At 42.1% G+C, this 132,505-nt stretch overlaps 7 protein-coding genes across 9 annotated transcripts; 4 read left to right on the forward strand and 3 right to left on the reverse strand.

Annotated features, from left to right (window-relative positions):
- Window positions 1-6,315: 6,315 nt before the first annotated feature.
- On the forward strand, window positions 6,316-14,777 carry NELFCD (negative elongation factor complex member C/D; the record flags this gene model as incomplete). 3 transcript variants are annotated; one of them, XM_084217671.1, is made up of 15 exons in its annotated part: window positions 6,316-6,406; window positions 6,843-6,958; window positions 7,123-7,232; window positions 8,043-8,152; window positions 8,456-8,563; window positions 9,115-9,267; window positions 9,992-10,122; window positions 10,533-10,698; window positions 11,328-11,462; window positions 11,854-11,993; window positions 12,174-12,288; window positions 12,592-12,687; window positions 12,867-13,007; window positions 13,330-13,459; window positions 13,874-14,777. In XM_084217671.1, the coding sequence occupies exons 1-15, from the start codon at window positions 6,341-6,343 to the stop codon at window positions 13,906-13,908; spliced, it is 1,752 nt and encodes a 583-aa protein (XP_084073797.1). In that variant the 5' UTR covers window positions 6,316-6,340. The 3 variants fall into 3 exon arrangements, with proteins under 3 accessions (XP_084073797.1, XP_084073796.1, XP_084073798.1); XM_084217672.1 differs by lacking the exon at window positions 6,316-6,406 and adding an exon at window positions 6,522-6,749; XM_084217670.1 differs by lacking the exon at window positions 13,874-14,777 and having other exon boundaries at window positions 13,330-13,521.
- A 729-nt stretch (window positions 14,778-15,506) lies between these two features.
- Window positions 15,507-20,428, reverse strand: CTSZ (cathepsin Z). The gene is made up of 6 exons (XM_084218057.1): window positions 20,247-20,428; window positions 19,681-19,844; window positions 17,915-18,094; window positions 17,192-17,342; window positions 16,825-16,987; window positions 15,507-16,365 (listed from the first exon to the last, which is right to left on the reverse strand). Exons 1-6 carry the CDS (start codon window positions 20,381-20,383, stop codon window positions 16,252-16,254), a joined length of 909 nt encoding a protein of 302 aa, XP_084074183.1. The 5' UTR covers window positions 20,384-20,428; the 3' UTR covers window positions 15,507-16,251.
- A 3,612-nt stretch (window positions 20,429-24,040) lies between these two features.
- TUBB1 (tubulin beta 1 class VI) lies at window positions 24,041-28,036 on the forward strand. Its single transcript, XM_084217726.1, has 4 exons — window positions 24,041-24,142; window positions 25,600-25,708; window positions 25,870-25,980; window positions 26,100-28,036. Exons 1-4 carry the CDS (start codon window positions 24,086-24,088, stop codon window positions 27,176-27,178), a joined length of 1,356 nt encoding a protein of 451 aa, XP_084073852.1. The 5' UTR covers window positions 24,041-24,085; the 3' UTR covers window positions 27,179-28,036.
- Window positions 28,037-31,446: 3,410 nt separating this feature from the next.
- On the reverse strand, window positions 31,447-33,624 carry LOC311160885 (uncharacterized protein). Its single transcript, XM_084218022.1, has 2 exons — window positions 31,930-33,624; window positions 31,447-31,852 (listed from the first exon to the last, which is right to left on the reverse strand). The coding sequence occupies exon 1, from the start codon at window positions 33,181-33,183 to the stop codon at window positions 32,284-32,286; it is 900 nt and encodes a 299-aa protein (XP_084074148.1). The 5' UTR covers window positions 33,184-33,624; the 3' UTR covers window positions 31,447-31,852; window positions 31,930-32,283.
- A 1,867-nt stretch (window positions 33,625-35,491) lies between these two features.
- Window positions 35,492-41,730, reverse strand: PRELID3B (PRELI domain containing 3B). Its single transcript, XM_084217638.1, has 6 exons — window positions 41,520-41,730; window positions 40,754-40,922; window positions 40,315-40,404; window positions 39,865-39,935; window positions 39,000-39,102; window positions 35,492-38,321 (listed from the first exon to the last, which is right to left on the reverse strand). The coding sequence occupies exons 1-6, from the start codon at window positions 41,549-41,551 to the stop codon at window positions 38,202-38,204; spliced, it is 585 nt and encodes a 194-aa protein (XP_084073764.1). The 5' UTR covers window positions 41,552-41,730; the 3' UTR covers window positions 35,492-38,201.
- A 258-nt stretch (window positions 41,731-41,988) lies between these two features.
- ZNF831 (zinc finger protein 831) lies at window positions 41,989-72,688 on the forward strand (the record flags this gene model as incomplete). Its single annotated transcript, XM_084217815.1, has 6 exons — window positions 41,989-42,068; window positions 64,560-68,784; window positions 69,289-69,431; window positions 71,077-71,246; window positions 71,364-71,515; window positions 71,837-72,688. 6 exons carry the CDS (start codon window positions 41,989-41,991, stop codon window positions 72,686-72,688), a joined length of 5,622 nt encoding a protein of 1,873 aa, XP_084073941.1.
- A 21,671-nt stretch (window positions 72,689-94,359) lies between these two features.
- EDN3 (endothelin 3) lies at window positions 94,360-107,958 on the forward strand. Its single transcript, XM_084217704.1, has 5 exons — window positions 94,360-94,600; window positions 94,978-95,194; window positions 106,305-106,469; window positions 106,968-107,078; window positions 107,821-107,958. The coding sequence occupies exons 1-4, from the start codon at window positions 94,549-94,551 to the stop codon at window positions 107,047-107,049; spliced, it is 516 nt and encodes a 171-aa protein (XP_084073830.1). The 5' UTR covers window positions 94,360-94,548; the 3' UTR covers window positions 107,050-107,078; window positions 107,821-107,958.
- The last annotated feature ends 24,547 nt before the right edge of the window (window positions 107,959-132,505 follow it).

A 132,505-nucleotide genomic window follows, 5' to 3' on the forward strand; every position in this document is an offset into this window, starting at 1 on the left:
AGTAAAAACAAAAGACATAAACACAGGAGATTGACCCCAGACCTGGAGGCAGAGCCCGTGACAGCTGAGTACCAGTCCAGTGCCTTAGTGACAATGTTCTTGGTGATTGGTGCTATACAAATGTCTTAAGAGTGATAAAGTTGTTCTAAGTTATAAAATTATGTGACTCATTGTGGAAGAGAGTAAATTCTCTTCTTTCCCTGTACCTAATGTGCTGTGTGTATTCCTAACAATGCTGGCACTCCTAAGACCTCTTCCATGGAAGTAGATGTAAAAATTCCTACTAAATTTAATAAGCAGGATCAGGGCCATAGATTGCTATCAGTGGAAACTTCACACAGGAGCAGGTCCTCATCTCTAAAATACATGTTGAGTTTGTATAACAGTAAAAATATTTATAAGCAAACATTTGTTTGCAATCCAAAACTAAACTGTGTCCTTCTTCCTCAGCTCGCTATCTCTGAAAATTCTTCTGTTGGGAAATAATCTTCCTGTTCTATGACAAATGTTGAAGTGTCTTTGTAAATAAAATAAGCTACAAAAGGGATTTCTGAAGCTCTGCTGATGAAAGCCTGACACTGAAAAATCCCTCTGGTGACTGACAAGACAAATTCCAAGAGTGAGCCTGTTTTAATCCTGGTCATGCTCAGTTGGCTCCAGTCCTGTGAGTGGATGTGGGTCAGGGTAGGTAAAACTGCTTCAGAATTTTATTGTAGTGCACAGACTGCTAAAGTTTGAGCCATAAGTACTGGCTTTGTAATTAATTGTTTTGACCCCTGATTCTCATTAAGAGCTCAAACTTTTTTTTATCCTGGTTACTTTCAGTGTACTGAGCTGAGCAAAATAGGTGCAGTATAAAGCACAAATCTGACCTGGAAAAGCAGCATGGGAGGAGGTGGGAAGGCAAATAAGATCTCTCTCTGGATTAAATGTAAAAATAATAAGGTGGAGGTTTTTGTCGGGCATCTGTGTCCTATAAATTTAGCCTGGTCCTGTGGAAAACGGGGAATTTCCCAGGGTAACAGAGCATTGATACCTCTGTAACATGGATAACTGACCAAATATGTAACAGATAATTAAACATCCACCAAAAAACAAACTTACAGATTTTACTAATTTTTTTTTTCACTTAGGAAGTCTGACTCAAAATTATTGAATGACAGAGCAAAATAAAACCTTTGAACATTGTCCCAGATAGGGAGAAGGATAAATTTTTGAGGGAGAAGATGGTGACACTAGGGATTTTTGTGTAACATGCTTTTTAATGCTGGGGTACCAGCAGACAAATGTGAGCTAATTCAAAATTAAAATGTGAATTTATCTCTTCACTTAGTTTACCCAGTCATTTCATTGAATGAGTTGGCTAATTAATTTTTTAAATTTACTACTACACAAGTTTGGAGAAAGACAAGCCTAGGACAGAGGCAGTAGTGTTGGGAATTCTCTCAGTTCTGTTGTTCTGTCATGCAAACTATTGTTTTAGGCTGTGAATTTTATGTGGATTTTAAATAGTGAAGTACAATGTTTCTATCTGCAGTTTTCTGGTATTTGATGTGACTTTGGAACTGTATCATTCTTGCAGCTGAAATGCCGAAGTGCCCAGAGGGAGGAGCAGCTGTGTCAGGGTTAGGAATTGCCACATCAGGGGGGCACATTCCAGTTCTTTTTTTGCTACATTTTCAGTTTGCTGTTGGCAGGATCAGGAGAGCTTCTACAAAAAGACAAATTAGGGGTTGGGTGATAAAACTAAATAATGTGGAAGAACTCAAAGTATGAATGAGAAATGTTTCAGACTGGTGCTGAGGTGGGGCCATGGAGATGTGTCCTGAGGGGGTGTGAGGGCTGATAAATATCTCAGCAGTTAAAATCTCTGTTCTCTTACTGTTTGAGGGCACAACATCCAAAATGAAGTAACAAATTGTAACAGTTTTGGTGCTAACCCTGAGTTCTGTTTCTCACAGGGCAAAGCTCTGCTGGGCTACAGAGGTTTGCCTGTGTAAGGCAGTCTGGAAGCCCAGAGCAGCCATGAGCAGCAGCTTTTGGGAACCTGTTTGTGATTTAAAACTGGGAAACTTAATAGCCAGTTGCTCTGTCCTGCAGCATGGCCCAAACCCTGCTGCCTCTGGGTTCAGCTGGTTTCTCCTGTCCTCACCCCCCTCACTCTTGGAATAGTGTAAAGAAAGATATGAGACAACTTCCGAGTTCAAAATCCATCACCTTGGACCCTGAAAAAGAGATTTAGGGGGGAAAAATTCTTCCTTCCCCAGGTGAGTGACCCAGTCTGGGATCCTCATACAAATTTTCAAGGTCAGAGAATGAATCTATCCCAAAAGGCCAGGGTTATCCAGTTAAGGAACTGCAAAAACAAAACAAAAAAAAGGGCACTTTGTGCAACCATTAGAGCTGGAAGATATTTTAGTGAAAGGTGAGTTTAATGACCAGTGAAAACCAACTGGACCTTGCTTTAAAGCAAGAAAATGTTTCCACCACAGGCTCATCTTGAGAAGCACTTGGGGCGTTGGGAGGCTCAGTGTTTAAAGCAATCCTCAGTATATAAAATACAGTTCCAACTTTTCAGTTGACATTTGAGGGTCACTAGAATGGCATCACATCAGCAACCTCCACACCACCTTGTTTTGTCTTACAATATTCTCGGTTACCTGGTGAAGTGTTGTGTGTTCAGTGTCTGGAATAACTGTTACCAGTACTTGAGGTACAAACAGAAATGCTTCGTCTTGAGGCTCTGCTTGAGAAGGAAGAACTCTTTAGCCAAAACTCATTAGCCTAATGATGCTGCTGTAATTTCCTACTCCATTGGAAAGTTATTACCTTAACTCTCTAGTTGAATGTATTGGCTGCTTTGTAAAGGGCTAACGATTACAAAAATACAAATTTGTGCTAAAAGAATTTGTAGAGGGCAAGGAGCAGAGGGAATGACAGAGAATGCCAGGGTGGATATTTTTAAAAAACATGAATAAAAGGCAAACAGTTTTGTTGGAAGTTGGCTCTTCTGTTTGGGATTTTTCTTCTATATTTTAGGAAGGAACCAAATGAAGTTGGATGATTTCATCAGCTGTATTACATTCAGCCCTTAGGCAGCAAATCCTGAAGTACGGTTGTTTAATAATTTGGTGAAAAATCAAGCAAATTTTGATAGTTGGAATTGAAACTTGAGCATTTGATACTTTGTTCATTTTTCTGTTAAATAATAGCAAAAACAGGTACAAAAAGAAAAAAAATTGTAATTTTCCATGTCCTGTATGTCTGCCTCTTCTTCACACACTTTCACTTTCCAGAATGCCTTTACTGCTTCCTCAGATCATACAGCAGAGACACCAAGGCTGACCTTCACTGGATATTTATTGGGTCCAAATTTTCTGTCTCAAAATTTGCTGTCTGCCTCATCGAAATCTCATTAGATAAAAATTGTCACCCAAGAATATTTTACACATAAAATGTAGTCAAATATGCATTTAGGGGAAAATTTGTTGCATTTGTTGCTGCATAATAAAACCTTTCAGGGACATTCAGGTAAATCTAAGTGCTTTTAGTCATGAACATTTCACTGATACTTTGTAAAACACAAATCCATATGGGGGAATGCAGTTAAACCCAAGAGACAACCAACGCTGTTTCCATTCAAATTTTTAAAGGTTTAGTTAGCAAAATCCATTTCTGGTACATTTAATATTTCATCACATTTTAAGTGATATCTTGAAACTGTTTTGGTTTAATCTGATTTTACCTCCTGTTTATTGACCTGAAGTGGGGCAAGCTTGGATATTGCAATTCTGCAAAGGGCTATTCAGCAAATGTCTGGCTGTTACAGATCTCTAGTTTCCTTCTCAAGGGAAGCTGAAAGTAAATGCTTTGAGTATTGTTAATTCTTTATATACTAAAAAAAAAAAACACCTTTTTCTGTTACTGCAATTGAAATAAAGAGATATAAATATATAAAGATGGAAAACTTCTAGTTTTAAGATTCAGGCACTGAAACAGTATCATAAATGTCTAATACCACTATGTCTCTTAATGGCAGTTGGTGCTGGGGACTGTTCCCATTTTCTGCTCTATTAAGTAAGAAGTTTTGTAGCATAATTACCACTGAAGTCCCACAAGTCCAACTGTTGTCACCAGACAAAACTTTTTACCTGCTCTGAAAATGCTTTACTGAGGCTGAAAGTGTTCCAGGCCATAAGCTCTGGCACAATGAAATTCTCTGGGCTGCAGATCCCAATGTCCTGCCCAGGAGATGCAAAGCAAATTTTGGTTGTGGGAAGGAAGATTCTCCTACCTGTATAAAAATTGTCATGCAAAGTGTATTTAGTTGAACTTTCTGAAAAGAACCAGGATCTCCTCCTAAGCCTCGTGAAGTCTCAGACTTGTGGTTTTCCCATTCAGTTTCATTGGAATGTTCAGTTCTGGGCTCACTTTTTCTCCAATTTGAAGTTTTCTGAACCTTCTCTTAAGGTACTATAATGGTTACTCTGAAATCACCTCCAGAGAACTTTTTTACACCTAATAGCTGATACAGGAGGTGTAGAGATGTTTCTGATGAGACTCTCAGTACTTTTTCTTTCTTGGTTTGGGATGGATTAAATTCAGATCTGGTACCTTCCTAGGAAGCTCTGACTGGTTAATCACTCTCTCTGTTCCAAGTTCACTATTATTTCTCTCATCTATGGGATGGAAATTGCCTGCTAACCAAATGGAGATGAGCCAAAAACTTTTTCTCAAGGATATTTCCATTGGCTCCCAGCCTCAGCTTGTCACTTCACTCCCAGTTCATCCCTCATAAAAAAAGACCACCGGCACCGGGATACCCTCACTGTCCCGCTGCCTACAGTGGAAAACGTGGAAAACCTGTCCCTTGTGGCTCTGCTTCAATCCATGTCGTTTATCCTGAAAAAGTCTTTTTTCCTTTCTGCTGGCAGAGCAAAAAGAATCGAATGTTTCTCTCCCGACTGTCGGAGCAGTGTTCCAGGAAAAGCTGCTTCACCACTGTAGGGCAGCACAGGACAGCACAATCTGCTGTGCTGCAGCTCAGGTGATGGGCTACACTCAGCAAATCCTGATTACCAACCACAACAACCACATTTGAGCAAGGATTTTGTCTGTTGGTGATCCTATAACTTATTTCTGAACAGGGTTTTGTTTTTTTTTAAATTGCCCTTTCTTACCTAGCAATGCATGGAAGACAATGTCCTTTCTTTTTACTATTTTTCAGTTATAAACTGAATGAGAATAAAGCACCTTTTAAATAAGTAACCAGCAAAACTCCTGGTTGGCCTCCAAATCCCAGAACATACCCTCACCCTCCCCTTTCTCACAGTGAAACTCTTATACAACTGAAGAACAGGAATGGATCTGAAGAGGGACAAAGGGATTGTTTCTCACATGGTGTCACTAATGCCTCTCTCCTTTCTGAGGCCTGATTATGTGATCAGTTTTCATTGCAGACTTGTCTACAATGTAGGCTGTTCATCTCATTCCCTGTCCCTCCCTTCCTTGGGGACCCTCTTGACCCGTTATCTTTGCTCAGCATCCCCGGGAATGTCCCAGGATGAGCGCAGCCAGTGCTCTGGGATGCAGTTTTATGGACGGGGAGGAAATCCTGTGTCACAATCCCCAATCCTCCTCCCTGCCTGCTGACAGAGCCGCCCCGGGACAGGGGACCACAGCACCTCTCCTCTGCCCAGAGGAGATGCTCACTTTCATTCTCCAAAGTTACCCCTGTTTTTTTTTTAATTTGTTGGTTTGGGGTTTTTTTGGGTTTGTTTTCCTACTTGTCAGTTCTTCTATTCTACCCTAACATCATTCCTATCAATTTGCTATTGTTCAACATCCCCCTCATGCTTCCATGGGAGGGAGGGAGGGAAGGAACCGCTTTTGTCCTGCAGCCAGAAAAGGAACACATCCCTTGGAGAACATATCCCTGGGGCAACACATCCCATGGAGAACACCTCCCATGGAGAACACATCCCTTGGAGAACACATCCCATGGAGAACACCTCCCATGGAGAACACATCCCTTGGAGAACACAACACGTCCCATGGAGAACGCACCCCTTGGAACAACACATCCTTTTCTTTCCTCTTCCCTTGCAATTCCCGTGCGATTGCTGCTGCGCTGGGAGGCTTTGCAGGGCAGTTTGGTTTTACATTTCCATGGTTCTCTCCCCGCTGAGGGCTGCGTGCCCGCTGCTCGCCCGCCCGCCCCCCGAGCCGGCCCTCAGGCGCCCCTCAGCCGCCGCCATGCCGGGCCCCCGCCCCGCCCCCGCCGCCATTCCGCGGCGCTCCGCCCGTTCCGGCCGCCGGGCGGGGAGGCCGGGCCGGAGCCATGGAGGACGCCGATTACTTCGAGGGCAGCGCGGCCGAGTGGGGCAGCGAGGCGGACGGGGGCGCGGTGAGCGCCGGGGGGAGCGGGGCGAGGGATGGCCACAGCCCCAGGCGTGTCCCGGAGCAACCCTTGGGCACGGACTCCTGAGCGTTCCCCTGGGTCCGGAGCACCGTCCGGGACAGTCCTGGCGTATTCCCCGGCAGGGACCCGGAGCGATCCCCGGGCGGCTCCCGGAGCGTCCCCCGGGCCCTCCCGCTCTCGCCGAGGGCGCTCCGGGCTGAGGCGATAGCGCCGGGTGTGAGGGCCGGGGCTGCGCCGGGCCCGGGCCCCGGGGTTAAACAGGGAAGGCGGTGCTGCTTTTTGTGCCTTCTCCGTTAATAATCGCTGTTTGTCGGGGCGCTGAGCCGAGGTGTGTGTGCTGCGGTGGGCAAAAAAAAACCTGAATGTGGGAGTGTGGGGGGAGACGGGACAGGGAGGCTGACCTGACTGTGCTTGTGAACAGCAAGATGATGAGGATGGGGAGGGAGAAGATGATGCCGAAGTTCAGCAGGAGTGCCTGAAGAAATTTTCAACGCCTGATTATATAATGGAACCATCTATATTTAACACGTTAAAGAGGTGAGTGTGAGCTAGTGTGTGTTATGGTGTGTTAGAGGTGTCACTTCGTATGGAAATGTGTGCAAATCTATAAATGGTGCTGTTGTTTTCCCTTTAAATTTGGACTTCTATTTATTTGTGGTTTTAATATGACTCAAATAGTTCTTTTGTAATTCTTTCATCAGATATTTCCAAGCAGGAGGATCTCCAGAGAATGTTATTCAGCTCCTCTCTGAAAACTACACTGCAGTGGCACAGACTGTCAATTTGCTGGCAGAGTGGCTCATTCAGACAGGTATGATACAAGATACAGAGTATTTTGGGTCTGTAGTCTGTCAGAAATATCTGAATTTGTGGCAAATTTGATCATACACAGGAAGTGGATTATTATAAAGTTGTCATCCTGTATGTGGCTAAATCCTTTATAATAATAGGTTTATTCCACTTGGAGAATAATGAAGCAATGTGTTGATGAAAGGCCAACAAACTGTGTTATAAAAGGTTTTATAGTTGAAACAGCTGCATTAATTATAGCTTCTTTTTAATTTCATTCAAAGGGCAAGGGTGCTGATATATAGACAGTACAGGCAGTGTACTGTAATGGAATTAATGATGTAATCGTTATTACCGTATCAAAATTATTGTACTCTGATTTCAGAAATGTAGAACTACTCATTGCTATTTATGTATTATTTTGTAGAATACTATCAAAGCTACTGATAACCAATATTTAAAGGATGAACTTCAGTGTGTAGTAACGTGGCTTTGTGCCCCTGGTAATCCCTTTTTTGGTTAAGATACCCCTGCTTTTTGCTGTTACACCAGTAACAGTCCTGGGCATTGCTTTTTGTGACTCTGATGAAGAGAGAAAGAGGAAGGCTGTGACCTGAGATCCTAAACTGTTCGGTATTTAGGGAAAAGAGGTAGAAAATCTGTAAATCTGTATCAGTGTGGCTCATTACCAGAACTGATGGCTCTCCTCTCATCTTCTCTGTGCTGATAAATTTTGGAGTGGTTTCTGTTCTGATTGGAAAATGTGGGATGCTGCTGCTGTGTTCCACTGGACTGCATTGCATCTGCCAAGTGCTTTGTTCCTTCTGTGCAGGTGTTGAGCCAATGCAGGTTCAGGAGACTGTAGAGAACCACTTGAAGAGCTTACTGATCAAGCACTTTGACCCTCGGAAAGCAGATTCCATCTTTACAGAGGAAGGAGAGGTGCGCATGCAATCCCTGTTGCTGTCCCTACAGAGGATCCTTCCTGGACACCTTCATCTGATGGAGTGGTGAAGGGAAGGGAAATTGAACCTTCAAAGCTCTTTGGCTGAGGAACAGCTGGTTTCAGAAAACCAGCTCTGTCTCACTGGAGTCCTCAGTGGTTTAGAGAGCTTGGAAATTTGGAATGCAACCTTCTTTGTAATAAAGCTCTGTAGAACTACTCGCAGGACTGCTGAGAGGTAAAAGCCTTGTTTTTTATGATCCTGACAACAAGACATTCTTAAATTTCTTTCTTCTTTTCAGACTCCAGCCTGGCTTGAGCAAATGATAGCACATACCACGTGGAGAGACCTTTTTTACAAATTGGCAGAAGCCCATCCTGATTGTTTAATGCTTAATTTTACTGTGAAGGTACTATGCTTAAGTCTAATCAGTAAGAATATCCATAGAGGGCTAATTGTTCTGGCATCAAATATTAGTTGTGGTCTTGCTTGTATCTTATATGTATTCCTGCTAATACTAATTAGTAAAAGTACACCTTGGTGGGAGGACTTGTGCTACAGATTGGAGTAAATGTAATTTCCCAGTTTGAAGTACTGCTTTTTCCATTTTTATTGAAGTGGGGGGGGGTGTCTTTTTTTTTTTCTTGTTTGTTTTCCTTTCATCTCTGTTTGAAAATTCTGGATTTCTGGTGCAATGGAGTCTCAGTCAGTTTTGTATCTTTCTGTGACAAGAAAAGAATGTTAAATGTTGGTGTGCTCTGCTACATTTATTATTATTGTGCTTTATTTTTGAGGCATCTTTATTGGTTTCCTTTTCTGTAGACCACAATATAAATGTGAATTCCAATCAGTGTATGCAGCAGTGGAATTTAGATTCTCTGTGTTCTTCTAGATTTGTTAGGATATCAGAAATAGAAATGTAAATAACACAAGATTTCTGTGATGTTTTTATTTTTATAGCTTATATCTGATGCTGGGTATCAAGGGGAAATAACCAGTGTTTCAACAGCGTGTCAGCAACTAGAAGTATTTTCCAGAGTCCTGCGTACATCTCTGGCAACAATTTTAGATGGAGGAGAAGAAAACCTTGAGAAAAACCTCCCTGAGTTTGCTGTAAGTTTGGTTTTTGGGTTTTTTTTTTTTTTCTCCCCTTTTTATGTGGAAAAAGAAGTGTTCTGCTTTCCATTTAGGAGGTACAGTTCACTGTAGCCAATCTTGATGTCCTACAAAAGCTTATGAAGAGAAGGTATATCTGAGTTAAAACAGAAATTCATGCTTTTTGGTCATTCTGTGACCAAGAATTCTTTGGGTTGCTTATGTGACACTTCTTATATTTATTAAATGGATTGTAAAAAGGTGGGGATAGAGCTGTTGTCTTTCACATGTACTTCAAGATCTAAAGATCAGTATTGTCAGTCCCCTGGCAAATGAAAATAATTCTCTTATCATCCACATCAGTGTGAAAGTTGCCATCTGAGTCAACCCAGCATTTCAGTGTCATGAAACAGCACAATGATTTTTAGCTGGCTTTGAACTTCTCTTACTGTTCAAATACTGCAGAGAAAGTACTGACCATAAGTAGAATAGATTTTCCTCTCAGTTTTGGAATTTGAGAAATGAAGTTCTCAATTCAGAAATTTCTTCTTGTGTGGTGTCAGTGCTTTTCTGTATTTTCCTCTTGGCTTTTGGGGTTTGGGCCTTGTTGCTTTGGTTTTTTTTTCCTTTGCAATTTTGCTGTTTGTTTTTTTCCCCCTTTTGCTCTCACGGCAATGTAATCACAGAAGGACACTGGGATGTTTCCTTGCTGTCTGGTGAGGTTTGTGCTGTGCTTTCACAGAAGATGGTGTGCCATGGAGAACACACTTACCTCTTTGCCCAGTCCATGATGTCCATCCTGGCCCAGGAGGAGCAGGGCGGCTCCGCCGTCCGACGCATCGCGCAGGAGGTTCAGCGCTACGCCCACGAGAAGTGAGTGGCACCTGTGGGAGCAGGGAAATGGAGCTCACCACAGCCTCTAAACTCTGCTGGCTTTTGCTCATCCTTCATCACCTTTCAGCAGCAAAAGGAGAATCTTCAGCTGCAACAGAGCAGTTCTTGTAGCAGGACTTGAAGCTGTGGAACAGCAGAAAAGTTCAGTGTTCTGTACCAGAGAGACCTGAAACTAGAAAAGCAAATACTTGATTTTTCTGTCTATTAAGGAATATCTTTTTATTTTTCTGTTAACATTTTGGAAATAAACAAGGCACACACAGGCCTATTTCTGTAATTACTCTAAGGCATTACATCCCATAGAATATGCCCTGTTGACTCAGTGAGACTTCATCTGAAATGTCTGAATTAAGAAAATAACTCACTGTGTGTGTTTGCTCTGCCTGCAGAGGCCACGATGCCAGTCAGATCACCTTAGCACTGGGTACTGCAGCCTCCTACCCCCGAGCTTGCCAGGCTCTGGGGGCAATGCTGTCCAAAGGAGCTCTGAATCCAGCAGATATCACTGTCCTCTTCAAAATGTTCACAAGCATGGACCCACCTCCAGTAGAATTGGTGAGTATTCACCTGTTTATAACCTCTGAAACGTATTTCTGTTACAGAAGCACTTGGAAATGGGCTGCCTTGTGCTAAGTGTTGTATGGACACAAAAATTAAATTAGCACTCACTTGTCCCTCTGTAATTGTAAGTAATGTCTAAAAGTGAAGCTGCTACTTGCATTCTGGTTTGCATCAGTTTTATGGTACTTCTGGTGGGATTTTTAAATTATTCCAAGTTGTGTTTTTACATATAACTAAATTAAAGAACTTTTCCATAGGAGATAAAGATGGCAAGGAATTAATTCTTTAAACAAACAAACAAAAAAAAAACCCTGCCCACTTTAGCAGTTTGTTATAAACAGGCCTAAATTATACATTTCACATTTCTCACCGCATTATTCTAACGCGGGTTTTGGTTAGAAAAGGCAGGATTTTGGTACTTTAGAAATATGGTCTGTAACAGATTCCTTTTTATTTCCTTTTTTCTTTCAAAAGTCTGTGTCTCTTCAGAAAACTGTTTAATGTACTCTTAAAGGAAAATGTGTTTATCTTGTTCTATGCAAGGTATATCAAATGCAAAAACTCCATTCTTAGTCACCTCTCATGATTCTCAGGCTCTGATAAAATGTTCTTCCTCTTCACAGATTCGAGTGCCTGCATTTCTGGACCTCTTCATGCAGTCCTTGTTTAAACCAGGTGCTAAGATCAACCAGGATCACAAACATAAATATATCCACATACTGGCATATGCAGCTAGTGTTGTAGAGATGTGGAAAAAGGTAATGTTCACTTCTGTGAATAATATTCTTTTTTACCTGCAGCAGCCTGCCTCTGCTGAAGAAAATGTATGGTTGTGAAGTCACTCAGTTTAAAATAATACATTCAGCTTAGTTTAATTATTTGAATATGAAATGCTTCTGGCTTCAGCTGAGGTGATTAAAAAGTGTAGATCCCGATGATCAAACAGAAGTCTGAGTGGACTGAGAATTAAATAAAGCAAACATCCTTGTACTTCAGCTCACTCATAATTAATTCTTCTGAAACTTCCATGTGAGTCTGAATTTTGAGACACAGGATGCAATCCTAGGCTTATTGCAGGTCAAGCTCCTTTCCTTAAATAACCAAAGACATCTGCAACTCTTGCATTCCAACTTTGCAATAATTTTGCAGAACAAGAGAGTCAGCATCAACAAGGATGAACTCAAGTCGACCTCAAAAGCCATTGAGACTGTTCACAATCTGTGTTGCAATGAGAACAAAGGGGCATCAGAGCTGGTTGCAGAACTGAGCACTCTCTATCAGTGCATCAGGTGAGCAGAGGGGCTGGGAGTCTCTCATGACTCATAAATCCTGTCTGTCACACACAACTCGTCTTCCTTGGGTGGCAGAACATGCTTTTCAGTGGAAAGGGATGGCAGATTACTTTGGCTTCCAAATAAAACTTGCATTTATTTTTCATGCTGCTGTGCTAAAGTGATATCTCTCTGTAGGTTCCCAGTGGTGGCTATGGGTGTGTTGAAGTGGGTGGACTGGACAGTGTCAGAGCCACGGTACTTCCAGCTGCAGACTGATCACACCCCAGTTCACCTGGCACTGCTGGATGAGGTAAGAGTGTCTGGAAACTGTGCTGGAGAGCAAAAACAGTTCTGGCTCTTGTGTAACACTTGAGTGCCTGTCATTTGCAGTAAGGCAGTAAATATGCAGAGATGAATCTATTCAGAGTAAATCGTTTGGTTTTGTCAGCTCAGCATTATTTATGCCAAGAAAACTTGGGCATTATAGAAAGAAATGATGGAATGCTTTTCTAAATGAATTTCTGTCTGGCACTGAACATCAATCTAAACTTGTCTGGTGCATTGTGTTTTAAATTACAGTTCTGAGGATCTCACTTTGCTGTCTTGTTTGCAGATCAGTACATGCCATCAGCTGCTTCATCCCCAAGTTCTGCAACTTCTTGTCAAGCTCTTTGAAACAGAACATTCTCAGCTGGATGTGATGGAGCAGGTGATACTCAGAGGATATTCAGTATTTTTTGTTACTTCACATCTGCCACTCCTTTTGCTCTTACAGCAGGGTTAATGTAAAAGTGGTGAAAATGTAGCACAGCAGATATTGAATGAATAAAAATTGCACACTCTGAGGGCAAGTTCTGAAGTGCTGGCTCTTCTCCCCTTCCCCATCAGCTGGAGCTGAAGAAGACTCTCCTGGACAGGATGGTTCACTCGCTGAGCCGAGGCTACGTCCTGCCCGTCGTCAGCTACATCCGCAAATGCCTGGAGAAGCTGGACACCGACATCTCCCTCATCAGATACTTTGTGACAGAGGTCAGCAGCAAAAACTATTTACTGAAGTCTAGAGATCAAGTTTAAAATCAGCTCCATGTGTTTTGGATATTCAGAAATACTTCAAGTTCAGGTCAGAGTCTGAGCAATGTCTCAGTGTTTACCAGGATGTGATTTGGTCCTACTGATCCTGACTTCTGGAAGTAACTCTGGAAGGTATTCATAGAGCACCCTGAGAGTACATAACTAATTACTTGTTCTCCATCCACTTATTTGTATGCTTCCAAGACTGGTATATGAATTAAATACTGTCCCTCCTCCCCCTGTAAGTGCAAGAATCATCAGTTTTTGTTTGCTGTTTCAGGTGCTCGATGTGATTGCTCCTCCATATACCTCAGACTTTGTACAGCTTTTTCTTCCAATCTTGGAGAACGAAAGTATTGCAGGCACTATAAAAACAGAAGGTGAACATGATCCTGTCACAGAGTTCATAGGTAAGTCACGTTTATTCCTTGCATACTTGCTTCCATTTGTGTTTGTTACAACTTGCAAATAATGTTTGGGAGGAAGGTTGCTAAATATAGGAATGCCTGCCAGCTATTTTCACAGACAACTTCCCTTTTTGGGGCCTGTGTTTAGCAATTTTCCTGTGATCAAGAATCTGTGGGTAGTAGTGGGGAAAGTGAAGATAAGTACTGCTTTTTGGGAACTATCACTGCAGCAAGGAAAGGAAGGAAGGAAGGAAAGTTGTCTGTCATAGTATGATACTCCATCCTAAACCAGAAACATCTGTCCAGACCCTAAAAGCCTTATTATTTACATAATGCAGAAATCCATATGCAAATATATAAATCAGAATCATTGTAACATACTGAACAGTGTCTTTTTTTTTTTTCTTTCCTTTTAAGCTCATTGCAAATCTAACTTTATTATGATGAACTAAGCAGTGGAAAACATCAAGAATGCAGCAAGAGCTCATGATCACTGCTTTGCCATGCTGTCCACCTGTGAGGTTCTAAAACTGGGGAATAAAAACCCCAACAAAACCAACAAACCTAAATCAAGGAGGAAAAGGCTGAAGGGCATTTGCTTGACTTGTATGGTGACCTTGAAATTCTTACTGGAGGAGTGTTTGTGTTTCATATCAGAGAACTGTTAATGTCATTTGGAAGATTGAATTATACCAAAGGTCTTGCTGTTGTTACACAAATCAGTATAAATCCATGTTCTGAAGAAGATGGATAGCAAGAAACAGATTTATTTGAAAGAACTTGCAGAATTTGTCTCTGATTCTTGGTATAATAAACAAAATATGAAGAAGGGGTAAAGTAATTCCTTCTAAAAACACTTTGCAGATAGTTCTCTGAATGGGTCTTGAATGCTCCAGGCTTTGATGTTGCAAGTTGTAAAAAATAGGAATTTGTGGATTTGCTCTGTGCCTACAGCACAGAAGCCCTAATGTCTGTTCCTCCTCTTTGCATTATATTAGAATTCTAAATATCCTACATGAAAACAAAAAAAATGTGTTTGGTGTAACACAAGAGGAGTTGCAACAGCCAAGGTTAGTTTTGTATTAAGAGAGGAATTCTATGTGAGTGTGTTACCTTTCAGAATCTATTGCTAAATAGATGCATCAGATGTTTCTGGTAAGTTTCATTACCATGTCATTACTGTCCCAAAATATGAAATGTGTGCCCAAATGTCATTACTGCTTGATGTGGCTTTGTTTTTATACTGAATCTACTCTGTCCTGGCTGATGCCAAACTGTGGGTGAACACCCAACAATATAACTTACCTTTAAATAAAGGTGTTTGTTCTTTTCCAGAGACGTCTTTCAGTTTCATTATGACTCGTTCTCTCTGTTCATTGGGCTGAGTTCCTCTTTACACCCCTCACTTTTAAACAAATTGTAATTTTGTTGAACAAACAAGCCATTTTACTTCCCAAAGTACATCTATTTTCTGAAGAACCTGCTTTCTAAAAGACACTGAAACTCTAAGTCCAGATGGATGTAAATTTAAAAAGGAAATCACCTGAAAAGGGCAAAAGTTGCTTTTGTAGAGGCTGTTTTGAACTTCCTTGCTTATCTTTGAATAGAAGATTTATATTATTCCAGCTAACTCTCGCCATTAGTTTTTGTAATTTAAGTAAACTGTAGAATTAACAGCAGAAATTATTCACCCTATAGAATAAATTTAGGATACAGCCATGTACAAGCTCTTGGTGATAATCAAGAGCAGTTGCTCTGTCCATGCAGCTTTGCCAGCAGTTTAATCAAGGTTTATTTTTACTTTCAGCTTGGTATCACTTCCTCTAAACCGTTCCTCTGTAGATGATTTTTAACTTGTTAAACCCTTTGTGATGCTGTGATCAGTGCTGTCACACAAACCTGTTCATACCCAGTTGCTGTTTGAACCAGCATCCTTGCTGTATAAAATTGTCCATCAGACCTTTCACAAGACAAAGACCAGTGAAAGCACCATGCAGGTGGAGACAACCACACACCTGTATTAAGCTGTTATAATAAATACCCAGTCATGTAAGAGAAAAAGTCTGTTTATTAAATCAGTTAGCAATGCCAGGTAGTTACATCTGATATGGCACTGATTTGTCATATTAGTGAGGAGTTCTGGGTTATGGCAATTTATGTTTTCCCTCTTTAGGAGAAAAAGGGCACAGTCACATATTAAAGCAAGAAATTTGAGCAAAGACAAGACCAATCAAGTAAGAAGTGTTTACACTGTGTTTTGGTTAAAGTAATTCCCCTTAGAGAATTTTGGTGGATAAAAGCAATTTCATTATTTAACTTTTCCAACACCACTTTCACCAGGAGGTCAAGAAAACAGGGTTTAATATTTTTCATTTATCATGTCCAGACTTACCATGGCTTTTGCATCATTGCAACATACTTGGTTAGTACTGTCACAGAATTTAAAAGAAGCTCCAAACCCAAATATTGAGTACACTTTTCCAGTACATCTACATGATTTGTATTTAAAAAAATAGATATTTACACGTACAGGTTCTGTGATTCAGTCAGTGTGATTTTAATACTGTGCATCAAGGTAGACAACTCCTTCATGGGTGAATTACTTCAAGGTGTAAGTAAAATTAGGGCAGTTCTGTATTTTTTGAAGGCATTGTGTGTTGCATCTGAGTCAATGTTGCAGAACTGCCTGATGGTGTTGAACTGTGAAGGAGTCTTAGGCTATTATTCTTTAAACAAGAAGAGGTTGTGCTGGGAAGCTTCCGAAGTACCTAAACACAAAGCTGTACCATGCAGAATCAAGGCAGTATAGGATCTCCATATGCACAGTCCTCTTCAATAGCCAGATTGTAGTCTGCTCCTCTTCCACCCTTGTAGGCACTGGTCACAATCCTCAGCCACCCTCTTTCACCCTGTAAAGGATTTAATTTGCATTGTAAGTAAGGAAACACAGCTGTAGAAATTGTGAGTTGGTGAGTCTGTTCTGTCTGCCAAATATGAGTGATTTAGGTGAATGGAGGAATTCACTCAAGCTGAAGTGTAGACCTGGAGTCATGGGTCAACCTGCTTGGGTGAATTTACATCCCACTCATCCAGTCCAGGTACATGACTGGATTTTTGCCTACAACTAACAGCAATTTTCAGTTGCCCATAACATGAGCTGCATATCATTAAAGGTAGAATTTGGGACAGAGCTGAAAGTTATTACTCAAATAACTTCCAAATATTCTTGTCTTCAGATTGGCTGGGTGTCATTTTTAAACTGGTAGTCTAGTTCAGAGAAAGCTTCAGTTTTATATCCACAGGCTGTAGTTTTGCAAGTGACAAACCCCACCCTCCAAAGCCCAAAATGTGTTGCCATGTCTCCTTACCCAGGGCTCACCCCAGGAGTTACGAACTATCCAATATTCTGTCCCATTTTCCACTCCCCAGCCAGCCACAGACACGATGTGATTCACTGTAGGTGAGGGGTTGTACTCTGTGTACAGTCCCCCTGTGTAGGCATCCAGCTTTTCAGTAGCCATTATGCCACAGCTGCAAGAAAACAGAGAGAGGAGGTTTTATACAAGGGGATTGGGGCAGGGGCCTGGCTAAAAACTAACTGGCTTTCTTGTATTTTGAATTCTGATCTCAGCTTATATACAAACTAAACTCTGCATGTTAGACCAGAGCTGCTGACATGTGCTAGAGTGAAAATGTACACTGAGTTTCATGTATTTTTTTTTTTTTTTTTTTTACCTAATTGGTCCATTAGTGTAGATTTCTGCCATCATTTTTTCTCTTCCACTGACAGACCCATAGTCAGCAACTTTCCAGAGAGTGTAGTTCTTGATCACATGGCATTCTCCAAAAGTGACACAAGTTCCACACTGGTTGAACTTCTTACACTCTGTAAAACAGAGGTGAGATTACAATTGAAAGTAATCTGCAGGAAGGTGCTTTTCTTCAAGTGAAGTGATTGTAGGACACTGAGATTTTATAAGTTAATTGAGGCAGATATTAATAACTTCAGAGTAAATATTAATACATATTCTCTCTGGTGAACTCAGTTATTTTCTGGAAACCACATTTAAAGTCCCTTACAGTTCTTTACTTCACAGGTATAAATACCCTGTTGAGGACACAGAGAAACTATTCCAGTCATACGTGACGAGCCAAAGGTTAATTTTCTCCTTTGTTCAGCTTGAGGTGACACTTGTAAATATTTCAGTACATTAGAGATTGTGTGTCACAGATTTAAGAGATTAAGTTAAAACAATTCAGCTGTGCAAACTTGCCTGAGCACGACTTAGTGCTACACTGTCTGTCTGGAGCAGGACACATAGGCCCGTAGAGAAAACCTGTTCTGTCAGTCAAATAGCAGGAACCAGTACTATGAAAACCCAAAATATTTTTTTTTTAAATACACTAAGATTTGCTAAACCTGGGAAGAAACCCTACAGCAAAGCAGAGCCATCCTACTTTGATCCTTGGCTTGGTAGTTGTTGCAGGTCTCGTCGGGGATGCCGTGGTCGTGGGCGTACCTCCAGACCCCGGAGTGGTCCCCACCCTCACAGGAGCCAGCATCAGCACAGTCAATGACATTCTGCACAGACAGGTAGGCAGAGGGCCAAGCCCCTTTCCTCTTGATGTTGATTCGGTCTGTAAGGATAAGAAACTGGGGTTTGTTGCTGGAATATGTGGGTGGCTACACATTGCAACTGGTTTTGAAACTGTCTCCTCTTCATTGAGCCTGTCACTGGTTGCAGACAGCAGCACTTGTGGTTGGAAAGGCTCTGCTGTCTGCAGTGAGGAACACAGCGTGACCTAATTCAAACCAGAGGCTGAGTTATTATTGTGGGTTTCCATTAGGGTTTTTTTTTTTCCATTAAAAACTCAGCAAAAACATGGAGATGAGTAAGATCTGTCTAAAGCCTTGAAGAGCCCTAGACCTCTTTTAATTCTAGCTACCGCTTCTGAAAACTTCCAGATCTGTTTCCTAATTTTGACAGTGAAGAGTTTTCAAACACACATCTAAAACCAGCTCTGAGCAGCATCTTTTACAGGAGGAGAGATTTATATATAAGTCCATGCATAAACATAAGTCCATGGAGCCCAGGCTACTGGCTCTGTGAGACAGTCTAAATGCAGGAAAAAGCTTTCAGAGTTATCTCCTTGCTGTTACATCAGCATCTCACTGTTATCCTGCCATCTCAGACAGGTACCACCACCTTGATGCCTTCTTTTGTCAGAAACAACAAGCTTACTTGGCAGAAGAACTTCCTGATGAGTATTTATAAACTGCTTTTCTGCATTAACAGTCTTAACTGATGCCACTGTAGTACTTTAAATCCTATTAGTACAACCAACATTCAAATAAACTTGACAGAACAGGGAGCTATCATCCCAGCCTAATCTTCCTGCAAGTTGCTGTATTTTACTGTCCCAGTAATTCACTCCATCCTGGCAGGTGTCATACCTGTCCCCATCCTTGTATGCTGCATGATTCCTGCTGTCTGCTCACACCTGCCTTGTCTTCCCCCTTCTCCCCAGTTTCCTGTGTTTCTCCTTCACAGGTAATTTTCCTACAGCCTCCCTGTGCAGGTGGTGCTTCTCCAGCACGAAGCTGTTGCATGCAAATCACACATTCTCTCTAGAGCCACTACTTCTCCATCTGTAGCAAACCACTACTTCCCCTTGACTACGAAAAAGGCTGAAATCAGACTTATGTGTCTGCTGTGGTGGTCAGTGCATGCAATGACAGGGCTCCTGTAGCAAATATCCATGAGAGGCATCTTCTTTCATTTCCTCATTCCCACCATGGCTGGACAAAAGAGTTGTCAGGTCTCCCACCAGAAGGAGACCTGACAACTCTTTTGCATCTGCTGCCATCACCACACCTCTGAGGGGAGGGCAGAAACCCCAGCTCTTACCCCAGGACCTAAGAGCAGTTTGGGAGGAGCTACGGCCACATTCCTTCTGCAAACAGGTTTTTAACCACACACCAGCATTCCCACCTTACTGCCTTTGGATAAGGTGGAGATGGCCTCACTCTGGTTGCTTTTTCTATTGAAACCAACCCTCCTTGCCTTCAGCTTGGGTATTCCCACTGTTCTGCTGTATTCACAGACATCTCAGCCTTGGTTTCGCTGCGTTAGTCACTACAGTGATTTAGCACCTTATACCAGCTGTCAGTAACTTCCTTTGCTTCCCAAAAACTGCCGATCCAGCGGGGAGCCCCAGGGTACCTGCCAAGGCGCTGGTGCTGCCGTGGGCCCAGCAGGAGCCGCAGTACTGAGGGATGTGCTGGTTCCGAGTGGTGCTGGCGTAATTCACCCCGTTCACGTTCCTCCAGTCCCAGCTCTGCGGCAGCGCCGACACGTCCAGGTACTCGTGCGGGCGGGGGTAGGTCCTGCGGGGAGACGGGACGAGGAGATAGACCCGGCATCCCGCGGAGCAGGACGGCCGGGTGTTATTTAAAAAAAACCCCAAAAAACCGAAAATAAAAAAGTCCACGGATTTCACCGAGTTTCGTAACGAGCCCGCGAGTGTCCGCCGGGGTCACGTGATCGCTCCGGCCTCGCGGTCTCGTGACCGCCCCCCCCACCGGACCCCGGCACGGCCGGAGCGGCCCCGGGCACCCCGAACCCTCCCGGGCACCCCTTAAATCCCCGAACCCCCTCCGGGCACCCCTTAAATCCCCGAAATCCCCCGGGCAGCCCCGAGCCCCGGCTGTGCCTGCCCAGCCCTCCCCAGCGCTCCTCTCGGCCGTGCCACCCGTGAGGGCCGGAGGGCACACGGGAGCGAAGCCCACCTGAGGCCGGGCGCCGTGCGCGGCCCCGGGCGGTAGCAGTGCTGCCCTTCCCTGAAGTAGAGCCCGGCGCGGGCGGGCGCGCAGAGGCAGCCGCAGAGCAGCAGGAGCGGGATGAGGGGCTGGAGCGGCGGGGCCATGCTGGGACAGCGGCGGCTGCCGGGCTGCGGCCGCGCCGGGGTTTGAGGGCGGCGGGAGGGAGGGGAGGAGCGGAGGGACGGGCGGGGCCGGGCCGGGCCGGGCCGCGCTCACCTGCGGCGGGCGGGGACAGCGGGCCGGCCCTGCCCCCGTGTCGGTGCCGCCTCAGCGTGTCTGAGGAATCTCTTGGGGACGAGGAACAAACTCCGATCCCGCCGTCCCAGCCCCCAGTGACGCTTCCAGCTCAAAAATTCGGTCACATGGGTTGTGATTGTATCTGGGACAGGCCCTGTCGCAGGTTTCTTCACCTTTGGCCTAACACCTCAGCATTGTGCTAGACTGGGGCCAGCGACTCTGACTGGTTTTTTCCTGTTTGGTTCTTGTTTTTTTTCCCTAGTCCCAAGTTCTGGATTTCTCAAGCCCTTTAATGCTACAATTAGCAAAGGAACACAGGCCTGTGTCCATTTTCTAGACTGCTTCTTAGGGTTTGAACATCTGAAAGTTCTTCATTATTTGCTAGAAGATTTAGTCAATAGTAAAAATAGTTTTCTAATTTTCCTGCAGAAGCTTCTAGTGACTGTGTGAATGGATTATCAGTCTCTTTTGCATACATTAGCTAGAAGCTTTCATGTTTGATAAACAGGTTTAGTAAAGCACAGACAGTTCTCCCCTCCTAGCTTCCCTTCCTTAGCTTTCAGCACTTTTTGTAGAGGGCCTGAGGTTTATTAGCTCCACACTATGAATAGAGAAACTGAGGCACAGAGAACCAAGACACCAAAAGGAACAGCAGAGCAAGAATGGAGCCCGTGAGTTGAATGCAGTGCTTTTGGTATCATTCTTAAGGGTGATTCAGCTAGGCTAGGTTGGTTAAGACTTGCATCAGCTAGTCTGGTAGCCATTCACGTCTCTCTCTCACAGATGCTTCCTCACCTATTATTGAAGAACTGATAGGATTATCTGATGGCCTGTAGCCAGGCTTATCTCAAACTGAATAGGTTTTCCCCTCAACAATCTTCTCTGCTACTCTGAAAAGCCAGCTCCTCCCAAGCAAACCATTAAAAAAGAGTATCACAGAATGCCTCCTTGCACATGCATGTTTCTTTGGGGTAGCGTTAAAAAAACCCAAAATTCAACCAAGGAGACAAAAACAACAACAAAAACCCCAGCAACCACAAAAGCCTGGCGTCTTTGTGGTCTCAGCTCAAGCCCATCATCAGGGCTGTGGTATCTGGAAACAGTGGGCAGCCTGATAATAGCCCCTGTGGGACAGCTGCACTAGCTGTGCCCAGTGCCAGGCTGCTCCTAATCTCCCCAGTGCCAAAAGTCCCCGTGAGCTGGCCCATCCAGCACAGCCCCTCTCTCCCAATGCCTCTCTCTGCTAATCTGCAGCTGCACATGTGCCATGGCAGTGCTGGGAAGAGCCTCGGCTGTTAACAGGCCTGGGGCTTCTCTGGGCTGAGCGGGACTGCAGCTAAACCTCCACAGAAACAGCCCCTCCTAGGCCGGGCTTGGATAAAGTCAGACTTAGAGGTTCACAGAAATGCAGATGGGCAGGAGAGGGCCCAAGAGGCCCAAGCCCACAGAGCATCTCAGCTGCCTGGTGTCATGTGCCAGAATTTTTAAGGCTCTATAAGGAAGCGCTTCAGGGGAGGCACATGATTCTAGAGAGCTATTTTCAGCAAGAGGAAAAACCCCTATTGAGTGATTGCCTATTTCTTTTGCTTCCCTTTTCCCCCTTTCCTTGTGAGATGTGCTCAGTGAATATATTTATTGCTGAAATTATTTTGTCAAATTTTTTGGACAGTGAATTAGCACCTTCAGCCTCTTCTATGTCTATTGTGAATACATTGCATATTTTTAATTTATATTCACTTATATTTTAATATATTAATATGAATGTATATGTTTTATATTGTATTTATTATTTTTTTGAATAGACATTTATCAATGTCTATTCAGAATGCAGCAGTTGAATATAAAACTCAGATGTGCATTACTGCTCTTAGCTAAGCATGGTTGAAGAAAACAAGTATGAAGTGTGCTTAAATAAAATGAAATATGCTTTTTAAGTAAATGTCCAAATAGCCTTTTCAGAATTTTCTTAGGGAATTGTATAAGATATCCAAAGCTATTGTGGGAAATATTGTGACAATATTGGGACAATGTGGCAATGGAACAGAATGTTTTGTGTGTCTTGCTGGGTAAACTGGCTTAGAGAATACTTATCTTTTGGAAAATGATAAAATGATTGTGTTTTAAGGAAACAAAATGAATCTTCCTGCATTTGAAGTCTTCCTTTTATTGCTCCCTAAGCAGTGTGCTCATAGCATGGCAGAGGATGATGGATGTTTGCTCTCTATTTTTTTTAAAATGCACTTCTGGTGTTGAGCTCTGTGTCAGGAGCAGCTGTCTGTTGCTTCATTGGCTGGTGGGGGAAGTGGAAGTCATCAAGTGGAGGGGAAGCCTGGAATAAGCTGATTTTTCTTCTGGAACCATATGGAAGCTCAGAAATCCCTTATCTCTAGCAACCCATAAAGTGGTCAAGTAGTTACATTCAGTGAGTCAAGCCCTTCCACTGTCACCATTTTATGCTGAATAGTTTTAAGGTGCTTTCCAAATTATAGCTCCTTTCCCCATCCTTAAAAGGAACACTTGCAAGGCAGTGACAGTCATTTGACATGTCATGAAACTGCTCTAGGCTTCCACGAGTCATTTTACCCTGGGTTTCTGCTGCTCAGTGATACTGCTGCTGGTTATCAGCAGCCAAACATGACTGTGCTGTGTTTTGTTCTGCCTCACAGCATTTCCTTTAGCACAGGGAGATGTTTCACTCACTGAATGTTACAGTTTACTTCAGAGAGCTTCAGTGAAATGGGGTTTTCATCTCTAGCATTTTCTTGGCAAGTTCTGAAGCACATTTGAGATATAAGAAATTAAGAAATATTAGAAATGCTGTATTTCTTAATGTCAGGAAATGAAGAGAGAGAGAGAGTTAACTGTGCAAGTTAGTCACAAATTAATTCAAGTTTTGGCTAAATATGATGGATTCCATGCATAACGGAGGGTACAGTGTTATTTTTATGTGTTACAAAGTTTTTTTTTTTTCCTGCTCCTCTTCCCCTCCTTCATGCAGTCAAACAACAAGGAATTATGCTTGTTAGTGAACTGGAGTTTGCCTTGCAATCCTGCTTACAAGTTGTTACCATTTTTATTATGGGTGTTGTCCTCTATGACTCATACGATGCTAAAATTTAAATTATGTGGCAGAAGCACATGTGCTTAATAAATTAAGATCACTCACTTTGGGCTATAATCTCTACATATGCACATATATTTGTATATATATTATGTCTAATATAAAATAATGCACCACAAACAGAATATGCACATATATGCATGCACCACACTGCTGCAGAGAGAGCTGGGAAGGGGTGCATGTGACAATGCTGCTATCCAAGGCACTCAGGGGTGCACCTGTGCTGCTGTACCTGTACCCAGGCAGGGAAGCGGCCCTGGGCTCCTGGTGCAGAGCCTGGGGCTGGCTACTCCCCTGGCTGGCTGAGTGACAGTCCCGGGGGTATAAAAGGGCCCCTGGGCTGGGCTGTGCTGGGTGCAGCTGATAGAGCAGCAGGCACAGGGCTCGTTCTGGGGAGCTGCAGAGCCTGGGTGAGGTTGTAGCCACCGACAGGTCTGAGCCACACAAAATGCGTGAAATCGTGCACCTGCAGATTGGCCAGTGTGGGAACCAAATTGGATCCAAGGTAAGGTCTCTTTTCAACACTGATTCTTGGCAGGAGATCAGAGGTAGCAGGTCACACTTCATCAATGGATGGGGACTTTTGGGGGAACAAGTACATTGTAACTCAGTGGGGGGAAGCATGGCATGTTAGCAGGGAACATGAGTATTTTGGTATGAAAGGCAAAAGCTGGATTTGCTTCTCATGCAAAGTTTAAAGTTCATTTGCAATAACTGTGGCCCAGTGATTACAGGTGCACCAGAGCATTCCTGCTGGGACTCCTGTTCCCAGGGGAACTCACATACTCTGCAAGATACTTGGGCAAGTGACAGAGCCAGTAATTCCAGGGCTGTGAAGTTGTGTTGCTGGTACTTTAGCTCAGCCATGCAGCAGCTCTGCCACATTTTATTCTTCAGTATCACAGAATCATACAATGGTTCAGGTTGGAAGGGGTCTTAAAGATCATATGGGATCATATTAACCAACAGCATAACCTGTGTTAGAGTGGAGAGTGACACAAAGTGTCACTGGCCTCCTGTGAGAGACTGGTATCATTTGGAGTATTTTTGTGTAGCTCACACACTGGCATGCTGTGACATAGGGAGTAGTCACTATTGCTGACTTTCTGGGCTAGGAGTAAAATTACCCCTCAATTACTATACTTTGTGATGTCCATCCTTTTAATTTTTTTTTTAATTGATAAGTAGAAAGTTGTCCAAAGATTATCTGTTTTGGGCTGGGAGGTCTTTTAAGACATGGGATAGCTGAGGGATTGCTCTGCTGTGTTCTTCCTCCCTTCTCCCACGCCTACCCTTGATTCCTTTTAATGGAACATGAAGCATGGAACATGCACTCGTTGACAGTGGTGTATTTGTACACTCAAAATGGGACTGGATGCTAACCCAGGAGAGCTTTAATACTAGAATAGCCTGGTCATTACAGTGGGTGGGTGTGTCTGCATGAACACTGCTGTGGCTGCTGCCCAGATAAGAGCCCAGCACAAGAGCACATCCATATGAGTGTCAAGATAGGACATTTAGGACCAGCAGCTGTTTGTGGAAAGGCTTGCTCATGTACAAATTTGCCTGTGCCAGCTTTTTCATGCCATGGTCCCATTTGTGCATGACAGGGCTCAAAGAAACTCTCCCTAATCCACACCCTCACAACCTTTTTGTTAAGCTCATCCTGAGAAGTAACTGTTATTTAAAATTTTAAACTAACATCAGTTTTCTTTTACTATAAAGGGAACAAATTGAGGGTCTCCACCTATTAGTGCACAGGTGATAGCTAAGCAGCATGAATAGTCTGCTCAAGTTTTCCCTCTATTTTATTTGGGAGGGGTAGAGAAGGATCCCTGTTCTGACCTGGTAAGTAAATGGCAGAGCATCCCCTGCTTCAGGCACAGTTCCCAGAGCTGGTGCTGAACACGTGCTGAAAATAAATAAATCATTCTCAGTGTGTTTTACCTTTTCCTTTCGCAGTTCTGGGAGGTGCTTGGTGAGGAACATGGCATAGACATCACTGGGAACTACTGTGGGGATTCACCACTGCAGCTGGAGCGAATTAGCGTGTACTTCAATGAGGCTTATTGTAAGTGCTCAGCGGAGCCAACAGGGAGGGTAAAATAAGTAATTAAAAAACCCACAAAAAGCCTAAACCACTATAGGTGGATTGGACTTTCCAGAGTGTATTGTAAGCCTGTTTCTTTGACCACTAGCAGTAATTATTTGCATTAATTTTGTTTGTTCCAGCCCATAAATACGTGCCCCGTTCCATCCTGGTGGACCTGGAGCCTGGGACAATGGACAGTGTCCGGTCCAGCAGAATCGGGCCCCTCTTTCGACCTGACAACTTTATCCATGGTAAGTACAGCACACTGCCAGCAAACTGACTGCAGGCAGCTATCCCCAAAGGGCTTGGAAGTCCTTCGAAAATTCTCCTGTTAACTTTGTGGCTGTTCTTTCTGTAACTCTATTCACAGGTAATTCAGGTGCTGGCAACAACTGGGCCAAGGGCCATTACACAGAAGGTGCTGAACTGATTGAAAACGTCATGGATGTGGTCAGGAATGAGTGTGAGAGCTGTGACTGCCTTCAGGGGTTCCAGCTCATCCATTCCCTTGGTGGTGGCACAGGCTCAGGCATGGGGACGCTCCTCATCAACAAGATCAGAGAGGAATATCCCGACAGGATCATGAACACCTTTAGCGTTGTGCCCTCCCCCAAGGTGTCCGACACGGTGGTGGAGCCGTACAACGCCATCCTCTCCATCCACCAGCTGATAGAGAACACGGATGAAACCTTTTGCATTGACAACGAAGCTCTGTATGATATATGCTTCAGGACATTAAAGCTCACCAATCCCACCTATGGGGACCTCAACCACTTGGTGTCCCTCACCATGAGCGGCGTCACCACCTCGCTGCGTTTCCCCGGCCAGCTGAACGCGGATCTACGGAAGCTGGCGGTGAACATGGTGCCCTTTCCTCGCCTGCACTTCTTCATGCCCGGCTTTGCCCCGCTGACAGCTCGGGGCAGCCAGCAGTACCGGGCCCTGACGGTGCCAGAGCTCACCCAGCAGATGTTCGATGCCCGGAACATGATGGCAGCCTGCGACCCCCGCCGCGGGCGCTACCTCACCGTCGCCTGCATCTTCAGGGGCAGGATGTCCACCAAGGAAGTGGACGAGCAGCTGTTGTCTGTCCAGACCAAGAACAGCTCCTACTTTGTGGAGTGGATCCCTAACAATGTGAAAGTGGCCGTGTGTGACATCCCGCCGCGAGGGCTGAAGATGGCAGCCACGTTTATTGGCAATAACACGGCCATCCAGGAGCTCTTCATCAGGGTGTCCGAACAGTTCTCGGCCATGTTCAGGAGGAAAGCCTTTCTCCACTGGTACACAGGGGAAGGTATGGATGAGATGGAGTTTTCTGAAGCAGAAGGTAACACCAATGACCTCGTGTCTGAGTACCAACAGTACCAGGATGCCACTGCAGACGTGGAGGAATTTGAAGAGGTAGAAGTGGAAGCAGAACCCAAGCCAGAAAAGGAAGCAGAGTAAAAAATATCAAAACATTCTCCAAATGAGCCTGTTCACATTCACTGAAGACAAAGCAATAGCCATCATCTGCATACCCAAAATAACACATTTCTTCAGAACTTCTGTGTCTGGCCAAGTATATCTGATATTACAACACAGTGCTTTTGAAATTAATGGCAGCTCTGCTTTACTGTCTTAAACAACTGTTGAGATGGAATCTCTCCCCAAACCGATCCACTATGAAGACACGTTATCTCATACCAGCCTTTCCTGTGAATGGATTCACTTTTAGAACGCAATCACCAGATACTGAATGTACTATAGAGCCACTGTGCCTGTGTATATAGATCAGGATCTTAAGCAATAGCAAAATGTGCTGTCAGCTCATCACACTTATTTATTCTCAGGTAAACACAGTCCCTGCTGATTGTGAACTTGTTACTGTTTTAGGATCATGTGCACATCTCTGAGGCCTCCAAAGGCAGTGACGCTCATCACTCCACAGACTGATGTAGATCTGCAGAAACAACAGGGGGCAAATGACTGAATATGCACATTCTTATTTTATAAGTAGTCTAATTGTTCTATTACATTGCTGGCTTATATTATTGCAGAGCTTGTAGTCATTAGCATGGTGTGGTTTGTTTCTGTTTCTAACTACAGGTTGAGTTACATTAGCACACTAAGTTGTGACATTTTGTAAAAGTTTTGGTGTGGTATTTTTTTTTCCTAGGTACTAACTACTGTAAATTTTTTTCCTAACATTCAGTACAACAAAAATGACATAGAATGGTTTGTAGTTTGTTAATATAAATTCTATGGCAGTCACTAAAACAAAATCTTATTTTGCCTTTGTTAAAAAAAATTCTTGCCATCACAACTGCCTACTTAATGTATTTATAATATTCTTTTAAATAAAGATTATATACCATTCTATGGAAGTTTTATACTTGAAACATTTGATAGACAACACCCCATAGTTTATTCTTGAAAGAAATAACTTTGAACTAAATTAGTTATACTCTTAGATGAGAAGGTTTAACAAAGGTTGTTGTACTCTGAAGAAAGTAATGCCTCATGATTGAGTTCAGTCTTGGTGAAGGAACCTGAAACAAATTCTCCTGTGCAGTGGGACTGTGTCATCCCTGCTGTGAGGATAAACAGCAGCAGGAAAATGCAGGATAAACAATTCAGAGTCCTGTGTCTCCTTCCTCACCTCTTACATGACACCAGCTCTCCCAATTCCCGATTCACTACTCAGTATCTCGGAGATTAGATCTCCAGCAGCACATCCATGGCACAACTATCCTGCTTCCAGTTTTCAAATCTATATGCTACATTCTCTGTTTATACAGCTTTTAGCCAGGACTTTTTTCCAAAGTAATAATTTAAATGAAGTAGGCAGGAAAGTTTTAAACAATAATCAAACCTCACTGATTTATGCATCTGAAATATCAGCATGACACCCAAAAAGAGATTTGGCTTAAAAATAAACAATGTTGCTACTGAATGTCCAGATTGTGCTAAAAGCAGTCTTTTATTTTAACAGAACTGAAAAGTAAATGTCTCTGCAGAACAGAAACTTTGTTTCAAGAGGAACTACACTTTCCACACATTCAGAAATTACATTTATTAGCATGTCAATTTACATACACAGGCAAGTTCTACAGTTCATGTGATGACATTACACTGCAGTCTTGAGCTCGCCTACAGTTTTGCAGTTTGCTGTTATTCACCACAGATCAGCTCCTACAAGAGATTAAAAATACAAATTATTTGATTCAAGAATGTGTACAAGATACACTTTAAACAAAAGGTAATATTATTTAATCTCAGATCAGAAATAGAAGCTGTTCTATCCAGAGCAGAAAATATTTTAGCTGCTTGTGATGTATGGACTGGCACAAATAAAGGTACAAGCAGCATCTGTCTCTCAGAGAGCAAACCCACATAACGAATTTGCTGATCAGGGGAAGGAGCAGTTCAGAGAGGCTGTCTGCTGATTTAGCAAATATGAAACATGTGAAAATCACAGAGAAACCTGTGAGCGTCACTACAGAGCTGCAGCTGTTCTGTGTAAGCCCATAACAAGTCTGACCAAACCCCAAGAGGTTCAATGCAGGGTTTGACAGTCAGTACGTGTCACCTCACTGATGGGATCAGGCTGTTTCCCATCCCACACGTAATCAGCTCACAAACACCTGCGCACATCGCCCCGCACCAGCCGCAATCCCTCCCTCCCATGCCTGGAAATCGAGCCGATTATCTCCAGATATTGGGGATTAATGGACTCAGCAGGCACAGACTATCGCAAACGCCACTCTTGCACGACAGAGCTCCAACCACGCACCCAGCCCACCCCGCCCACTTACATTTCACTCCTTTTTGGGCTTCACCGTTTTCACCGTGGCCACCGCTGCCCTCTCCGCCTCCGCTTTGTACTGCGGCTTCATGGCGGCCCGCACAGCCTGGGCGCAGATCTGCGAGTAGCGGATGTAGCTGCGGCCGGGGGGACAGAGGGCGGTGAGACCCGGGCCCGGCCCCAAAGCCGCCTCCCCCGCCCCAACCCCGCGTTCCCCCGGCGCCGCCGTGACCCCGCCAGGCGCTCCCTCACGGCGGGGCCGTGGTCGCAGCCGTACCTGAGCCCGGCCTGTCGCCAGTACGCCACCATGGCTGCGGCTCCGCGGGGCAAGGTCAGCGCGCGCCGCAGGGGACGTGCCCGCCGGCCAATCAGCGGGCGGGAACCGCCCACGCGCGCCGCCGTTCGCGGGCGCGCGCCTCCGTCAGCGGCCAATCAGAGGGCTCCGTCCCGGGGCGCGGCTCCCGCCCTTTCCGCCTGACGCCCCCGGGCTCGCCCCGCCCCTTCCCCTCGGCCCGGGCGGCCCCGCGGCCGTGAGGGGCGCTGGGCGGGGCCATGGCGGCTCCGGGCTGGGCCCGGCTCCTCAGGGCGGCTCCGGGCGGGGCCCGGCTCCTCAGGGCGGCTCGGGCCGGAGCTGTGCGGGCGGTGCGTGCCCGTCCCGGCATGGCAGCGGCCCGCGTCCGCCTGTGGCCCGCCGGGGCCTGCCTGGCTGTCAAAACCAGCCAGGGAGTCGGTTCAGTGCTGGTCGTTTGCCGGAAATACACGAGCTGTCAAATACCTAAAGAATATAAACTAAAGGGCAAGTTTTCTGTGAGGCTCATGGCTGGTTATGGAGCACTTGGGTTAGTTACACATTTAACTCCTTCCTCAGTAATCCTGTTGTAATCGAAGAATCCGAGCAAGTTAAATGGGTGTCTTTTGCACCTAAATCTGTTCTTACCCCGCTGTGCCATCACTTCTTGGTTTTTTCTAGATGAGACATTAAAAAGAAAACCGTTTTACAAGCCAGTGATGTTTTTTAAACAGACTGTTTTAATTTTGGAGTTGATCTGTGTGTGACCAAGCTGTGACAGTTCTGTCCCATGGGACACGGTGCCTTGCCAGGAGTTTCCTTTGGATGTTGATACAAACACCTGAAATTCAATCATTTCCTCTAAACAAATCCATAAAAGACAACATGGTAAACTAGAAGCTATCAACACAATGACAAAAACAGTCAGTTTCCCAGATATAATAAGCAAAAAGCCATTAGAAGATTCAAATAATGTTTGATAACGTTACCAATTTGGTCCTAACCTAATGTTCATTTCAATGATTAGTACAAAATATTTAAGGAGATTAAATATTGGCTTTTAATCAAATCCTTGCACTTTTGTCTCGTTCTCTTTCACTTGCTTTCATCCAAAGTCAAACCATTTTTAAAGCACAGAGTAATTTTCAGCTTTATTAGAGATCTCATTTAGTCCAGAACCTTTGCAATTAACAATCCACGTGGTAATGTCATGGAAGAGCCAGCGGAACAAAAAGAACAGTTGTTCACCAGATACGTCAGTCTGTCTCCAGCATACAACACTGAGATCTGGAACAGTGATCTGTATTTTTTTTAACTGTTAACAACTCTGCTCCTATAGAATTTTGGGGTAATTTCTTAAATACACATAGTGCAGTTGTTCCTACTTAATTTTAAAGAAATAACTGGTGTAAACAAGGCAGAAAATAATTCTTACTTCATACATTTGTTTTCTTCTTTATTTTTGTGTGAAACATATTTTAATTTTGTGACAGATGTGGCATATTTGAGCAAAGCTTTCCAATTTGCAGAAATGAAATAAATTTTAAAAATATTTGTTATTACAAACATGTATCTGCACTTTTAACACAGAAAGGTGCCAGTGATATTGAAAGGAAATATATTTGGTTTCGAAGCCCCAGTCAAACCAATGATAACAAAAATATACAAGAGAGCACCAAAGATTTTGGGAAGCCCCTCTGTGCTATCTAAGCAGTGTATTTGATACAAGACAAGTAACTGCAGTACTTACAAATATTGAGAAAGGGGATGTAACATGCAAATGCTTCTTTAATGGGAACATCTGATGATTTGATAGGTAAAATAATTAGCACTAAGATTATTTTAAGCCTCATGGGCAGCCCATGCCCCATAGATGGCTTGGCAGAGAAAAACCATGCCAGTAGAGCTGAACATTTTTTTCCACCTACATTCCCCTCTATTTCTGCCCCACAGCTTCTCTGGTTCCTCTCCCTAACCCATTTCTCACCTGTTTTTTTGCTCTACAATCTTCTTTTCCCACCACATTTTCTCTCTCTGTATGCCTCTGCCTGCAATTCTGTGACATTAACTCAGATACAAATCCATAATGGAGATACACAATCTGGATGCAATTACTTACACATTTAACTCTATTTACTATTTCTTGGTCTTGATAGATAAAAATTCAGCATGAACTGAAAAAGCCAAACCTTTGGGAGAGGTACCAGCCATGACTGGATAACCATCAGTGACAGAAACTGTGCTCTACCAAAATTCCAGAATAAATATTGATGTTTATGCAGCTGTTCCAAGGCACCGTTACAGATTTGTATGACCTGTTTTCATGCCCAGTTTAGATGCCAGGAGATATTTTGTAAAGCCCTAAACTTTCCTCAGGTAGGAATTTCAGCGAGAGCAGAAAGGAGAGATCAGATAGAGGAGAGAAGCTGAGAAGGACAGAGGGAGGTTGCAGAGAGAAGGGGATGGTTAGCAGGGTTAGATGCAGAGATTGAGAGAAGCCGCTGCAGCGCGATTAGCAACATCCAGGAAGGTGAGCGTGGACAGGTCTGGGGGAACTAAGGACGTGAGGTTAGACATGTCCAAAGAAACTGAGGGACTGAGGGGAGAGGCATGCTGAAAGGTGAGACCGGAGACATCCAGAAAAGGTGCAGAGATGAGGTTGGAAACATCCTCGGGAGTCGATGAAGATAATCCAGAGGCGCGCTGAAACATGAAATAGTTAAAATCGGTGAGGTCTAGAGATTCCGACGAGGTGGAGGAGCTGTACTCAGAGACACCTGGTGAGGATGGAGGGATTGTACAGGAAAAGTCCAGGGAAGCTGAGGAGGTGTGACTGGAAACATCTGTGGAGGACGAAGAAGTGAGACTGGAGAGGTCTAGAGAGAGTGAAGAAGTAGGGCTGGAGAAATCTGTGGATAGAGAGGTGACACTTGAGAGATCTAAAGAGATTGAAGAGCTGTCGCCAGACTGATCCAGAGAGCCTGATGAAGTGAGACTTGATAGGTCCAGTGAAACTGAAGAGGAGAAACTGGAGCGCTCCCAGGAATCTGAAGAGGTGAGACTGGAGAGCTCTAAGGAAATTGAAGAGGAGGTACTGGAGAAGTCTGAGGAGAATGAAGATGTGAGACTTGAAAGGTCCAGAGAGGATGAAGAAGTGAGACTGGAGAATTCCACAGAGGATGAAGAGCTCAGACTGGATAAATCCAATGAATCTGAAAAGGGGATTTTAAAGAGTTCCAAGGAGGCTAAAGTCTTGGCACTGGAGGGGTCCAGGGAGGCCAAAAACGTGAGACCAAGTAGGTCTGGGTAGGTTGAAGAGATGACACTGAAAAGCCAAATAAATCCCCAACATGATGGGTGTTTAATCAGGAGCATTTTAAACAAAAGACATCTATCATCAGACCAAATCAAAAAGACAGCATGACCCCCCCAATTTTATTTTATTTTTTTTAATAATGATTCAAACTCTGTGCTTGGTCTCTTAGTAATTTCTCTTTTGGTGCAGAAAAGCTCTAGTAACAGGAGCCCACAGAATTATTGAGAACATTGTGCCTTTCCAGGGGACCAGTACAGCATCACACATTCCCTTGCAGACAGTCTTCTCTCCTGGCATGTCCTTGTTCAACCAGATTTATCTTTCTGTGTACCATGTGCAGGATTTGTTTTTGGAAGCTAACAATGTGCTAAACTGATTCTGTGTCTGAGAAATAGACATTTCAGCAACAGCAGTTCTGTGATTAGATAAAACCTGTATAGTAACAATAATTTTTTATTTGTGCTAGTTTGAATTGTTTAATAAAAATATCATAAAGAGAAGTTGTGACAGAAGGCAGACATGATTAAAAAGGGAACAGAACAGCTTAAATTTCAGTTCAAAAAGGTGCATCTAATTATAGTGTGAGTAGATCAAGAGGCTGATCCACAGCTGCCTTCTCTCATCTCCAGACTGCGCTGCAAAGCTCAGAGCATTCAGACCTGTGGCTGCCTCTCCAGACAGGCACTGGAAGGCACAAAAAGCTCTGCACTCATCACAACCACATTTTATGGACCAAGGAAGTGCAAGGTACAGGAGGCTGCAGGTGAACACAGCCCCGCTTTGCCCCTGTTCTTACACAACCCACGGCCAGATGAGTGTGTAATGGATTTAACATAATCACCATGGGTGCAGCTCCCACCCAGGTCACCTCTCAACTGAAGCAGGTGTCTGCTGAGCCCCTGAGTTTGAGTGGTGTCTTACTATGCAAACATTAAAATCGTGGGGATTTAGCACATTGCAAAAATTGCCAGGCTAAAAACAGAGCTGCTTATATACCATTGATGAGACCCCCAAAAGTTCTTGAATATATTTAACATTTATAGATAATGCTTCTGTAATTTAAGAGCTGTTGCAACATGGTTGAAATTCTTTCAAGAGTACAATGTTTATAGATTAAAAGGCAAAACAAATGACTTTTTTCAAACATGCATAATTTATGATGAAATGACAAGTTTGCTTGCTGCCCTGCATTCTTAATAACACATAAAAGTAATTAACCCCTTAAAAAAATCCCTTGCTATCTAAAACCAATATAATTTTGTGACTATCTTTAATCTCAAAGTTTTTTCAAGTGTATTTTACAGGGGAGAACAAATATTTTTTAAAAAAAGGCAAATTACAGTACAATAAAAAGCTGGTGTCCAACAGTCTATAAATTCCATTATCTCGTCACTGAGTTCTTTCTGTCTTAATTTAAAGTAATAGTTATAGCACTTTTTCCTATGAAATAACACTGTCAAGAAATGTGGAATTATGGTCACCTTTGTACAAAATCTAGAGGTCAGCAATAACATTTCCTACCTTGGGTAGCTGTGGATTTACCTCCTTTCTCTGCCTGGGTAAGCCATTCTGGGCTGTGCTGGTAAAGCTCTGCTGTTCTCTCTGCTGCTGACCCTAATCTGCTGCACAGCCCCTGGGAATGATGCCATGCTGATGACAATACAGCCATCCCCTGCTAAATCTCCTGTCTGAGCACAGCACTACACAGAGTGCCAGCAAACACCTCACTGAAATCAGCTCTAATCTTGAGAGAAAGATTCAGTTCTGTGCTGTTTCCTATTGCAGGACAGTATTTTGAAGGTTACTTGACGAAGACGTTAATTTTCAACTTCTGGACACCTGGATTCAAAGTAAAAATAATTTTGCAGTGTCATTCAAGTCTCAGCTGTCCATTCTACAAAATCTGGCATAAATAGTCTGAGGAGGACCCAGGATCTGCAGAGCAGAATTCAGGTACACTCAAGTTTTTAAAACCTCGTGCATTATGTTCTCTTTTCATGTGGTTAATAACTTGTGTTACTTTTTAAATGTGGCTATAACAAATAGCATCATGATATAAGACATTTTGTTCACAGCTGGTGCTTATGGTCCTCCTAAGGTAAGCAATTAGTTCAGCTTGGTTGTAACATGTTAGCCTTACCTTTGGAATAATTCAGTTCTACAGCAACATATAAAGCAAAGCTATGGAGTTATTTAAGATAGGAATTAACAGATCCTGTGGCAAGTGAAAGAACAACCTCCACCTTAGGAAATGTAAGGATTCTAAAATGACTCACTGCTTCCACACGAGCTCTTCAGCAGCACTCTTCAGTTCTTCCATAAAAGTGAACCTCAACAGGTTGCTGACCTTCCCTTTGACCCAATGCTCTGTCAGGGCCAGGAGATTGGAAATGTTGCAGTTATCACACAGTGGGTGCTCATGTTTACTATATTTGACATTTATTGGAAGTAAAAATGCAAGTACAGACCACAAGAGACAGATCAGCAATGTTGTAGGAAACGGTGGTTACAATTTTTCTGCTTTTTTTTGGAAGCAAACCCCTGGCTGGCACTTGTGGTTCAGTGCTGTGGCAGAACAGGGGCTGATGCCCATTGGTGGGCAAGGCTCCATGAGAGCCATCAGCAGTGATTTATTCACATTTCTCCACCTCTGCCCTTTCACTTCCTGCATCCCTTCACCCTTTTTTAAAATTCTTTCCTCCTGGCCCTTCAGTTCTGTTCCTCCAGCTGTGGCTGCTTTCTCTTCCCCACTCCCTCCATTCCTTCCAGCCCCCAGAGCCTCCCTGCCCCTCTCACCGTGGTGTGCTGCATCCATCCACAGCAACCCACACTGACCACTGCCTGCAGCAAATCTGAACACAACTCTCAGCCCATGAAAATCTTTCCGCAGGATGGATGCTCCACAGCAAACTGTGAAATCTGCTTGCTAGTTAAAGCCAGGTTTGCAGAAAAGCTGAGTTAATAAGAAGCAAAAAAGACCACAGCAGCTGTGAATGTGCATTTTAGGATATGCATTTCAAAAAAAGCCACTCACTCCAAGGATTTCTTCACCTTCAGGCCTCTCATTTTAGATTACTCACCTCATCGTTCTAAAACACAAATAGACCAGAAAGTTTCAGGAATTAGACAGAACTGAAACAAAATTTTATTTAAAAAGCGCCACATACAGAAAGCCATACTCTGACAGAATGAGAATGCAGGCATATAAATAAAATAGGAGAAATTTATTATCTTTCAAGAAGTTGTTGAATGCCTGTAGAAATTTAACAGTAAGGTTTTTTTCAGTGCAAGGCTGAACTGTGAGTTCCACTATGCAGTCCTTAGTGCAGAAAAATTTGGAAATGAAAAAATTGACTTTAGAATATCAGACGATGCTAATGGCTGAGCAAACATATAAAATGAATTTCAAGCTAAGCATTTTCATCAGAAATGATGGTACAGTTTTGCAGAAGTTTCACATACACTTTTAAAATTGAAATGTTATTTCAGTTGTAATAATCTCCTGTGAAAGTATGGCAAACCTCAATGACTTAAATTAGTAAGGTAGTCTCAGGCCATTTCTGTTTAGAAAAATATTCTGTTTAGAATAGTTAATTTTTAAAAGTTATATAGCTATATTCCTGTTTTCTTCCCCCAGCACAAACATTATGGAAATGTTCTTGTTTGTTAAAATAAGCTCTGTAAGCAGACACTTCTTATTAGGCAATTTGATATAACAGAAATGGCATGCAAAATCAAATATGCTGGGCAGGGTGACATTACAGCTCATAAAGGCTAAGAGAGTCTTGAAATCACTTGTAAGCTTAGAAACAAAATTCCAGGAAAAGCCTTGGGCACCAAAATACCACATCAGCTCCTTCAGGGCAGTGCCTTTGCCTTTTCTGCTCACCCTAAGGGGCCTCGTGGCACAGAGTCCCCAGAGGCACCCAGGAGTGCCCGCGGTGGCACCGCCCGGCACGTGCCAAGGGCTGACCTTTCCCTTCTGCAGGGAGGGACTGTGACAGTCCCAAGAACCTGCAACGAGTACCAGGAAACACAGACTGGAGAACACCAAGTGAAACCCCTGAGAACACACAGGGCCTTGTACTGTGAGCAAATCAGTTCAAAGGGTGAAGGGAACTGGAACTTAGAACTCAGGTTAAAGTGAAGCACAACACAACAGCCAGTGGATGGGGCAGGTTATTTCTGAAATGTGATCAACTTAACAAGTATATTGTTAAATACTATTTTCTTTCATGTTTAGGCATCTCCTCAGCCACCTTTACAAAAGTTTTTTAGTCTTTAATTGGTTCTTTGAAGTGAACACCTACTACTGTAGCAGCTTACAAGATTTTAAGGCTCTGTGCTTATTGTACCTTTATGTAATGGGCTTTTAGAAAGGGAGATACTTATTGCAGAAGTTTAAGATAAAATTTGATTTTAAGGTACTGCATGCCCAGCTCATTGATGTTGCATTTAGGAGCAGGATTTAGGTCTTGGTAGGTAGGTAAGAGACACTTTGATGTTTTACCTATAGTGCCTGAAAAACAATTTGAGTACCGTGTTAGTTCAACCAGTCAAGTTAAAAAGGTTATCAAAAAATATTTTGTACATTCTTTTATATTTCAAGCATCAAGTAATAAGCTTTCTGTTAAACCAAGTTGTATCACACAACTGTCAAAAATCAACAAAAAGAACAATGCTGGAACAACCATTCTGCTTAATTTTGGGCTTGGTCCCAAAAGAGGTAGTCCATAAGTCACACAAAAAATTAAAGTTAGCCTAACATGCCAGTGTCCTCCACCATATGAAGCCTCAGCTAAATGAGGCAATTTCATATCTGCAAACATTATAAGTTAGTGTTCATGTAAATACAGGAACTACACTTGAAATTTATTTCTTCATCGGTCCAGCTGACCCAATATATTAAATAGGCTTTGAGCCTCAGCCTTGGTAAGAACTCAGCTTTTCTCCAAATTAAATTTATAACATGCCTTATACACACATCCTTTAAATAACAAAGGATACATGTAATTAGGCCTGGAGAGAGGCTGCAGGTCGTTTAGCCTCGTTAGTGATACAGGTCTAAGAACTATTATCATTTCTCTACAAATGCTGCTGCTGCCATCGAATTCCTCATGGTTCCTCTTGCTGAAGCTGCAAACTCTTCAATTTCAGCATTCAGTCTTTTAATTACCCATTCCAATGCTTCACGGCCCTACAGTTAAAGGAAAGTTTATTAGTGTGTAAATCTTATAATAAGCCAATCAGTTAAATTCTTACTGAAAATGACTGAAGACACAGTAGTTGAAAGAGGAAGGAACAGAAATACATGCCTCTGATGTTATTTCAATAACTGGAGTACTGCTGGAACATGTTCTGCTTTTGATTTAATGAAAACAATTCCTTATATCAGCAGTTTTCACATTGTGATCCACAAAAGACCTTTTATCCAGACTGCTTTATCGTTCTCGAGGCTGAACTCAAGGTATCTTTGGATTGCCAGAGGACAGACTCTCAACTAAAATACTGCTTCATTGCTCCCACATAACTATTTCAGATCTGTATTCATACATTCTGTATGAATGTAGATCCTTTTAGACAGCAAAAAGGAATAGATGGCATCCAGAGGGCAGCAAAAGAATGACATGGCTTGAAGATGTTTTCTCCAGTGAAGATTCAGAGCTTTGTCAGTAACAATTTATCTTATCTCCACTCATAAGAGGAAAACAAGAGTAAGTTCAGCGTGCTGAGCATTCAGTCTCTACAGTAAAGGCAGCAGAACTATGTGGCTCCTTTCTAAGATTGCTGACAAAGCCAAAAAGTAAACCAGAGAAATTTATTCCCTTTGACATTTAGCCAGTGACCACACATTTCACACAAAGGCCATACTTACTTTTTTAGCATTGGAAGAAATTGTGTTTGCCATTAGCCCTTCTAGGTAACTGCTGAGACTGACACCTTTTACAGATATTATTGCTTCTTGTGTCAGAATGGTTCTGAAACAGAGCAGGAAACTGAATCTGAGTAGTTTAAACAGAAACTCCCTCCTTCCCTACAAGTACATTCCCTCATCAGCTTTGCTCTGTAACACAGAACTTCTTGCCCCCTCAACACAACCCACTGCCACACTGTGTAACTGCTTTATGCTTCTACTTATAAACAAAGCCCAAGAGTGCCTGGCAAGTCCAAGCCTCCCTTTGTGGCTCTCAGCCATTTCCATCTTTAGCAGCAGGAAGTTAAGAGTGGAAACAGCAGATCTGGAGTTACTGAATACTGGGAAAAGTATTAAAACATCCCCTTCAACAACAGGGATTGAACATTTCTGACTACCATGACAGAAAAAAACCGCAATGTTAGAATCCCTAGAACAGTATTTCAGAATTGTCACCACTTCAGCTGTACAGACTCACTAAGCTCTAAGTCCCCTTAAAAACACCAAGCAACCACTGAAACACAAACCTCCAAAATCAGAGGCTAAAGGCACATCAATGTGGAACATGGAGCTGAAAATTGCAGATGTACACAAATTCAGCTACAGACAGAACACCCTGAACTGGACTGGACTCCAGCACAGCATGACCCAAAGTCTCCCAGGGCTCTGCAGAACCAATGTCACTGCAGGAAGTGACAGTCCATTTAATCCTGGTTTAGATAATTTACTGTAACAGAGGCCATGTAACCCTCATCTTCTGATCAAGGGAAACCAGGGACATTTGCAAAGCAAAATCCAGTCAATCTCAGAGCAGGAAGGTACTCACTTGTGTGGTTCCTGAGGGTGTGGTTTATAGACAAGCCTCTCATCGACTGACACGAGGTTTGTAAATGAAATCTGTAGAACACAGGACAGGGTTACCCCTTGGTACAAATAACAGACAGAGTACTACAGAGAGCAAAATGTGACATGATTAGGAAACAATCACAGTGTACCTACACCAAGAGGCTTTAAAACATTTTTTCTTAACACCACCACCCCCAAAATTCCTCCTGCTCATCAGTATGTTCACAGCCTCAGCAGTGACAAGTTCCAAAAGCCAAGCAGCTCTTTCCTGAAAAACAGAACTGATCAACTCTAACCACATTACTTAAACCTTTAACTTGTACTGTTCCAACGCAATTTTCAAGTTATTTTCAAGATGATTTTCCTTTTCATAAGTACAAGGTGCTGTTATACTCTGTTCCATTTCAGAGGCACAAACACAGCTACTTACATTACAGGATTTAAGCTCCATTGTTTTTTTCACAGGGTCAACAACAGAGTGCTCCTGCACATACGTCCTTGTCCTGCAGGTGCCAATGAGCTGGGGACAGGCAAACAGAGATGGCATCAATTCCACCAACCCACTGCAATTCTTCATGCCTTTAAATGCAGTGGTTACTGCATTGAACAGACACCAAGAGAACACAACTAGGACTTAGCTTAAAACAAAGCTATTCAGCTGAGGTAGATTTCATTTTCCAGTCTGAGATGCAGATTTGGCTGTCAGGGTCACTGTGTGCTGCTGTTAAGCTTTCCCCATACATAAACGCTTAAGCCATTAAACTTTTAAACCATTACAGTTATGAAATGATACACATCTATTACAGCAGCTGGCTCAGGAGCTTCCCCTCCCTGCGGTGTCCCTTTCTGGCCTGTGACACAACACCCACCGATTTCACAATGGCCGGGATTCCCCACTCGGTGCTCAGGAGCCTGTGGCTGTGCAGCTTCCCGCTGGGATCCACGTGCCTGTCCAGGACATCGACGCCCACCACGCTGGGGTTCATGGGGTTGGGGTATTTCCTCATGGCAGCTGTCATCACAGTTTCCCAGGGGTGACTGCACAAACACAATCAGGACACCAAGTTGCACATCTCTGCTTGCAATAGGATTACGTCCTTCCCTGGAGAAAAACCTCTATTTCGTTGAGTGGGCAGTGCACATGAAAACACAACATATCTGATGAACTGGGTGTGCTGGTTCTATTATAACTGGAAAAAATTTTTTTCCCTGTGACACAACGCCAAAAGACTGCACTTTATCCCAATTTTCATAATACTGGAGTGATTTATTTTAGTTTCTACTTCCCTCTAACGATTTCCCCCTTCAGACTATTTTTAACACAGGTGTCTGGAGCGCTTGAGCCCCGAGAGCGTGCAGGGCCCCGCGCTGTTCCGGGACGGCGGGGGCAGCACAAGGACGCCGCTCGCTGCCGGCAGCGCGTCGGCCCCGCACAGGTTCAGCCCCTGCCGAGCTTCCGCAGCCCCGGGCACCGGCCCCAGGAGCCTCCCCCAGCCCGGGGAGTCGAGAGGGGCGGCCCGGAGCTCCCGGGGGGGCGGCCCTGGCCCGGTGCAACCCCCACAGCCCCCGGCCCGCCGGACGAGGTCCCCCGCGCCCGAGGCAGGCCTGGCCGCCGCCGCCCCGCACGGCACCTACTCGAACACGTGCTCCGAGGTCCAGATCTTCATGGCTGCGGGGGCCGGTCCCAGCCCGGCCGCGCTCCGGAGTCGCCGCTGCCGCCGCTCGGCTCCGCGGGACCGGCTCTGCCGCCGGCAGCACGCGCCTGCGCGGACAGCGCCCGCCAATCGCCGCGCGGCGCCGCGCTGACGTCACGGGGCGCGTACCGCGTGACCAGGGCCGTGCCCGGCCGGGGACATTCGGGGTGAGGTTGGGGCGGCCCCGGGCACTGCCCGCGACCCCCGGCCCGGCCCGGCCCGGCTCGGCCCGGGCCTGAAGGGCGCGCCCGGGGGTGGCACTGCCGGCTCCGCCGCCTATCGCGGAAACACGGGCGGGTGCGGTCTGTGGGCCGAACTCCGGTCAGGCCGGGGCTCACACGGCCCAGCCCGGCCCCGCCGCCCCTCGCCGCCTTGCCTGGCCGCGGCGGGGCCCGGGCTGCGTGTGGCCGATGACGTCAGCGCGGCCGCAGGTGGCCGATGACGTCACCGCGCCGGCCGTTACCGCGGTGTGCCGGCAGGGGGCGCGCAGGCAAGTGTGACGTCACGCGAGCGGCGGCGTGGCCCGGCCCGGCCCGGCCCGGCGGGTTTTGTAAGAGGTTTCGTAAGGGTTTCGTAACCCGCAGCTCTGGCAGCTGCCGCCGCCGCCTCCGGCCCGGCGGGATGGAGCAGCGGCGCTGACGGCGCTCGTAAAGCGGCGGGCACGGCCCCAAACGCACCCACACGGCCACGGGCCGTCCGCGGCGCCACCGAGCGCTTCCTTCTGAAATCCCGACAGGGCCGGGCCGCGGTGAGCTCGGAGCGAGCCGTGTGTGTGACAAACAGCGGGGCAGCGCCTCGTGCACAGACACCGAGTGACCTCTGAGCGCTCCTTGCCGCACAGAAATAGCCTCAGTGGAAAAGCACCGAGGGAAACTTCCCCGAAACAGATCGTATCACACAGAGCCGGCCGTGCCAGAAATCCCAGCCAGGCTGGGAGCGCTCACTGGCAGTAAATATCCCCTGTGCACCCCGGCATAAACCAGCAGCTACAGAGAAACTGCTGTTTAATGAGAAATACCGGGTTCGGCCAGGAGTAAATACTTAAATGAGAGCTGTTAAGACCTGTCTTGATCCTATATTCCCTGACTCCTTCACCTCGTTGTTCCCGAATGTGGCTGACTCACTGCTGTCTGTCAGCGTGGACAGTTATTGCTGGGAGATTGTGAGGCAGCTCTAAATCCATTGTAGCCTGAATACCCGCCAAGTGATTTTTGCAACTGGAGAATTTTGCAAAGGATGTTAAAAATGCGAAGCATTTTGAGAGGTCTCAGTGTGACACAGCTGTGGAAGGCAGTGACCCTGAAACAGGCAGGGACGGTGCAGCAGATACCCATCCCTTTTCCATCAGGCTGCCTGTAGCCTCTCATCAGGCTTTTTTTCTTTAAAAGAAAAGTTATCTACTGAAAGCAAAGCAAAATGTCATCTCCAAGAAGGAGGTATGCCAACATATGGTGCAAATTAGTTGCTAGATTTCAGCAGTTCTTGCTCATGTAAACTTCAGGCTATTTTAACAGGAAATTTGTTAAAGAAGGTTTCTATATCTGAGTGATATCAAGTGTGGAACTACTTATAAACCTGTCCTGTAAGAGAAATAACACAATTATAAATAAAACAGCCAGACTTTATGAAAATGAAATGCGCATTTGTAACTGCAGAATAAAAAGTGGCACATCCCAAACATTAGAATAATTTACATATATTATAATACTATAAAATCCAATAGCTTTGCCCCTATGTATTGTCAGTATCTGTCTAATAACTGGAATAAAAGAAGCTATTCTGTCAGTTGAGTTTGTCCAGTCCCAGATCCCAAAATGATCTCTGAGGATGATGATGAACAAAAGAATATAAAAACCTGTGGAAACCCATGATGAGATTCCGTAGTCCATATGTGCCTTTCAGGGGCTGTTTGCTCACAGCTGCTAGATGCAACTGATGCCTGAAATGGGCCTTGTGATTCTATGTTTCAGATGTTGGCAGAGCAATCCCCTTGGCATGGCTAAGAAATACTGGAAATTGCTCTAGGAATTCTGTGGGAAAGGGCTCTGGAGTCCCAAACAATTTGTCTGCTCAATGAGGCATGAAGATTTTGTATTGCCGGACCCATGTTTGCCAGCAGGGAGGTGTGACTTGTCCCCTTTAAGCAGCCTCATAAAAACCTCCTAATTTTGACCAAAAAGCATAAATATCAGGAAATAACTCAAACCCCAAAAGTCTCTTTATCTGCAGCATTGTATCCAGATCATTCCTGCTCTCCATAGTGGGTACCAAAACCCCAGATTGTCCGACTTAATCAGGCCTACACTATTATGTAAAAATACACGTGTTGTGTTTCTATTTGGAAAGCAAACACCACCCTGGTTCAGAGCCCTGCTCCAGAGATCAACCAGGCCACTCTGCAGCACGAAATGTCACTGAATTCCACCCTGGGAAGGGTTTGGTGACAATGGCAGTGACTCAAGCTGCATTTCTGAGGGAAATGAATGCCTGAAGTGCCATTCATCATGGGTCACCAGAGCTGAGCTGTGCAGAGGTGACACTGCAGGGGACTGATACAGGGAGGGGTGAGAGGGGAAAGCTCTGAGCTCACCTGCTGTGCTCCCTGCCACGGGCTCTGGTTGCTGCCCTGCTTCAGGTATCACACTCTGCATTTTTCACATGGCAGCTGAGGTGTTTACGGTTTCTTACACTTCAGAAAATTGTATTTTGTGGTGTGTTTGACCCCCTGTCATATTCTGAAATATGGCTGTGCTGCAGTAACACAGCAGTTCCTTGATCTGAAATCCAAGTTTTTTTGGTGTGAAATATTGCTATTCACTGGCAATATTAATGAAAATCATTCAAAAGTCTCGCTCTTCTCTTGAGGTGGAAAAACAAGTTCTCACTCCTTCTGTCAATCTGGCGTTGAAATGATAGAAAATTGTCAGTGTTTTCTTTTCCAGACATACCTCTTCAGTGACTTCCATGATACAATTCCTCATGGCTGCCCAGCTATAAATACTCTTTCATCAGCTGTCAATTCAGTATCAGCCTCCTCATGCTTGGCTGTATTTTCCTGAATGTACTTCTCAGAGAAAACTTTGTTGGATAGCAAAGCTCCTTTTCAGTGCTTCCAGAATTGGCTCATTAATTCCTGGCAAGTCATAATGCATCCCTGCATGACAAGGTCACATCAATCAAATGGTGCTTTTAATAAACAAATACTTTTATTGACAGAAAGAAAGCACAGTAATACCTCAGGGTGGTACCAACTCCTCTAGCTTTGCCCATACTTTAATAGGAATTTTGTTCAAGTAATTTTGATCCTTCCAGATTTCTGATTAATATCTAAAGAAGACACCAATGGGGAAATGTCACCACTACAGAACATTCTGGAAAAGTGGTGTTAGGCACAAATGAGTTTCCATGATGAGACGTTTATTAGGTCAGAACAGAGCTCACACTGTAGCAGGGATTAACATGCTTTGGTGCATCTCTTTGTCTCTTCAGAGAAACATAAATGAAATAAAAATATTTTCCCTTCAATACTGAGAATGTGTTTTTATTGAAGTAACCAGCATTCTTTAGCAGTTTTACCTCCTCTGCAAGGCATTAACAGTTTCACTGCTGATGTTGAGTCCTGACAGTGCTCCCACTGCTGCAGCAAGCTGGCCTCCCACCCCAAAGCCCTTCACCTTCCTTCAGAACAGATGTTGTCCCAAATTCCTCATCACTGAGGCCTGGAGCCCTGCTTTGACCCAGGGCAGAGGGGAAGGGCCAGAATGCAGCAAAGAGCACTTGGGAGCCCTGAGCTCCATAACCCTCACAGCCTCAGGCAGGAGAGCTGCACTGCCAGAGTGCCCCAGTGCAGCTGCTCTGCAGCTCTGCCCAGGCTGGGGGAGCTGGGGGAGCTGGCCCTGGTGCCACCTGAGGACAGTTATTTCTGTCCTGGGGCTGCTGCTCGTGTTGCTCCGGAGCAATTCTTCGGAGAATGGCCAGGATGAGCCCTGAGAGGAACAAGGCAGCAAAATTTCTGTTTGCACAGTGAGCCATAAATGACATGGAGAAATGACAGGAAGGCCCTGCTGGTGCTGCAGAGCAAGAACAACTGATCAGGGCTGATTTGGCTGGTGCTGTGCACCCCAAAACACCCACTGGAACCAGCTTGGCTTTAGGCAGCCCTGCAGCAGTTCTCTCAGTCCAGTGCATTTGTTCTTCACCTGCTGACAAGCACTGACTTGTTTGTATCGTGTAATTGAGTTCAACCTAATTATAACACAGAGCAGTGTAAGACACCAAATGCCTGTGTTTGTTTCTGCACTTTATCAGTTGACCAGAAGAATTTTGTTTTCTATCCTGTAGTATTTGCTTCCTCCCTGTTTGAAGAAAAAAACAGCTCATAGAAATAGCCAACAAATCCCTTTCCCTTACTCCTTCATATTCTACCAGAAATAACCATCAAGTTGCCTAGGAAATATAAATAAAAAAGTTTTGCAGATTATCATTTTCTATCCTCAGACTAATACCTATCACTCCCTAAGAAGAGCTGAAATGCCAGTAACCATATCAGCTATCAGAGAAGAGATGCAGGTGTTTGTATCATTACTAAGAAATCCGTTTGAGTCAATTCCTGCCTTCTGTGTGGAAAAACCACGAGAGGGGGCTGGATCACATGTGTTGTGTGTGTATTCCACTCCCTGTGTGTCCCTGAGAGAACAAGCTTTCAGATTTCTATTTGCACAAGTCCTCATCGGTGAGGAAGCACCTTTTCTCCCCTTTGCAGATCTCTCCCACAGCTACAATTACACTGCACAGCTCTTTGGGGTGTGATTTCAGTAAAGCTGCTCTCAGGTAACCTGAGAGCAATTCAGGGTGCAAATGTCCTGTTGTGAACCTGTGCACTCGGTGTCAGATAAGAGCCTTTGGTACTTTACGGAAAAGCCAAGAACACCATTCACAGAATGCAGTTGAAGAAGCTCTCAACTTCTTGAGAAGGTGTGGCAGGGATATGTTTAAAAAATTTTAGGCAGTCTTTGGTTGGAGAGAGAATGGCCTTTTCATCTTCACCATGGATTTGCTTTTTCTTGGAGGGGCTCTGAAAGGCAGAGTTGCAGTCAGAAGGGATATGAAAGAGTGCTATAGAAGGTGGTAAATCCCCCATAGATCCTCCTGTGGCTCTCCCATGGTGCCCACAGAGGGAATGGCACACCCCAGAGAGCCCCTCTGCAAACCTACAGGATATTCAGACTGAGCCTCACAGGATCAAGAAGCAAAATAATTTAATATTCCACTCACTTTTGAAGTCATTCTCAACAAGTGAAAACCAAAAAATTCGTGATAAGATCTTCAGAAACCTGTGGCCACCTGATGTGGAAGGACAGCCTGGGGTCTCAACTGCTGATTGATGATACTGCTACACTGCTGCTACAGCCACTCAGTTTTAGCTGATTGGAGCTAAGAACATCAAGGGGTGACTGAGATTTTGTTACCTGCCATTTCACATCTCTCCCATCCCCTGCACACCTTGAAGAACCCTGCCCAAATCCCACCAGTCTCCTGCCTCCTTCCCCCAATAAATTAAAACCCAGATATTGTCTTTTCTTCACAACGCAGAGTTTAAGTTAGGTCACATTAAAAATGTGCATTTTTGATGGAGTGATCTGGGACAACCATTTGATTTTCAGATCCTTTTTATTTTATTTTTCTGCCATAAAATGTGCCAAGAGGCTTAGAGCTGCACACCTTCAGAGTGTCGTTGCCTCATATACCTTCCTTACCCAGCATGTGATATATCTCCTGCAGTTGGGAAACACTCTGTCTGACACTGCCTACACTAACCAGGCTCTGGCACTGTTTATATAATTTGAATGCAAATAATTATTTTTCTTATCAGCTTCCTCCCCCACCTGACAACATCCAAAATGTAAACGCCCCACACACAGGATCCCACCCAGCTGGCCTGAGCTGCTTCTGACACTCACTCTTCCACCTGCCCTCTGGGCTCCTTTGTTTTAACACACTCCAATTACTACAGAGAAATGATTTACCACCTTACACAGCTGTGCTTGCCTTTATGTTTGGCAGCAGAGGACCGAAACAGGTAGTACATGGCCCTCAAATGGCTTTTGGCAAGGAATGATCTGGTTTCAATTTAAAACTGACTCAGAATTTGTAACAAGGTAGGTGCTGCTTGACTCATTTTGACTTTTTAATTTAGGCTGTGCAGTTTCCTTGATTTGCAGAGTTCAGGCAGTTGGATTATGGGTCTACAAACATCTTGTCTGTGTCAGGAGTGGGAGCAGCAGCTGCCACCAGGTGTTAGACTGAGCACAGGTCCACGGTGGTACGCGGCTCGTGGATCAAGGGGACTGTGCTGTTGTCTGGGAAACAGTCTCTGGAACTGAGAGTGTGACAGATCCCAGCCAATAATGTTTGCTCTTGCAAGCATCACAAATGTGCATGTGATCAAGTAGGCAGATGATAATCACATGTTATCACCCACAACTCATGAGCAAGCACAGTAACAGCACAATTAAAGACAAAACCACAAATTCTAAAGTACTTTGAAAATGCTGATGATTTTGTGGTGTTTGGAGATAATCATGTTTCTCTCCCAGTGATTCTTGTGTAATTCAAAAGATGACAACAGTTCTTATAAAAACACTGTGCTCTCAAACATTTGTTGGGTGCAACTTTCAGTGCAAAGCCTGAAGGACCAGTGATGACAGGTCACGGTCAGAATTATGTATTGAATCACAAACATAACTCATGGTCTTCAGACTTTGCTCCCTTGTCCAAAATTTCTATCAAACTCTTTGTTTCAGAAATCCTGTGCTCCATCAGCTATCTTTGGACATGGTTTAAAGAAACCACAACCTGGAAATAAAAGCTGTGACTTTGTCATACACAAAGTACCACATGGAAGTGGCCACTTAGTCATCAGTGCTGACATCCTAACTGTCACCAAGACAATGATCAAATCAATAATAAACCAAACAGCCTTGAGGCACGTAGGCTTTCGTGTGCCTGAGGCTGACCACACAGCTCTGGTGAAGGCCAGCCAATAAATTGTTTTTCTTCTAAGTTTTGTGGGCCAGAGAACAGGTGGATGCTGGATTTAAGAGTATTTCTGCTGTCCTTAGTGCTGGGATTGTGTTTGCTTTGCAGGAGGAGGATCCAGTCTCAGCAACTGAGAACACAAAACCTCCTCTCTGGGACTGCAGTTCTCAGATCTTTAATAGGAACAGCAACTTTGGGCTCAGTCCCAGCCTCTCACCTGGGCCTGACAGTGGGAATTCCCAGCCCCAAGCTGAGAAGAAATGTATGGACAGGACTGACAATTCACAGGGAAAGAGCAAGCATGGAAGTCAAAAACTGCACCTGAAATGATCCTTGTCCTTCTGGGGGTGAGGTGCTTTGACAGTTTTAAATTTTTAATATCTTACCTGGACACTGGTGGTTTCCTGTTTGTAGCTCCACTAAAAATACTTCCCTCTTCCAAACAGCCTTCTGAGGGGTTCTCATGAGTTCATTTCATCCAACCTAAGGGATAACCTATAAAAGAAAAAGAAATAAAAAATATTAATCAAATAGGAGAGTTTAAAATGGAATCATAATCCAAGCAAGGATCTTCCATAAAACTAAAGTAACAGAATGCTCTTCATGCACAGTTGGGACAAAAGTATTTTCTTTCATGCTATGCTCTAATAACATATTAAGCTGTAAAGTAAGCAGACTCCATAAAATCTTCACTAATGTGAAAGTTATAGATTCCAATTAGGAAAAATCAAAATCAAAGGCCATGAGGTGGTGTGATCAAAACTGTCAGAGTCCAGCTCGACAAAATGCCTGAATCTGCATTTCCTGTAGCCACTGTCTGACACCCCAGGCCATGGGGGCTTTTTTATGTACTTAGCTGTGAAATATTACAACACTTAAAGAAAGGGAGAGGAATATGTGAGAATACTTATAATCTTGGAAATCCTGCAAGAGAATTCCACTCCATTCTGTCCTGATCCAAAGCCAAACACATTTAACAGGCCTGCACAAACCTGCTGGTTTGGGTTGGAAAGGACCTTCTTGGTGTAGATGATTTTGGTTAAATTAAAAAAAAAAAAAAGATAAAGATAAAAAGTGTGAATTTACAGTCTAATGTGGCAGTAACTACATAGAAAAATCAATGTAATTAGGCAGGAAGCTCTTTCAGCTGGCTATTAACCTGAACAGCACCTTTTAGTTGTTTTGTTTTAGTGTTCCTGATTCTTTGATGGCTTTATTGAAGAAAATACAAAATACTCATGCCCACAGAACTCTAGTGAAATATGTAAGTAGTAGTATCTCAGATGTTACAAATATGAAAATGTTGAGGAGATTTTTCTAGGATCAGCTAAGGACTCAATTCCCAGGAAAAAATTAGTGGGAGTTGAGCTTCCAACTGACATGTTATCTTTTCTGAAATCTGCCTTGGGTGGCTTTCCTGAGACAAAGAACAGCTCACCTGGAATTAAAATTGAGAATTCCCAGTTCAGTCATGTGAGCCACATTTTCTCCCTGTACCTTCGTATCCTCTGAATTTCATTTCCATGCTGGCACATAGAATGGGTGTGTGAAGGAGCCCTTGCACAGAACATGGCATCAAAAATTGCTTTCCTGAAGTAGCTTTATTAATGATGGTTGGGGAGGACAGACCCATCTTTTCCCCAAACCTTTGCTGATGGTAGAGATTAGGAGAGGTTGGTAATTATTGAAAGGGCGAGGTAATTCTAATGTGTATTTTTTTTCCATTGCTGTATTTTTAATGTCTAGAAGCCTTGAGGATTTTATTAAATTGCCACTTCAGGGACTTAGTTTTATTAAAATGAATCCTGAAAGGATAATTTAGCAATGGATCTTTACAAACACAATCACAGAAATACAGACATGAGTTGAGCTGTTCAGAGGACTGTTTCCATAACAGCACACAGCTACAGCAGGTCCTCAGAGACACAGGATACTGTTTCTATGGTAATGGAATGTCTGAGCCTCCACCATGCACAGAAATCCATTATGAAAAATAGGAACTAATATTTTAGATTAAAGAGACTTCCTTGTTCACACTTATTTGTGTTTAGCCACTTGTCACCTTTTTTGCCATGCCTAGATTTTAGGCTGGTGACACTCTTGAGCTTGTTTTTCTAAACCAAGAGGTGGTATCTGGACATTCTGTCTGTCCACCTCTTACCACTTTTTAAACTGTTGGTTATTTTGGTTCCAGTTCCAGTGTGTCTCTGGCTGGGGTTCAGCACAAGGAATGGTGACACAGCTGCTGGGACGTCCATGCAGGGAATTCAGCTGCTTTCTGTCCTCAGCTGAGGGCAGGAGGGGCAGGAAAGAAAGGGCAGAGGTACAGGACATGCACTTATGGTGCTTTGTGAGCACCTCAAATAGGCAATGGTAACCAGTAAATGGAAAGTGCTGGAAGGCAGCACAGGAACAATTTCAGGGTGGTAGGAGAGTGCATAGAGCCACAGACAGTGTAGGAGTGTCCCTTTTTGTTTCAAAACTTGAATTATGTCCTGCTAAGTAATACCAGTTGTTAACAATGCTGGTACTCTCAATTCTTCATGCTTTTCCCATGTTCCTGCATCCTGAGTTGCCTAGATCCTTGGCTGTAAAAATCCTTCCAGATTATCCTATTGGGGTCAAATCACAAAGGATCTGTAATGTGCTAATACTGAGCAGATTCACAACAGAACCTGTGCACTCCTTTGCAGGAGACCATCAGAAATTGAAAATAATCCAAGTAAAGAGCATTGCTATTACTATTTTCAGTAATTTCAGACCACCACTGCTCTGAAATGCTGCCTGAGTCTGGCTGCAGTCAGTGTCTGGCTGCTGAAGACTTTTCTGAGCATGTACTCAGGATTTCAGGACAAGGAGATAACATGTTAATAGCTGAAAAAGTGCTGATACAATTTCAGTGTCTACTTTTGAAAATCAGAGCCATTAATGGTGTCAATAAATTTGAAAAAGTCCTAGTAATCCAATTACTGCTATTTTAAAACAGTAAGGTTCCTTTGTAACTATGGAAACAAAAATGCAGACATTAATGAGCAAGGGGAAAAAACCCTGGTGTTTCCTTGACGACAGATAAAAGCAAAGCTCCATGAGACCCAAAGGAGAGAGGAACAGAAATACCTCTCACCGTGACAGACAGCTGAAATCCAAGTCCAGTGCAACAATAAACTTCCCTCTGCCAGGAGTGCTCCTTCACAGCACCATTCCCTGCCTTTACCCTGCAGTTACCCTTGCAAGAGGCACTCAGGGTAAGAACAGCAGCCTTAAAGCACAGAGGGAGAGCTGGAGCCCTCCTGGGGCACCCCTGGTGCAGGTGAGTGTTGTGTGGAACCTGGAAGAGCCCCTCAGCCCCAGGGGGAGAGGCAAAGTGCCAGATCTGAGCCTGCCCTGGTGCTTTGCAGTGTGGATGTGACTCATGTTCTCCACATGGGCCCCGTGTGGGCACAGGGGGCACCACCGTGGCACCCCCAGGGGCTGGAGAGCTCCTGTTCCCTGCACTGCACCCTAAATTCAGTGTTCATATGTACATTTATATATAGCACCTCTTTTCCCAGTGAAAATCTGCACACCTGTTAGATAAAAGTATGACACAGATACTAGCAGTGTGCAACTGCAATTTAATGGTTATCACTTGAAATTTAGCTGGCAGCTCTCACAAAATTCACAAAATATTGTTTGTCAGAGGAACTCAACATTGTTCAAAGATGACCTAAGAGTGGAATTGAGACAGAGCTAAATAAGAAGACACCAGTATGGTTACAGGGCTATATTTCAGTGAGTAGCATAGAGGATAATAGAATATTGATATGTAAAATGATTAATAAAATAATAAACAGAGGAGTTAATTGGCAAGTTTCTCCCAGGCATTTTGGAAGAGCTGAACTTTGAAAAAAGGTCTCATTTTAACTCTATCCAGCTTATGGTATAAGTGAAGGTACCTTCATAATGGGAAGGACAGTGTATCAATTGGTTCAAAATCCCAAATTTTGGGGTGTCAATAGCAATAAAGAGCTGGATACTGAGCTACAGAAGTGTAGAGTTGCCTTGACAACATGTTGGGAAAAGACACAGCTATGTAGAAAGTTATGGGGAAAATAAAAATAAAAAGAAATACAGAATTGAGTAGTTTGAATGGTGTGGACCATGGGTTTACTGCTGACTGGTGTTGGCCTGGGGTCACAGTGATGGGAATGCTCTGCTTCTCTATTTGTAGTTACTGATGCTTCCTTTTATGTGTTTTGACATTGATCTGAGTTGGTTCAAGTGATCAATGACCCTGTCAAATTCTATTCTCTTTTTCTGTAAAACCCATTAAAGTCAGTGTACTTGGTGGGCTTTAGAATGTTTCTGACTACTGCCAGTCGTTCTGAGTTATCTGTTTTATATCTGTTTTTCTGTGACAAATAAGAAACAGATGGAAAAAAAATGAATACATCTGTAGTTTGTGCACGTACAAACCACTGAACCTTGCTGCCTTTTCTAGTTGGAGCAACTGTTTCTCTGAAAGCTGCATTGCTTCTAAGTGTGTCATAATGGAAATTATTCATGTTTGTGATGTGATATGCCTGAAAAAACTACAGCTCATTAATCCTGGAGCCTATAGGAAAGACCCTTCCTATTCCTCCTGCACATCATCTCTGTTGTGGCAGAGGCACCATAACATCCTCCACTTTTTAACCTTTCAGCTGTCAGCAAAAGGAGGATTTGGGCAAGGAGGAGGAAGTGGAGTTCTTCCTTCCCGCCCCTTCACCTGATACTTCAGGAGCAAAGCTGGACTCACCTGCTTTTTCTCTCTGATGCCAAAGATTTTTCTTGGGTTTTAGGCTATCCTTGTAAATTAGTCCATAAAACGACCCTTCACCATACCTGCTTATGGTGAATTAATACTAAAACCACAAACCAAATGAAACCCCAAATCAAACTGTGTGATGATACAGCATTTAGAGCCTTACCTAACTCACATTAAAACTACATTTGGAAAAAAGGTCTATGGGATTTTAACAGAAGATGGTTTGAGGCTGGACTTTTTCCTTTTCTTTTTTTTTCCTTTCTCCTTTGGGTGAGTGTCTGCCTGTCCAGCCCTGCTGTTGGGCTGTGGAAAGAACCCAAGTACTTTATAGGAAAAATTCAATTCTTACTGAAACTGATGTTGTATCTGCAACCAGCTGAAACTTTTTGGCTTTGTGGCTGCCTTAGCATTTTCTCAGCAGCCTTGAGTCTTTTCCCTATGGGATCCATTACTTTTGCCTTCTCTTTTAATTTTCCTTGAACTAACTTTTTTGGCAAGGAGACCCATGTTTGCTTCTAATGAAGCTTTGTCTCTCCTTTTTGCTGTTCAAGCACATTTTTAAGTTTTTTTCTCTTGGTATGGCCTGACCAGTTTGTGAGGGTTATGCTCCTCTTTGGGTGGTAGTTCTTGCTGGCTCAATGAACAGAAAACACTGCCTGATCAATCTTAGTAGTTGTTATGTGATGTTGATAGGAGGGTGCTAGTTGGCTGTCCAGTTTAAAAGAATGTGGTTTTTTGAATATTTTTCTATATTCAGTGTTTCCCCCCAGATTTTTAATAGTCACTTTAAAAGGTTCTGCCAATTCCCAAAGCTGTGATCCTTGGGAAAAAAACAGTCATCTTAATTACCATGCTGGAGATGGTCAAATGAAAGACGTGTAGGCAACCATGATTTCTGTACATTCAAACTTAAGAGTTCATGTCTAGAAAAGAAATATTGCTATTTGTGATAACCAATATCCATATTGCACAATGGTTCTTCGTGGGGATTAGTCCTCAGAGGAGGATTGGATGCATTTAGACATTCCAGGTGTTACTTCACCTGCAGCACAGTCACCAACACCATGGTGAAATGGTGACTTGGAAGTACAGCAGCTACACGGCCATGAAATAGTTGTCCATGTCATATTGAGACAAAAATGAGCAACACATGCACCTCTGAGAGTTACTGCTGCAGGACTTGTATTTGGTTACTACACTTTTCAAACTGAGTCAAGAAAATAGTAATTAATTTTTTTTTTTTAAAAAAGAATGATAATAAAAGATTGAGCTGATACCACTCATTAATAATGCATGATGTTTAACTGGGCAAAAGGGGTCTTCATTGAGCAAACAGAACACAAAGATTAAGAGTTTAGAGAAAGAGTGATAGAAAAAAATTTTACTTCTATCCACACACAGAAAAGTTTACAATGTCAGGAAAAGGACCACTTTTACCAAATTGATTTAAACAATGTCAGCTTGCAGACTACATCAGATTGTGCAATGGTACTGGATCTGCATGAATGGTACCCTGCTGGCAGGCAGATTTCTTGTCTCTCCAGACATTCACTTTTGTGTATCAGCTGAGCACACAGATATTTCTCCAGCAAAATTTTCCTGCAGCTGACCTCAGCTGTTAGTGTATACATGGAAAAAGAATTTAAGTTTCTCCTGTGGCCAGTAGCCAGACCCCACTTAGTGCCAAGTCAGGCTGTGCTGCTGTGTAATAATGGCAATATCTGAGAGTTTTACCACACAGACACAGAACTGAGGATTGTTTTTCATCCACTGTTGGGTGATTCACTCTTTAACTCCTTTATCAGTGCTGTGTCAAAGTGTGGGATCAGCAGTCTGAAGCCCTCCAGTCCAGTCCTGCTGGTTGTACTGACACTGGGTTGTACTGGTTTGACATTCAGCTCTGGCTCCTCAGCCCTGGGTGAGGAGGAAAATGACTGCCAGGGGTGCCCTGCTGTGAACAGCCATGGGGGCACCACCCAGAGCCTCCCCTCTTTCCCTCCCCTGTCCCTGTGCATGCAGCTGCTCTGCTTTTCATTGTCATCATGACACTAAAGAAATCCTGCTTGATTTGGGGCTCATCTGGATGTGTGAGAAAATGGACACCTAAACCCCTGCACCCCAGGGGTGCCTTCTGCCTAGCACAAGATTTTCAACCTGGCTATCTCTTCTCAACATACTTGAAGATACACATTTATCAAGTGCCAGTCCCTTACTATCATGGAGTAGCCAAGTCATAAAGATTCCTTGAAGTTTTCAAGTTTCCTCCTAAAACTGTTCTGTCAGTCTTTCACTTTTTGTGGTAAAAAATGTTTGAGAAGTGTCCTTGCTTTTCTGACAAAACCTTCCACCTGTCCCTCCCAGCAACAGCGTGTTCATAACTGTTTTAGTCACTGTCACTTGTGTCAGCACTTTTGTATCAGCTGAAATCCCATTTTCCTCTCATTCCCCATGATGTGACAGGGAACAGCCCCTTTGTCTCACAGTAGTTACAACAAATATTCAAGTCTGTTTTCTGCCCAATTTAGATTAGTAAACCTGAGGTGTTGCTGGACTACTGAGCAAAAGTGGGCTGCCAGCATGTCCTGGGTTTTTTGGCTGTGTTTTGTGGAATATTCAAGGAATAGTCCTGGGCTCAAATGTCCTGCTTGGCCAGTTGTGGAGTGGCTGCTCTGTCTAATGTAGTGTGCTACTTGGTGCTACCAAGATTTAGGCACCTATTTAGCATGTTCTAAAGCACAAATAGAGGTGTCCTCTGAGGACTTTCACTGGGGAAATCTGGATACCCTTCAGGAATACAAGCTCTTGTAGATAAATTAAAAAATAGCAGCAAAAAATGATAACAAAATATTCTTACTCTGTAAAATATGAAACCTTCCTAAATACTCAATTTACCTTTTTTCCTTTAGAGGCTGAGGAAGAAACTTGACTAGATTACATCTGCTAAGTTAAAACAAAGCAACAAAAACCCTCAGAAAAAGATAAAAGGAGAAAAGTAATAATTTTTCATTTGTGCCTGATGGGGTTGTCTGTTTTGGTGTTTTTTTTTTTTTTAACTGTTTGCAAATCTTCAGTGTAATGGTTTGAAACCCAGTCGTGTCATTTCTTTACGCCCACACACAGAGCTGCAGTAGTGCAGACACTGTAGCAGGCAAACCATATTCCCAGCATCGGCCATTAAAACTCTTCCTACAGCAGCGTGGGCTGCCTGCACCCCCTGCTCTCTCTGCACACACCCCACCACCCACCCTTCACTGTTCAAATGCTTAAAAAAAAAGGAGAAGAGAAAGACACTGAAAAAAGAAAACAGGATGCTTCTTTTGTTTCAACGCTATTCCAGGGACCTGAACCTCTCCACCTGCCTGTGAATTGGCCACCTAAAGGTTAGCAAGTGTTTTGTTGTCATTTTCTATGGACAGAGAGAGAATTCAATTCTAGATGGCAAGACAGAAATTTTAAAGTTACAGTTTGTTTTTTTTTTAATTGTGATGGTTCTTTCACTTAGCAACGAGAAAGATTTTTTTCATAAAACACAAAGCATTTCAGTTCTGGCCCCACTTCAGCTTTTCAGAAGGCTTTAATCGGTATTGTTTCATCATTTAGTCCAACCTTCTAAACTTTAAAAGATGGATTAGGGTTATTATTTTTCTGTTAGAGCAACCTGTTGATTGCAGTCTGCTGGCTGGAGGTTGTTAACTCTTTCCTAACATGGGAAATGCACAGGAGCAAATTTGATGAAAGGATAAAAGAATTGAAATCCTTTGAGGTTTTTAAGCACTAAAAATCCAATTTTTTCTTCATTGTCAAGCCACCAAGCATGTTACAAAACCAACAGCTATGTTAGGTATGTTTCTTTTTAGAAATAGTGATGTAAATCTAAACTAGAGACATATAATAAACTAGAAGCATTTCTTATAGCTGGAGCTAAGAAAAGTAGCAATGTAAGAAGTAGAAAAGGAAATATTCTTGATACAAATTGCATGAAGAGGTCAAAAAGGCAAATATAGTGTTTACTTAAATATTAAAATATATTTTAGGTAACAATATTTTTACTGTTTTAAGCCTTTGGAATGTTTTTATTTATAGATATTCAAGAAAAGGAACATAGGAAAATATAGAAAACTGTATAATAATGATAAAACCAGCTGCTATTCTGGAGCAAAGGGAAGGCAAAGCAGATCCCGTTCTTCCTAAAAGATTTTAATACTGTATTATGGCACAATATTTACAGAAATAATTGTTTTAAAAAGCCCAACCTAACCAGCTTTGCTGATATTATACAACTGTAGAAGTAAGTGTTAAAAATATTTGTCCTTAGGATATGGTACAAGAATTTTTAAGTTTCCCCAGCAGGTTTTCCAGTGGCTTTGTACTTTAATAACACACTAAGAAGGGCAGAACTTCAGAACAATAACTTGTACCAAGCAGCAAGATTTCCCAAAGTCAGGATTTGAGATGTGACCATGAAAAGACTCTAAAGGTCTCAGGAGATGATGGAATTAAACACTTTCAGCGTGATTCTGCAGGGGACTGAGGCTCCCAACTTTGTTCAGGAGGTACTGGCAGCGTGCAGGCTGCGGGTGGAACTGGCAGAGTTGTGAGATCAGACACAGACCTTAAGAACAAGGGGAAAGGTGAACTCAGTACTTCTGTTATGAGACATTTCAAGATAGGAAGTCAAACTGAGAAAAGAGCGAAGGCAGAAATCTTTTCCAAGTAAAACGAGATTAACAGTCATTGCTGGGCTAACCAGGAAATGTGTCGGTTCCATTTTGCTTGATGAATTGAGAACTAAAAATCTCCAGACCTGGGGTACACTCACAAACATTTTGCTTCCATCACGGAAGGAGTGTTTAAAGTACCTGGCCAAAGTTTATTTCAGACCCTCTGGTTCATTATGATTTTATGATGCTAAGATTGAAGTAGAAGTTCTGTGTGGTCTGTCAAGGGAGTTGTGCCAGCTGTCAGTGCTGGATGAGCAAATGGAAATGATAATCCCACTGACTGCATCTTCCTCTGACAGTAAGATACTGTGTGCTGCTCTCAGCATCACTGCCCTCACAGGAAAAAATAATAATTAGCAATGCTGGAAGAGACTTTCTTTTCATTTAACTTTGTGAAGGTCTTTAAAACGTGTAGTTGCAGGATCCTCAGAATCTATTTCCTGACCAGCACAGGAGGAATGTTTATTGCTGCTTTCACTTGCTCTCACCCCTGACAAAACTCTGTAGGTGTCTTTGAAGGATGCAGGGTTTTAAACACCTGGGGTGGGACTTTTCCACTTGGGACCCAGAAATGTGTACTAATGGTGTGTGGGTTTAACTCTTCACATCCTGATGGGGACAAGAATTGAGAGGAGACCAGCCCCAGAACTCCCTCCTGTGCAGCACCTGACAGCGGGCTCAGCTTTGTGCATAGTTTCAATTGACACTTTGCTGTCTATTGAAATAACTGAAGTTAGCTGAGTTTCTCTGAGCAGGACAGTATTTTGAACTTAAATGAATATAAATAATCTTGCTTAGAGATTGCAGCTGAGGAAGCAACACATAAGTAGATTGTTTAGAAAGAGAAAACAAATTCACTTAATTTCAAACAGAGCTAATGCAGTGTAACACTGGTGCTCTGTATTGTGTTACTTCTAGCCATTACAGCAGCCTGTTCATCCACATAAATGGGAAGAATCTCAGGATGCTGTGAAGAACCCTGATTCCAGAGTTACTTATTCAAGATTGAGAGATTTTAGATCAAGCTTCAAAAGGTTCTGCTAAACCCTGAAACCTCTGCGATGGTGGCAAATATCCAGACAGCCACTTGCTTTTGTTGTAACTTTCTTTAATTAATTATTACCTCCTTAAGCCTCTCATGGTAAACAGTTTGCAGTTTTAGCATTTGAAATTTGATACTGAGTGATGTAAATAATGAATTTGAAATGCTTATACATGTTTTCAATTTGTTACTAGGTCCAGCATACTGGTGCAATTATTAGTACTGTTTAAATTAAGTGTCCCTTTTGAGTAAATTCACCTTAACTTAATAGTCTCAAAATGGAATAATATATAATGGGCTCCAGAAATGTGATCAAATTGAAGACAAACTAATTTTGACTGGTTATGTAAAATGCCCATAATCATCTGTTTGTATGATTTGATTCCTGCCAGTGTTCTATTATAAGATGTGCATCTTTTTTCCCCGTTGGTTTGTTGACTGTAGCATGCAGTAATCCTCCAGAAGATCTCACTTAGAGGTGAGAACACATTCCTTTAGGAAAGTATCTCCCAGCAGAGCTGAAACTACTTGCTGCATGTAATTCTCTCCATCTGGACAGACTGAGTCTGTAGAGCAGAAGCATGAGTCACTGTCAAGCAGTTCAGAATGTCAAGTATTTTCTAGATTCACAGATTCTAAGTGTCTGCAGTGCCATTACCAATTACTGGGAGCATTTCAGGGTATGGGAGAAACCAGGAGGATTTTAAGCAGTAATCCTGGGTTCTGTTAAGAGCTTTCCTGCCCCTTGAATAACTATGTGACAGGCAAGAAAGATGGGAAGAACAAGACAGAAATATTTCTCTACCACCAAAATTAGAGGCCTGCTAAATCAGGGCTCCAGAAATAAATGGAAAGCAATCCAAACAGCAGGCAAAACTCTCCAGGATCAATAAAGCTGTTTGAAATGAAAATCCACCAAGGCCTCTGACATTAGTCTGTCACCAGAATTATTAAAAAAAAGAGCTCACACTGAAGTGGATATTGGGCAATTATAACATTGCAGTTCCACCACTACCTAGCAAGGGACGGGCTGCAGGGTCTGAACTGGGCAGCTGCTTATCACAGGGAAAATAAATAAAACTGAAAATAAAACTGTATCTTGCAAAATATGGCGTTCCTAAGGAAATTATACAGGCCAAAGATACCAGTTTTGTTGGGAATACATATTCCAGTTTGGGATTCACTTAGTCTTCCAGCAGAGGAGGTTGAGCCTTCCCAGTCCCTATTTTAAACAAATGTTTGCATAAAGAAGAGTGGCCCCTCCCAGGACCCCTCAGTGCTGTTCACTGTGTTATTACCTGAGCACTCCTTAGGAGTTCGACACACAAATAAAATCTATTTTTTTTTAAATTACCTTTTTTTAAGGGCACTTGACTGTGCCCTATCCTGTTTTCTCTGCAGCTTTCCACAAGCTTATGGAGGTTTGTTGAGCATGACCCAAACACTTTGAACAATCCTGAGGCATTTTCCCACCTGGCTCCTGCTTTCTCCTGTCCCACAGGGCACCATTAGAAGAAGCTGTTGGACAGCACCCACACTGGATAAATTTAGCATTTCATATGTGCCAAGTGTCTTCTCTCCACCGTTGTCTTCTTTCCCAACATATCTTAAGAGAGGCCTTTACTGTAAAATTAAATTAGCTTCAGGAGTATAAAATAAAAACCCTACCATTGTATTTCAGGACAATACAACTGAAAGCAGAGTACAAACCCCCCACATTTCAAAGATTCTTTATAGAGCTCCCTAATTAAATAGTGATAAAGGATATAGAGAGATTGAAATGCCACTTCATTTTCTTCTGTTTCAACTCTTCCTGTTTTCTGAAGGTTGTTAATGTGACACCAATGTAAAAAAAAAAAAGAAAGAAAACCCCAACTTCCTATTTCTACTCTGTTTCAAGTCTTTGTCCTCGTTTTCTCTCTGCTTGCATCAAGTATTGACAGAAATGAGACTTTTTTGCTGAAATGCCTGGATCAGTCAAAGGTACGTGAACTAGAATTATTTCCAGACTGAAGACTTAATTATTTCCAGACTTTCACGTCTGCTCCCTGGTATTTAATCACTAAAAGCTTTTTAAAATGGTAAAGACTCCTGGTATAATTGAGTATATTGTGTATGTTCAGAATGTTGAAAACCTGCTTCTGTGGGGTTACAAAAATAAAGGGACTCTGTCATGTCTCCAGGCTGTACCTGCAGACCAGGGTGGGGGACGGAGCAACTGAGCAATGAGTCAGCTTAGAGACCAATGCTCTGCTCAATGCTGTGTCAAAAAATGATATGAAAGTGCAGAAAAGAAGCATTTACATGTTTAGCAAATGATTTGGTTAATAATGATGGGCAGTTGACAGAGCATTGCATGTGCCATGCAGAGGACAAAAATCTTTTGATTGTGTAGTCCAAAATTATTACAACAGTGCTGACAAAATGAAACAAGTTTTCTAAAATGTTTGGAATTCAGGGAAAAGTCTATAAAAATGGAACTTACTGGATTTAAAATGAGGCTTTTTAATCAACCTCCTGTATTAAACTACTTTATACTTATAAACTGACTAAGACAATTTCTGCTACAATGATTTTTTTATCTGAAACTGCTGCACTTTTCAGTGTTCCACAAACCCGCCTGTGGTGTTTACCTGAAGTCAGAATTTCAGACCAGGAACAAAATAATTGTACTTAATGAAATTTTAGTGACCAGTTCTGATAGCTTAAGAAATCAATTTAGAAAATTCTGAGCTGGCTAAATCTTGCATTTAGTTTTGTTTATTGGAAAATTTTCCTTATCTAATTAGGCTCAAGTTCTTATGCTGGTAGTTCAATGCCACAAGTTACAAACAGCTGAGAACATGGGGTGGGTGCTCAGTAACAGAGCCCAGGGCAAAACCAACACAGGAAGTTCTACGTTAGGCAGGGACTACCCTGAATCAGCCCTGGGGCAGAATTACTTTGAGATAAGCTATTTTTGTAAAGGTACAAAGAAATACAGTGGCCTTTTTTGGAATATAAATAACAGATGTGAAAACTCTGATGGTATTTGCCCCAGTAGAATGCAAGTCATGGCAGTTTCACTCAGGAAGAAAGTACTTTTTCTTGCTGTGAAAAGCAGCAAACTACCACACCTGGTAGAGATGTGCTATTACATTCTTAAAAGTACACTAAGTATCACCATTAGCTTACTTGTTGAGCTTTATTTAAAACTTTACTAAGTTTTCTGTCACCACGTAGGTATTTTTGTTGTAGAGCATAACAGAACACCAAAATGAGTCTCAGGCTGTGTCGTTGGCCCCAGAAACTTAAGAGCATTAAGTGAAATTACAGAGCATCTGGTACTTGGGAACCACAGGATTCCTAAGAAAAACATCTGTCTGTGGTGGCCTTGAAGGGCCCATCAGCTCTGCATGGCCAGGAGGAAACCAGAGAAATAGTTTGTGCCACTGGAGCAGGCTGCTGGGGGAAATGTAAAATATGTGGAAGTGTATTTCCACACTGCTCTCTGAGGGAGGGAGGGGAGCAAAGGCATAGTGCCTTTTCCTGTCTGATGTGGTACTCGTTAGATGTTCTACATACTGGGTATTTAGGCTTCACTTTTCTTCTTGCTGTCTGTTCTCTGCAGCAAAAAACTTTAAAAAAAATTAAAAAAAAATTTTGGAAAAACTTCTGCATACTTAGTTTGTTTCATTGTCTCATCCTTTATTATATGCTGTGTTTAAATTTAAAAGTGACCATATAATTTATGAACCATCTTAAATGGACTTGAAATGTTGATAACATCATTTTGGAAATTAGAGGATTCCAGTTTTATTCTGTAGGGGTAACCACACTGCACAATATGGATAATAACTCATTTCTTTAACAAGCCATATTCTTTTAACAGTCTTTCATCATTATAGTCACTACGATAATGAAAAGCCACTTAAGTGATTATTCCACACAGAAATGTTAGAAGTGCATAAGAGAAGTCCATGCTTGATAACTGAACTTAATTTATAACATTCATGAGAAAGAAAAAAAAGGCAAAATCTAACATTTTGCTGTGCACAGATGAGTTCATTTCACATGTTGTTGTCTTGGATGGAACCAGTAAAAATTTCAAACCACATTTGAATTCATTCCCAGTAACAATAACCTATTAAAATGATCCAAGGAAGTTACAGAAACACCACTAGAGATTATGCAGTAAAGCAACAAATTGCAGATTTCAAATTGAGCCACTGATTATGTTATTCCAAATGGGTTTTTAATGGCCGTTTGTCCAAGAACAACCCATTATTCATAGCAGCCAGTGCATCCAGTGAGCACAGCTGAGCAAGAATCAAATAAACATTCACAGATCACTTGATTTTCACCCAAGCTGTAATTACAAGGGCTTATGCCCCTAACTCTCTGAAAGAAAATTTTACCTTGCTTATTTTGATAGTTTCCCCCTTTGTTTCTGAGAAAGAAATAAAGACAATACAAATTTTTGCTGAAATAAGTAGTCTGGACCGGCACCCTGCATATATCAGGATAGATTTCAAAAGAATAGGTTAACTTTTATAAAAAACTGTGTCTAGAAGATGTTTTCATTTGGCATTGAGAGCATCTGAAAACAAGCAGTACACCCTGGTATCTCCATTAATTATACCAAATTAATTTGGTCTACACAAAAGCCAGCTTTAATTTCTCGCACTATTTTCCTATGATACCATCTTTTCTACTTTGCAGATATTTATGCAAACCTGACTTGTAAAACAGGACATGAGTTTCATTTTGTTCACATATTTTCATTTTATGCCACTTGGTGCAATGTGTTTGGCCTTAGCTCCCTTAAACTGGGGAAGCACAGGGAATATGCAGGCATGTTTAATGTCCTGTGTTTGGAACTGGTTGCCCTAAGAAACTGTGCAGTTTTTATCCCCAGAGGTTTTCAAAACTAGACTGGTAACACCCTGACAGCCTCATCTGACCTTGGTGCTGACTCTGCTGTGAGGTGTTTGCACTAGAGAAGTCCTGAGGTCCCCTTTAACCTCAACTGTTCTGTGTTTCTGTGTTAAAAATTGTTAATATTAATGAAATTTAAAAACATGATATAAATATGTAATGGAAATATGGTTCCAGAAAACTAAAATTGTATTATTTCTGGTGTGCTTAGAGCCTCCATTTGCAAATCTGAAATTCAGACTTGTTTCCAGTGTTTTGGATACTCAGTGTAGGTTGTAGGAGTGGTTTTAAGTGCAGCGTTGTGTTCTTTACACTGTCCTGAACTGGAACTCCTAGAGGGAAAATGGAAGAGGAACCAATTTAACTGGGAAAGGAAGTGATGATTGTCTGTATGATGCCTGCATGTGTGATATTCTCAGTCGCTCATTTTCCCAGCCCAGCCTGCAGACCGGTGCCTGTTGTGTGTTCCCTCCACAGGTCCGTGAGCCCATGGCAGCCGGGCCCCGCCATGGAGGCCCAGAGCCCGCCAGGCCTCGCGGCCGCTCCAGCCGAGCCCGGCCAGGGCCCGTCCCCGCGGGGCCCCTCGGAGCCTGCCCGGGGCCAGGCCCTGCCCCAGCCCCTGTACCTCAAGGCCCTGACGATCCCACTGCTCCAGCCCGTCCAGCCTGGCTGCTTCCAGCCCCACGGGCCCTTGGTGGCCGCCAGGAGCTGCGTCCACCTCGACGGCAGCAGCGTCCCCCTCATCCTCAAGCCGCTCGTCCCCCCGGAGGGCGCGGAGCAGCCTCAGCCGCTTCTCCAGAAACAGCTCGGGCAAAGCCTGACCTTGAGCATAGTCAGCGCTTTGCCGGTTTTGTCGTCGCCAAGTCCTTGTGTAAAAGCATCTGTTGGGAGCCCGGGAAAATCAAAAAAGTCTGGGAAATACATCTGCAAACACTGTGGGCGAGATTGTTTGAAGCCAAGTGTCCTTGAGAAACACATTCGCTCTCACACGGGAGAGAGGCCCTTTCCGTGCACCACTTGTGGCATTGCGTTCAAAACCCAGAGCAACTTGTATAAACACAGGAGAACTCAAACACACGTCAACAACACCAGGCTGCCCTCAGACTCTGACAACAGTGGGGGACCAGAGCAAAATGAGAGATCAGCAGAGAGCACCACCTCTTCCCAAGGCAGCAAAGTCTTGAGTAGCACCAGCGAAGACCAGGGAACGCACATCCAACAGCCCAGTTCAGAGACCAGTGCAGCAACAGACACTAAGAAACCTCATGAGCTCTCACTGCCAGCAGCAAGCTCCTCATCAGCTGCTTCAGAAAATCAAGAAACAACAAATCAATCATTGAGTTCAAAGGCTATTCAGGGAGTTCCTGAAAGAGAACCTCAAAGTTTATCATCTCCAGGAGCTTTGCCAAATGGTCCGAGTCTGAGAAAGAAGATGCAGGAGCAAAGAGCTCCGACTGCCAATAAGCACATTCAGCTGCAAAGGCAACAGGCAACCTCTTCAGAGAAGCAGTGGGATTACAAAGCCTGGGACTGCAAGCTGAAGAAGTGTGAGAGCACTGACTCGGGGTACCTGTCACGCTCTGACAGCACAGAGCAGCAGATGACATCCTCCAGCCCCTTGCACAGTCTCCACGAGCACAGCACGGAACTGGAAAATGAGGCTGCCTTCAGCAGCCCAAGGTGTGCCTCCAGGAGCACTGCAAAGCCAGAGGCAGCTGACAAAGCTACAGCCTCGATGCTAGAGAAAAAGAGGCTGGAAGAACACATTTCAAAGCTTATTTCCCACAACAAAAGTGTGGTGGATGACACCCAGTTAGACAATGTCAGGCCCAGAAAAACTGTCCTTTCTAAACAGGGAAGCATTGACCTTCCAATGCCTTACACATACAAAGACTCTTTCCATTTTGATATTAGAACTTGTGATGTAAATAGGAAAAAGAATCTTTCTCTTTGTTCAGCAAAATCTACCTTTGCACCCCTGGAGAAATGCAAGCCAATGTTTTTCCATTCAGTTCCCACCCAGTTCTCCACAACGATCGACACTGTGCCTGTTACTCGGAGCAACTCCTTGCCTGTTGTGGAGGGAGCGAGGATGGTGCATGACAAAGCAGGATGCTCAAAACCACTTTCTCTTACTAAGCACTCTGTAAACACAGGCACTGCTGGTTTGCTGCCTAGCAACGATCTCACTGCCAGTTCAGTGGATTTCCCTAATAGCCATCCCCGAGCTCTAGTCAGACAAACAGCAGTGGATGATTTGCCCCTTAGTAATGTGGCTGATCATCCTTCTCTGTCAGAGGAGCTGAAAGGGACTAAAAAGCTTGGGGCTGGAGAAGTAATCAGTGCTAAAAATAAGAAACACAATCAAAGGAAGTTGAAGATGTTCTCTCAAGAGAAATGGCAGATGTATGGAGATGAAACATTTAAGAAAATCTACCAAAAAATGAAAAGCAGTCAAAATGCCAAGAAAATGAAACAAAGAGAGAATAAGATTACAGATATTACAAGCCTGACTCCTAATTCAGTGGAATCAGCCAGCAGCACTGAAATAACTGAGGAAAGAGATGTCAGGAGCTCTGCAACTGCCAGTCCTTCCTCCCTTGTGACAGCAGCTTCAACCATGGGTGAATCAGGAATGTCTGCTGATGGTAATTGTGTTTTGCAGAATGTGTACTCTGAGGAAACTGCAGACAGAGTGTCCAACCTAATGGAGACATCACATTCTGTAACTGCTGGAGCTGTAAGCAGCCAAACTTCCCCAGAGCTCAGTGGCAGTGACACGGAGAAATGCAGTGTGCTGGCTCCTAGCACTGGTGAGCTCAGGCTGCAAAATCCTGAGTGTCAGCTGAGCAGCCACGGGAGGAATGAGGACTGCTTGCCAGTACAGAGTAGCAACTGGGAGAAACCAAGCCCTGGGAAAGAATCCAGTGCATTTGAATTAGACTGTAAAAGCACTTCACACAATTATGGGAACCATCACGGGACTAAGGAAAGTGGCCAGCATGGCCTGGTGCCCCCTTGGGTCCCTTGCAACAACAGAGAAACTGCAGGGAAATCCCAGACTCTGCCATCAGAAAGGAAAAAGCTGAAATTCGAAGTGGAGAAGACACAAAATGTGATTTCAGTGCCCTGCCCTAGTCCCAGTAGTGAAACCACTGAAGTAAGTGAAGCAGATGGAGGCCATTGCTCTGCCACTCCGTGTCTTCCCACAGCTCCAGTGAAATTCTCCACTAAAGCAGAGGAGCAAAAATCAAGCACAGGAATTAATGAAGCCACTGGAGGTACTGAGAATGTGGAATATAGGAAAACAATCAAACTTCCCATACAAGCTCTCAATTACTGTGACATCAACCTTTTTTCACATCCTGCAGGTATCTCAAAAGCTTCACTGGTGGGATTTTTAGGGTCTGAATTAGGGGGAAGTGATTCCAACTCTTTTGCCTTGCACAGTGCAATGGATGGAGACAACAAAACATGTCTTGTAAAGACAGGAGCAAAAGTGCCACTTCCCAGTGACAATGCTGTGGATGTGTCTTCTAAAAGCCATAATCTGCAATCTGATCATTTAAGTCCAGTCCCACAACAAAATGCCTTCTCTCCAAAATATATCCTTAAATTGCCCCAAGACAAGAGAGCTTCAGATCCGTCACCTTTGCTTCGATCTGAACAGGAGATGACACCTGGAACACCTGTGACAGACACCTTAACCCCCCCACCCTGCTCTTCTAGCAGCACATCCCTCCAGTCTCATTCCAGCGATGTGGTTTGGTCCCCTTTAAAATCTGAAGTGAGACAAAAGGCTGGCAAAGGAGAAATTCAGTGGAGTCTTCACACAAACTGGAAAACTCCAGGATTCTGTTCACCAGTAAACTCAGAAACCCCAAATATCTTAACCACAGCAGAGAACACCTTTCATAACCAAAACTTCAAGCAGCAGGATATTGCAAGAGAGGATTGGAAAAACAAACAGAACAAAAATAAATTAAATTATCAAAGGCAAACAGAAGAGAAGTGGTTGAGTAAAAGTACTTGCTCTATTCAGACTCCCAAGAAAAAAATCTGCTTCACTTCTGTGTATACAAGTGGCTTTTTCATATCTGCTGACATCAAAGATGAGAAGAAGGCTTTACACCACCTTTGCTCAGGAAGTGACTCTTTGATAAAGACATCAGTTTCTAGCAAAGGTGCTGAGCCAACAATCTTGGGATGGGACAGAGAGGGAAGTCCATGTATCCTGAAGGACACCCCAGCACCACTGCAGGATCTGCAGCATTCCCAGAGCTCAAGAGACAACCCCACTTATTTTTGCCGATCTTTTGGCACTTTCTACTGCCACACTCTCAGCACTCACTGTAAAGGATTTCCAGTGCTGCCCCACTCTAACAGGACCAGCTACTCTGGCACTTCTCCAGTGCCAGGCTCCAAGAGCACTTTCCCATCCCTCAGTGCCGAGCCCCGGCTGACCTGGTGCTGTCTGAGCAGGAGCCTCCCTCTGCCCTCGGAGCAGGGGGGCAATGCAGCCTCTGCCCACCCCTCCGTGCCCCCCTGGCACAGGGAACCCAGCAGGGAATGCACCCTCTCCAAATATGACATCTCCATTTTCAAAATGAGAAATATTAGCAAGACTGTGGCATACGGCTTAACGAACACAAGCTTGAAAACGTTGGTTTCATCCTTTTCTAAAGGACACCAGATGCAGGAGGTAATATTAATAATTCTGTTTGCTTTCTCAAGAGGTGTTATTGGCTGACAGCCCACCTCCACCCTCTTATTAGGAAAATTAAATAATTATCAGCAGTGTATTTATGGACATTTACAGGCATTTGCTGATACAGAACTTACAATTTATATTTTTATAAGATAAATCTTATATTAATTTGATGCATCAGAAAGATTTCTGTGTAAATATTTAAGTTTCTTTCACTTTTCAGAATGCTGATAGTGAGAAGAGTGAATTTCTATCAGTTTTTCCCTTTATGGGTATTTTAAAATATTTTTCTCTAATAGCATCTGTTTTCATTCTAAATGAATATTTGACTTAGAGTAGGACTTAAATACAGAGTTGTGCTACTTAACTTCTATGCTGCTCAGTGCTATTTAAAATGTGCACAGATTTCCAACTTCTCAGTCAATGTAATTCCCATGAACTTGATTTTTCATGTACTTGATTTTCATGTACTTGATTTTTTCCCAATATTCTCAACAGTTAAGCTCAGATGTTCCTGGTGGTTCTTTCAAAAATATTTCAGAGCAAAAAAAGAAAACAGTAGCTTGCAAAAAGGAAAAACTCTCAACAAATAAACTCAAGAGGAGCCACAAACAGAAAAGGATTAAAGTCACCCCTAAATGGTAAGGAGTATGGCTTTCAGGTTCACCATATAGATATATTACATATATATAATATATAGATATAATTTTGTTGTAATGGGTGTAAAAACTCCACAGAAAATAAAAAGTTATGCCCAAAATTCCACCTAATCAAAACCGGGGGGAAAAAAAGAGAAATCTCTCAGAAAGAGCTATTCTTATACCCCAGCAGGGCCCAAAGGTAAACTATAAAAATATCAATATGTTGTTTACTATTAGGAATAGATTTTACTAAGCAAACCAGACATATCCCATAGAAAGATGATGCCTGGTCAGCTGACTCTCCCTATGATTTAGAAATTACTCTTATCTGTCAAAATTGTCAGCATTTACTTTTGTTTGAAGGGGACCAAAATGGTTCTGTTTTTAATTCTGTCCCAGCTCAGAGCAGTGCGTGAGACCCTTTGTCCTTGGAAGATCCATATCCTGAGCTGGTATTCACCAGAGAAGGCAGGACAATAAATATCAAGTTTAACACCAACTAACAGAACCATCTGTAGTTCAAAGGATCATTTGGTTTAAATAAAAAAGCAGGAAGAATTTGAGCATAAAACTATCAAGGGCACATTGTCTCAATCAGCACAGCTCCCCCCTTTCAGTGGGAATTCATATCAGTGGAACATTTACCCTCTAATCTTTCAGGAGTGTGGGGCAGCAGGATGCCTGATGAATTGCTTCAGTAAAGAGCATATTGGGTGCACACATCCCTCTTTATTTCATGACCAAAATCAGACACAGTGACTCTCTTGAGGACAAATCAGTGTCAGTAACTTAATCACCGTGTCTAGCTCAGCAAACAGCACTGCAATTTTGAAGGGTCATAAGAACAGAAATAGAAGACTCAGGTCTATGTCACCCAGCTGAGTGACATTCTTCTAGGACTTTTTCCTGGTTTGTTTTTCAGGTTCTGTCTTCTTGTTGTGGTTTTTTTTCCCCTGCTGGTCTCAGAATTTGTTTATATCAAATTTATTTCAGGATTTAATTAAGTACAGTGTCCTGAAAGCTCAGGTCATGCCTGGTAGTAGGTAACTGGCCCAACTAGTAACCACCAAATAATACAACAAACACCTGAATAAGCGCATCTTTTAGATTTACGTCTTGCTCTGTGGATGGTGACAGTCTATTGATGAAGGGATGGGACTTTAGTGTCACTCATCCAGAGTAGAAAATAAAATAGAGTTGGATTATTCAGTGTGGGTTTGCTAAATAACCAAAATCCTTATGTTGTCCCTTAGTGATGATGAGCAGGTAGCACTCAAGAAGTGAAAAGGAAAAAAAACCCAATAACCACACAGCCTCAGGTGATTCCTGTGTGGTTCAAGTCTTTGTGAAGTATATTGTTTTAAAATTCCAGATATAAGAAAAAGGATCTGTTATTCCTTAATCCCTTTCTCTTGGAAAATGAAGGATTTACTGAATCCTACAGAGAAAAAAAGATAATAAAATAATTGTGGGTCTCTTGCCTAAAATCCAGCTTTTGTTTTTGAGTTGACATAAACAAGCATCTCCTTCCCAGTAATACATTGCTGTTAGATGTTAATGCACCTGATGAGGTGGTGTTCTTCTCCTCTGGCTGCTCCTACATCTCCCATATTTGTTTATCCCTTCAATGCCCCTGGCACTGCAGGTACAGAGGGAGGCACAGCCATGGATTTGCTCAGCTGAAAATGAACCGGCTGAGCAAGAGGCCCTGTTTTCCCAACAGAGCTCTGGATGCTTTGAGAAAGGGCTGCTCATCCCAACCCCCCAGATTTAATAAGCATAAGAAGTGCCATCCTCCTCAATCCAAGATGCAAGGTAAGTATTTGGAATATTTGTGTGAAAATATTATTTCAGTGATATGATGAGAAATGTAGCAAGTTCAAGCATGGGGGGGTGATAAAAATCTAAGTTTATCCAACCTCTTTTCAATAGAAAATTGTCTACACCAGCAAAAAGACACATCATATTCCACCTCAGATAAACAACTTTGCAGAAGGAAAAAAGAAGCAAAGAATAACTCAGGAATATCTTCATATACTGAAAACCTAAACCATGTTAAACAAAAAGACAAAATGGATAAAAAAGTAGGTATTGTACTTTAATTCTTGTGTTATTTTTTATTAACAGAAAAAAGAGGTGTTAATTAAAACCTGACTTATATTCAGATATTTTAAAATTGAAATTGAAACTATTTTGTATCACAGATTTTGGTTAAAATGTTTGAAAATGTGTTAAAGGTATTTTTGGGGGTAAAATAAAAATGTGTTAAAGGTATTTTAAAATGAAATGAAAACTTACTAATGTTAGAATTAGCTAAAATAACAATTAAACTTGAGTACTTTGGATGAAATTGCTCTGGACTGAAAACTTTACATGTAAATCTTTTCCCCTCCTAATTCTTACAGGACGTTTCTGGGCAAATCAGGGAACACCCAAGAACAAACGCCTCTGTCCAGAACATTACAGCTCCTCTGGGAATAGCAGTGACAGCTCATTCCTTTTCCTCCAGAGCTGACACATCCCTGCAGGAGTTCAGCAGGGACGTGGCCATTTGCTGCTGGGTGACACAGCCCCTGGTGCTGCAGCCATCCCTGCCCGGGCAATGCCGGCCAAGCCTTCGGAGCCACCCCCTGGCAGCTTCCTTTGGGTCTTGTCCTGGATTTACAAGCACAGGCACAGGTGACCAACCTGACAGCACAAAGCCAGAGGCTGCTGCTCTTCTTTCCTTACATCCAGGAGGAAGCCAGGAAAACATATTGAGGGTAGAGTCAGAGAGCCAAATATTTGGGATATCAGAGCCGGTGATCCAGGCTGCTGAAAGGGAGAAAGCTCCTAGTGAAGAAAACACACATTCACCTCCCACAGAAAGCTCAGCTCCCAGTTCCCAGCCAGGATGTTCACGTTTGTTTGAATCCCAAGCAGAGTCTGTTCCTGAGACAGTCACAAGGGCTCAGTTGCCCAGCAGGGAACATTCACAGAGGGCAAACTTAGCTCAGCATCTCCTGGAGCTGCACGGAAGCGCAGACAAGAACAGATCCCACCTGCAGCCCAATCCCTATGGAAGGCCACATGGAACGGCTGCTGCTACCTTTAAAAAGCCCCCAATGACTCTCAAATCCCCTGAGTTCAAGAGTTACTCTGCAACATCCCCCAAGACATACAAAAAGAGAGGTTTAGAGATGATGAGGAAACAAACGCGGGTGGAATATGATGACACGAGCAGTGATGATGAGGACAGGCTGGTTATAGAAATATAGCAACAGGCTGCTGTTGTGTGCCAGCCTGGAAATGCCAGGGATCTTTGATCCACAGTTCTGAAACACCTTAACATCAGCAAAGCCATTCCTCTGTGCCAGAGGCAACACCCTCTTTGGAAGAGCCCTCCCTTTTGAGGACTCAACCTTTTTTTAAAAATGCTCACTTGAGGCTGGCATGGCACATTGAAATGCAAGAAGCAGCCCTGTGCTCCTGACAGGTTTCCAGCATTGTTAAAGTTCCTGCCAGTCTCAGAATTCCCACAAGTGCTGCCTGCCCGTGGGTGTGTTACTCCAAGCCTGCAGTGGATTGGGTTACTGCAACAATACAGCTGCAGCAGCTTCCTCAGCTCAGATTTCCTGGAAGGGTTCAGATGTGTTCCCTTCTCTATATTCCTCTTTCTGTAGTCACTGCCTCTGTACTGGGAGTGACACACTGGCATTAAGGGCAAGATCTGTTCCCTAAGTATCTGTGATATTGGAGGAGTCTGGAAAAAATGCTGGTCTTTTTCCATGTTGCACAAATGTCAATGCTTCTGTGTGAGAAATGACACAAGCATGCTTTGCTTTGGGTTTTGTGCCTTTTATGCCAAGATCTACTCAAATATTCTTGATTTTTAGGTGGAGAATATGGGTGTTAGCTATTGGTATTTCCTTGTGGTAAAATTTCTGACAAGGATTTTCTCATTATATTTGTCACATTGTGCTCCAACTGATGTCATCTGGAATGTTTCATTTTTATTGTAATTTTAACTGCAATGATGCCATTTTATGGAGGGTAAAGAAGCTATATGGCATAGCTTGTTTTCTTTTTTTAACAAGTTTTGTGCTACAAACCCTAAAATTTACTGGTTTCTATGTGAATAAATAATTAGTTATTTCAATTTGACCTAGTGTGTTCCCTTGCTTGATTAAACTGATGAACACTTAAAACATTCCACTTCTACATTATGATTGAATTCTGTACTTAAACTTCTCCTGTTCTTGTATTCTGATTCACACATAGGGATTAATGGATTAACCTACATGGGATATTTGGAGTTGCTTTTTAGTCATGCTCAGGTAAAAGATTAAAACAGATCATACAATGAAATTTAATACAAATTATCTGAAAAAATATATGTGTATGTGTAAAAAAATTCCCAAACAGCTCAGAGAGATAAACCACGTGCCAAGTCCTGTGCAATTCCTGTGTGTTTGGATGTCCTGCAAATATGACAAGGTTGTCCAAACAGAGCTTCACATTTATCCTTTATCTTGTTCTGTATTTGTGCTCACAAACTGCTGGGTATTGGGATATTGGGGAGCAATATCCCAGGTGCAATGGATTTAAATAATGTGAATTCAAAGAAGTAAACAAATAGAATTTGGGAAGAAAAAGAGGAAAAGAAAGGGAGGAACCATCAATACTCACACAATATTGAACCATTCAAAGTTCTGGAGCTTTTTTTGCTGATGGAATACCTCAAAGCTACAGCTGGATTCTGAATTTGTAGGAAAAGCAGGAGAAGAAGAAACACAAAACTTATGGAGATCCCCAGATCAGTGTTCCCAGCAATGCAGTTGGCCAAGCACCTTTAGAAAGCACAGTACAAAAATCATTGCACCAAACCCCACCAGCACCTCCACAGCAACAACTTTCATCTCTTGCCTGTGCAAGAGCTAATTATTATAATACATGGACATGTAAGGAATATTCTATATAAGTTTTTTTGCATGATGTTTGCAGCTAAATGATGTTTTTTGAAGTGGAATTTCTAGATCAGTAATTTAGAAATAGTCTAATGACAGACTCAGAAGTGCTGTGCAAAGAAACTTTTGTCCTGCATAGATTTTACAGCACGAAGTACTGAAATTTCTTTGTCATTCTGCAGCTGTAGCTGGAAGAAAAATGGGACAAGGTTAAGGTAGCTGGGAAAGTAAATTTTAAACTCCATTTCCTGACAGAAGTAATCCTTGACATTTTAGTTCCCTATCTTGCCTAACAATTTGACCTAACATTAGTTCTTTAAAAGTGCCACTAGATCCATGGTGGCATTTTAACAGGATCACTGCAGAAGGCAGTGACTCCAGCTCAAATCCTTTTAGCCACAACAGCCCTTGGAGCAGCCAGGTCTGAGTCAGGTCTGAGTCAGGCTCACCAGTGTGTGAGGACTGGGAGAAATGGTCTTGGTCTAAGCTGAGGAACTCAGAGAGTCTGCACATCCAAATCCAACTGGCCGTATGGAAAATTGTATTGCAGCTTTCCAGAACACACTGTACTCACAAAAAGGACTAAACAGGCAAACTGTTCTGTACCTTTCACACAGCACAAGAATCAGCCACTGATGTGCTTAATTCGCTCCCAAGTAGCTGAACATAAAAACCACAGGAGGGCACCAGGCACAGAGGGAAAAATCTGTTTCCTTCTCCTCCAAAGCCAGCAGCAGTTCTGATGGATCATCTCTTTGCTATGAGCAAAGCTGAAATTCCTTTGCACATGAATGCACCTCATCAACCTTATCCTCCTTCCAGTAAAGGAAGCAAATTAATAAGGAATGCTGATTACTAATTAGGTCTATATTCAACACCTACATCTACCCAGATGCAAATTAGTGCATGTTTCAGATTTTGCCTCTTTAACTGGGAACACATTTTTCTTATTGTTTCAGACTTTTCTAGTAGATCTTAATAAATGTTGATACTTCACTGATCTGCCTGGCAGACCCCAACTCTTACACAAAGGTGGGTGAGAGGGGTGTGAACCAACCAGAGCAAGCCTGAAATCCCCAGCAAATACAAAGACATACCTTGAATAAAAGTTCTGGCTTGGAGCTGCTGGAACTGGCTCTGTAGGAGAAACTTCCAGCAGCTTTTCACAGAAGCCACCCCTGCAGCCCCCACTACCAAAACCTTGCCACACAAACCCAATACAGCATCATCTTATTTGGGGCCAGAACAGTCTTTCTTTCCAGTCCTATTTTTACCCATAAAATCTTGTTTGTCAACATCTTCCCCAAAACACAATTCCCAATATATTTAGTGCTTCAGTATATGCCCTGCTGACACACACAAGGAGCAGTACACACCTAAACTTGATTTTGGGTCCTGCCTAGGTTTTATTTGCCCCACCAAATTTGTTTCCATTCACCAATGTTCACATTGAATTAGTTTTCCTGTTGTTAAGTAGCTTTGTTAAACCATTCATTTTACCTTAAGGATTTGTGTGGCATTATGTCCACAGATTAAGACTTTTGGCCTGTATTTTTCATTTGCTATCAGCATTCCATGAGTCACATGGATGAAGGGGTCAATAGTGTTGTTTTTTTTTTTTTTTTTTTTAAACTTTAAGATACTTTAAGATTTTTACAGCTGATTTAAAGCGTCCTGGTGGAACTGGATAAATGTCATGTAGAAGTACTTAGAGGCTGTGTCTTCCAGGGAGCTGTAATGTTACCACAATTTGGTTAGAAGCCATCCTCTTAAGTACTTAAACATAAAGAAGTGGTTTTCTTTCTCACAATCAAGGTACCTATTGACTACTCATGACAACTGCCTGAGTATGTTCTGCATTTATGTAATGCCTGAGGTTTAGAGGGGCAAGAGCCAGTTAAACAGGGGATGAACTCACTTGAACAAATTTGTGGGTGCTTTGCAAAGTAGTCAAAGAGAATTCTTGTGCCATGGGTGTACAGACTATTTTAGCTTTAAAACCCTCACTATAAAAGTCTCATTACCAGTCCCTAATGATTGTCAGGGTTCAAAACCCAGTGCTAGACGAGGTGATTCTGATAGAGTAAATTCATTAATCTCTAATCACTTTTTTAAGCATCACAAGGTTTGTGCACGTGCATCTGCCTCATGTTTTTGATTCACTGATTGACAAAACAAGCAGTGCTGAGTACAGCACCAGGAGCATGTTCTTAATCCAGCCAGGACTGGAAGTATTTCAGAGTGAGCTAGTTGGGATATATTAGACTGATTCTTTTCAAAGATTCTTATGCCATTAACAAAAGGAGGGATTGGATGAGAGCCATGGGAGCTGTTTCATAACCTCCTGTGGTCTTGTTTTCCAGCTGACTGTGACGGCCACTCAGGTTCTGCTGCTCAGGTCAGACATTCTGGACCAGCACTGACAGTTAAGCCTTGATGCAGTCAGGCTTCAATTGCACTTTCTGCTTTACACTTAACCTCTGCAAAGCAAAGCCTCCTACATATTACAGGGGTATTCAGAGGGCAAAATTTAAGTCACATAACACAGCCCTCCCCACTCTTTTTACACTGGTCGAGCTATAATCAGTGTTTGTATCTAAAAATCTATGATTTATCATTCTTGAAAGTCAGATTTTTCTTGAAAACATTCTTATTTCATTGCACATGCCCAAATTAAACATTCTGTCTCAAACACACAGCAGGGAGTATGACAGAATCACTCAGCTGAGCTGCTGTCCTTTGTCCTCTGTAAAAAAAAGCCATTACAGAGATTTCCTCCTCTCCATCAAAATGGCTAATACAAAGAAAAAAAAAAAATAAATCAAAATTGATTTCCGTAACATGCTTTGGCAGCAACTGAGGTGAGCAACTACATGGGGAAAAGGGAGCCAGGGTTGTTCCCACCTGTGTTAGGAAACCACAGTCTGAGAAGAGCAATACTTCACTGGGAAGCTGAGCCAGGACTGTAGCAGTTACCTCAAATCTCCAAACTTGTAAGTACAAATGCAATTAGGAGATTGGCACGAGCAGCAGTTCAGAGGGTTCTGTGCACATACACGTTTGTGTCTTGGCTGGGAGGAGGAACAGGTAAAATTACACTCCTTAAAAAGTAATTCAACCATTAGCTCCACAATGCCTCTTAATGCTCCCTTTGCTCACAGGGAATCATTTGCATTGAGCTCCTCAAATGGAAAGACACAAAAAGCCATCACAACCTCTGCATCCACAAGTGCTTGGTGTTCCAACAAGTGCTTGGTGTTCCAACAAGTGCTTGGTGTTCCCACTTATGAAAAAGTTTTGTATAACTTTGTTGGTTCTAGTTATGTATGGGTTATTTTAGCTCCAAATGGAGAAAATTATGAAAAGGAAAATTATACAAAAGTCTCAGACCTCAAATCACTGGTTGTCCAGAAGCAAGAAAGTAAATACAGCAAAGTAAGGCATAAAAAAGCTGCCTCATCCTGCCCAATATTATGAGGCTTAAGAGATTATGTGAAAAAGGATTTATAAACTTTGATTTAAAAATAAGAACAAAAGCAAAATGGTCATTATTACGTGTTTGATATGGAAAATGGCAAACCTTTTTTTATTTATACCAGATGTGGATAGGCAGATGTGAACTCTTGGACAATATTCACAGAAGTAGAATTAGGGAAATATCCATAATTAATAGCATGCCTGTGGAAACATGTTCTGTGCTTCAAAAAGAATTCAGGTGGTATTAGAACTGGAAGAACCTCCTTACCCTGAAGATGTTGACAAATTTGAAGAAATTCCAAGCAGTGAAAAAAATCCTGATCGGAGAAACAGATTACTTGTACAGAAACATTAAAGGAACCAATCTTCTGCTCTCAATTACACCAATGTGGTCCAGTTAAATTCAGTGGCAGTGTACCAATAGAACCAGGAGAAAAGCTTTATTGTAACATATGATATAAAGGATTTGCTTAGAAATGATCAGAGGAAGAATTTCCTTAGGAAGGAAAGGAATTGGTAAAACATTTTGGGGAAACAATAGGTCCTGTAAGATTTAAAGTGCAAAGAAAGAAAATACAGACAGAGAATGTTCCACTGCAGTAACATCTTCTAAATAGCCAGAGGAGGTCCTCTGGGAAATTTAACAGAAGTTAAAACACAGCCACTCACTGAACAGAACAATTACACACAGGAGGTCTTCAGAGAAAGCCATCAGGCAGTTCTTCCCCTGGATATCCCTGTCATCCATGGAATCCTCACAACAGCTATGCTCATCTTTTCTGTGCCTACATCCATTGTTTCTCCCCACCTTAATTCACACAGTAGTGACTAATGCATTATGAAAATTCATCCATGCTGGATAAGTTATAAAATGTAGTTGCATTGCCTATGTGCTCTGTGTACCAGATGTTCCCTTTTGTGTTCATCAAGAACACATTGTGTAAGAAGAGCTCCTCTGAGCAAAACATCCTCACCATTCTTGGTTTAATTACAATGACACTGCAAAAAATGGGGCCAGAAAGAGAGAAATCTTATCATTGCCTCCTGGACAATAGCATCAAGAGAGTGTTTCTAGGATAGCTCTGACAATACTTCTGTAGAATCAGAGAATCACAGAACCCTTACGGTTGGAAAAGACCTCTAAGGTCATCAAGTCCACCGATCAACCCAGCACCACCACTTTGTTCACCACTAAACCTCCTCAACTGCCATACCCACACATTTTTTGCACATTTCCAGGGATGGTGACTCCCCTACTCTCCTGGGTGGTCTATTCAATAACTTGCCAACCTTGACAACCCTTTCAGTGCAGAAGTTTTTCCTAAGCTCCCATCTAAACTTCCCCTGGTGCAACTTGAGGCCATTTGCTCCTGTCCTGCTCTTTCCCTACCTGGGAGAAGAGCCCAATCCCCAGGTCACTGCACCCTCCTTGTCAGGGAGTTGTGGAGAGCCAGAAGGTCCCCCCTGAGCTTCCTTCTCTCCAGGCTGAGCCCCCCCAGCTCCCTCAGCTGCTCCTGTTAGATAAATTTACCAGTTGCTGGTCACAGTGTGCATTAATTTGCTCTCAGAGTTGGTGTGCTTCTTCTTGAAGTTGCAGCACCCTCCCTGCAGTGCGTGTTCCCTGGGTGCTGGCTATCCCGTGGGAACCGGGCTAAGGTCTCTGTCGCTGCCCTTTGGAACGTGGCACACCGCGATGTGACAGAGGAGCTCCTGCCGGGCAGCGGGAGCCACCTGCGGGAACCACCAACAATTACAGCCCTGACCTGTCCCGGAGCCGGCTGGGGAGGGGATACCTGCCCGCACCTGCCCTAGGGAGAGGACACCTTCCCTCCCGTGTCATGTCATCACAGTGGCCTTTGAGAATGCTGAAAGCTCTGCATATCCCTGGGATGCTGAAAACAGCACAGTCCTATTGCTGGGTACCAATACGTGGCCAAACATCTTCCAGGTCTTGTTTAGGGTTAAACAAGTGGTTAAGGACCATCAGCTGCTGTTCTGGACGTGCTGGACCTTTAACATGAACTGGAGTGGTGCCACAAGTGACACTCCTCGTGCACCTTCCTCAATGCCTTTGGCAGCTCAGGGCAGGAGCAGTTTGCTGTCCCCTGAGGGGTGTCCAGTGCAGCTGGAATTGACTGTCCAGGGGTGCAAACACAGCCTGCCATGGATTCCTACAGGGAGGCTCCAGGGCACCTGCAATGCACTGCTGCCATTGTCTCTGGGGTAACACAGCATGTCCTAGCCTGCAGCAAGGCACACATCCCACACCAGGTCGCTTGAGCCATTCAGATGACTGTGCCACCCACCCCTGCAACTCCCTGATGTTTCTGGCTTCAGAAATTGATAGAAATCTTAAGTCAAAACAAAACCAAATCTGGAGTCTAGCACAGCAAAGAATCGATCTAAAATTAAATGGGATTTACTTCGCCTCCCAAGCTCTGGATGTGACAAATTTCAGAACAATGAGATATGGACCATTTAGGAGTCAGTGATCAAAATAGCATTTCTGATGGAAAGATTCCAGATTGGACTGCAGCAACAGTAACTATGTTGCAGTAAGGCCAAGTCTAAAAAAGCCCCTAAGTCCTAAAAAAGCCCCGAAGATATACAAAGGGAAAGAGCCATTTTTTCACATGTCCTCACATGAATATTCCCCCCCTTGATCACTGCGTGACAATAAGAGAGCTGGAGTCAACACAAAACTATTCAGTTGACTATCCCTAAGTTCTTTACATAGCTTGTATTGCTTTAAATATCTTTGCCCCCTGAAAAGTTAAATTCATCCCACATTCTTCTGGGAAGGCTCAGGGCTGGTGTTCCAGCAGCATTCCTAAGGGGAATCTTACAGAACTGGAATGTATTCACAGGTACTCTCCCTTCCCCCCAAGTGAGAAATCAATTATGGGATGCAGGGAGAATTAACATCATTTGGGAGACAAAGGTTTCTATCATAGTATAGCACAACTTAAAACAGACCACAAGTCTGCATTAAACACAATCAACTCTGAAATAAAAAAATAAAGCACTGTAAATGGCTTCAAGGGATCCTCAGCCTATGAGTCTTTTTTTTCTGCTGTTGTGGGAAATCATGTGCTATTCTACAAAAAACCCCCGAAATGTAAAAAAGTGTTAAAAGCAATGAAATCTTAATAGTTTTTTTTACAGACTAAAAGGATTTGAATTCTCCAACTAAATTAATTGATTAGAAGATTGATTCATAAAAATTCATACTTTACCAATGCTGGTCTGCAGGGCTGTGTGACCCTGGCAAGCACAAAGGTTGTGGTCAATGAAAATAAGACTTGTTCTTCCACTCAAAGCTGCAGATCCCATCATACCTCAGGTTGTTCCTAGTGCTGGCATGTGCTGGTGTTCGAGATGAATGCAGAGAGCAGGTTTACAAAACTTCCAAATCCTGATTTAGTGAAAACTCCTGTTACCAACTTTTCTAATGACGTTTTACCAGCACAGTGAATTTAACATTGTATTTTCCTCTAAGCTCTGGCCGAAGGGGGTGTGAGCTGCTGTGTATGGAAGGATTTTCAGACTGAAAGGAGGGAACAAAGAGATCTCATCTCCTTGGGGCTGCACAGAAGTCCTTCCTCTATGAAAAGCTCTCAGTGGGTTGGAAAGGTGCAACTGTCAATATCTTCATTTTACCAATGCAGCTCAGACTTCAGCAGTTCAGGTGGCAAATTTACAGTAAATTTGATATACCTGGCCTAATTTCTACTACATTAACATTATACAAAAACAAGATGCTTTTCTACTCTTCTTGGCCCTAAAAGAAATGGAACTCTGGCAACAGCACCTTTTGAGAGCCCTCCATTGCTGGTGAACATTTCTACTTCATTTTGTTCAACAATGGAACAGATATATTTGTTAGTCACTGCAGCTAAACCACTTTATAACTGGCATAGTCATAATTGATAAGAAATCAATTCCTTGTGCCAGCTGCATAATTTCATTCACAATTTTACTTCATCTTTCAAGTAATGTCAAAAGCCCTCAGGCCCTCCCCAGATGCAGAAGAGAGAAAACCTCTGTTACTCTGTTTTGAGAACACCCTCAGCTGCCAGTTCAATTTAAGATTTCTGGATGGATTCATGGATTTCTGGATTTAACATCCTTGGTTTTTAGGCTGCCATCACAAAGCAGGTGCTTTTACTCATAGAACAGAATTATCTCTTGTAATGCTGAACATCTGACTTGCACATCAGATTGCAGAGTAATTTTAGAATTTTCTGTTAATATTTCTTTGCAAACCTTTGTTTCAGGTAATGCTGTATACAAGGTGGTTATAGCCAGTGGTATTTACAGGCTTTTTATCTACTCAATGAGCTTTTTTAGTTCTACCTAAAGCTGGCTTTTCCTTTCATGAGTAGTTCATGTCACACCTATCAGCTCATTTGATCTTTATCTTTTTCATACAGGCCTTGGCATCTACTATGGCATTTTATTATAGTGGAAGAATCTGTCTCCTTATGAAAAATATAAATAGCTTACTTGATCCTTGACTTCAGAGCTATTAATGTGCTATGAAAGAACATTTTCAATTGAAAGTAAAGGTTTTAGGCTTCTTCAAGGATAAAATCTAAACCCCCAACATGACATGACTGTAATCCTGTCCAACCACACACACAAACCACAAGTTTCCAGTTCTCTGTTGACAGAGAACAGCTATCCACAGTGCTAAAAAAGCAGTTTCCCCATTAGGTGCCCTAACAAAGTTTTCAAACTATTCAAACACAGAGGCATAAATCAAGAAAACAAAGCTTTTGCAAGATGTTACATGTAAGTTATACTAAGAAGTTAAAGAAAACCATCTGGGCATAAAATGTAAATACAGCCAGCATAAAAAAATTAAGAGGAAAATAAAACCAACCATGCATTTCAAATGCTCCAAAGACAGAGCTTTCATTCTGTAAGACCACTGAAGTTTAACTCCAGTCATCCAGCTCGGACAAAACAGTCATTTTTCAAAATACCAATGAGACAGGGCACTAAAGCTTATGCAAGATGCAGCTTTTTTCAACTTTTTGACTGGTTTAAGATATGGTCCTTCAAGGTGGGGAGTTATCAGCATCTCTTCAGTGGCACCTATGAATCAAAGAAAGAGATGGTGGCTTCCTAAATCATCATGGAAAATATCTATCAGGATTAAACCAACTGAAAAGGTTTGGTTTGGTTTCCTGTACTGCTGAATCCTCAGTTTCCCAAGGGTAAATAAAGCACCCTGGACTTGCTTTATGGACCCAAGAAATTCTGAGTAATCCCAGGAAGAAGAAAGAGAAGAAAGTCTGAATACAGTCCCAAAAACAGGGCTCTGCAGTGTTGGAAGGAGATTAGAAAAGACCTTAAAATGCTCTCTCCCTGTACAGCAACTGTTGTTCAAAGGAGTCTACAACAAAGAAAGAAAAAAGTCTTTTAAAAATCAAAACCTAGAACATAATGGTATAAAATGCCCAAACTCTGGATTTTTCATGCTGACTTAGTTCAGATCACTTACATAAGCAACATACTTGAGATTTGATTACATAGCTAGATTTTTTGTTTATTTATTTACTTTTAAACAGGATGCTTGCTTGGGTTTAAGTTAGTTTGGGGAAGGGGAAGTAGGAAGATTTTGAAAACAAACAAATTACTTACAAACAGACAAGCTAAAAAAATAAACCTGTAGTGCCAAAGCTCTCCCTGCCTCTTGAGGCTGGTACCTTTGGATTCCCAGCACATTCCTGAGCTCATGGAGTGTCTGGGAGGGACCAGCAGCCTGGAACCCTTGGCAGAGCCCAGCTCACAGGAGATGAGACTCAGTTTATCACTGATTTCAGAGATAATTATCAAGATAGGGATTTCTGGCTTAATTTCCTGATTCTAGAAGGGAGTACGTGATCCCAATCATAAACCATCCTGTGAGCAGCAAATGATGTCCTAACAGCATTTATAGCTGAAGCTTAAAATACTGATGGAGTTTGTATAAAACAGATGTGAATTTTCAAACTAAACTAACAAACTATTTTCCTAAGAGGAAAGAAGTTGAAGCAGCAGAGGAAAGCTCTGTGTCTTCCTGTGTTTCTGAGGAATCACAAAGGGAGTGATGGTTCTCTGACAGTTAATGTATGGAGTTTCAGTTTTCCTGCTGGTCTGTTTTTATTCTCTTCTTCCCAATAGTTTTTTTCATAGTCTGCCTTTCTCACTTCTGGGAAATTCTGTCTACATGTGTTTTGTTGATAGGGCTCATCTGTTTATTTAAAAAATACATGTTTTTTTTTCCCTGCAGATATGATGTTTTATTAGTCTTATGTGTTGAAGTTATTGTCCCAGATATTGTATTTACTTGGGCCTTTGGCCTGAAATGTGCATCTGTTCTCTGTCCACAGGAGCCCTAATCTCCAATAGGCTTTGGAATCACCAATGTGTTGGGCTTTTTCTTCTCTCCTTTCCTAAGCCAGCTAATGTGGAATAGCCTGGGCCATAATTTCCCTGGTTTAGTCAATTTTTTCTAAACCACCTGACCTTCAGTTTTCCAGCTGTGTAAACCTGTCTTGACGAGGAACAGTCAGAACAGAGGAAAGTAGCAACCACTTCTTATGCATATGCAGTGGATCAAAAAATCACATCCCTCTCTTTTGGCCTTTTAAGTTGATGCTACAAAACATTAAAATAAAATAAAAATAAAATAGCTCTGTGTCATTTTCAGGGAGTCCAAATGCTCATAGAATATGTCCAAAAAGCATATACTGAAAAATTTGTCACCGAATCATTGTGTGGAGTCATGGTGACTATCAGGAAGGCAAGAGCAACCAAATAAAATAGCGAATAAAGTTTTTCACTGAAAACTGGCAAATAAGCCTGAACTTTATTAGAAAACCTCAGGCTCAGAGCAGAATTTTCTTCATAGAAATAAAACATGCCCCTTTAATTACAGCTTAACAAGTTCCTGCCAAGGCACTGCTGTGAAGCACAGGCTGGAAGCACAATGGAGGCTTCCAGCGCCTGGTGTGGCATCGCCTTGAGTGGTGATGGACTGGAAAGATGCAGTTCTTCACACACAGTGTGAACTGTGACCCAGCCTCCTCATGAGTGGCAGTCTCAGACATTCTGAAATCACAGGAACTGTTTGTCTGAAAAAAAAATCTCTCCAGAACATCAGACAAACAACTTTTAGTTTTTGGCAAAACAGACACAAGTCCCAGTGGCCCAGTGCCACAGTGTCAGAACTCTGCGGAGTGAGAGTAGAAGAAATGCATTAATTAACTCAGCGTTCAACCCCTCCCCTCAAACCCATGAAAAATGGCTTCTGTAGTAAATAATCATGGAGGATTTACCACATATGAGAAGAGCACTGAGTTTAAACAGTGTCATGCCCTTTATCCCACTGCGAACTGCAGTATCTGGACACTTGGCACAGCTGCTGTCCTTGTGTACTCTCACAGTTTGGTAACAGGAGCCACAATCTCAATACCCCTGAGAACTGTAAATTTGTTACTTTATTTGTGTTGCTGCCTCATAACTTCTCCTTGATCTTGCTTTCTCTACTTATTTTACTGGCAGTAAAACTCAGTAGATTAATAATGCTATTAATACTTTACTTTCTCTGCCAGATCTTCTTGGGTGGCCAGTTTCCAGCTGTGTAACAACTTTGCTTGCTCACATCTCCTTGTTCTCAATTCCGCCGTTTTTACCTTTTTTTATTGTAGTCTGCAAATTTTAAGGCCTCAGTGCATTTTCAGAACTCAAGATAGAAACTGTTTGAAAGCAGGGGTTACAATTCATGAATAACTCATGCATCTTTTCTCAGAGTAACTAAAAGTAAATAAAAGGTACCAGAATGACACTCTAGCTGGTCAGACATCTATGAGATTTAGTGGAAAACCTGATAATCATGATTTAATTCGTATTTTATGCTAATTTAACTGGAGCCTATAATAATCCTCATTGCTTTTTGCAGCTACCCTGCAGTCAGTGATTTTTCTCCCTGTCACTATTATGGCAATGATGGACATATAAGATCCTTGCCTGCAAATTCTGACTAATCACAAAGTGAATACAAGTTTTGTGTTCTCTTCTGTGTCCTCTATTTGCCATTATAGAGTCACTACCAGTCTGACTTTAACTCATACACACATTAGTTAAACTTTACTGGCAAATTTACAAATATCAAAAGCAGAAACTCTGACTCCTACTCCTCTATTCCTCGACTGAGAAAAGATAAAACAGTAAAAGGAAAAATGTCAAAACAATAATAAATTACCCCAGAGCCACAGATAATAAATTACATTATGGCCTTTCTAATGTGTAAAATGCTGTTACTCAAAACTGGAAAGGCATGGAAACAATTGCACTTCAGAGTGAGAGAAGTATGATCCCAGCTCTTTTGTTCCAGTTCAAACACCACACAGGACCCTTGCTAACAGCTGTGGTGCATTGTGCAGCCTCAGGTCAGCAAGGTATATCCAGGCTCCAGAGAACAGCTTGAAGCATCATTGTTTCTTTGGAAGCGAGAGTCAATAAAAATACTGACAAAGGAACGCAGCCAGCCTCTTGGAGTTGTACAAATTCCAGTTCTCCTTTATCCCCTCCCTCACCAAGTCCTTCAAAGAATGAAACAGCTTTTTGAACTTGCCTTTTTTTTCCTAATTTGCATCAATATTCTTTTCGATGCTTGCCACAATGTATTTTCTAAAATATGTAAAAAGTAACACTGTAATAAGAAGTTATCCTAGACTCTCTATTTTTTCCAAGCCTGTAACAACACAACCATGTCTTGGCAATGTTTGCAGCTGAAGAATTCTCAACAGGGAAACAGCAGAGTACCTGGGAAGCTCAAATGACAGGCAACCACTCTAAACAGCCTGGTGCCTGCTTAGCTCTCTGCTTTAAAGAAGCACTCAGAGGCAAAAAACAGAAGCAAAACCCCAGCTATGCTGCTGGAGGGATAAACTTTACCCTTGGCCAGAGGTTAACATCTCATTTTCTTCCTTTACCATGTTTCTTTATTTCTTTTCTCTACATCCCCTACTAATGTCCTATTGTATCTTTCTACTTTTTGTTTATTCCTCCTCCTGTTTGCTTCGTTGTCTTTATAATAGAAAAGGTACTTCTGTGAAAAGTGAATTAACTGACTTTCTCTTTTCCCCATCCTTTGTCTAGTGTTTTCCCTCATTATCTTTCCCATTTCCCCATAAAACACTGCTACCTCCCCTGTCCTATTTTGGCTGATGCCCTGGTGTTCCGCCCTAGGAGCTCAGGGAAAACACTCTTTTGGCACCCACTCTTTCCTTATAATCTGATTTACTGAAACTTGCTTTGCCAACCCTGATAAGGGAAGTTGAAATGCAGTTGTGGAAATGTGAGAAAGCTCCATCAGCTGCATTCAGAACTTCCCTGCAGGTATGGTACAGTTCCTCTACCTCTCTTACCCTGCTGTTTCAGCCACAGAGAAGGTAACTCATGCACTTAAATGTACAAAATGTAAGAAATCCTGCCGAGCCTGAAGTTCTGCACTGCTGTTATTCCCAGGCTTGTGTTCTTAAGCTGAATGTGAGGTCAAGACCCTCCACAATAAGTACAACCATGTCAATGAGAACAGATAAATAGATTCAGAATTCCCATGTTACGTTAGGTTTCTGTTCGTCCCGTAACTCCCTGTGTTTACTTTGCAGCCCTCTGCCTCTTCTGGAAAGGGCTGTTCCTTTTGAACCATGGAGGAAGATGCTGTCAACTCTTGTTCTTCCAACAAACCAGACTAAACAAGACATTGCCACAGAGATGAATTTCATAACTGGGGCTCCTTTGGATATCTGTGCCATCTGGTATTTACCAACAGCACCTCGAGCTGAGAACAGCTGGGTGCCCTGGGTCTGCCTGCAATTACCCCCTGCCAGAAGACACACTGGGTCTGTAATCACACCTCAGTGGACTTTTAGAATGCACAAAGCCAGCTGTGCACCCTGAGCACTGCAGGAAGGGCTGGAACACTGCACAGGCACCTTGGCAGTGCATGAGCTTCCTTAACCTCCCTTGGTCAAACCCAGCCCCAGCCTGCACACAAGGTCTGCAGGTGTTACCCCAGGCCTCACTCACAGCCCTGAGCCCCCAGCCAGCCTCTCCAGGACTGCAGGGATGTGACCTGCTCAGCCCCTGCACCAAACTGGAGTGACCCCAGAGGGCTGACACCACTCACAACACTGATGCCAACTTGGCCTTGTCTCTGTGTTCAGACATTTGCGCAATTTCATCCCAACAAATCTGGAGAATTTTAATATCATGCCGCTGCAAAATGTAATTTATTCACAAAAATAGGTTCAGGAACTAAAGGTTCAGGTTCAATCAAAGCTTATCAACAAAGCAAGCTGCTCTCAGAGGGCTAGGTGTGAGCAGCACTTGCAGTTTGTCATGTCACACTGTTTAAATAATACAAGTTCATTTTTCATTTTATTTTCCCTTTACTAGTTCATACAGGCAGACACTTGTTTATTTCTCTCTGAAAGTCTTTTCTTAGTGAGAGATAAGTTACTTGGGGAGAGGAAAGGTTATATAGTCAAACATGTTGTCAAGGTTGTTGCTAAACTGATGAGTCTCAGCTGTGGATCCTTCCAAAAAAGAAATGGTCAGACCTGTATTTGTCTTTAAAATTGGATTTACCAAGAAGTTGCAATAAGGACTCATTAACTTCATTAGTAGCTGGTAACTGCTGCAGAACTTTTCTTTATTATACAAGGCAGCACCAGAAACATTAATCTTTCACAAATGTTGTTAAGTACAAATTTGAAGAGGAGATTTGCTACAGAATAAAGGTGGTTATAACCAGCCTGTTTGGTTTCTATATAGGTGAATAAATTATTATCACACAATATTCTGACTGCTGTACAATAACAGTCTAATACACCTGGGCACATCATATACAATAAATCAGGTTTTTGCCATCAATGTGCACATTTTTTTGACCACATATTACATTAAGCTTTGCTCCAGACTGCCCTTATTATGTAACAAGACTGGCTGCTAGAAAACACCTGTCTCACCTATGGATTTGTAAATAGATATTCCTGTCTATCAGGGCTCCAACACAGGGTATTTTTAATACCTGCAGTCACATCACAGAGCCACAGCAAGAGAAAAGCCCCAAAAGTGCTTAACCAGGCAAAAGGGAACCAGCAGAACCCAGAAGAGGCCAAGCTTTTCTATAAAGTTCATGCTCTTAATTAAAAGCCAGCAGATGTTGTAAAGCTCTTCACAGCCAGAAGGGCCATGAACCACATGATTTGCAGAACAAGCTTTAGGCTTTTATTCCACCCAAGCTGCTGCATCTCTGCTCAAAGAGAGCTGGAAAAGTCCCCCAGTATCCTCCCACTGCTGTTCCAGGAGCTCCCAGGGCACAGCAGTGGCCCTGGCCAGCACTCACCTCCAGCAGCCCAGGGCACCCCTCCCTGCAGGCTCTGCTCCAGGCAGGACAGTGGATTCAGGGCTTTTGGTCCTTTGGCTTTCCAACAAATGCAAAAAAAGCCTCTTCAAAGGCATCCAGGCAGGCTCCAGCTCCAGGAACAGGAGCTCCCCAGGAGGAGTTGTCAGAGAACAACATGGATTTCACTTTTTGTATAATAACCTGAGGATCAGCCATAGCTCTGGGGACATCCCCAGTCTCAAGCCCCTCTCCTCCAGTTTATCTTCACACCTCCCTCTCCTCCCTGGACTGTAGACTTCCCCAGACACTCACACTACAGATGATTGACCACAAGTTTCCTATCAGTCTGCTGAGGAAGGAAAGCCAGGCCAGACCCAAACCCTTATACATGCACACCACTCCCTCCCTCTCCACAGCACCCTCCAGACTGGCTTCTGCCCAAAACGATTTGTTTTGGTGCTTGAGTTTTCTTCCCTGCCATTGCACCTCCAGAAATAAGCTGTCCCTCCCAAGTCCTTGCTCATTTTTAAATGTGTGAAGTTCTTTTGGCAAGACAACTACCTCAGTTTTTGACCTCCAGCTTCTTATTTGCTGGCAGCTCCCTGTCCATTCTTTACAAACACTGGAAGTGTTCAGATTGATCACATTTTGATATGAAACTCTCTTTGTTCGGTAACATGCCCAAACATGAATAAATGTGAAAGAAAAGAACAGTTTCACATAATAATTTAAAAAAAATCTCTTCCTGTTAAATCCTGTTATTTTCACAAAGACAGAGATTGTTTGGATCAAGGAAGGGAGGTCAGGTTCAGATCCTGGGGAGAGTGGTGTGTAGGGATAATAACACTTAGGATCTCTGCAGCATTCCTTATCCAGAGATCTGAGCCCTGTCTCCAGTACATTACAACAGCAGGATATGTTATCTTATGCAAACTCCTTCCTAAATTTCACAATAGCTGTAACAAGCAGGAATCATTAAATTAGTGTGGCTGAAAAACAGCCACAGAGCTCCTTCTTTACTTTGCTTTTATCTAAATAAAGTGAAGCAGTCAGTGCTGAGGCATTAGTCCTCTTCACTGTTTACCAAGTATCTACATTACTCTTAAAGATATATAAATACTAAAAGTAATAAAAAAAGAGGGGAAAACAGAAAGGAGTATCCAAATTCTCCTCTTTTAAGCAAGTTACCCAGTTGCAACCCCTACAAATGCTCAGCTGCCCTTTTACTACATCTGGTTCAAAGGCCACTAAAAATGGGATTCTTTGCACTGATATCAAAGGGCTCTGAATGGGACTGTCTGAAACACGAGGGGAGACAAGATTAACTTCAGCTTTCTGCCTATAGAACTCCAGCAAAAAGTAACAAATAATAATCAGAAGATAAGGTTTTCTTGGGAACCTACTGATTTCAGCACATTTTTCCAATGTCAGCTACCACTATGAAGTTGCTTGCTTTGTGAGAGTGGTGCAGAATGTGCTACTAAACACAGTTTGCAGCTTAATATGACCTTTTTTTTCAATAACACTAAAGCACGTGGTGACTAAGAAGGAAGCAAGAGGGTGGGAAAAGAGGTATGAATAGTTTATAAAGCACTAGATTGGTTGTCTTTATTTAGTACCATATCTGTATTGATCAGGCTTTCCTCCTGGCCTGCTGCGAAGCTGTAAGAACAGGCATCAGTGCCAAAAAATCCTGCACTGCTGCTGAAACCTTACCCTACCTTTTAACTACAGGCTTTATTACTCGTGTAAATACATCCTAGGAACTCAGCTTTTAAAGTGGTTTCTCTCAGTAACCAACTTTACTTAAACACATCTGGAACTTCTTTGTAACTCACAACTGCTTTGTGTAGTCACCTGTATGATGAAGGTTAAATGCTGTGGAATTACTGCTGGGGGCTCTGATTGCCCCACAATCACAGGAGTGGATGTACAAAGCAGGGATACAAGGGGCAGAGGAGTCCTAAACAAACCCAAGATTATGTTCCTAATTGAAATGGCAGCCCAGGGTTTTCGCATATAAAATCTGGAATCTGAGCTTACTTGCCTTAACATCATCTGTTTCAGCTGCTCCACATTCCAGGACTCCTTCAGCCTTGACCTCATCCCTGAGATTATTCTCCCTTCAGTCAATTAGAAGTTCTCAAATATACAATATTTATACCCAGCAACGAGGCAGATCTGCTGATTGTCTTTCTTCAGCTGCCTGGGTGGCCCTAAGAATGAGGAAGTGTCCCAGGGCTGGGGAATTCCCATTGTCTGTGCAGGGCTCAGCACTGCCAGGGCTGCACAAGGGCACGAGGGATGTGGTGGAATTGGGAAGATTGAAGGTATTAAAGAGAAGGATTAATTCTACACATTTTGTCCATGGCTCTCAAGATTTATGCAAAGTACTCATCCACCCCAAAGATCTTGAAACTGGAAAAGAAAAAGGAATCTATGGCATTAAAACAACTTTAAAGGAAAAGCTGGAAAATACTATGAATTAGGTCTTATGGCTTCCAATCCTGCCTGCTGCCTCCAAGGCTACTACTGTTTTTTTGTATACTAAATGAAAACATAATAATTAAATAGATTTACAAAACTATTTTGCATCATATATGGATATCACTGACAATCGTATCCAGATATCTTTTATTTCTTATCCCAAATCAAAACAGACCCTGGATTTTAAAAATTTATTTGTTGCTATTTCCTTAATCATGTTTCTTGTTTTGAGAGTGCTGTATTTATGAAACAAAAAGGTCTCAAGTTATTAGGTAATATATGACCTAAACAACTTGATAATCAATGTAAATGAGAATCAGGCCTACAGTACCAGAAGTAGTAATTCCTTTGATGAGAATATCTTTCTTCCTGTAGAATCTATGTCTTATCTTATAAAGCTGACATTAGGTCATTTGGCCAAACCCTTGCCCTTAATTTCTGAACCCTGGTAGCTGATTTAAGAATATATTTTATTACTCCTTTTGTTTGCACAGCCCTGGGTGCTGATATGGCCTCCCCTGGCTCTTCAGAGATTAAACAGCACACGGAAGAAAAAGTAGAGCAATGTAGAAGATGCCTTCAAAATTTCATGTAGAAAACACAACAATAATTTTTAGGAAAATGTTAAATCATTTCATAATGATTTAACATTAGGAACACAACACAATTTTTTTTTTTTGTTATGACATATCTATACATAAGATACAGTTATATATTTCTCATTTCTATAATAAATTTGCATTATTATAATAAAAATTAGTAACAGTTGCAATAAGGAAAATGAAATTAACGAATCAGAATTTAGACTGATGTAATTGTTACTTATAATACCTGCAACACGTAACTGGTACTTCCTACTCCCTCAGTGTTCTGTTAAACAGTAACTGCACAATAAATCTTTTTCTTTTCCCGATAAGTTAAGACCCAATCATAAGGATTTGCCAAAATCAATCCTGAATCCAACAGCAAAAGAATATAATATCTAGAACTTCCTGATCTGAAACAATTAATTTTTTCTAGATATGTAAGAAATGGCAATAACTTCGAACCAATTCCTTTTTTCAGAGATGTTTTGTCACAATATTTTTCAAAACAGAGCACCCATAGAACTGTGAGGCTGAACTGATGCTTGGGGAGCTTGACTTGAACACACACAGGGTCCCCCCCTAACCCAGCAAAACAGAGGGTACAAACATTCAGGTCACTGCAGTTCCTCATCCCTCAAGGTGAGCGAGCATTTCTTTCCCAGCTGGAGCATGAACTTCAATATACTGTTAAATTCAGTGATTTACAGGGGTTCTGGAGTAGTTTACAGGTTTAGTAGTTTACAGGCTCCCCCCCCCCGTATTAATTACGAGAACATCTTGTCATTTGCACAAGTAGTGTGAAATAAAAGCGATTTAAATTTCCACAGAGCTGTGGGCTTGCTTGAGGCTATTGCCCTGCCTGGTGACCACCGTGCTTTTGTGAGCAGCTGGGAATATGGTCCACTCCAAAACTCTCCTTCTTCAGGCACTGACAAAAGGCAAGGCTTGACAAGCTGACAAAACGTGACATCTTAATGAGGTTTCTTTGCAAGTGTTACTGGACAGTCCACACCAGAAGCTGGAGTCGGGGGCAGGGCGGGAGGAGAATGTGAGGTTGTAGAGAACAGTGTTCCTCACTTGGACAACTCCTGGGTGATCCTGCAACCACTTTTCTACTCACAAACCAGATTTTAATGAACATGCTAAATTGGCATGATACATAAAAGAAATTTTGCCTACAGCTCTGTTAGTACTGAAACATTCTTAAATGAAACATTTTGATTTAAAATATCCACAATTAAGTTCGCACCCTGTCTCCATGTGCTCTCTATAACAAGTGTTTCCCAAAACAGGCTATACTGCACATACTACTATAAGAAAAGATATAGCCAGTTACCTTAAACCCTTACCTATTATCACTTAATAGCTGATATTATGATAGAAAATGGGGCCACAAGCTGGAGTGTTCTTCTAGGCCCAGCTATCAGGTATTTGACGCAATATAGAATTTGTGTTAAGTGTTGCACTCTAGGTGGGTTTGCCTGCAAAGAGGTGCTCATAGGTAAGTAGGGAAAAGAAAGTGTGAATAAATTGGTGACTTAATTTCACCCAGAGGAATCAGTAGCAGAGTCTTGGGGGGCGGAGGGGGGGAAGAGAAAAAGGGCTCCAAACAACTCTCAAATCTGTAGCCCAGCTTTAACTCAAAAAGCTGCGTTTTTATTACACGAGCGATTCCTCCTGGAATCACACACTGAGCAACAGGATCAGGTAATTTAAAAGAGCCGAGGGCAGAGCAGCCCAGCAGGCTGTGCCTCCCCCGGCGCTCCCGGGAGGATGTGCTGCCCGAGCGCGGCTGTTACCTGCCGGGGGGAGCGGGGGCGGTGCGGGGCCGTGCCCGCCCCCGGCCCGCGCCCCGGGGGAGGCCGGCAGCTGTCGGCGGGTGGGAGGCGTCTGCAGCTGGAAAACAGCAGCTCCGGTTGCTGATCAGATTTGGGGGTGGGGTGGGAGGTGTGTGTGGGAAAAGGCAAGCGATGGATCTTCCCTTCTTTTGACAACACTCTCCCCTTCAGGACTAAGTCTGCGCTGGAGGAAATTAACTGCGAGGGAGAAGCGCTAATCACACCTCCGTGTGGGAGCCAACTCCCGGGAGCAGCGTGTGCCGCCAGCCCCAGGATATTCCCTGCCTCCAACCTGAAGTGATCCCTCCTGGAACGGTTCAGTCGCGCCTGCAGTTCACCTTTGCCTGCAGTTAACCAGCGTGCAATTTGGGTTTAATGGAGCTGGGTTTATTGTTCCTCTTTGGACTTACGATTACGTCGACTGCAGGTAAAGTGAATTTCTTTCTTTCTTTGCCCACTTCCACGCATGCACACAAAGAAAGGCTGGGTGGTTTTTTTTGTGTTGCCTTTTTTTTTTCCCTCCTCCTTCCAAAAGGCTGTAAGCAGCAGCCCGCTCCGGTGCGCGGTAAAGAACGGGACTGCGAAGCCATCCTTTGGCCGCCCGTGGGTTCATCCCGAACCCAGCGGGCTGGCGCTGCAGCCCGGGGCGGACACAAACATAACGGTGCTCCCGGCGCCCCGGGACTCCGCAGGGAGCGGGGATGGGTCGGGCCCGGCCCGGGGGGGAGCTGCGGGCGGGGGTGTGCGGAATCGGGGCGCCGGGAACTGCCGGGATTTGCCGGGAGCTGAGCGCGGCTGTTGCAGGGACCGCGCTGCCCCGGCCCCGCTCCGCGCTGCCGGCGGCCGGCCCGGGACACCGCGAGCGCGACGAGAGCGGAGCGGCGGCGGCCGCGGGCGGCAGGGCCAGGGCGGACGGCGGAGCGCTGCGGCACCGGGCCCGGCGCTGCACTTGCTACACCTACAAGGACAAGGAGTGCGTGTACTACTGCCACCTCGACATCATCTGGATCAACACCCCCGAGTGAGTGCGGGAAATGGCGGGCGGGGAGCGGGCGGGGGAGCCCCGGGGACCCCGCGGGGGGAGCCGGAGGCGGGGCCGGGGCCGGGGTCAGGGCGGGACGGGGGGAGCCCAGCGCAGCCCCCCGAGCCCCCAGCGCCGCTGTCCCGGCACCTGCCCGGCCCGGGACCCCGCGCGGCGGGACGGGCACCGCGGTGTGCCGGGCACGGGTGACAGGAGCGAGGAGCGGTGATTTCCCACGAGAAATGCGTTTCTAACAACTCACCCGCCGGGAGAGCGGGAATAGTGTGCGTGCGTGCAGTTGTACTAGTTTTGATACAAATTAGCGTGGAAAAATACCGAGACGTTAAGATAATGTTTGAAAAATTCAATATGCCAGATTTTAAGATGTTACAAAAGAAAGCCTTTTACAACTGCGCTCTGCGGAAACACAAGCTTTTGTTTGAACGCGTAATAAAAACAATTTTGAAGCCGTTTTCCCTGGATTGGAAGTTCTGAGCTCCATGCAGGGCGGTGGGGGTGGAGCACACGTGCAGAAAAGCTGCTCTGCTGTCTGTACTGACAGTGCTTAATGGGAAGAAAGCATCCAGGAAGAATGACACTTTGCCTACATCCCAAAGGTTAGAGGCCTCCTTTTCCTTCACCACTGTATATATCCTGTCTTGCTGAGTAACCAAAACAGACTTCAGATTTGTAAAGATTCTCCCAGGCTAAGAGGTTCCTGTAGCGATCAGTTCAGTACAAAAACAATTAGGACATCAGGTGAACCTGAGAACAAACTACTTCAAGGATTCAAGATTTTCAGACTCTGGGATGTGAACTTGAAGTATTCCAGTAACTAAAGTCTGGGAACAGTTGTAATGATTCAGATCTGCCTTTGAATCGATTGCAAAGCTTTTAATGAGATTAAAATAACAAAAGGAGTAGAAAAATAGAAAGTAGCCATAAACTAGGTTAAGTCAAATGGGGTTTAGGGCACTAAATTTGTAAATTCACGTGTGTGTCCTGGCTAGAGGCCATGTCTGATGACGTCTTTTGAACTTCTACCAACCTGTGAGTATCATGTATTCACACAAGTCATTCAATTCTTCGAGTTCCATACCTGCACTAATCCACCCCAGGATTACTTAGGGTTATTTTAGCCAAATATTTATGACTCAGTAAATTTAAGTCAGACCTCACCAGTGAAAATGGGGGAATGACATTCCTTTTCCCCTACGCACTGAATAAATAGACTTCTGCTAATTTTAAACACACACTCCTCTTTTTTTTTTTAATTTTTTTGTAAGACTTTCCTGTTTTAACTCTACAGGACTTTCAATTTTCATTCCACTCCCAAAATTATTTAGTGTGCATTAATTCAATAATATAGAGAATTTTCCTACATGAAAGTTTTGTGCCAGTATCACTAAAGAAAGAACAAAAGATTAGAAAACAAGGCTTATAATGCTTTCATGATACCTGTGGAATTGGCAATGAAGCCTGCATAACGATCCAAATATTAAGCAGTTGGGGTTCTAAGCCTTTGCTTTCTTTACTGAAGTCAGTTGGACATAAAACAGCAGCAGATCTGTAAAGTCTACTCCCACTGGGTATAAGTTAACCTCAAATGATTTAATGTGAGGACTAGGAAATTCTCTTTTTATAATTTTTATGCCATGTGATGGGAAGTTTCTATGCAAACCATGGAATGAATACATTCAATTTCAATACTAATTATTCACACAGAATAATACATTTTTAGCTCCAAAGACATGAACTTGTACAATCTAACAACACTGTTGGAACTGGGTGAATTGAACCTCTGAGGTTGACAAAGAGTGGGTGGATGATGATGAAATTAGCCTGGAATTAGTCCAGAAGGGACTGAATTTCCTGAAATCTGTCTGAACTGGGCAGCTTTGCTGTCCTTCTCCATGGACAGGTGACAGAGGTACAAAACTCTCGCTGAAACGGTGCAGTTGTCATTTTCAGAAATCCCAGGATTCTTCCTAGGAATGCTCCCAGGGCAGAGGCAAACATTAAATTAAGTGTATTGGATATTTTGAACCCTTTCAGTACAACAGGAGCAGGATTTAAGATCCTGTGTGCCATGACCAGGCACTAATTCTGCTCTGGTGATTGATTTAGAATAACATCTCAGGAAGTCAAGAGGTTCTTTGGGATGTGAATGAGGGGAACCAGGCTTGCTTGGGCAATTTAATATCCTGAGAAAGTTACACTACTTCTTTGAAATGGAAGTAACCACGGGATGTGTACAGACTGGCTGTTTGTAAAAGGGGCTTTTACATTGCTCTTGTACACATGTTGTGGAAAGTTTTTGTATTTACTAAAAATTTGGCTCCAATGCAACTTGGAGGATCATACACACAGCGAGAGGCCAGAAAGTTGGTGTTAAAGTTTGGAGAAGTTTTCCTGACATCTGTTCATTCTGGTATTTTTCTTGCTTATTTATTTTTTTTCCCCACTACATCAAACCTACAATTGCTTCTTACTTTTTTCTTTCTTCCCCCCCCCCCCCCCCCCGACTTATTTATTTCACTTTATTACTTCTTGTTCCCCACAAAATTTCCTCAGTACTTTCTGTTTTCAGGCTACTCTTGCCTCTATACTTTAAAGACAAACTTCAGTTTCTTCTCTGGTTTCTTCTGCTTTTGCCAGCAGGAGCTGTTAAGCATTGTTGTAATATATTCAAAACAAATCTTGGTCATGGCCTCTCCTCCTTTTCTGGAAAAGCAGTTAAAGTTTTTATTGAAGCTGTTGGAGGCAGAGTGACAATAGAAGGTCTATTTCTATTCCTGCTGAGAAACCACTTAGATCAGCAGGGTGACAGTTGTAGAAAAGCACAAAATTGCAGAACATGGAGCCTCTGACTCCCTACAGCTTTCACCAATTAAATGAGAAATTATCTCTGCACACATGTTTTGAGTATTGCTCTATACTTGACTATGAAACACTGCTGTTAGTCCAGAACACGAGGAGCACCAGTGTTGTTTTGATATAGTGAGTCTTTCATTGTGGGAAAGTGGAAAAGAAGATGACCTAAAGAAAGGCAGGTAAGTCAGAAGAGAATAATGTAATTATGTGGTGTAGACAAACAAAGGTTGCATAACAAAGATAATTAAAAGCTGGTAAACTGTTCTCACTGATAAGATTGATTAGCCAGGAATTAGTTTGCAGTGTATTTTTTTTTTGGTCAGGTGATTAATTATGCTTGTCTTGATCTATACCTGCAGACACATTTTAAAGAATGAATTGACTTTTAAACAGTACCCACTGTCGTAATACAGGCACAGCTTGATGCTTAATTTTGTAAGTTAAAGAAGAAAATATAGGCAAAGAAGAAAAAATGGGCATGACTACTTTTAGATCTGCACTGCTTCAGAGGGATCCTATATTTCAATATGAACTGAGATTGTACATCCAACAGCAATAATAAGTGTTAATTAATAACAGTTCATTCAATTAATGACATTAATGTTGCTGCATGAAGCTCTATTGATGCTCAGAATGATGAGTGATAGATTAAAAAGGTGACAACTCCTAAGAAAGTGGTACTATCTTGAGGGTACAGACACTCAAGTGGGATTCAGTTCTAAAATAAAAGTGTAACAACCATCTATGGCAATAATCCAGACATTTCCAAAGGAGAATTCTTCACTCAAACTAAGCACCAAAAATAAGAACATGTCTTTTGAAGGGTCTAAAACAAAGCAAAAGTGTTTTTTTCTTTCCTAAATGACATGTTATTTTGGTATTTGTTATTATGTTCAAAAGAGGAGTGAATGAAATTCCGTGACCACACTGTAAAGACCAGTTACATGATGATCTAAGAGTTCTGTCTGCCAGTTACATGAATTTCTGAATCAGGAAAATTGGATGGGCAAAGTGAAAGGCAAATTTTGATCTAACACTGTTTTGCTGCTCTGATCCTCTGTACTTAACGCATGTTCAGTTTCCTCTGGGGGAGGGCAAGGACAGGGACAGGACTTGTGTCTGTCTCTTTGCTGTGTGGGACACACTGGGAGAGGATCTGCTCAGTGTCCCTTGCTGTGGGAGCACATGGGGACACTGGAAGGATCTGATATTTTGTCACTTAATAAAAAAATTTGTTTCTGTGACTCAAGCAAGTCAGATAATCCTTAGTTATCTCCTGATAGTACCCAACAGAAATGTGTTTTCCTGACCTCAGGTGACCACTGGCTGAGGTGAGAAAAGTTTTTCAGACACTTGTGGTTGTGTCTGTAAGTGATGATGAATGGGTTTGTCAGGAGCTAAGCAGCTTGAGCAGATCCCACCTGCACCCAGCTCTCCAACAAATAAGAGTGAATGATCTTTGCTCATTACTGACTTAGGTTACCATCAGAAAGTCACCTCAGAATGGAAACAATCTGTAGCCTATCATCACTTCACTCACAGTTTTGCTCACACACACAGATGATGTCTCAGGATGGTGTTCCAACAGGCAAGATTTGATATAACCCAGTGGTTACTCTGCTCTAACTGCAAGTGCTGCTGGCCAACTTTTCCTTCATAACAACTTTTTGTTACCTGCATCTCTTTGGTGATTGAATTTTGTTGAACAGAAGCCCACATAACAAAATTTAGGATGCTTTTAATCCTTATGGACATTAAGTGATGTTCCAAATTATTAAAATTACCCCAATTCTGGACAATTATATTCATCATTAAATAAGTATAGGTGATGTATTGGTGTGAAGTATTTTACTGGAAATAAAAGTACACAGCTAAAGATCTCTTATTCAGCAGAACAATTAAGCAGGTGCTTGTAAACTCTAGATCAGATTGAAAATCCCTGCTAGTCAGAGGCGTGATGATAAAACAGTGGCTGCCAGCCAGGAAGTTCAAATAAGGAAGCTGATCTGTCAGCTGAACAGTGCACATGGTTAACCTTCAGAACCAAGTGCCAAAACTGAAATGATGAATCTTTGTTGAGTTGATTTTCTTTTTCTGAATGAAGCTCGCCCTGATTTTGCAATCTTTACTATCCATGGGAACATGTGGAATCTGTTTGTCTTGCAAAATCTTAATGTGAAATGAAGAATATTTCAAATAGATTTACTGAACCTAGTAATAGGCTCCTGCTGTAATTGTTATATTTTATTGTGGACAAACTGATTTGATTTTAGGCCTCTCTATTCAAAGAGATATTCTTACATATTTAAAATGTGTAGTGACCTCACACTTGCTGTGTCTCGCTGTCTGAAGTGTGCATAGCTTGCATGCCCTCCTCAGTCTAGAAGTAGAATATTTCCTCTGAGCTCACTGACAGTACTCCCAGGACTGATGTTTTACAGCAGCCTCAGGAAGATTTGAAATTATTTGGCTCTGCAGTTCCAATCCCACGTCCCTGCAGGAGCTGGCCTTGAGAAGATGAGGTCAGGGATGAGACATGCTGATAGCCAGGGCTTTGAAATTTCACCACTGCTGCTCCTGCTGGTCTAATTCTAAGAATAAACACTCTTGAGGGCTGTCAAACCACAGTCACTTTCACCAGTCTTACATTTTAACACCATGTGTTTATTTTCCCCCGGGTTTTTGTTTTATTTGTTTTTAAACCAGCGGTGGGTTTTGAACTCTACAGGCTGTAGAGAGAGGTAGGACATGCAGCAGTGTGTGTTCCTTGTGTGCACTGCTGGGGTGGCTTCTGAAGCAGCAATAAGTACTCTGAATTTTAGCTTGAAAAAATCTTAATTTGATTAATTTCATCCATATTTCCCAGCTGCTCTGCCTTTTGGGCTTTACCTAAGTGGTTTTGTGCCACTGGTAAATGGTAAGAACCACTTACTGATAGTACTGACTGCCAGTCAGAGGGAGAAAAGGAATAATGGGAATTTGGGCCTGACAGACAGAAGATGCTGCTCCAAATTTTACTTATTTCTTTAAATTAATGATAATATACCTTGTAACAGGGCTGGGAGCAGATTGGGATTGACAGGAGGCACTGAAGGAGATGCTCAGAGAGGTATTTCTGAGATACACTGGCTCAGTTTATCAGGTCAGGTGAGCTCTACCCAGCCTCTCTGGGGATTTGGGGTGTTAATGGGCACCCCCAGGCTTGCTTCATCTTCTTTACCCCAATAAATATACCCCAGCTTTTCACTCCACAACTCAGATATTGTTCTGACTGTATTTCAGAAACAGAACCTGTAACACCCCTTTGACAGTAACAAGAGGAGGATGGAGTGTGATAAAAAGCCTCCAGATTCTCACAGAGCCTGACCTGGGTACCAAGAAGCCCCAGGGTGAGGAAAATCAAAGCACTCATGTGGTCAGTGGACCTGAGTGGTGAAGCAGATGTGTACAATGCTTGGCTTATTACCTAAGCTGGCTGTAATTAATGAGATAAAACTAACTGGCATCCTCACAAATTAGCAAGTATTAATTAAAGGATAAGATAGCAAGGTCATGGAGGTGCATCATAATAGGAGCCTGTTCAGTATCTAGGAACACTGAGCACTACTAAATTTAGGATGTGGGAAAGAAAGGTGTGCCTACAAAGGTTAAAATTTCATCTGAAAATAGCTCTAACTTCAAAAAGCTACCCAGAAAAATGCAGCTTCTGAGATTGTGGACAGGATCACCAAAGCAACAAGTCAGGCATCCTTTGGAGATGTTTTACTCCTGAAATAATGGTAAGGATGGGTTAATATGGGAGGTGCCTCTATTGTGAGCTCCTAAAAACCCACGCCTGTTACAGGAAGAGCTGGAGCCAACTTCCAGAGCAGCCAATGATCTCTTCATCTGTAAAGCTACACAGTGCTACTGCTGTGCCTTTGTATGAAAATATACACAGAAATATCTGTTATTTCCCCAAGCATCATCCTTCATTCTGGGGACATTTTGTCTCACTTGGAGGATGGTAAATTTTGCTTTCTTTACTCTCAGTGGTCCTTACAGGGATCCCATACATTTTGGGATTGTCTGAAAGCACTGGAGACTGTTGGGAGCCTTGCTGGTCTGGATGTGTGCCAGAAAATATATTGGCTGAATCCTGAAATCACAGCATCTAAGATGATTGCTGCAACCCCCTCATCCCTTTGTTTTGGCTGAAACTCTCCAGTGCCCTGAAGGTATCTGCTGTGTTTAAGTGGCTGGGAAAGTAGAAAATAATAGCAGCTCATAGATCAATTATAACATAGCATGAGAAACTCAGCCACATGTTATAAAATTAAAATAAACCAATTGGATTGGTCTGCCTGAATTCTGAACCTTCATTGTGTGAGTGGGGAACAGCAGGACTCGGGCAAATCTTGCTTCCCAATTCAGCCTGAAGGTATTAATCCTTCAACACGCAGTTTTCTTCTGTGGAGGATTTCATGTTTCAGAATGGCTGTTCACTGGAAAAATCCCTTGGTACCAATTGCTTGGTACCTCCTCTCTTTTTTCAACAAACAGATGCCTATTTCTGTTAATTTAATGGCAAAACCTTCCTTCAAGAGCTAGCTGGCTCTTAGGGGGAGAGCTTTTCTAATTGTTTTGTGGACATGAAGTACACAAATAATCTAATTTATTTCAGCCTCTGATACCCAATCTGACAAGAGCACACTGTGCTGTGATTAGTTCTGTGCTGCTCTGTTATACATGAGATTATCTTCAGTTAATTATCTGTTACACTGACTAATCACAATTACAACACATGGAGTAATTGCAAGTACTGAAGAGTTGTGATAGTTTTCTTGGGGCTTTGTTGCATACAGAGTAAAGAACAAATAACTTATACTATAGAAGCAATTATTTCCTTAAACTCAGACCTTCTCTTTGTTAGAAAATGCTTAAGAACTGAGCATGCAGACCTTTATGCACCCACTGGCTGGCTGGAGTAATCATAGTGAACCTCCCAAAAGAGTGTAATGCCTCAGAAATCACAGATTTGGATGTTGCCAATCAGATACCAGTTCAAAGAACTACCTTGAAAAGGCTGATTCAGAATTGTCTAGGTTTGCTTATTCTCCACTTTGTAGAAAAGAAAGACATAAAGGAATCACAGCACACCTTAGCTGTAAATGTATCTTAAACTCATATTAGTTTACTTCAGGAGAATTTTATTCTCTTAAAGGAAGAAATGCTGCATACTGAGTTAAAAGTCAGAAATTCAAATTTTCTTGTGAAATGTAAACCTCAAAAAAAAAAAAAGAATTAATTAAAAACTTGTGGATGCTGCAGAGAAATTAAAAAAAAATAAATTAGTAATTGGCTTAGCCAATACTTTGTGCAGGGACTGGGTCATAAAAAACAGTGTAAGGAGCTGGTAAGTTCAGGATCCCCCCCAGTTCTGCCTCTGCCCCACTCCAACTGATTTTTATCTTCACTGAGGGGAGACAAAGTGCCCTGTGCATATACAATTAATCAAACTCTTCATGATTATTGTTGGAAAGACTTCAGGTTGCTTTTGAAGTGTATCTTGTTTGAGTGGGAATTTTTGGATTAGAAGCCAAAACCAGGCATATTTGGATTATTGTATTTCTATCTCTGATTGGCAAATCTGCACATTACCTTACACAAAAGCTTCATTCTGGTTAAAAGTCTTTGAAACTTGAAACACTTGAAAATGTCATTGCATTGGCACATGTTTCTGGTCCACTGAGAATGAAGTAGCCTTGAATACATTTTCTAAGCTATGAAGCATAATGTACTTAATTAGAAAGATCAGAAGAAGTATCTAAAATATCACTTTCCTACTTTGCTTAAGGCTGTGATTCATGGCTCTTATCACTTGTAATTATAATTATATCCTACCCTCCTCCCTGTTTGCTGGAATTTACTGTCTCTTAGGAAAGGCAGCAGATTGGTAATGGGCCCTTTCCTCAGTCACTGGAGTTCACATAGTTATGGACTGAGGTAAAATCAGAATTTGATGACAATTCTGGTTGGTCCAATAATTTGCCAATTGCAGCAATTAAGAATAAAACTCATGCCCTTCTTTCTCTCTGGTTATCTGACACAGTGTGACTCAGTCCCACAGAGCTTTTGGTAAAACTTAACTTTAGAGTAAAAAAGCCCAGTATCATATTTTGAAAGAGTGAACTTTTGAACAAGGAACCACTTTAAATAATGAGAATAACATATTACAGTGTTTTATGTCTCATTAGCACAATGTAGGATGACATCTGCAAAAGCTGCAAGAAGCTTCTTTATGCCCTGACAAATTATCTGTCATTAAACAGGGCTCTCACATTGTCTAAAACACACAAAATTCATCTTTCCATTTCAGTCTCAGTTGGAGCAGGAAGTTGAATAACAGAATTTTACCAAACAGCTTTCATAGAGGGTTTGCCTCTGTTAAAAATAAAGGAACTTTCCCGCACTCCTGCCTCTAAATACCAGTTCTTACTTCTTAAAAAACATGAATGTATAAAAAAATACAACCATGGAGCAATTATTTATGTCAGGAGTTCCCTACATTAGCCATTTCACATTCATTATTGTAAAGCAGATGTCAGTATTGAATTAATAATACTCTTAAATTATAAAATGGGACTTGCTCCTAATCCTAAAGACAACAAAAAGCTTTTTAAATGATGGTTTCAGAAGGGAGGCCAAAATAAAGGCCTAAAGTCTTTTAAGACAAATGTGGGTGTTCTTGGTCCCTCCCAGTGTCCTGGCACAGGAGCAAAGTGGTGAAAATAAGGAGCATTTTCTGCATGGAGGCAGACCAGGACCTGCTGGAGAAAAACCATCCCCTGGGCTCTGAACACAGAAGTATTGCTGGTGATTTTCTGTCTCTCTCAGGATGATTTTATGATCAACCTAACTCTGACAGATTCAGGCTGTGAAAGACAAGGTGCGCTGTTACAAATGTACTCCGAGTGCAGAGGCTTGAATAAATGATTTGCATCAACTGTACTGATGTTGCATCAAAAATTGTTGTAGACATTAGGAAAATAATGTTTCTGAACCTTTCAGCCCACCATGTGTGTGGGAAAATGGAAGATTTGCAGCTTTCCCATTAGCAGCCTAATGATGTTTTTATGAAAGCAAATGAAAGAAGCAGAGCTATGTGAAGGTAGTGGTTCCAGACTCATTATTCAGACTTTGTTCTGTAACCTTTCGGTAACCTTTCTAGATTGACTTCCTCTTCCCTGCCTTTTTATTTTCCTTTTTTTTTTTTTCCCCACTCCTCCCCTCTTCTTTATTTCTTGCTTTTGAACATGAGATCATGAGATTCTCTTCAGATTTTTAGCGTTTGTGGATTTGTGGCTTGCTTAGCCCATCCCTCAAGTCCTCAGGAACTTTTATGAGTGTCCAGAAGTTTCATGGGGAGTACAGCTGCTGTTGATTGAGATTCTTTAACAGCTGGGAAAAGACATCAATCCAAACTGTCTAACTCTTTTTGGGCATTTTAGCAGGCAGTGATGAACCATATCCTTTTCTGATAAGAATATTGAGTATAACCCATTAAAGAGCAAATCATGCAGGGAAATAAAGAGAGGTACCTCCTACTATTTCTTGGTGTGCTGCAGCACAGAATAGGATCTCTCACAGAAAGGTAGAACCATACAAGGAGGATTATCTGGGAGTTTCTTGCATTTGTAACTCCAGGGGTCATGTTCCAAACGTGATGCAGTAAATGAATTGTGCTGACAGTTTTCTCAATTTCTCAATGATAAAATTACTGGCAAGTCAGACTCAGAACCATGAACTACGTGACAACTACACAATGTTACTGACCTGGTGAAATCAGCACAGCTCCTCTGTCACTTCAGACCAGCCAAGGCACAGAATGTGACAGATTTTGTGCATTGGCTGGGGAAACCAACACAACACAGGAATAAGGAGTAAAATGAATGATAACCTGGGGATGTATTTGCATCACCTCTTAGGTATTCCATTTTCTTTTTAATAGTGTAGCTGCCAATTAATCCTTTCAGTAGAGCTGACTGTCTGCTAATTTATAACTTGGTGAAAGGCTGAGTTGATGGAGCAGAAGTTATGATCTGGTACAGGAAGAACTTAGGTGGGCATAGGATTTGATTTTTCTGCCACTATTTATTGTTTTTCATAAACAGATCTCCTCACTAAAATAGAAAAGAGGTGGAACATAATTTTAGTTGGTCCCTAAAATCCACAATACATGTGATTCTCACAACAGGAGGACTGTGCCATATGGACTGTCTAACTACAGAGGCAGCTTCAGGGGCAAAAGGTCCACAGGGCAGACTCAGAGTGCTCCCCCGTCCTCACTCCGATGTTCCTGCTCGGATGCTCATGACAAGCAGTGTTTGCAGTTTTGCAGAAGAATGCAGGACAGAAGGAGGTGAGTGTCTTTCCCTATCACTGCAACCTGGCCCCATGATGAGGCCATTTCTGGAGATAAATTAATCAAGATGCATTTATCAAAAGGAACTGATTAAAAGGTATTGATTTTAAATAAAACTCCCCTCTGCAGTTGTGGTGGGTTAACCTTGGCCAGCAGCCAAGCACTTCCACTGATGCTTGTTCACTTCCCCTTCAGTGGGATGGGGGAGTGAACAGGAAGAAAAAAAGCAAGAAAACTCCTGTGTCACATCAGAGTTTAATAAGTGAAGGAAAGAGGCCAGAGCCAGCCAGTACTGCTTGGAATTTTCTTTTTTTCTGTTTCTTTTTATGATGTGGTGATTTTGAAGCAGCAGATCTGTGCAGTTAGGGGCATGCTGAACATTGCACTGTTCTAGAATGTTTTATGAAGTCTAACAGAGAGCATGAAATTGTCATTTCATCTGTGGGGACATTGATGAGAACACAGTTACAAGTTTAGGCAATCTCTATTCTACAGAAATCTTGGATCAATGAAAAAGACAGAGGAGAAAGACCAAAAAGACCAATGCAGGGAAGAAGAACACAATATTGTTCAGTAGCACAGAGAAGAAGATTCTGAACAAATCAGGTATGTTACAGATGCTTAATATTAAAAAGAAATATTCAATTTCCCTAAATGTTCTTTGTATTGTAGAATCCTTAATTCTTTCAACTGATTATTATCACTCCTTCCTAAATTAAGGACAGAATTTGGCCCATGAGTTGTTTGGGGTTTTTTTTCCTAATTTAATTTTTAAAATAAACTTTACTATACACAGAACTTCTACAGCCTTTCTTGTGTTGATGTAACCCCTTCAAAAGTTGGATTATTTGGCTATAAGCCAATACATATTTTGCCTTTTTTTTTAGGACAAGGGCTGTTCCTGTCTATCATGTTTTTCCTCATTTAGCACTGCAGCAAATTAAGATACACATCCCAGTGCAGTGCTCCAGTAAAGTTGAAGTGTTAAGGTAAAGAAACAGGAAAAACTTTTTGGAAGAAGTATCTGGAGAGAAAAGTAAATCTGCTTTTGATGTCAGGTATGAGGAAGTTACTGTGACCCAGTAGCCAGTTTCAAATATTGCCACTTCTAAAAAAGTTACACCAATACCCCAAATTTTTGCTATGAAGGGAGCACTTAGATTAGAAGTCCCCAAACTGAATTTATTGCTGTGATTATTTGGGCAGAGCTAATTAGAGAACTGTGTAGGACTTGCTCTGTGCACACATAACCAAGGAGGGCAACCACAATTATCTCAGGTAACAGGGACTTAGTGCTGAATATTCAACAGTTTGGCTGTATTTGTTTGTTGGTTTGTTTTCTTTAAAGCTTTAACATTTATTTGCTGGAGCTCAGAAACAAGAACTTAAACTACAACTCTCCCTTGAGATGGACAAACTTGATGCTTCAGTGTGATGCCAGTGGAGAATTCAGCAGTAGGCAACACTTCCATTTCAGCAGTGCCCCTCTGAGGGCATGGGAACCTGTATGAAGAAGCTTTTCTCCCCTCGAGAGAGCCTCAGAAAAGGATAATCTTTATCATGTAACCTGGCAGGGAATGTATCACTATTGAGGAAAACTTCAAAGGCAGACCCAAACTTCAGCAATGCAAAGCTTCAGGAAATGTTTTTCTCTGTGATTTAAACAAGTACAATAGAAACTGTTCCACTCACTGCTTGCTCTGTGTCTGAAGAATCGATCCACAGCTCTGTGCAGGCAGCTGCAAGTGGAGAATGGGGAGAGTTAGAGGGAGATTGCCTCTACATCAGTTCTCATTAAGAATAAACAGATACAAAATATTTCTCTTGTTAATGTATGCAAGCCTGAATCATCATATTGTAACTTTGTGGCAGATGTTTAAATGACAGTATCTATGCAGAATAAATATGAATGGCTAATATAAATATTATTATAAACTATAGCAAGTTAAGAGTATACATTGAGTATTCAATAGATTACCTAATTTAGGCACAACTTATTCCTGCACTTGGAAGTTCCATTCAAACACACTTACAGTGATTATTTGGGGATGCACTGTTGTTGGTGAACAGAACTTCAGTGATTCATCCCAAAGAATTTTCCTGCAGATGCAAGGGTAGGACTGTGGAACTTGATGCCATCAGAGTCATTTCTGTGCTGGCCATTTGCTGTCCCAGGCCCCTACAGGTCACACCCACAGCACATCCCCTGGGCTTTGCCAGTGCTACAAATCCCACCTTTATCTCTCCATTGAAACAGCAGCACCAAATAACCCAGCAACTTGGCAATAAGGATTAAATCCAACCCTGGACATTTTTCAGCGTAAACGATTTCTTCAGAAATTATGGACTTCTTTTTGCTACAAGGATGCAAGAGTAAGCAAAGGAAAAAGAGCAACTTTTGCAAATCCTGTTCTATATTATTTAAAAAGAGAGGAAATCCCTTACTTGTGACATTACAAATTTTTTGGGGTTTACTGACCTTCATGCAGACTTTCCCCAGGGCACATAGGTTAAACAATAACCGCCTGTTGTTAAATTATATTTTAGAAGAAGAAAGATGGAGACCAAAAGAAAAGTGAAAAGAAATCAACAGTAAAAATATCTAGATAGGGCTTAAACCAGTGGTAATAGTTTTTGTTCAAAACAAGAAAGGGAGGTCTTTGCCAAAACATATGATATATTTTATATATATGTGGATATATTTCATAAATAAATTATTACAGTTATAAAATTAAATATATCTTTCAGTTATTGCATTTGTATCAGTTTCTTACTTGCTATGTAACTGATTTTGTACATTTATAGAAAATAGATTATTTATTGTATAAAACCACTACACATACTATTTTTTCATATTCTTTTTTAAAAGACATTGTATAGTTTTGGGGTTTTTAAAAAAGAATCAGGCTTCGTTATGAAGATGCTTAATGTTCCCAATGTTCCTTTGTGACCAAAACCTGGAAATTTCTTCCCCTGATGAATCCCTACACCCAGGTCACACAGCTTGCTGCCTTTAAGAGGTTGATAATACTTCTGACAGTCTGGGAATTGAGTAGGAAAACAGGAGAATAAATTCTGTGCTAGTAATTATGCATAAAAAGTCATGTTTCAATTTTGTGTTCCTTTTGCTATAAATGTAACCCTCATCTGTCCCCTAACCCTGAGAGAAACGAGGCAAAAGTTATTTGTGGAGAGTTTGAGTGGACGATGTCCATGGAGTTCAGCTCCAGTCCCAGACACGTCCCAGAGCTGAACCAGCCTCCAGAGCCTCCTCAGCTCAGCTTTTACACGACCTGCTCAGCCTGTGTTTGCAATTCTCCTGTCTTCCCCTGTGTGAATTCAATTTAAATGTTGCATTTGAAGAGGGGCTCACACCTTCCCCAGTCTGAAATGCTTTAATTTTAAACAAACACACACAAAAAAAAATCAAATCTAGCTGGAGTCTTTCTTTGACATGGAGGCAGATTTAGTCCTTGAGTGTTACTGTTGTTTTTTCTCCTTAGGGAAGAGAAATCCCTTTTTTTTTCCTATATGAATTTCACACTGAAGGGGTTTGGTTTTGGGACTCTGGTACCAATGTACCAGTTAATATAAAAATCAGTCCATTGTGAGTACAGCAAAAGAAAGAAAATGAGAAATAATGTTGTATCAAACTCAGAAGAGGGAAAATTTAACTGTAGATATTTCCAAATAAATCTATAAACCACAGAATTTACCTGAAAGTTGTGTGTGCTGGATTCTAGCTTTGAACTATCATTGTTCCATCTGGAAACAGTTAACAACCATGAGACAGTTTTTACCTAATTTCATGTTTATAGAAAATGTCACCAGTAACATTCCTCATTGACTCACTTTACCTAATTTTTAATTTGTACTAGAAGGTGTTAAGCTAATTGGAAGTACAACTCTTTAAAAGTTATACATAGAAATAAACTCATATACAACTAATATATGGTTTTAATTAAAAAACAACTCTTAAAATCTGATAAATCATAAAAAGGTTATTTGTAAAAGTTAGAATTAAAGGCTCTTTCATCTTTCAACATGTAATGTTAGCATAGTTAGGTGTCCTCAGAATCACTCTTGTTCTGGGATATTTTTTTGAGGATATTTGTACTTTTACTTTTGTAACAACAAATTAGTTCCAGTTCTTACTCTACTCAATGTAAAACCATATATGTACAAATCTGCTGTAATTCTGTCAGAGTTCCATAGCATTCATTCTAATTCCCAGTACTAAAAGTTCAGTTTTGTGTTGTCAATAGCAATAAAAACAATAAATGATCAAAAGCACAGAAAACAATACAAAAAGGAGCTTTGGAAGAATTTAAGTTTTTATCCTCAAAGAGATGTGAGTGCAGCCCCCATGCAAAGGGCTGTGAGGGAGAGGAGGGCCCTGTTTTGTTCCCTGTGTTCCCAGTAGGAATTACAAGGAGCTCACAGCAAAGCCCTTCAGGTAAACTCATCAGCAGGAGAGGGGAAGTGCCGTGGAACAAGGTCTCCATCACCACCTGCCCCTCCCACCCTTGGCTGTGCCTTGTGGCAGCCACAGAGAGTCCGGCAGTGACAGTCTGAGAGGGCACCAAAGCTGGAAGGGGCCGTGTCCTCCTCCATTGCTGGGTGACTGTTCCCATCCCCAGAGCAGAGCTCATCCCACTCCCTGTCCTTTACAATAAATGGCTCCCTGTTGCTCTGCCTGCTTTTGGGGACACCATTCTGTTGATTCTGATTCTCCCTCCGTCCAAAATTCTTGTAATGCCTGGAAGCCAAGTTCATCTACAGATCCTTTTCCTTTATGTCATCCCTACATTGATCCCCCACTGGCACCATCCAACATCATTCACACATACTCAGATGCTGTTTTTAGGAGCTGGCTGTCAGAACAGCCAGGCAAAAATAACTCTGCTGTGACAGATTGCTGAGGACAATCGTGAAAATTTGATTTAAGAAAACAAAATTGTTTGTCTTGACAAAAGTAAAATGCAGGCTGACTTAAGACTGAGTAATGTAACTAAAAGTTATCATTAGAAAAGGAACAAATTCTATCCATGTGAGCATTAAATCTTTCAATCCACAGCTTGAAATCTATTGGAAGAGTAATCAAGGAAAATTGCAAACAGATGACTCTGGAAACAATGTTTGTTTTCACTACTAGAGTTTTACAATGCATAATATATAACCTGATCTGGAGAACTTTATGCTACAAAGAAATGTCAGGATTGAGAGATTTAACATGCTAAGCAAGTTAAACAAAGCATATTGCACCCTCTGTTTACCTTGCAGTAGTATCTTCCAAACTTTGCTTAAAAGTACTTTTTAAGGAGTAGTTTGATTTCCAAGGTTTTCAGCAGTGCTTTAGAGGACAGATGTGCCTTGATGTGCACTTCAAAGCTGTCTCTGCAGAGGAGGGATCCATGCAGATTGTGGGTAGCACAACAGAACTTCAAGAGAGATTTGGGATGAGGTTCAAGCCTTGTCTCCTCTTTTGCCATGGGAAACACCTCTCTGAAGCCTTGGGCTCTTTCCACTAGCTTAGAGTGGTCCCAGTGTTCACATCAAACACCCTTCCCCTTATCTAAGTCTTCTGGATTAGTTCCCTCCTTTTATTTCAGTAGGATCCATTTAATAACAGACCAGGTGCTGGTAATTTCCTGAACTCACCACTTTCAGAAATTAGGGAGACGTGTAGGTCTAAAAACTCCTTGTGCACCTCTATGTTACCTTAGTGATCTAAATATCTCTACTATGTGCTATCAGTGGTCATTGGTAAGTGGATACCTTGGCTCACACTTCCTGCAGATGTCTCCAGCAACATAAATGGAACTGACTGAAGTTCGAGCCCTTTAACAATAAAGATTAAAAGTCTTTGACATTCAGACTCCATTTTCCCCATAAATATTAAAAAAAAACTCCTATATGGACAAGATAATGTAGACACTAAAGGGCCAACATGTTAAAAAATGAAATAATCTTTGAGAAGATGAGTTTTCCCTTTTGCCTGTTACAATGGGTATTCCATTAGACTACAAGTCACATTTCTTAACTAATCATTTCTGCTGAATCTGTATCTCAGAGTGTGAAACAGCTCTCCCTTAGGTTACCAAGTATTTATGTGTTTTATTAATGGTACTTTTGCAACAACTTTCCACTAAATCTTTGCTCTACTGCAACAAGTTATAATAACTGTAATTTTTTTAATAGTTCATTTTGATTTAGCTGTCTTGTTTTTACAATTACTCCTCTCACCCCCACCACAAAGAACTGACTGAATTTGGAAATGTTTTAGTGTCTCACTGTCTCACTTTGGTGTTCTAGGCCTGGCAATCTGTATTGCTCTAGAGGAGAGCTGCCTTCATTTACCACTGCAGGCCCTCAGTTATGCAAATACTTCCAGTGCAGATGTGAGAGGGTGGGAGCCTTTTGTCATTAAAAAATAAATGTGCAAACTATTGTAGCAATACAAAATATATATTGAATGGTTAGAGCACGAGGTGAGCTACAAAACCACAGAAAAGCAGATGTAAAAATCAAAGCCCAGAGGCTCCATTAGAAGATTCCTGGAACTATGCATATATTTATTCAATTCTGATATCGTTAAGATGCAGTTCCCAAAGAGATGGTTTTTAAATCTGTAGTTTGTTTCCCCGTATCTATCACAGAAGAGGAATCCATTAATTTCACAATGAAGCCAGTTTCCAGCTCCTTCTGGTGTCAATTTGGATAGTCATGGGTCAGCTAAAGGTCACATTTTCAGTGGTTTTAAGACACTACAACTGAGAACCAGATTAAACCTAAGCATTTGAATTCTTAAATGTAAAAATTTTCTTTATACAAATCTGCTCATGAATTAATACATTCAAAACACCTGTACCAGGTCCCAAGGGTTGTCTTTGATTAACATTCTTCCTTGAAGCAAAGTTCCAAAGAGCTTGGATACTCTGTAGTTGCAGAAGCACAGAAGAAAAATGAAAACTGGAGAGGAAATCCTGCCCCAGAGTTCAATAACCCCCGAATCATAGTTCTGATTCTGCTATCTTGCTATGGGATCTTGGGTAAATTATTCAGGCTCTTATTGCAGACACTGACACAAGGGCAAGACCCAAGGCTGTGTTTGTGTTAAGATCCCTACAGAGCCAGTCCTAAGCCATGCTTCTCTCTAAGTAACATTTTTACTTATAAGTGCTTCTGATCATCTTTGAGAACACGTGAAGGATCAATGTCTTTTGGCGGAACTGAACTTCATCTCTGATTTCTTTCAAAGAATTGATCAGCTACTGCCTACCAGAAACAAAAAGTCCCTAAAATACTACCACAAAATACACAGAGGGGCATGCACACAGCAAGCAGAGTGTTTGGTTCTGGTGGTGATTCAGAGCAGAACCAAGGCATAGCAAAGATCTGAGTGGTCATGGCTGCCTGTGAATTCAGGCACACGTTGGCTGTCTTGAAACAACCCAGCTTGGTTCCAGCCCTCTGTGTACTTTTAAGCAGAAGGGTCAGAAGCATTTTTAAAAGAACACTGACATGTTATTACCAATCTAAACTGAGGAACCATCAAAGGGGCATGAAAATCCCCTGGCAATGCACATTCCCTGCAAAAACCCCAGAAATCAAAATAATGTCCATGGTATTCAATGTGTCCAGGTGCTCAGAAACATCTCAATACTGCTACGGGCACCAGTAATATTGAAATGCACATCCCACTTGCTTGTGTGCATTCTCTGGGGTACCTTTGGTGTAGGACCCTGCACATCTCCTTAGGGGCAGCCCAGGAGGTGGCACCAGCCAGGCTGTCCCACCGTGTGCTTGCCAGGGAAGAGGACAGTGTGTGCACCAGGCCCTGTCTCAGGACATGAACTTCCAGCCCTGTGCTACCCGAGCCAAGGATTCCTGTCAAGGGCGTTTTACTGCACCAGTGTTTATTCATTGATGTGGCAAATGTGCTCTCCCAAGCACCACAGAGCAAAGGGAGTACACATGTTTTACCAGTTACATGCACTGCCTTCATAACAGTTCTCAAAGCCTTTATTTCCACATATGCAGCACTATGATTTATTTTATTTAGAAAGGCAATGTCGGTTGCCAAACTCCTTCTACTATGCCTGTTTCACTGTGTGAAAAACACCAATTTCAAAACAAACACTGCTTCTTGGAAGAAAATGAGTTCCAAACTCTTCTTTCCTAATTTTCAAGAAATGCTGGTAAAGAAAGAACATGGCACAGCTTCACAGTGTCTGAAGTGAAAAGCCTCCAGCATCTGTCACCTCTGCTGCAGCAAGAGGAGCTTCACTACAATCTTTCAACAACTCCTTTTTTTCCCCATTTTTTGCACAACTGCCAGCATTCTTGATAAGTATGTCTTTCCTCAACTGGCCTGGATAGGGTATGACTTTTTTTTAAGCAGCCCTTTTATAACAGGGTTGTCTAACAGCCTGAACTGGAACCTCAGCCATCCAGAAGGTACCTAAGTTGTCAGCTCCTGTTTTTCAAGTGTTCCTCTGTTTGTAAACAGTGAGTAGTTTACACACCAATTTTTGTGCTTCCCCTACTGCAGATTCCATTGTCTGCAGATCTCGCTCCTGGAAAACAGTCCTTAAGATGTTTATCATCTACAATTTTCACTTAAAAGCCCCAGAAACATTTCATGTTGGACAAAACACCACAACACTGATTTCTTGAAAAACTCAAGAAATTTTTCATTTTTCTGTCAAACTCATGCATATCAGCTCAATCTCTCATGATTAGTTACCTTACCAAGGAATATGATCACTTGATATATTATTAGCACTTGAAATGTGCTTTTAAACAACCAGCTGGTTTAGACATAGATCCATTAGAAAGACATTGTTCCCATTATTTATTCCCATTTTCTGCTACCAGAATCACATTAATGGTACTGGAATTGAGTCATTGTTCCAGTTTCTCAAATACCAAACATTCTTCTTGAAACTACACAGACAAACCCAGTTCTGTCCATTGCTGTATTGTGACTCTTCTGTTCAGAGAGACCTTGCTCAAAGTCAAGCCATAACATTAATAAAAACCTGCCTTTTGGGTAATTAAGGAGAGGAAATACTATGTGACATCACTCAAAGTTTTTGTATTACAGCCAGAGGAACAGTAAGCCATTAATTCTTTGAAAACAGGTTTAAAGGAGTCTGACCTGTATTTGTACCCTTTTAAATGAACCATTTATTCAAATAATGTTTTTTCTGTTAATTCCTCACATATTTACACAATTCTTTCCTTCTCCCCCCTTTGAAAATCCTTGTTATTCAGAGGATTTTGGTAGAAGCAGGGAGGCTGCCTTGAGTCATGATAAACATTGGTGGATGTGTGATTTTGGGCAAACCTGTAAAGGAACTTTCTATTGCCTGATGATCTGCTTGTACTGGACCAGGCATTCAAGGATATCTAAGATTATTAACTCAGCCAAACATCTGTCAAAAGTGGTCATAAGCAGAAGAAAGTTTGAAAAGTTCAAACACTCACAGCATTTGCCTAAAAGGCAGAAGTTTGCTTTCTACAGGAAGCCAAAAATGCCTGGAATTTCAGAAATGTGCCAGACTAAAATTAAAATGTAACATGTTACCTAACTAAACAGCTTTTATGCAGGACTTCCCTCCTAAAAATAGTAAGTACACCTCAAAAGTCTAATAAAATAAATTAATTTCTGTTACAATTTCATAGGAAATAGCCACTCAGTTGATGTAAAGGAAGAAGTTTATGGTTCAGATGCCGTGCCAAAAGTACCCAAGCTTGGGGCTTTTTCCTGTAGTTCCTTTGAAGCAGCCAGAGACTTCACTCTTGTCATTGCCCATAACTACAAAATGCCTCTGTCACTGTTTGACCATCTATGCCTTGTCATTTTCACACTCCCCCTTCCCACAGGTAAAGCAACTACACTCTGGAATTTTTCCTCTTGGGAGACAGGCAAAGTCCCCCCCACCAGGGTGAAATGAAGTCTCATGGGAGACTTGACTCCTCATTGACACCAAAAATCCCTCTATGATGCAGCAGCAGCAGAAATATTGCAGGGAGTCTTTGCTGTCCCAAAGTGCTTCATCTGAAAGAACAACTCATGTGAATAAAATTTCATTTCTGTTCTCCTTTGTCGCTTTCCTCTGACACCATCACTGCAGGCAGGTGGCAGTCCTGGGATTGATTATGGAGATTTATTAATCATTCTCGTGGAGAAGTCCTCATATGGGAATGATTTGTGATTCATGAATGATCTGGACTCAACTGATTTAAATGTTAGTCCAAAAATATCTGCAAAACTATCCAAATGCTTGTGTAAGTTACTTTCCCACACTGTTACATACCACTTCACACCTTCTGCCATGGCTTTTGCACGCAAAACCACCCTCCAAAAGCACTAAAGACAATGCAAAATCACTTAGATTTAAACTACAATACCTGACAGGCAGGTCATGATCTGTAGCTGTCTAATAATAAAAGTTTCTCAGTAATCTGAAGTCTTGATTTTACATAAAAAACTTTGGTACACTGAGGTTTCTGGCTGTGTTGCCTTCCACAATTGTATCTTTTTCATCTAATGACATTAGTTTAAATTTTGTGACATTATTTTTTGAAAATCCAACTTTTGTAATTCTTGAAGTTTTAAGTGGAAATTTGAAAATCTGGGCAGGGATATTAAATGCCCAAACTACCCTCTTCATCTGTACTTTTATCCTGTAGAACAGGACAAAAGTAATGACAGCATTTCATTTTTCTGTTAAGGGCAATCATGTTCAGTTACAGTTGTATGGTGTGTCCAGCCCCTTAAAGCTTCACTCAGTGGTTTTTGTAGCACACTTCACCCTCAGAATACTCAGTGCTAGTCATAACATCTACTGGAAACAATGGCACTCCTCCAGTACGTAAATACAATTTTTAGCAGACAAAGATACACAGAGGAAAGCAGAAATGGCTGTTTACTTTTGAAATGCTGCCAGGAGTGAACCTATTTAGCTCCCTTGGGAACTGCAGAGATTCTACTGTACAGCCTGGGAGGACAGGATTATCTCACTCTTACATCCCAGAGTTTGTCTACAGCTCTCCAAGCAATGCACAGAAATCAGTGTCACCACTTCTGTTTCACCAACAACCAACAGAAGCTGTGAAATAGGCAAAGCTTTCCCCAGGTTCACCAACTGGAAACCAACCCCTTTTTCCCACAAAACTGTTCTATCTCTGAGGCTATTGCAGCATTCTGGGGATCAGATTTCATCTAATTTTTTTTTTTAGGGGGGGGGGGGTGTTTGTTATGCAATATCTTGCAGAATTCAAGTTCATCTGGCAATACTGTGTATGTAGCCAGCCTCTCTTGAATGCAGTTAGGACAGACCCACAAACGCTGTCAAGGCATGGGAAAAACGCTGCTCTTCAGAAGTGCATGTTCAGAAGAATAAACAAGAGCCTGTCATTACTCATCTGCAGAAGCAGGGGACAAAGGGAAGTAGCTGTCCTGAGGGGCTTTGTTAGCTCCCAGAGCAGAATTTTATGCCTGCAAACGTCCCTGAGGCATAGAGCTGGTGGGTTCTGTACTGACAGGACTTCCACAGGGATGGGGTTACACGGGAGCTCAGCAGGAGGAGCAAACCTGAGCAAAGCAGGAATTTATCCTGGCTCAGTGCCATCAGTAACTTCTATTCATGTTGTTCAGGCATTTTTACCTTATTGGTGATTTCCATGAAAGAATCTTTCCCACTCCAGGAAAGAGAGTTTACCATATCTACCATAAGTAGTTCCCTAAATCTTAAATAACATAATTTCTAAGGACAAACACAGAACCTTGTAATGTTTTCACTGAACACAGATTTAGACATCACTAATTAATTAATTTCCTGAGCAACCTCAACTGGAAGGGAGGACCTGCGTTTATAAGCACTCTTGATAAAACAAATATATCTCTGACATTCAGTAGGAGTGAGATGACCTTTCTGGAAGAATACAACTGAAATTAAGCAGCTGAAATTGCTCACACCCCTTACACATCTGAGTACCAAAATTTATGTTCAGGTTTAGTCCAGACTTGGGAATTACCAGGCAAAATAGAAATGCAATTATAATTAGAATAACAGAGAAAAAACCCCAAAACTCTATAACTTGGCAAGGACTGAAAATTATGAATTTCCCAAAAAATGGATTACCAAAGCCCAAACCTTCAGTTTCCTCCTCTTTTTCTACCTAGGAAGCTAAGAAAATAAAAAGTCAGTTTTTCTATAGTATTGTTATGTACAAGTTTGGGGGTCTTTTAGGAATGTGAAAGGAAGCCAGCATTTCTATTCTAGCTTCATGTTAAAAAAAACCAACCAAACAAAAAACTGTTGGCTTAGTTACTAACATGGAAATGGGAAAGGGGAAAAGGGCACATCTCCCACTTGCAATCATGCTACAAGAGCATCCAGGCCTTTCCCAACACACACACACACACACTCTGAGAAAATCTTTGGTGTTTAGTATCCAATAAACAAGAGAGTTGAGCAGGAAAGACACACAGAGGGATGGGCCCAACCAGCAGCCCAGAGCATGAATTACCGGAAACAAAACTACTACAGCCAAAAGCAAATTCCTACTTGGATCCTGCAACTTGGTGGTGACATTCCCTCCTCCTTCAGCCACCCAGCCTTCCCTGTGCAGAGACTTCAGCTGCTGTGTCAGTCCTGCGGGGAACAGACTGCAAGCAAAGTTGAACAGAGGAGAACACACACTCATCACACTCTGGCTTTGTCATTCCTGTTCCCACCTACTCATCCTCTTCCCGTCTGCTTTGGGGGAGGAATAAGGAATTATCTACCTTCAACAGCACAAGAATAAAAATAACCCTTTAGTTGCATTTTCCAGCCATTATTCTGCCAATTACAGGATTCCTGGCTGAATTCCTGGAAGCATCACACCTGGTAGAACTAAATCTAGGGACAGCATCGACCTCCAAAGTCACAGATCACAGCAAGTCCACAACTGTTTTGTTCTAGTGTAGCAAAGCAGCTCTTCCACTCAAAAGTGTAATGCTCCGAGGCCTCACACTGCCAGTACGCTGAGGGTTTGTGTTTTTTCAAAATAGAAAAAAACCCCTCAGGAAACAGCCACTTCATCTGCTCTTCTGAGCCACTCTCTCTTTGGCCTTTCTTTAATGGTGAAGATGAGAGCGATGAGAAAAATGGGGAAAAGGAAGAAGGAAAAAAGTGCTCATCATACACTTTTAAATTACTATAAACTGCTTCAATAAAAAAAAAGTATTTTTTAATAGTAAAGCCAGGAGAAATCCTGCTTTCCTCTCTCAGGTGCAGCAGCAGAGCAGACTTAGTCCAGATGCAAACATTTGTTCCTGTAGCAGACAAAAGCACAGACAGACAACATCCCAGTACTGGTTTGTGCTCACAGGCTTACCAGTAAAGACATCTGGAATAGAACAGTTCACAAATTATGATTTTCAGTCACTGTGTAGGCTTTTTAGTGAGTCCTGTTATTACATACGAGAAGACTCCATATGTCCTGCTTTGAACCTGAGCTTATTAAAGTCCAAGAACGATCTAAAAATTGAACATACACCCTCGATTTATTACTTTAAAAAAGTAAATAAGATTTATATTGGGAATTGCTAGCTTTTAGTATTTACAACAGTTTTTTCAGTTATTTCCTTATTTCTGCAGGATTCTCAACATGCCTCCCTACATACTTACCTACATATGCATTCCATATGTGCTTCCTTCCCTTCTCCAATGTGATTAGGGCAGTATTTTTTCTCTTTCTGTCTGTCTTTTAAATACAGAGCTATAGGATTACACATTGCTAGGCTTTAATTAAGATGCAAGAACTGGTGTAATGGAGAGAACCATGACAAGGAAACATGTACCAGAAGCCAGGATTAAGATTCTGGTATTTTTTGTAGCAAAGCTGGGATGTGGTTGATGTTGATCCACCCTGGTCTTTGTACATGGCACAGGTCTATGACACCATTCCTGACTTCCTATGCAGAGCTGCCAGTCCCTGGCAGATTTAAGCAATTAGTGCTGCAGAGCATGATCTTGGTCTGATCCCTGTTCCCATATGATGCCCATGAGGAAAGTGATCCACACTCTCTTAGTGCTACAGTGGTGCTCTTGGCACAAAGCAAAAGTCAAGGACAAATGCCAGGAGTGCCTGGGGTGACATCCCCCACTTTCTATGAGTCCAGCACCCAAACCTATACAGGAGGATTCCTTGGCTGCTGCATTTTTGTCTTTTCATCTTTTTTTTTTTTTTTTCCCATGCCACAGTTACTGCCCCTACACCTGTGCTTAAACAGCCATTTCTGGGACTACATGTTGAACCAGATGGGTAAAATGAAAAAATCTTTCTAAATATGCTGTATCATGTAAGAATTACAAAATGATGAATATTTTAGAGGAAACCTTTGAAAATCATCTGGTTCAATATCACAGCTATCTTCAAAGCTGGAGAAAATTTCAAGTTGTGATCAGATTGCTCAGGACCTTGCCCTGTTAAATTTTGAAAAATTCCACAGCTCCTCTCAGGCTCTAAGTGCTGTGACTGACCATCCTCGCTTGGAAGAATTTTCCCTGCTGTAACCTGTCTGTCACTGGTCCTTGATGGGCCCCCAAGAGCCACCCCAGCCCACTGCCTGCATGGCCTGGCATGAGGGCACTGGACAGTCCCTGCAGCCCCTGCCCCAGGCTGGACAGACCCAGAGCTCTCAGGCTCTGTCTCAGGTTTGTTCAGCACCCCGGGGCTCCGAGTGCCCGTACCTGGCACTCTGTATGAGTTCAGCAGTATCTCTCTTGAGCTTGGCTCCCTCTCAAGCCCCAAAACACGATCTCACAAGTGGATACAGGCTACAACCACTTCCTTGGCCCCCTGGCAGCTTTCTCCAGGCAGAAACCATTTGGCTCCATTGACAAAATGGAAGGAGCAGCAAAATTCACAAGGGTAGGGATGCCTAGAATGTAAGTTTCCACTAAGACTTAATTCAGAACTTAGTGAAAAATAACAGAATCTTTCCTGGGTTTACCCATTGCTCACTGAGATCCTCACTAGGGCCAGATCCTTCATGCCTGGGGCTTATCTGCATGAACACCTTTAACTCAGAACAAGGTGCATCAAAGCAAAAAATTACTTTATAAGTGCTTTGATCAAAATGTGTCAAAATGAACCATCAGTCTTCTCTTAACCACAAATCTTACTTCCCCAAAAGGGGGTGGATTTTTCCCTTGGGATATGAAAGCCCTGTAGAATGGATACAATGGATTTCTGCAGTTCTTTGTGTTGCTGCCATCTCATAAGCTGGGAAATAACTGGGCAGGTCAGCATAACTACAGTGCAGAGGCTGGGATGGTGCCTGGCCACAAACTGAACCTGGACACACAACAGCACACTGGCACCAGAACAGCAGTAAGAGCATTGATGGGTTTGGGGAACAGTATTGCTTGAAAAATGTATGAAACAATCCCTCCTTTTCTGCTGTACCCTGTCTAAAAAGAATGCTCAGCAAATAAAGACCCCAGAAGAACAATAAAGATGGTGAAACATCATGCAAATGTGCTTGTGAGAGCAGAGTCAAAATATGAAGGTTTTCTGCCCATGGCTTTCCACATTTTCCAGTCCTCATGCAGAATTTTTTGGATTTATTGTGCAATGCTCCCATGCTAGTCTCCTTTTTCAATCAAATAAAAATTAGACTAACCTTTCATTAATTTAAATTTAATTAATACTGCTCCCTCCTCTTTGCTATGCTTGCATGAATATGTGCATACCTGGTTTAAAAAAGGATTGTCTACACAATTATTTCAAACACTTTTGCAGACAGAGAAAAGCTGGTTTAATGTAAAGAACAGACAGTGGGGGAGGCAATGGTTGTCAGCTGTGTTAAAAGTGCAAAAAGAAAGGCAGTAATTGTTTTCTCTCTTGGCTACTCGAATAGCCAAATGTTACTCATGCCAAATATTGTTCCAAAGTTTTCTTCTGATGAACTTGAAGTCCATAAGAAAGTGAGCAAGGAAGATGAATCTTAGGAAGACAACAGAATCCAAATAATGCTGTGAGAAATACTCTTTCTGGTACAGCTTCATTCTGCATTCTGCTCCTTCTGTACGTGGCCACCATATGTCAGAATGCTTCTCACACCCACGAGTTTACAAACAGCTTTTGAGTCACAGGATTTCTGACATGGATAGGGAACCTGAAGATATCCAAATTGTTGTACTCCCCTCTTGCACGAAGCCTTTCCATTCATAAATGGAAAAGGAAAAAAGATTTCAGACTTTGGCTATTCACAATAGGCTTGTTAATAATGGAGCAGCCTAAATAAGGAGCATTTACAACACCAGAACTTTAGAGACGTCTCAATAGTCTTCAACAAGAAGTCAGATGGCTTAGGAATGAGCCAGTCAGTGCTAAGTCTACCTGTTGTAGGAGATTTGATGAAAAACCAAAGAACTAATTAGAGCTGCTGTGATTAAAAGGGTCTTTGTTTGCACTCCTGGCTCATCCGCTGCAGGGTGACTCGTCTGACAGTGGGGGACAAAACACAAGTCTTGATGGGACACCTGAAAAAATGGGGCAGTGTTTGCTGTGCATCTTAAGGATGTGTTTGCAGAACACATTTCAGAATTAGTTTGTTCAAACAAGAATCCTTTCCCTCCCTGCAACACCAAGATGTGTCTAAATTTCAAATATTTCTGTGAGCTTCATGGAAAGCCGCTGTTCTCAGCAAAACCCAGTATTGCACATAAACCCATTATTTCCTTGGCAAAAAATTCAAAGAGAAGATAGGACTTATTTCTTTGTGTCAAGTAAGGCTGTTTCACCTTTCATCTTGAAAAGAGATGGAAAAACTGATAAATGCAATATGCTGAAGGAAATATTTGTGAATTTATTCTTCTCTAAAGCCACTGGGAGGTTGGCTTTAGAGGTTGGAGGTTAATTTCAGAATCATCATCATTTACTTTTCAGGAAAAAAGAAGATCATAAGTGATGAGCACTTAACAGGTTCTTAAAAGCAAAACCTCTGGTTACAGTTTTGGTATTTTGTTCTTATACAATGCAGCCTTTTTTTAAATTAGGAGGAATCATCAAATATATTAACTCACTTCAGCATTCATTTAAATTTTCAAAAGCATAATAAAGGACACTCAAGAACAACTCTGTAACCTGTCTGCTGCAAAGCAAAGAACTACTTAAAAAATAAATGCAAGCTTTTAAAAATGGCTAACAGAAGAAACAGTGTTCATAACAAGTTTCAAAGTAAACAGAAATTATTTATGAGACTGTAATTTATTGAGAGAATTTCAGAACCAATCAACAGGTCACATTGTCTCTTCATTCCTAAATATTGGAAGACATTAATTGAAAAATTGTGCCAGAGAGAGAAAAACCTCACACACTTTCAAATAAACTATCAATGCAGAGTATTGATTTTTTACTAGTACATTATCTCTTCCTTTTAAAATTATTTTAAACATATAAATGTATTAGCATCTTGAATAAAGAAGTACCTTCCTGATATCCTGATATCTCCTGATAAAATAAATTAAATTAGAGGGCATAGGAAGGCCTTAGAGCCACATATCTCCCCTCAGGAAGTTTCCAAAAATGACACAGGAACCTGTATTGTATTTTTGTTTCCCAAACAGGTAAAGAAAGGCTTCTTGAGGAAACGATGAAATTTGAGATATTTAAAGCATGGTAATAACAACAAAAGAGGAGTCAAGTCTTTCAGTATTTCACCCCCAGTCAGGAGAGTTGAAGGAGTGATTTAACTTTGTTCAAAACGCCTGACATAGCCCAGGACTGCCAATTTACACAGGGACAACCCTGACACCAGAAAGGTGGACATGGAGACACACCAGGCTGATGGTGTTTTTAGGTATTGCTTTCTCTGAAGTGCTGAGTTTTCAATAATGTGCTGTTTTAAAAACCAAGATGTGGACTCTGATGCTGCAGGTGTTGACCTGACCTGTGGCAGTGAACAGAGGTTTAGTGCCTGAGGGCTCGGTTGGGAATGAGCGGGCTGGGAATGCTGCACCACGGAAAGGGAGGGCTGGAGACCTAAATGAGGCACCCCAAAGAAGTCCAGGAGCAGGGTCAGGAGGCAATTTGTTTAGGAATTGTCACACTGCTGACCAGTGTTTGTCAGGGGGTAGAGTGGAATGCCCACTAGTTTGGCAATTCAAAATCCCTCAAGCAGAACAACAAACATTTGGAGATGCTCTTCCAGCAGAGTCTGCCCTGCACAGCCTGTCTGTAGGGGCCATGAAAAGCAGTTTTATGGAAAATCAAATAAATAAGACTTTCCACATTTGTATTGGCATTATATCAATTCCAAGCCATCATTCTCAGGGGAATCTCTCAACAGGAGAATCCCCTTGCTCTCATCAGAACGTTCTTTCCAGGCCTTGCTTGCCACTGAACAACAAAAGGTTGATGAGGTTACAAGCTACAGATGCACCTCCCACCCTTATATCTAGGACAAACAATTCTTACCATAAAATGGATTTAAATATATATAAAATCGTAAATGCAGCTGCCAACACTTAGTTAATAGTTTTAACTTTGGAAACAAACCAAAACCATCTGTGTTTGTAACAATACCTGCCCCTCCTAAAACCAGAAGACAAAGCCTAAACGAGAACTGAGAAGGGCATTCATTAAAAAAGCAATCTGCAAGAACACTTACAGAAGATTAGCCGTAATGTAGTGTAATGATGGAAAAGCACCAATTTATGTAACAACTTTACAAGACTCTTGAAATTTTTTTTGTTATTTTTCCAATGCCTGACAAGGTCTTGCTCTTTCATACTTAGAGTCTGATTTCAGATTATTTTACTGAGAATCACTAACAAACACAGGCACTGGGAAAAGTACTCATGTGTGGATGAATGCAAAATGGAATATATTTTCCAATACTTGGTTCTGAAATATTTTGACTGGCTTTGACTAATTTTGCAGGAACAGACATTCAGAAAATTCCCTCCAGAAGATCAAATCCAAGCCCTCTCGGGGCAGCCTGTTCAGTGCTCAGTCACCTGCACAAGACACAAATTCTTCCTCATGTTCAGGTGGAGCTTCCTGGACATCACTTTCTGCCCGTTGCCTCCTGTCTTATTACTTGGCACCACGGAGAACAAAATTGAGTTTACTTTGTCAGGATGTTTTTCATTAGTGCATCCCTAGAGGCACTAAATGACTAATTTTACAGACTTCATTGAAACTCCTCGAGTTATTCAGTGAAAGGAAGGCTCTCAGAAATGACTCCAAGCATTTCACTCTGCCGAGTCAAAGTTCCTTCTATTTCACTGGGCTTCAGATCAGCATCTGAAAACTCCCAGTTCAATAACCATGTTTACTGAGTTTGCCAAGCAATCTTCACCCAGATCCAAAAACATTTTCCTCTTGAGACATCCATCTGTATTAGCAGATCTTAGTCAATGTTTTTAATTTAATTCCAGAAATTTTCTGTATTTTTTTTCTCTTCTGTACTAAGACATCCATTTAATCCAAATGTAGCCCAAGCATGTATCTATCCTTACAGATAAGCTGATCCATATGATGGGGTTTTCAAAAGTAGCTAATAAAGCTTGGGAGCACACATTCCTTGTGCTGTTAAGTAGCTGGAAGCTTTGAAAAGTCCCTCCCCTGAAGCCAGTGTTCCTACAACATTAACATCATAAATAAGGCAGCACCTGATTTCCCAGCACTGCTTCTGAAGTAGCTTTAAAAACCTGCTGTGCCACAAAAGCAGCTGCAGTTAGATTTTTTCTTCTAATGTTTACAATATCTGTTCAGTCAATAAACACAGCTTATGTCAAGAAGCGTGGACATACATTGTCAACATAACTACTGCTGGTTTGAGTGCAAGAGGGTCAAATCAGCATTCAAATGCAATTTAAAATGTCATTTAGTCATAACCTTAAAGAAGCTGTAAACCGAACAACATTTTAAAAACATTGCAAAGGATTTTAGAAAGCTAAAATGTGAGCCAAATTAAAATTGTAGATTCGGGAAGAACATGCTCTTGGTGCTGGAAATGCCAAACTCCTTGGCCTAATAAGAAAAAAACCCCAAAAGCAAATACAATCCCTCAGAAGAAAATGTTACAGAATATCAGCAAGTACAGCCAACAGCAGCAGTGACAGCCTAAATGGACTCTACCGAGGCATGTCTGTACTGAATGAAGCACCTCTGAGCCTCTGTGAGGAACAGCATGCACTGATTCAAGACCCAGACTAATCTGTTCCATAATGTCTAAATGTAATTATTTACATCTGAGCTGCTCATGGGGTGGTATAGAATGCTCATTCAGAACTGTCATTTAAGCCCAGTCACGTCACTAACACAAGTCCATAATGTGCAGCGTGCACCGGGTTTCCGTGTTTTTGCCAAAGGAAAAAGAGCAAATGGATGAGCTGAAGTTTCAGAGTGGGATTAACTGAAAAATGAACAATAATGAAAGAAAAGTTTCAAACTTGCTGCCACCGGCCAAAGTAGCTTCCAAATCCATAGTAGTCTTATGATAGTTTATTATTCCAATTCACAGAACAAATATCTACAAAGAATTCTCCCACACACAGAACTTATGCCTTATGGGGAAGGTTTTTCTCATGACTGGTCCAATTCAAAGCAAATGACAAAGCAGGAAATTAGGGTCAGAAAATTATAATAGAACAAGAAAAGAGAATGCTGTCCTGTAAACTCCATCTCAATTAAGTTATTTTTACAGATGGAACCTAAACAAACACACAAGGAGTTTATCAGTGAACTTACTGGGATATCAAAACCAAAAAGTCCTTTTACGAGGCTGCCACATTTAAACAGAACTTCCATCCTTATGGAGATCCTGAGTCATGCTGCTCTTGGAACCTGCTCTGTAACTGCTTTCAGAATCCTAATTTTGCCAAAGGTTTGGGAGCTGCTTCTCTGAGAGACCTGCTGTTCCTACTGCTACAAGAAAATAATTTGGTTGGCTAACTGCAGAATTTTTAGTTTCTTAATTCCGATCCTTTTGGCTGTGTCTGCAGCTGCCTCCTTCTCAGTGGCTACTGAAGGTAACGTTACCCACTGCAGCTTAGCAGCAGTGCAGGGAAGGAGGCTCTGGCTGACAGCATAGTGGGGCCTTTTGTTCACAAGTTATTTATTTTGTGGAGAAACCAGGGCTCAGTCCCATAACCTTTGCATGGTGGGATATTGTGGAGGCTTATGTTAGAGTACAGATAATCTCTTCCACTTCAGACAAACAAAAAAGAGTAAAAAACAAAAAGAAACATTAGACAGGAATATTAAAAGCTTGGAATACATTACAGTCACTTTCAAAGACTACCCACAACCTCAAGGCAAAATTTGTTACGTAATGAAATCCAGTGACTTATTTGCATTTAAACAAAATAGGTTTGGTTTATACTGTGGGAATACTTAAGAATGATGTTGGCATGTGGATTCAAGGAGAAACAACTGGCCAGATAAATCTGATTAAAACTGTGAAAATTCAGAATCAGTGCTAGAGAATTCAACTAGCTTTAGAGTCTCTCTGAGGCACCTTGGAGGGACTCCCCTCACCTTAACCAAAACCAATGTCTATACAACATTCATCAGAATTTTCTACAGCATCTGGACCATGACCCAAAAATTGCACAATCCACAAATTATTTTCTTTTGAGAATATGAAATGAGTGCCTCACCCAAAAGAAATCCTTCAATAGATTTTAGTGGTAGAGAGGAAGGGGAATGAGTTGGTGTTTATTGTGTTTAGTGTCAATCAATTTTTTTTTTTAAATCTGTCCTTCAACCTGTTGTGAGGATAACAATTATAAGCAATAAAAAATAAAAAAAGCTATAATTCCAACCAAGTCTTAACAGTTTGTTCTCCATTCTTGGGTCTCATATCTGGCTTTTAGGGAAAATTTCTCTTTTTTTTTTTTTTGTGGTGAGGCAAGTCTGGAAAAGGAATTTCTTGCAAGTTTAATAGCTTTAATACAGCCTTCTTTTGGCCAAGCTTGTTAATTGTATTATCTTTTCTCATCTTTTCTCATCCTAATATTTCCTCACCTTTTTCTTTACAATTCCTAAGAAAATTTATTCATGACTAATTAAATATTCACAGTTTATTAGCCTGATTTTTTTTCTTCCCCCCCCCCCCCCCTTCTGCTCAGATAATGAGATTTCTGAATAAAATATTTTCTTTGAAGGTAAATGCTCTAAATTATGGCAGTGCTGGGAATATTTCTGCTGTTTTACATTTGGCAATCCATACCTGTAAGAAATCTGCCTAGAGAGGATGGGCTTTGCAGCACACAAACAGTAGCTGGGGGCAGGTGCTTGTGCAAGTTCCCTGACAAAGCTTGTTGCTCTGGGAAATGTCTTTTCAGAGCATTCTGATATTTATTTTTAAATCCTCTTCCCTTGATTTTAATAATAAACCCTCTTGTTTGCTTTCTTCAGGCCCAAGTCTTTCCTCTAATGTCATTCTTCTCACTCTGATAGATTTCTACAGTGAATGGATGTGGCCACGTCCCCAAGTCTGGATGAGCAGCCTCTGTGCAAAGAGAAGCTGCCAGTTGTGAGTGATTTCACACCCCATGTCTGCAACCCAGGCCAAAGGTACCATGTGTGTGCAGTGCTTTTAGCACACAAAATTCATTATTCATTAAAGGAGTTCTCACTTTCTGAATACCTGGCTGCCAGGTGGCCAGGAAAGCAGCCAGTTGGTTTTTTCCCATATTTTTATGATGTTACATGGAGGTTTTGCAATAAGTGTGTCCCCTCTGGGTATCCTCACTGGATGCATGCCTTCCTAATTCTGTCTTTTTGTAAAACCCAGGAATTCCCAGGCTGGGTCCTTGCTCTGGCTGATGGGTCACAACACCTCTTTGAAATGGAGGCTGGGGGCCAGGCTCTGTTTGCTTACTGAGTTTTGTAACTTTTGCAGTTCTTCAGAGTCAGCTCATCCCTCCAGGCAGTTCAAACATGTTAAACTCTGCCTGTCACCCAGCAATTACCTCCAGAGCCACGAAACAGCTCCAGCTGCTCCGTGGCCATGGGAAGAACTCCAAAGAGAATCACCAATGACTCCTGAAAATGACCTTCTGCTGGCCAAGAAGGTGCACTGAGGCAAAAGTGAAGTGTGATTGAAAAGAGAAATTGAATTGAGAGCTCAAATGAGAATTGGGAATATTTCAGTGGTTGATTCTTCTCTTTGTGGAAATTTGTACTCCTGTTTCCGGCTGAAATCTCCCCAGAAGTCACTTGTACCCACTACCCCTCCTCTTCTCCATATGATTCCTAGTAAAAAGGGATTCCTAGTAAAAATCTTGTTTTTAGCTACCCTTTAAATACTGGACCATGGTAAGGTCTCCCATCAGCCTTTTTACAGCCCCAGTTCTCTCAGCCTTTCCTTGTAGAGGTTCCCCAGCCCCTGGATCATTGTGGCCACAGTTGCCACGTGATTAAGGAACTGCCCAAACTCAAATCAATGGGTGACTCTGCAAGAATTTAGACCAGGACTTACAGCGTAATTCAGCACAGCTCTTTAAAGGGTGAGTTTTAAAGTGTGAGTTTAACTTTACAGAGATAACTTTGCCATCAAATGTGATCTGACCTCAAACAACTTGGCAGCTCTTCAGGACCTGGGCGACCAGAACACACGGGGCACGTCCGCAGGCCCAGTAAAACAAAAATGCCCCTCAGGGCAAGGTGGAAATCTGTCAGTACTGGAATGGCAAAAAAAAAAAAATTTAAAAATCTACTTATTCGTGACGCAAGGGGTTTAATCCATCCTGGGATCCCGAACCATTCCCGAGGGCTAAGGCGACCCAACAGCGCCACCTGGCGGCGCGGGGCGGGGCCGCCCCTGAGGGACCCGAACCGCGGCCGGAGCCGCCGAGCGGGGACGAGCCCGGAGCCCCCGAGGGATACGGCGGCCCTGCCATGGGGTGGCTGCTCTGAATAAAGGAAACCCGGCTTTCGATGCACGCAGTTCCCACGCAGGCCTCCTGGAGCTGGGTGGTCGAGTCGGGGTCTGCTTCTGGGCAAAAACTCTGCTGGTGGGAATCGGGAGATCAGAGATTGCTCCCTTTCCATTGTGCAGCAACACGTGGAAGGGCACTTGTATGTGTTCCAAAATCTCCATGAAGAAGACAAAAATTCTCAAAACCAAAACGTTTGAGCTCCGTTTCCTCCCCTAGAATGTCTGCACAGAAACCAGACATTATGCAGCCCAGCGAAGCCACAAAGACTGCTCAGAACGGCTCTGGTTACCAAAACTACCCTTGTACCTTCGTTTCTACCAGATTTCCACTAGAACCTCTCCAATGTGCCCCTACAGTTATTTCATTCAGCCTGTTCCCACATGTGACACAGTAACTTTGATTCAGACTAAGATCCATGATTCTATGGTTCACTGTCAATGCCTTCAATGCAATTCATTCAGCTCTCTGGCTCTAAGATCTTAAATGGGTTGACAAAAGTATCTCCATCAATGTACTATTTTCAGTGGGCAAAATGCTACAGAGCCAACCTGCATTGGTTATAAATATCTGACCCGATATTTAGTTTGGTGTGTGACAAATGACAAAAATTGGAAGACTTAAAGGCAGCTTCCATTACACGAATCAGCATTTCCACTTGGAGATCTTTAAAGAAAAGCTTTGTAATGATTAATCCCTATGTGATAAAAGTGTCAGTCTCGTCCATCTGTGGAACAAACTTATCATGGGCCAGGAAGAGACACAGGTCACATCTTAAGTGTAAGGGAATTATCTGGATGCACTTTTCCCCCTGCATGCAGCATTTTAAAATTTAAAAACATTTTTTAAAAAGTTTGTTATGTTTTATTAGTATTTAGAATTCTAGAACTTTGGTATAATGTGCTCAAGTGAAAAACACTCCAAATAATCTATATCGCCTGCAATAAAGTATTCTGGGCTACTGCATAGTTCAGGATCATTTAAAAATAAACTACTCCAAATTTCACAGATTATTAGCACAAACAATAGGCACTACTTGGTCTGCAGGACAAGAACTGACCAAACCTCTCACAAATCCTTCATAGCAAAGATTAAAAACCAAATCAAACAATAAACCCCCCAAAATTCCAGACAAAATCTCCAACACAGAACTGTTCAAACATCACTGACCAAACCCCATGGGAGGGAAAACCACAAAAAAAAAATATCTGTTATAATGTTCCTGGGGCTTTTTTTGTCTTCTAATTTAAGCTTCAATCTGAAATAAGCATTTTATACTAGACTGTATGAACAAAGAACTGAGTAAAGTGACTATACAGATAATTATTTAATGTCATGACTATGCAAATACTATGCATGACTATGCAAATTTAATTTTATGAAATTGTTTAAACAAAGCTTGGACCTTGGGCTTTGAAACATCTTGAGAAAAATACTTTACACAATTAAGTATGAAAAGTCAGAGTTTGAAAAATGTGGAAAACATCAGAACATGTTTTCTGATCACTGGCACAAAACAAAAAAAATATGTAAAATTTGCAATAATATAGTAGGATGGGAAGGGGGCAGAGCACTTCTTGTGCCTCAGAAAATAAATTTTATCTCCATACTCTGTGAAATTTCATACAGAATGTGAAGAGGCAATTCTGCAAAAAGGAAAGCTATGCTTAAAAATTCACAATTTTTTTTCTCTATGCTGATTTCATTTCCGTTGATTAAAATATTTCAAAGTTGACTTACTGCTTAGCAAGAGTAAAACACATAAATATTATATATTTCATACTTACAGAATGTAACTGTTATTCTGCTCTATTCCTAGGCTTGAATATTAGCTGCCTGGTTTTCCTATCAATCTCGTATTTTTGTGTGTGTAATAACTCCTTTGAAAAAAGACTCTTTCAGGCTTACTGCAGATGCAACTGGTTGCAATTTTAGACCCTTATCTTTTGTCCAAAAGAACTTTATCACACAGTGCTATCTATATTTAAAAATCTGAAATATATCAGCCACCTTCCTAACACCATATGAACACTCCTTGCCAGATAGTGTGTTGCTTTTGAGAATAGAATATAA

The sequence above is a fragment of the Fringilla coelebs genome (assembly GCF_963513975.1).
Source record: "Fringilla coelebs genome assembly, chromosome: 18".
NCBI lineage: Eukaryota > Metazoa > Chordata > Aves > Passeriformes > Fringillidae > Fringilla > Fringilla coelebs.

What these genes read in the sequence shown, in the direction of transcription:
- CTSZ (XM_084218057.1), bottom strand. Translation starts at nt 20,383, where the DNA reads ATGGCCCCGCCGCTCCAGCCCCTCATCCCGCTCCTGCTGCTCTGCGGC. An exon ending in CGCACGGCGCCCGGCCTCAG is followed by an intron (nt 19,845 to 20,246) that starts GTGGGCTTCGCT and finishes GTCTCCCCGCAG; the next exon opens with GACCTACCCCCGCCCGCACG. An exon ending in CTACCAAGCCAAGGATCAAA is followed by an intron (nt 17,343 to 17,914) that starts GTAGGATGGCTC and finishes TCTGTTTTACAG; the next exon opens with AGTGTAAGAAGTTCAACCAG.
- LOC311160885 (XM_084218022.1), bottom strand. Translation starts at nt 33,183, where the DNA reads ATGCTCCTGATTAAACACCCATCATGTTGGGGATTTATTTGGCTTTTC.
- EDN3 (XM_084217704.1), top strand. Translation starts at nt 94,549, where the DNA reads ATGGAGCTGGGTTTATTGTTCCTCTTTGGACTTACGATTACGTCGACT. An exon ending in TACGATTACGTCGACTGCAG is followed by an intron (nt 94,601 to 94,977) that starts GTAAAGTGAATT and finishes CGGCTGTTGCAG; the next exon opens with GGACCGCGCTGCCCCGGCCC. An exon ending in AGAATGCAGGACAGAAGGAG is followed by an intron (nt 106,470 to 106,967) that starts GTGAGTGTCTTT and finishes TCTATTCTACAG; the next exon opens with AAATCTTGGATCAATGAAAA.
- TUBB1 (XM_084217726.1), top strand. Translation starts at nt 24,086, where the DNA reads ATGCGTGAAATCGTGCACCTGCAGATTGGCCAGTGTGGGAACCAAATT. An exon ending in GTACTTCAATGAGGCTTATT is followed by an intron (nt 25,709 to 25,869) that starts GTAAGTGCTCAG and finishes TGTTTGTTCCAG; the next exon opens with CCCATAAATACGTGCCCCGT. An exon ending in ACCTGACAACTTTATCCATG is followed by an intron (nt 25,981 to 26,099) that starts GTAAGTACAGCA and finishes CTCTATTCACAG; the next exon opens with GTAATTCAGGTGCTGGCAAC.
- PRELID3B (XM_084217638.1), bottom strand. Translation starts at nt 41,551, where the DNA reads ATGAAGATCTGGACCTCGGAGCACGTGTTCGA. An exon ending in TCCCGGCCATTGTGAAATCG is followed by an intron (nt 40,405 to 40,753) that starts GTGGGTGTTGTG and finishes GCCTGTCCCCAG; the next exon opens with CTCATTGGCACCTGCAGGAC. An exon ending in CACCCTCAGGAACCACACAA is followed by an intron (nt 39,103 to 39,864) that starts GTGAGTACCTTC and finishes GCTCTGTTTCAG; the next exon opens with AACCATTCTGACACAAGAAG.